At 40.8% G+C, this 141434-nt stretch overlaps 14 protein-coding genes across 36 annotated transcripts in view; 5 read left to right on the top strand and 9 right to left on the bottom strand.

Moving 5' to 3' along the window:
• Positions 1–22273, bottom strand: part of LOC135487388 (synaptotagmin-7-like) — an 80405-nt gene extending 58132 nt beyond the window's left edge. For 3 of the 13 annotated variants that reach the window (XM_064770968.1, XM_064770972.1, XM_064770977.1), the window contains exon 1: positions 5078–5538. In XM_064770968.1, the coding sequence (XP_064627038.1) occupies positions 5078–5144 (67 nt within the window). In that variant the 5' untranslated portion in view covers positions 5145–5538. Of the gene's footprint in view, positions 1–5077; positions 5540–12490; positions 12545–17648; positions 17678–19493; positions 19662–22113 lie in introns of those variants that run through there. The other 10 variants (XM_064770976.1, XM_064770978.1, XM_064770965.1 and 7 more) reach the window with 9 other exon arrangements.
• Positions 22274–23528: 1255 nt separating this feature from the next.
• Positions 23529–26588, bottom strand: LOC135488353 (transient receptor potential cation channel subfamily V member 3-like). Its single transcript, XM_064772930.1, has 2 exons — positions 26429–26588; positions 23529–25835 (listed from the first exon to the last, which is right to left on the bottom strand). The coding sequence occupies exon 2, from the start codon at positions 25718–25720 to the stop codon at positions 23726–23728; it is 1995 nt and encodes a 664-aa protein (XP_064629000.1). The 5' UTR covers positions 25721–25835; positions 26429–26588; the 3' UTR covers positions 23529–23725.
• A 1130-nt stretch (positions 26589–27718) lies between these two features.
• On the bottom strand, positions 27719–34021 carry LOC135487888 (pyridine nucleotide-disulfide oxidoreductase domain-containing protein 1-like). The gene is made up of 14 exons (XM_064772076.1): positions 33934–34021; positions 33176–33254; positions 32939–33009; positions 32592–32672; positions 32212–32331; positions 31759–31961; positions 31315–31487; positions 30973–31067; positions 30500–30608; positions 30070–30188; positions 29597–29719; positions 29257–29394; positions 28817–28889; positions 27719–28546 (listed from the first exon to the last, which is right to left on the bottom strand). Exons 3-14 carry the CDS (start codon positions 32996–32998, stop codon positions 28371–28373), a joined length of 1470 nt encoding a protein of 489 aa, XP_064628146.1. The 5' UTR covers positions 32999–33009; positions 33176–33254; positions 33934–34021; the 3' UTR covers positions 27719–28370.
• Positions 34022–34260: 239 nt separating this feature from the next.
• On the top strand, positions 34261–44133 carry LOC135487887 (protein MMS22-like). Of its 2 annotated transcripts, none has more exons than XM_064772075.1 (28): positions 34261–34342; positions 34535–34674; positions 34922–34980; positions 35195–35270; positions 35518–35644; positions 35921–36005; positions 36183–36307; positions 36618–36923; positions 37163–37222; positions 37382–37504; positions 37885–37943; positions 38106–38165; positions 38334–38544; positions 38801–38973; positions 39178–39308; positions 39458–39598; positions 39892–40012; positions 40218–40292; positions 40450–40611; positions 40803–40926; positions 41203–41373; positions 41673–41795; positions 42066–42164; positions 42459–42503; positions 42861–43051; positions 43216–43350; positions 43516–43707; positions 43981–44133. In XM_064772075.1, exons 1-28 carry the CDS (start codon positions 34313–34315, stop codon positions 44045–44047), a joined length of 3411 nt encoding a protein of 1136 aa, XP_064628145.1. In that variant the 5' UTR covers positions 34261–34312; the 3' UTR covers positions 44048–44133. The 2 variants fall into 2 exon arrangements, with proteins under 2 accessions (XP_064628145.1, XP_064628144.1); XM_064772074.1 differs by having other exon boundaries at positions 36612–36923.
• Positions 44134–44258: 125 nt separating this feature from the next.
• On the bottom strand, positions 44259–60580 carry LOC135487756 (kielin/chordin-like protein). The gene is made up of 37 exons (XM_064771825.1): positions 60516–60580; positions 59728–59816; positions 59005–59200; positions 58581–58805; positions 58050–58168; positions 57640–57851; positions 56406–57265; positions 56041–56178; positions 55620–55859; positions 55100–55342; positions 54653–54738; positions 54408–54501; positions 54113–54286; positions 53761–53952; positions 53419–53595; positions 52834–53097; positions 52543–52718; positions 52161–52343; positions 51767–51943; positions 51423–51590; positions 50965–51141; positions 50533–50709; positions 50071–50247; positions 49525–49689; positions 49166–49336; positions 48798–48971; positions 48346–48522; positions 47988–48161; positions 47515–47694; positions 47239–47385; positions 46855–47008; positions 46472–46592; positions 46061–46274; positions 45608–45772; positions 45161–45268; positions 44875–45055; positions 44259–44641 (listed from the first exon to the last, which is right to left on the bottom strand). Exons 1-37 carry the CDS (start codon positions 60568–60570, stop codon positions 44421–44423), a joined length of 6951 nt encoding a protein of 2316 aa, XP_064627895.1. The 5' UTR covers positions 60571–60580; the 3' UTR covers positions 44259–44420.
• A 1143-nt stretch (positions 60581–61723) lies between these two features.
• LOC135487755 (proton channel OtopLc-like) lies at positions 61724–65754 on the top strand. The gene is made up of 6 exons (XM_064771824.1): positions 61724–61737; positions 62152–62278; positions 62624–62993; positions 63826–63992; positions 64363–64519; positions 64847–65754. Exons 1-6 carry the CDS (start codon positions 61724–61726, stop codon positions 65752–65754), a joined length of 1743 nt encoding a protein of 580 aa, XP_064627894.1.
• A 2676-nt stretch (positions 65755–68430) lies between these two features.
• Positions 68431–71313, top strand: LOC135488348 (metallophosphoesterase MPPED2-like). Of its 2 annotated transcripts, none has more exons than XM_064772923.1 (6): positions 68431–68626; positions 69002–69331; positions 69468–69696; positions 69972–70087; positions 70286–70396; positions 70606–71313. In XM_064772923.1, exons 2-6 carry the CDS (start codon positions 69049–69051, stop codon positions 70791–70793), a joined length of 927 nt encoding a protein of 308 aa, XP_064628993.1. In that variant the 5' UTR covers positions 68431–68626; positions 69002–69048; the 3' UTR covers positions 70794–71313. The 2 variants fall into 2 exon arrangements, with proteins under 2 accessions (XP_064628993.1, XP_064628994.1); XM_064772924.1 differs by having other exon boundaries at positions 68431–68686.
• A 7108-nt stretch (positions 71314–78421) lies between these two features.
• On the bottom strand, positions 78422–88032 carry LOC135488642 (uncharacterized). The gene is made up of 5 exons (XM_064773288.1): positions 87184–88032; positions 84506–84640; positions 83308–83440; positions 81778–82014; positions 78422–80615 (listed from the first exon to the last, which is right to left on the bottom strand). Exons 1-5 carry the CDS (start codon positions 88005–88007, stop codon positions 80415–80417), a joined length of 1530 nt encoding a protein of 509 aa, XP_064629358.1. The 5' UTR covers positions 88008–88032; the 3' UTR covers positions 78422–80414.
• A 1013-nt stretch (positions 88033–89045) lies between these two features.
• LOC135488839 (uncharacterized) lies at positions 89046–98922 on the bottom strand. Of its 2 annotated transcripts, none has more exons than XM_064773749.1 (19): positions 98794–98922; positions 97945–98201; positions 96861–97579; positions 96638–96697; positions 96425–96472; positions 96086–96187; positions 95556–95613; positions 95040–95176; positions 94796–94897; positions 94420–94475; positions 94061–94154; positions 93723–93771; positions 92733–92766; positions 91916–91964; positions 90806–91789; positions 90384–90515; positions 90068–90274; positions 89695–89772; positions 89046–89545 (listed from the first exon to the last, which is right to left on the bottom strand). In XM_064773749.1, the coding sequence occupies exons 2-19, from the start codon at positions 98114–98116 to the stop codon at positions 89252–89254; spliced, it is 3375 nt and encodes a 1124-aa protein (XP_064629819.1). In that variant the 5' UTR covers positions 98117–98201; positions 98794–98922; the 3' UTR covers positions 89046–89251. The 2 variants fall into 2 exon arrangements, with proteins under 2 accessions (XP_064629819.1, XP_064629820.1); XM_064773750.1 differs by having other exon boundaries at positions 98852–98921.
• Positions 98904–103675, top strand: LOC135488842 (ribosomal biogenesis protein LAS1L-like). Its single transcript, XM_064773759.1, has 13 exons — positions 98904–99024; positions 99437–99529; positions 99797–99940; positions 100157–100229; positions 100514–100624; positions 100930–101052; positions 101353–101447; positions 101558–101643; positions 101893–102093; positions 102280–102400; positions 102508–102656; positions 102775–103000; positions 103185–103675. The coding sequence occupies exons 1-13, from the start codon at positions 98984–98986 to the stop codon at positions 103267–103269; spliced, it is 1548 nt and encodes a 515-aa protein (XP_064629829.1). The 5' UTR covers positions 98904–98983; the 3' UTR covers positions 103270–103675.
• A 34-nt stretch (positions 103676–103709) lies between these two features.
• LOC135488841 (zinc finger protein 37-like) lies at positions 103710–118056 on the bottom strand. Of its 8 annotated transcripts, none has more exons than XM_064773753.1 (5): positions 117946–118056; positions 116685–117314; positions 115803–116426; positions 104787–104925; positions 103710–104450 (listed from the first exon to the last, which is right to left on the bottom strand). In XM_064773753.1, the coding sequence occupies exons 2-5, from the start codon at positions 117306–117308 to the stop codon at positions 104182–104184; spliced, it is 1656 nt and encodes a 551-aa protein (XP_064629823.1). In that variant the 5' UTR covers positions 117309–117314; positions 117946–118056; the 3' UTR covers positions 103710–104181. The 8 variants fall into 8 exon arrangements, 7 of the variants coding, with proteins under 7 accessions (XP_064629823.1, XP_064629824.1, XP_064629826.1 ...); XR_010447053.1 differs by lacking the exons at positions 103710–104450; positions 104787–104925 and adding exons at positions 110939–110954; positions 111656–112381; XM_064773754.1 differs by lacking the exons at positions 103710–104450; positions 104787–104925 and adding an exon at positions 105407–106683.
• A 151-nt stretch (positions 118057–118207) lies between these two features.
• LOC135487598 (proteasome subunit alpha type-1-like) lies at positions 118208–121889 on the top strand. The gene is made up of 9 exons (XM_064771539.1): positions 118208–118252; positions 118584–118628; positions 118871–118972; positions 119324–119427; positions 119663–119751; positions 120039–120109; positions 120338–120467; positions 120671–120750; positions 121045–121889. The coding sequence occupies exons 1-9, from the start codon at positions 118250–118252 to the stop codon at positions 121261–121263; spliced, it is 843 nt and encodes a 280-aa protein (XP_064627609.1). The 5' UTR covers positions 118208–118249; the 3' UTR covers positions 121264–121889.
• Positions 121890–123050: 1161 nt separating this feature from the next.
• Positions 123051–126028, bottom strand: LOC135488187 (uncharacterized). Its single transcript, XM_064772678.1, has 5 exons — positions 125769–126028; positions 125501–125633; positions 124789–124918; positions 124214–124350; positions 123051–123822 (listed from the first exon to the last, which is right to left on the bottom strand). Exons 1-5 carry the CDS (start codon positions 125983–125985, stop codon positions 123501–123503), a joined length of 939 nt encoding a protein of 312 aa, XP_064628748.1. The 5' UTR covers positions 125986–126028; the 3' UTR covers positions 123051–123500.
• A 537-nt stretch (positions 126029–126565) lies between these two features.
• On the bottom strand, positions 126566–141097 carry LOC135487650 (tyrosine 3-monooxygenase-like). Its single transcript, XM_064771679.1, has 11 exons — positions 140917–141097; positions 137345–137596; positions 134446–134626; positions 134110–134201; positions 132909–132976; positions 130045–130095; positions 129808–129953; positions 129306–129441; positions 128951–129077; positions 128320–128549; positions 126566–128173 (listed from the first exon to the last, which is right to left on the bottom strand). Exons 1-11 carry the CDS (start codon positions 141022–141024, stop codon positions 128017–128019), a joined length of 1548 nt encoding a protein of 515 aa, XP_064627749.1. The 5' UTR covers positions 141025–141097; the 3' UTR covers positions 126566–128016.
• Between the last annotated feature and the right edge of the window lie 337 nt (positions 141098–141434).

Raw genomic sequence — 141434 nt, 5'->3', positions numbered from 1 at the left:
TGACAATGTCCCTACAACCACCCATTGGCCTTAATCCCCAATCATTGTTGCCATCAATTCTACCAGCAATTCTTATGGCTGTAGTCTTCACCAGGGTGGAAACCGTCATTGAATGACCTATAATATACCAAAACCCCCTCGCCTTATTGGATGTTCGGTACTTCTGTCTCATTAGGTGTTCTCAATTCATACAGGATCGAATGGGCCGGGGAATAATTGATCTGGAAGTAATTGATGGTGGTCATTGGATGATGGCCAAATCAGGAGGAAATCTCAGTGGTCGGGGATGTTGCCAACTGCAAGAGATATATTGCTTAAAACAAGAACCAGTGAGCTGGAACCCACTGTCTAAGCAAGTGGAGAAGAAGAAAAATTATCTTCAAGATAAAACTATATTGTTCAGGTATTGTCATGGTCCACTTCGAAATGAAACCTTTACTTCTGTGACTTCTCTCATCTGACCCAAGGTGCAAGTCATTGTCACCAGTAAAATATAGGGCTAAGAGAATAAAGGAGCTTACAGTAATCCTTCACCCTAAGAGGGTTTATATCATCATTTACTTGTTGTGATTTGCTGCAGTTCCATTAACAGAATATTGTGTTGAGACAATGTCAGCATCCTATGAGAAAGCTGGATGAAGTCACAACAGGCATTATGCTGGAAATGAGGAAAGATGGTGAAAGGGAAGAAACTTAATGGATCATGGCTTTGAGTATCTAAATGCAATTGGAAAGTTGTCATTTTGACCATTCACTTAGAGAAATTACTGTGTCCAGATAATGTCCGGCCAGCACTAATGGAGATTACGTAGTGGCAGATGCAGATGCACTGCAGATCTACATCCGATAGTGTTCACAAGCAGTTGGTAGAATGTCTGTGTCCATAGTTTGATTCATACTGGAACCATCATCTCTTCAGAAACTTCATAATGCCATCAAGGCATTATCCCAAAGACATGAATTCTCAAAGCAGGCCATAGGAAATTTGAACCAGCCAAAAAGACTAATATGAAACTAATACTTCACAGCAGCCCCATGGGTTGACTATATCTTGGTCTAGAATGACATTAGAATCAAGGTATCAATTCCGAGAACAAAACATCTATCACGCATATCATAAAAAGGACAAAAGCAGATGAAACTTTAACAGGCCAACTTCACATGCAACGCGATCATTCCAGGATTATTCTGCTTATGGATAAACAAATTAAAGATTAATTGAATGTTGCTGATGAGGAGCTTACGTCAAGAGACGAGATTGAAAATCTGAAGGATGCTTATCAATGACTTTAATTACTGTCAACGAGGGAATGTTTGAGTGCCTTATTTTTGCGTTTTTAACCTTTACAGAAAATCGGAAAAGATATTTGGCCACGAAAATTTAAATTTATGAGAGTATATTGGCCAACACCTTTGTCTTGACCAACGCACCGCTTCATGAAGTATTCATGATAAGATCAATGGCCAGACATATCCTCGGGCTTCAAAGGCCACTCCACTTATCTTGCTATTGACAGAATATAGCAACTGGGCCAACTGGGATTTGCGAAAGGTGTGGGATGAAATGAAACCAAAATCTTGGACTTTCAATGACATAAGATATTATGTTTCCGAGAGTGAGCACAAGAAAGGACAGCTTACTATCCAAAGAAATCCAAAGAAATACTGATATTCTCAGAAGGGTTTGTGAAAATACTCGTATGCATGTCTAACCAGCAGCTGAAATTCACTTAGACATATTCACAGACATTTCATAAGGTTGAAATCAGAGTACTACACATGATTGGCGAGATAACGAGTGCTGAATGCACCAAATAACCCCATGGAAGATTTCCAGCAACGGGCTGCAGCCACATGGCGCCACACGCCACATCATAACAAGTTAGTGACCAGCACAAATCTCACTTGTCGACAACTGTGATTACTTTGCTATCAACCTGATTAGAGGCAATTGCTGACAAATTGAATCATGTCGTAAAAGATTAGCTAGTTTACACGGTTTCCAAGACAACCAATCGAGTCGCGAAATGTTGAGGGTTATGGGTACAAAGGGGTTAATGAGCCAGTAAATACCATATGAGACGCTGGGATTGTAGTATCGAATCTGGGTAAAGGTCAACAAAGCTTAGTTACAACATCAAGGGATGAACATACTCAAGACCTTTAAGAACAATCTCTGAAAACAACAAAGTTTAGAACAGGACGAACTGAACAATCAACCCAAAAGATTCCTCTACCTCCTCTCAACACGATCCAGCAATGCCAGATGAAATCTCTCAAGGAGCAGACCATTTGACATTTATCAAAAAGAATCCTTGTACTTAGTGAAAGTGTCCACAACGAAATCGCACGAGTCATATCGCATAATCGCATAAAAGGACAAACATTTTTTGGAAAAAATCATATGTTGCGTGGGATGGTTTCAAAGGAGAAGTAAGAGACTGAGTAGGATGAAGGAATTTCTCAGCATTTCAGACCAATGAGTGGTGATAAACTGCTTTGGCCATCAGTAATGGCCGGGAAAGGTTATAACATACATGTATTGGGTGGTCCAGAAAAAATATATGTATACAGCTATATAATAATACCAAATCATTAACTGGAACTTATTTTTGAGCAATTTTTTTTAATTTGCACTATATTACGACATGAATATGAGATATTAATTCGCAACACACCTCATCTTAATCATAGTTCCTTGATGTACCTTCATCTCCATCGTCATCGAGACAGGTCACCGCATATGTGATCGGAATCAGGCTGATGAATATCCGATATTTGTACTTATAACTAAGCTGGCTTGAGAGTTTGTGGCCTCAAACCCATCCACCACTTCACCGCAATTATTTGACTGACTTCTCATATTTTCCTCTTCAGCCATACCCAGATTGTGTGCATTGCTTATGGGTCAAACAGTGCTGCTAATAGTAAAATTATGGGATCAAGCATCGAAGCTGAGAAAAATATTGAAGTTCTGTGATATAAGAAGGGAATGGATAATTTACCACAATCAGACAACGCACAATATCACTTCTTACATGAAGCAATTACGGGGATCAATCCATCACATATCAGATTTTCAATCGTGTGATTAGAACATTTAATCGCCATGATGAAACCGGCGAATATTGACTGTTATTACATTGACCATTTCCTCCAGTTATTGATTTCATCGCCAACAAATGATTGTTATGTCCAGACCTGTCACGCATCAATGTGCAGACAGTCGCAATAAAAGAAATCGCATTAAAACATTATCAGGTTGTGACGTCTAAGGCTGATCGGGTGAAAATCCGGCAGATATATCTTATTGAAAAGGAAATGAGATATGGAATTGTATTGAGCTGTAGAAGGTCTTGCAGACTAAGGGACATCAAAGTTGGAGAGAGTGAAATATGAGAAACAACAGGTCACCACTGTGGATCTTATTACCAATAAGATACTTGAAGTATGCAGTTCAAACGGTAAACCCAACAGATGGTGAACCAGTGGCCATCCCAAAATCTCAATTTAATGATTAACTAACTCTCCATAGTGTTTACCAAAGCGAAACTGAATCGATCTATCCACGGCTATGGTACACCTCGACCATGCTCCATCTTCATCAATCATTGTGGCTAAACTTCATTTACACCAGCGGCACGCCGTGAGTTTAATGCTTGAAATACCTGCCAGGGCATTGCGAATACAAATTCAGCTATTGATGAATTCAATCGCCAGGGACGGTAATCATTCTGATTACAAATGTGTTCTTTTCCGTTTGGTGTCAGCAATGTAGATGGATGTGGTCTCCGAGGTAATAGGTAATGGCTCATCCGTAGTAGTGTCATCACCGTTTTATACCCCTTTAAATATACAGTTTTGTACAATGGTGTGTGTTAATGTACTTCTAACAACATGTCAACATGTACCAACATGATAACATGCTTTCTAAAAACTGGGCCCAGGATGTTTGTAGCACACATAATTCCCTCATATCCATGGTTACAGCATACTGGAAGGCATACTTCTTTGCTACTATCAACTATTCTTTCCTACTATTGTAATGTTCAGGTACCCCAAAAGGATTCTTTAGTACCAAAACTGCTTACTTTATATGTTGCTGCAGAAGCTTACATTAGATTAAACAGTCTGTTTTCCTCGGGTATAGACTAGAAGATTATCAAAACACACATTTTCAAAATTTGTTAAAGACCACCACCACACTGCCAAAATGTGCAAAATGCTATCAAATCTGACTCATTCGAAATAAAATTGATAAGTTTACATCAAAACCCAGAGAAAAAAACTATAACAAATTGATATGGCAAACATTTGTAGATGCCAGCTGTACTCTGGTCTGAATTCTTGTCGGCGGGTACAGATCAGGTCCAAGTACATACACACCATAAAACCAAACAAAATTGAGACAATTTCGTCCCTGTACTAAGGATTTCTTAAGTACACTGACTGACAGGCTTAGAAGATGATTATAATTGGGATTTAACTGAGATTATCTGGCACATATTCTTATAAAATATAACCAAAACATTTCCACCTTGTTTTCTGACCTTGACTGCTCTATAACAAGAAGAGCAAGCTAATTGACTTCTTCTTTTATAGCAATCTGATGAGCCACAATCGTGAATTTCACTTTAGCTGATGAGTTTCATAAGGTCACAAGTGGTATATCTTGATATATGACTGACTACAAAACCAAACCCAGCAAGGAATCTGACACTGGTGACAAACATAGCAATGATAGATAAAATCTCACCGAGATTTCCAAAAGAACTGACTTCCGTTGTGGCCATCACCATAAAAAAGCACCGATTTGGGGAAAAGGCGAAGTTGGTTAAAAAGAGACACTTTTTTTCTTTTTGACATTGGTAGGGTTAAAGCTTGGGGGACTTTCTTAAGGGATCAGGCCTATAGCCTACTATACTCTCCTAATAACTATGCAACAGTATCAATGCCACCAGCAACTGGAAGCATTGTAAACAATGAGAGATTTTTCTAAGATATATCTCACTTTCACTTTTGCCTAAGTTAGCAATCACCACCACATTGACAACACTGAGCACTATTAGTATCTTACCCGAGCCATTGCTATCCGGGCAACTACTATTCTTCGCTACCTCGATGGGGGTGGCGATGGACGTCATCCTGAGTATTGGCCGATGTCCGCGATGGAAAAATCCCGTACAGAGGTTAGTAACTATCTAAATTCCATGCTGACTATATTTCCGGTGGGGACACATTAGTAAGAATCACACCATTAAGGCCAATGTGAAGATTTTTCTCCAACATAGAATCAATGGGAATGCCTCCGGTAGCGGCAAAACACGGAACTGCTGGAGTGAATATGACTCCAAGCTAACAGCTGCCAATTAAGAAAGACTCCGAAGAAACCATGTACTAGATGCCTTATGTTGCTGTACCCAGACACACCCATGAAAATGGAAATAACGAATCGAACGCTATATGACGCTCATCCATCGGTTGCCATATATTTTGCTCGAGCGCGCCAAAGCAAGGCCATGAGAACTAGTCAATAATGGTATTATGCTTCGAACGGACGTATGATGGATATCTCACATTGATTATCAGTTGTGTTACGTAGATATATCATAATCAACAAGCTTTATGATGCTTTAATGAGAAAAGGCCAGGAAATGTCACAGTCATCAGGTGAATGTTTTAAAGGCCAGTGCTGTGTGTCAAAATTAGAAATTTGTAAATAAATTTGAAAATTTTCAACTGCGTTAGTACATACCGAATATCAAGTTCAACAATGCTGTTGTGTAGACATATATAGGACTATTCTAAATACCAAGTTTCAGCAACTTTGCATGCATGATAACTGCACTACAGCATTGTGTATAAGTGCATTTCTATTTTCCTGACTCTTTAGTAAATACGAACGGTGTACCCCTTTAAGGGAAGCGTTTAGGAAGTAGGATGCAAAATCAATAGGCTTAACATCTACCATAAACCTGCAAATATATGTGAGACTTTCATTTTCGCATTTTTTACACTTACAGATGATTATGATAGTAAAAGGCCGTCAAAAAGATAATCTAATTGATATACTGTTACATGGTTGCCATAGGGATATATTAAAAGTAGGCAACAGTTGCAACTTAACCAAATCACGAAATAAAATGTCCAACAATATTGCCGGGTTTACAGTATTTTTGGATACAATATATGATAGGTGCATGGATAACATTTTTTAGCAGGTTCAGGGAAAAATATCCTGAAGACAAAAAGATATGAGACAATCTATCCTTTTCATTTCGTGTGACATTTCTACTTAATTTTTAATTAGCAGAAAAAACCTTACCGATATTTTTTCACCAGGTGATTTTTTTCTTGATAGCACCGTTAATAAAATAAATTTTTGTCATAAAATCTTTTTTCATCATTTATTTTTGGATACTGTATAAGTAGAAAGCGCTCAATGGTCATAAATGATATCTCATTTGCCTCTCTCATGTCTCTCAAACCTATGGGGAAAAGTTCATGAGAAAAACCAATCCTGAAGAAAGAAAACATTCAATGAGATACCCATTTCTACATTTCGTGACAAATCGTCAGATTCTGTCAGATTACACCAGATCCGTCAGATATGAAATTGAGGGCTTGTCAGAATTTATCCACCAGGTGATATATTTGCTATACTGGAAAAACACTTTTTTATTATTTGCTCATAATCAATATGAGGCACATTGATTTTTAGAGAATGAATGCGGTGAAACATGTAAGGTAATTTTTTTAAGATGACAGATCATTTGCTTGGATGGTTAACAACGTTTCATCACTCCTTTGTCTCAGTGTTTCTAAAAAAGGTACAAAAGTTGTTCAAGATTGTTACAAGATAATCAATACTTTTATTTTAAGAGGCGATGTATATTCATGTGGTATTATGGTTTGTTTGAGTCTCCAGGAAATTACGCCCTTGGGGATACTGCATGCAAATGCCATTAGTTTAGGAATGGATACTTGACTTGAGGTATTGGTTGTCTCACCTAACACCACAAGAGTGGAGATGAACTAACAGCTCCACCCGATACAACCAATATCGACAGTAAGGTGTCAATTTCCATTCCAAAACATCTCAAACTTAAAATTGAAATAGGACTTTTAATACTGTTATATCTAACTTCGTCCATATTTTGTACCAAGCCTAACAGTGGTTTCAACACCAACCACTGGCAAAGACAGACGGGCCCAATCACATTCACAGAAACCTTGGCGGATTTTTTAAAAACGCGACAACAAAACCTTGTTTGTGAGCTGCAGAAGAAAATCGATCCTGTACGTAGGTCTATTTTCAGACACGGCATGGATGCAGCGAAACATGAAATTCTATTATTCTTTAAATGGGAAGAATGGGGATGGGGATATTATCCTTTTTGCCAATTGTTCTCATTCCACCAGATGGAAAAACATCACTGTTCAGCATTCTGATTGCAATGTGTCCTGTCTGAGCATTTGGCGAAATATGAAATGTAATTACCTATAAACGATTCGAAGGCATAGATGTGGAAACGGTTTTTTGGGCATTGCTTTGATACTGGTACTGCATCACAATCAATTATACATAGTTCAGACATCAGCACAAGCTAGGTATCTGCAGTGGAGTATTAGAGGCATAGGCCAGATGAATACTTCCTTTAACACACTGCTGGTATCGGTTCATACACAGGAGGGCATGGTGGTGCAGTTGAAGAGCATGGCTGATGTGTGATTGAAACGTCATGGGTTCGAGGCTTGGCTAAAGACATTCTGTACTCTGCATGTCTTTCAACTAGCCCATCCATGAAATGGCCAAGTGTAGTCAAATATGTGCACTACTTGGTTTCTTCAGAAGAGTTTCTTGATAAGGCTGGGAAAGGAACGTAAAGCTCTTCAAGAAAATAAAATATAAAAATCAAGAGTGTAAAGTACCCACCAAAAGAACTTACCGTTCATTTTTTTTCCATTTCCGGAGAACCTTGCTCTCTAGGACATCCTTTGGACGGACAAATCATGGAGAGGTGACCTGATTACTGAGGTCAAATTGAACAGAAATGCCCAATCAGGGACCAACCCATGACCTCCTGATTAGAAACCTATTGCTCTAACCACAATGCCACACTGGTCTCCCAAAACCCATCCCAAGTAAAGGACTCAAACACAAACAAAATGATGGCATTGTTTATCTGCGAGTACCCTCACATTTTATTAGTAATTAGATCATTGTCTCATGACTGACATCAGCCACTAACAAAATTGAGAAATTGGATTTAAAATCGATGTTTGCTCATTCACAGATTTGCATCAGTTTAAAGATCGATCTAAACCCTGACTGCTCTCGCTCACAGAATTTGATAGAAGCTTTGAAATGGAAGTAAGGGAATCAATTAGTTAATGGGATGATAAATCGTTTCAATCAGATACACAGTGAGAATTTTCACCCTTGCCTCAACTGAGAAATCTGCTAAAACTGAAGAAATTCAAACAAGTCATCTACATGACCTTACGTTCAAGCTAAACTGAAATGGCTACCGTATATTTTCACTCTAACCAGATAGAAAAAGGAGCACTGTTTCTATAGGATATACATTGTGCTTACTTGCCAATTTGAGTTGGAATGGATGCCTCAAGCTTTAATGGAGAATCTCTGAAGATCAATCATAGGATATTTTTAAATATATAGATTGTTTTTACTTTACTTTTAATGAAATGTTTATTTTCCAAAAAGAATATTACTGAGCACAAAAACAGTTGAAGTAATTCGTAATAAAATTCGCATATGTTTTCTAACTCGGTGTTAGAAATTAGCCAATGTTTTAAAGTACGTTTGTTTAGCACTTGATATATTTTTCCAATTTTTTTTATTAGTTAGAACAATTCTAATTAGACAAAATAATTAGAAGTAGTTAGACATGTCTCCACTAGAGGGCTTTTCTCTTCCATCACAGAAGGTTAATCCGTTCCCGCTTCAACACTAATGATATTTTCCACCCCTCACCTCACATAGACATGAAAAATCCATGATTACCAGATTGTAAGACGCGTGTATATAATTGATTTTCGTGGCCGCAATTTTTTTCCTCTTTTTGCCAATAATTGGACAGCCGGCGAGGCAATCTCATGCGTCGAAGATGTATGGACCAGGTCCAAGACTCGGTGACCAAAAGAGGCTACATTTTAATTAAATTTAAAGGGGACGATATGATCACCACCCTTTTATAATTAATCAGTAAAAATAATTATTTTAGAGTAATTTTTTACTTCTCTGGTAGTTCCTTTTGCACCGACTGTGAAATTAGTAGTTTTAACCATCAAGTAATTCCTAACCATTTTGATGGTTATTTTTAATTTTTTTAGCTGGGACAACTAATAAATGGTAAGTTTCACTTCTATTTTTACTAATTTCATGGTTGGTGCAATTGGAACTACCAGATTAGTTGTTTTTACTGATAGATTTCAAGAATGCAAGGGCCCACCTTTGTATAGGAAATCACTAGTACATTATCATACATTCTTTCTTGCAAGTTGGATACTCTGCTCGAAAAGGTTTGGGTTTGCAAAAATTTCTCTTGACGAGATATGTGACAAAGGTCAAAGTTTGAAACCTCACATGGTTACCTTGCCAACCATATATGACACATTTTAGCCTTATGACGGAAAATCGAAAAACAGCTGAGTATTGGAGTTTTTATAGTCGGCACCTGATACGCAAAAGAATTGTCTGAGCCATGTAATGAGAGCCAAAATGCCAGGTACCAGAAAGAGGGGTAATATCAGCCTCCCTCTTTGAGGAGGTAAGCCTTGCAAGCTCAGGCTGGCTTCATCATACTTCAAAGACAGGTTCTCCAAGCAAATATATGAGGACATACTGAATACTGCGAAATATTTGCCAGCATTTAATTCTTTGGCGAAATCACCATCAAACGCAGACTTAATGATTATGCATGCATTAACCAATAAATTTCGACAGCAAATGCGATTAGTCTATCGCTAATTGAAAATAAGCAAATTTGTAGACATGTAGACAATTTCACGGTATTACCATATTTCATAACCAGTCATGTAGACAATTTCATGTGGCAAACACTAAGTAAGAAAACTCTAAACAGTATGGCACATGCAGACAAAAGGCCCAATCATCAAATGTATAAACCTGACTTCAACTGCTGCCATCACGCTATCAAAAGTAAAACTGGTCTTGATAGCCATTGAGAACTGTGCAATCTGCTCTCAAACCAAATCAAGAATACGTCCCCGGTGACCATGGCGACGGTAATACAATCGGACGTCATGGGAGAGATCAATCAAAATCCATATTCAATCAATCAGAACAATCATAAGTAACATCAATAGATACTGACTGAACGAGATTCTGATGTTGACCCAATAGAATGATCGGGATATGCGACTTACTTTCGGTTATTAAGTTCATTGAGAGCGGAAAGCACTAGACTTAGCTGAATAAGGATTTGTTTATTTTATTTGGGTTATACTGTAGACCACCTTGTTATTTTTGCCTCTCTAAAAGATGGAATGCATTCACGCAACAAAATTTGATGCTTGGCCTTAGTGGGTATCTGGTTAATACTCAAATTCCCTGCCTTTCATTATAATACCATCTGAGGCCATCAGCCACAAAGCTTCCAATCTATTGTCAAAAACAGACAGTAATATTAGGACTATTGATACAGAATCAGATCTACCGGCTGCAACATCATAAACCTCCTTCAACGAATGCACTAATTCTTGTCAACCTTTCTTCATTACTTGAATCAGTTAGTTCTGTTACAAGGAACTCTCATCGTCGCATTAATCCCGAGACCTTTTCCTCCTTTGTCTCCTAACTCCCCAAACAAGATCGGGTCCTGTTTCATAGCAAATTATCTTTTGAGGCTGTCTACAGGGAGCAATATTACCCCTCCTTTACCTCATTGATTTTCAGGTAAGGGAATTTCGCAGGAGGAGTACAATGCCCCTTCATCATTTCCCCAAGCCTCAGTCGATATCAATGCAATTGACGCATAGAGTCAATATTATGGAATTCCCAGATGCAAGTTTCTGAATGGAACCCTATTGTCCATACATTCCGCAAGCTGAACTGATTGACATGTGCCAGAGCTTTGAACACGACATGAGAAGGTACATTTTTGTGGGCAGTGACCCTGTAAGAGTTGGTCAAGTAATTAAAGAAAGTACAAAACAGTTCCGTATCCCAATATCTTGAGATAGACCCAACTTTTCTAATCATCTATACCCAGAATAATTAGTTTCATTAACAAAAATAAGACTTCAAGTTAAACAGATACCATCGCAGATACTGAACCGATCAAAATTATATCAGATTATTTTTAGCTTCATTCACAGTTGCGATGATCCAAGATGTGAACAGTAGAGACACCAAGTGGAGAGTGAAACAATTTAAACTTCTGATCGAGAGAAAGGTCTTCCGCCAATAGATCAACAACAGCTGAATAGCATTTCTGCTACACTTTTTACGACACAGGTGAAGAGGGGAGGGCAGGCAAGGCTCATAATTGTTTGATGCCATATTATGAGAAGAATTTTTCATCTCTCTCAGAAGGTCCTCTGACTGGTCGTGAAACACATTTGGATGATGCCAGAAGTTTGAAAAATTAAGCAGGGAAATGGCTGACCACCTCCTTAGAAGAAAACTTTTCATCCTCTTACGGCAAGGCAATTTTGAGATGATCTCAAACTTTCAGGGACTTGTCAGTCAAGGCTTTCTCATTTGGTTCTGCTCATAATCACTGGCTTAGCTAGTCATTTCATATACTTTTTCTTCATGGTATTTTTCTCATCTGATGAGAACTTATTAGTACAGGTCTTTCATCCCTCTGCTCATATTTCAACAAAGAATGGATGCGGATGCATCACATGACCTCATCTGGGCAAAAGATTACAGTTCTATCCAGAATTAATCCTCACATATTTCACAAGCGAGGAACATAGCGACCTTTTCATCATTTCACATTCTCGGTAAGAGAAAATGACATGAGGCTACTTCAAAAGCAACTGAGAGGTTTAGCACCCATCGGACTTCCACTCCGACTTCATCTCGAAGGCTGAACTACAGTCATCAACACCAGTGACATATTCGATTTAATTTAAATGAAGAACCTTTTGCCATTGAAATATTCCACCTGCATTTTGGCGATAACATTTTACTCCTAATCCTAATGAGACCTGTGCATACTGTAATTACATTGGGACAATATACAAGGGATAAACACTGCAACAGGTCTACACACTATAGAGGGGGGATACAATGTGATAATTCAGTTTTCACGGAATTGAGAGATGCAACTGAAATGTACTCTCAATTGAGGGATGTGACTGAAGTGTACAATTGAGGGATTTGACTGAAATGTAGCCTACTTACAATTGAGGGATGTGGCAGAATTGTACTTACAATTGAGGGATATGACTGAAATGTACTTACAATTGAGGGATGTGACTGAAATGTACTTACAATTGACCTTCATGGTGACTTGAGGTCCTGTCAAGTTAGATGACATGAATGCAGCTTGTTAGTAAGAGAGAGAAACATCATGTTAGACATTCATGCGGTCAGAAGAGAAAAAAGACAGAAGGTTATCGATGCATAAGAAGACACAGAACAGTGACGGATTGACTTTTAACCATCATTGAACAATAGGGCAGGACTAACTCTCTAGGCAGACTAAAATTTCTTTCACACTAACCATATACATATGAATGCCTTACTTGCTTCTTGCAAACACAATAAGTCAGGCATCAATCACTCAAGGAAGTTTTCAAAGCAACAATTACCCTTGATCAACATGATATCAAGTCAACAATTACCCTTAATAAACATGATATCAAGACAATGAAGTGCAATTACAACAAAAGGATATATGATAGCGAAATCAATTAGCACTGGTTAGCACAGTAGTTAATACCTCATAGTTCGGCTAGGAAAAATCTGTTGAGATGACATGAAGTTCTGCCATACTGCAGGTCAGCAAAAATGTTACTGTGGATGTCAGAACACATTTAATACCGGGGATGTGGATGTAAAATGTATGCATTATCATCTCAGGGCTTGATTATCCCACTTGTCCGCTTGCCCAGGACAACCAATTTATCAAGTTACTTCGGTAAAGAAGTTGCCCTTTGAACAAAGTAAAAATTATTGAATTTTATTTAAAACCTATTGCAGGGTACTTGTCCTATTGTAACACGGGCAACCAGTATAGACATCTTGGAGGACTTGCTCTTCTGGCAATGATGCAACCTCATCATTTTAATCAAATTAAAGGGCCAAAAAGAGTGTTTATTCGGAGGTCACTTTGCCATCTAGTCATTTCAATGGGCATCGAGGGGCCGTCCACTCAACTATCTACAAGATGGACGAGACTAAACCTAATGGAGGGGGGGTGGACTGGAGAATTTCGAAATTTGAAGGGGTTAAACGATGATTCATTTACACATAACATACTGTACTATTTTCCTATTTAGCGACCTCTTACAATATTCAGCGTATATGTTATCACTGAACTGGTGGGTCTAAATAAATGGTCTAATTACGGCAAGTAGGCCTAAATGACACAGAGTGATGTAGAATTGATCTGGGACGTGAATGTCAAGCACACTATTGACAGACAGTCAGCACTCAAAACAAAGCCGTCTAGATCTTTTCCTATTTTAGAACTATAAAGCAACAGCTCTTAAGGAAGGCCCAAGAAAATTCTTTGCCTAAACAGTTACGAAAAAAATTTTGAGCATGTTGAAGACATCACATTATCTATACCATAAACACAAGAAGAACTTGTTGAACAGGTACCGTTTCATATCTGTTGCATAAACTATAACGTTTGGGGGTGGGGGAGGGGGTCATTAAGTCAAGGCAATAATTACTCAATCCATTTTTTTTCAATGAAGATTGCTTCGAAAGTAACAAGACAACCACTTTTCTTGCATTTCTATAATTTTTCCCTTTATTTGCAGTCAATAAAGATAAATACATAATATACCTGAAGGGCAATGAATTAATAAATCGCTCTTTGGTAACAAAAGTATTAACGTGCTCTCATGTAATGTTCCTAAAAAAGTATAATTTCATGTTTATAATCATTCCTCATCACACAAGGTCCACCAATGAGGGTCCATTTGCATTCACTGGTTTGTTTAATACTGGTTATCTCGAAATAGCTGAGCAACACACTGGTAATTTGCAAATGTAACACCAACAGAAGGTATTGGATGCAAAAAAAGGCACCTAACCGAATGCAAAAGTGGTCAATGCAATAAATTCTGCATTAGCGAAATCGCGGAGGAAAAAAAAATACTTCGGTTTGAATCACTGACGGTGACCTTCTGTACCAGGCGAAACGCATGACTGGTCTGCGCCTAGCTAACAAACATTCTCAAAACTTTCTATTCATGGACTGCTGAAGCCCATAAAATCGTTAAGGATGGTTGAACAACTAAGGACAGTGCACAGTTGTCCCGAGTTGTCTCATGGACATGCACGGACAGACAATTCCCACTTGATCTGTCTGGTTAGTTCTGATAATAAGCACTTTCGACAGGGCAGGTTTCTTATGATATGATCTCAAATGGTATGTGGTTCACTGACTGTCATCTTATAAAATAGCACGTTGGGATGGTGCTGGTCACGAGAACTACTGTCTGGTGTCATGCACATCTGAGATTGAATAATTCGGAAGAAGAATAATAACCATTATCAATGATTACTACACGTGACTTGTTTATTCTTGTTATATCTCAGGACTCGAGATATAGCTTGCATTGATGTTTACCTGTCAGAAGATAAGGCGGTCGATCACATTGGCTTTCGTTGAACATCACTATCCACCGAATTCTAACAAATCAGAATATTTGATTTGGAAAGGCGGCAATTAAGCTGGGTGGAAAATTGTGGACACACTTATCAGCTGTATTGCAGGTCCGAGTTATCATGGTCTCAGTGGTCACTTGTCTTGTGTTTAGGGCGTGTCTTGTCTCAGTGGTCACTTGTCTTGTGTTTTGGGTGTGATGGTCATGTTCGTTTCAACCCCTATTCAGGACATTATGCCAATTGTAAGAAACATGACATAGGGCCTACTGATTTCAAAGGGCCTAGGCATTAAAGGGCCAGCAACTTGGAAGTGACACATCCTTTATTAAGAATTGTCTTTTCCAATTGATTCAATTACAAATGACATATCATTCAACAAACAACATTTGCAACTTTCAAATCCTAATCTCGTTTAGTTGAAATATCTAGGGCAAGTTTTACACACATACCTCAAAAGAAAAATGTCCATCTGGAACTAAAAAGACGTGACCTGCATTATCATAAACACCTACTAGTACTACTAGCTTTTCATGATAATTTGAATATAGCTTTGTGCACCGTGTTCAGGCGTCTTATGGTGTGTTCACACTGGATGCGAATTGAAACCGAATTCCGTAGAGCGCTCTCCGGAATACGAATTGATTAATCCAGTTTCAGAACGGTCGCGTCACACTGGCCCGAATACCCATTCAAATTGGTTTAAAACGCGCCACACTCAATGCATACTAACGACGCGCCATCTATTATTATTATCATTATTATCTATTAACCTCCCATATGGGAGAATAAAATTTACGAGTACAAAACATATAAGTATATACATGTTATATCACAGTATCACACAGTCATTATTAACAAGTTAAAATCGCGTAAGGTGCTTGACCATTTCCATCTCCCGGCCATGCCTATTGCCAAAGTTCGGGTCAAAGAGGAGTGTCCTCAGCGAGTCAACACCACCGTCACTATTAGCGGAGAATCCCGGCCTCGCCCTCGAAAACGAGGCCAAAACCGGGGAAACCCCCGCCGCGACGATGTTGCTGACCAGCGTACCTTTGACCAACGAACCGGCGGCAACATACCTTGCCAGGAAATGGAAATGCAAGTCACGTGCAAGGGAGTTGATTTTTCCCTATTCTATGGCATAACGAAAAACGATTTGAGTTAATGAGATCATTTAAATACATCAGTTAACTAGTCCGGAGCACTAGTTCCCGCGGTCAAAGGTCACTTTCCATGCGCCGGGCGCATGCGCAGTGCGATCGAAAACCTCAATTCATATCAAGCGCGTCACACTTGAAATCTCAATACGGTTTCGTTGATTCGGATTAGCTGATTCGCATTCAATTCGGTTTAAGAACCGTGTTGGTTAAAGCGGATTGAGATCGGTATGAACCGAATTGAGTGTGACGCCCCAATACGTATCAACGTTTTAATTCGAATTCAATTCGTGTTAAAACCCCAGTGTGACCACGGCATTAGAAACAAAAGTTACTTACAGAAGGTCCCTGTCCCATCATTGCGATAGATTGCCATGGCGATTGCAAACGCACATCCAGGGATAAAACAAAATCCAAAATTAGGAAATCGCACCTAGGATGTCATCCTTATAGTTCTAGGGCTCACGCAGAAAAAGCCATTGCAAAGTGCTGTGAAGTCTTTGGACAAGTGGCCCCTTAGACAGATAATATCATGAATACAAATGCTTTAAATAGGCCTAGAATTTACCCTTTCTCGGAAAGTAATGATTTATAGGGGAATTGGATTATTTCACATAATGTAATTAGGAAAATCCAGTGCGATTGATTAACAACACCCAAGCCTTGTACTCAATACGAATGTTTTATCAGGCCTACTTGAAAAAAACTGGCAGAACATATATGTTTTAGAAGGACTCCTCTTGGACTTATTTTACACCAAGGCCTCCAGCCAAAGTGCCAGTTAGACAAAAATGCCAAGAAAATTCCTCAACAATTTTTCAAAAATTCAATTTAGTACCAATTTAAGATAAACAATTTGAGGCACCCAACGTGCAGGTGATTGACATGCAAGTGATTGATGCACATCATGGAGCTATTCACCTTTTAAACAGATATCCTCCAAGCATTTTAATCCTTTTATAATCCACTCATGAAAAAAAGGTTTTTTTAATCTACAATATGTTCTATCATTATTTAGTTCATTTATTGTCTCTTTATTTATGTAAAAGATTTAAATCTTAAAATCCACTCAATAAGCACGCCATATATTTGAAATATTTCACCCCCCCCCCCCGCAGAACTTATAGTTCCTGGCATCTGATGAGTAGTAGGGTGTAGAAACCTGTGCGCATATCATGTCATTTTTCCATAATTACCCAACTGCCCTCAGAAGAAATTTGCCGTTCAAACCAATTTTGGAAATCGAAGTCTTCTCTACTTACGCTTGTCTTTCCCAAGGCTGGAATCAATATCACTTTATTTCACTTTGATGTTAAATCAATCTCCTGGTGATTAGACCCTTCTTTTATCAGACAGGTCCCGCGTCGAAATCGAAGTTTCCACTTGAGCGATCCAACCCATCATGCACTCTGATGTCGGGAGAAGACAGGGCCGGGTGAAACTTTGAAATATTTTGAAGTGGCTTATAGACAGCCATGAATTTGCAGCAAGGGAATTCACTATCCCCCCTGACCCTTCACCAGTGGGGAAAATGAGGACATACACTTGAGACGACTGGCAAATTTAGAGTAGATGGCTACTAACCAACAACGAAACACACATTCTTTATTATACTTTCACACAAAAAGTTTCATAGTTCGAATTCTTACCTTATTGTTCTTGTCTTCACATGAGACAACTGAAACAAGAAGAAGAACAAACTTGCAAATTGCATCACCAACAAGTATTCCTCTAAAGACAACATTCGACATAATCTTTTGTAGACGTCATGTTTGGAGGTGATAGCTGTTCGGTGTAGTGAGTAGTACGTCAAAGCTTACAGAATGTAATGAAAGCTCAATCGGCAATAAGTTCAAATGTCATCTTTCATTTTCCAGTTGGAAATGATGCGACCCTGTTTCCAACCGAACAAGATGACAACAAGATGGACAGGACAGTGCAATGTTTGCAGTAATTGTGGTCTATTGACGCCTTTCATGCCTAGCAGGACAATATCGGGGATGACATAGTGTCAGAGATTGTATCGCTTGTGACAGAACCATTCCTCCAAACGTCAGAAGCGCTACAGCTCTTTTGCGCCATTTGCGTCGTTCCTGATATTGGTCCAGCATAGCGCCATGAAAAACATCTCAACCTCATGATATTTGGGACATAAAACAATCTTTAAGCTTATAGCAACTAACTGCACAGGAAAGATAACTATTTCAGGAAACTAGAAATCACATCAAATACTGTATTGATCTTCGGATAGTAAAATATTGTATTGATCATTGGACAGAAAATGATATCCAGTATTTACATGATGTGTTTTTCTGGCAACTGTTTTACTTGAGTCACCTCACCCACACACATGCCTATTTTTTTGTACATTTTCATCATCATACAATCTTTCCTTTGGCGTTGAATCTGGTACTGAGAGTTTTTGTTTTACTTAAAGTAACAATATTTTTTGTGCATTTTCATCAACATAATAAACCTTTTCCTAGGAGCTGAATTTGGCACCGAGTTTGAACTCGAAATTTTAAAAGAACCAGTGCCGATGATATCAAGGGTCATGGTGCCAATTAATGTCAGATTAATTTTTCAGGTAATTTAACATATAAGTGATGACGCGCCTGCCAGGAATCTCACAACAGACCAATGACATATTCCCCAATAGTAAATGTTGTTGGCAAGCAGTATTAAATTGTTAATCTACAGGCCACAAATCAATAAATTGTTATTTCTAAATTATTCGAAAATCAAAAATTAGACCGGTCAATTTAGGAGAAAATTACATACAAACAAATGTTTTTTCGAATTAAGTAAGGATAACAGAAAAAGCAAAACAGTTAACTAAAAGATTGGCATCGTTGACCTAATCTTGTGTCTCTATCAGCTATTTATGGCACCAGACAATGTGATAAAAATTCCCCAGTTGTTATTTCTCACAACAAGGATATTTAAACTCAATCTGTACTTTCCCCCTGAAATTCAAACAAACATTATTGTGGCACATATTGCGAGTGTTATTGCATCTCAATCTGTATTTTGCATGGTGAGATAGGTTAAAGCACGCAGCAAACAAGTGAACTGCAAAAAAATGAAACTCTGTGAAAGTCCATGATTTTTAAAACTTACCTGACAATCTCCATGGCATACATAGTCTTTACCACATCATTTATAACCCTGATAATCAAGGATGACTTTAAGTCAAATGGACTTTTTTTTAAACATTACTATGATACCTTTTGTTTGGAAAGTTGGCCAACAGTAACTCAATAAGAGAGATTTAAATTTGGGCCGCATCAAATTGATAACTCAACAAAAACAATAAACCCTATACAACTATGAACTCTATAAAACTGAACTCTATAAAACTTTAAAATATAAACTCTACTCTATAAAACTGAACTCTATAAAACTTTAAACTATAAACTCTATAAAACTATAAACATTACTGCAACATGCATCTATAGTTCTCGATCCATACAAACTTTGCAAGAAGTACTTACAACGATGAGGAAGAAACAAAGAAAACTCCAAAAATCAAAATATCCCAAAACACACCGGTCCTCGCTTAAGAAATTACATGTTCCGGCGCATCCCCATGGTTCTGGCAGACGCCATCGCTCTTTGAAGACTAGCGGTAGCACGTTAGGACCGCTTAGCGATCACATGATCAATAGCTAAATATCAGGCAAGTGAAAGTACTCACTTATAGATCTGATTGGGTTGGCATATCCCGCAATGCAATGATAAGAGATCCCCAGGGAAATGCCAAGAGTGTTGTATTCCGATGATCCAGATCACTGATAGAAGATCTTATGTCAGAGAGCCAGAAAACTTACAATTCTAAATATGATATTTCATTGTCTTGAGCGATTTCAATGACTTGGTGTTTTTCACAAGGAAAATCATGATTTTACTAAGGTCAGCGCTCATAGAGTTCCCATAAATGAGGTGGGGCTGCAACGTATCTGAAAATGTACATAAACATTCTACGAACTGTTCATGTACATTTTCAGATGCATATCTGCAGAAACCTCCACATAGAAATACTTTAGTTATTGTAATAATCATAACATGAACACATGACAGTATCCAAAGTTGCTCTGGGATTTTTTCTGAAATTGTACACTCTTAGCCAACTAAACAGTGAAAGATCAGCACTGAAAGGGTTAATGCCAAGAGCGTCAACATCATGATAAGTGAGTTGACCATTCATCTTGTCATTCAAAATGGGTAAATAAATTAGATGCATGTTATTCTTATCAAAGATGAATGTCAAGTGTCCTAAAAGAAATGCAGTCATAAAGTTGACAACAAGGTCCAAAGTACAGTAGAACCTCTATATTATCATTATTAAGGACACCCTCCAGACTGACAATTTTTGTCTTTAAAAGAGAGGTGTCCTTATTAGAGAGGTCAGATTGATTAGAAACAACCTATTTGGGACCACAACTAGTGACTTTGATAGAGAAGGTGTCCAAAATAGAAAGGTGTCCAAAATAGAAAGGTGTCCGCTAAGGGAGGTTCTACGGTAGTTTTAAAAAAAATTATGATTACAGCATAGAGAGTGAAAAATAGTCCTGAGATTTTTGAATCGGTCTAGGTATTTAAAATTAGATGCTAGTACATTTGTATCAATTAACAAAGATGCAGGAGAATACCTCTATTGAGGACACCCTCTATTGAGGACATCCTCTATTGAGGACACCCTCTATTGAGGACATCCTTGCCTTGGGACTGATAAATGCTGTTCTTAATAGAGAGTTATCCTCAATACAAAGGTGAAACTGTATGAAACAAACAACTTGGGACCAAAACTACTGTCCCAAATAGACAGGGTGTCCTGGTATAAATAGAGGTGTCCACTTAAAGGGAGGTTTCACTGTTTACGCCTGGTTTAACTAGTAACCCATCTGAAAAAGACATGCCCATTGTGCTCTTATAATTTATGACACTACCTGCTCGAACATAGCTGCAAAAAGCAAAAAAATCACAAAAATGGTAAATGAAAAAGAAAGTCATGTGAAAAATTAATAACAATCTCCTTCACTTTTTCTATCCTAAATGTTACAAGGTTATCTCTACTTACACCCACACTTGACATCGGTGCGAATTCGACAGGTGACTGAAATAACTCATTCTAAAAACTGATAAGTGAGGCATCGATTGATCCAAACCTACTTTCAGTCCTGCATCTGTATCTCAACATTAGGCCTATATTGTTCTATAATAATTGGCCTAATTTTGTCTAGCCAATGTGACATAGTTAATGGCATTTTGTATCCAGCGTACAACAGCATGATTTTTGCACACTTGTTGAAGCAAGTTTATCGACTAAAACAACTATTAAGTTGCTAAAAACTCAGTAAACAAGACAGGGTGTGGTAGTACATGTACATGTAATAGATTTTAAATATAGGACCTAACATGTCTGAGGATGAAAAGGGCATCTTCCTGAAAAGGTTACTGGCAGTGGCACTCTGGAGCATGTGGCCTGCCCAATTAGGGCAATAGCCCCACTGTGTCAAAGTGCCTACTTGGATCCTACAAAAATTGGGCCTGTTGAATATAGGCCTACAGCAGAACCGCTCTATTAAGGACACCTTCAGGACTGACAAGTGCATTCCTTTAAATAGAGGAGGTAAAATTGAATGGATACAACCAATTTTGGACCAAAATTAGTGTCCTTGATAGAGAGGTTGTCCTTTCTAGAGAGATGTCCACTAAGGGAGGTTCCACTGTAGATGGGTGGGCCACATCATAAATCTCCGATTAGTTGTGAGAGAGAGAGTCCACAATCCATCAAATACCATTCTGGCTTACCACGGATTTAAATCTCCATTCCATATTCCGTACACCTTTATCTGAAGTTTAAGACCAAATGAGGCAGAAGGTCTTCCCCAGTTAGGCATGGATAACTAAATACAAATAGATAACAGGTGTGATATCATCACAATACAATGTAGCCTAGCCCAGAACCAAACCCACTGACTAAGCAACAACTATGTAGGGACTATATACATATCGCATATCACAGAGGATAAACTACACGACTAACTAGGTCATCAAAGATGACAGGCATGGACAGTGCATCTATTTGATAAATTCCCTCAGCAAACCTACCAGAAGCTGTCCGTCTCCTGTAACATCGTCAATGAAACGTACAAATCCGTCTATAACATGTGATATTTGGCGGGAATCAAACTTTAAATCGAAATGCAAAACTTGAGAAACTTTAGTTGGATGCTATGACCCACCACACACTAACACCGACAACCGCCCAGCCGCTGACGCCGTCTAAGACCATTAGACGGAACTGAAATATACCTAAAACTGAGACAGGAGACAAGACCGTCTCAAGCGAAAGACACGTGGTAAATGGATCATTGCACGTGAATTTGGGGCAGTGATCCTATTTAGAAAGTCGGGACGGCTCCTAATCGTGCTTTATATTCTATATCTACAACTGCCAAACGTTAGTGACAAGGAAGAATCGCCTAGACGAGTACAAGTGTGTCTCGCTGGTCTTGATTATTGCTGTAAAATTGGATAGGAGCCGTCCCTACCTCGGTTCAAGCTACGGTCCCTCAAGATACAGACTGGCACAACCACACCTCAAAAAGTCCATCTGATAGACAAATCCTCACCTCCATCTTGGCCCACGGTCTTTGACCTCTCAAGACGGGTTATTGTGACTGGTATACTAGCTATCCAAGCCACGGGTACACCCCGGACGCAGTGGACCCCCCTCGTCTCGTCACTCGACAATGCTCGAGGAAAGACAATCAGGATGATGAAATGGACTGCATAGGAGTTTAGCGACAGGGAGCCAGGATGTCTTATCTCATTATTTGTTGGATTTCGTCCTCTCTTCATACACCAATGGCACCAATTACTTTACTTCTTTCGCCAAGTAAGACTGATGACCGAACCTACACCCACCAGCGGTCACCATAGTTCCCAAATGAAATACAAAACCAATATTTGACCACGACGATAATTTTATTGAATTCAATAAGCGTGCAGACAATGTAAAGATACAACTTTTTATCTAAAGTAGCTCATGCAAATATTTCTGATAGGTATATTTTCGTGGCTTTGAGAAGGTAGCCGCCACTCCTTGTTCATTACAGGGGTAATGTTGGTGAACATTACAGGGGTAATGTTGGTGGGTCATCCTTTGTCTTTATAGTGTTCCATGACAGCATCGAATTCTCAGGTTGATGGATGCCACAAATTGTGTTGTGGCTTTATTCGGTTTTCCTTCAATCCCACAGTTTCATCTCTATCCGCCCAAGACGTGTATAATGATTATATGTACGATTACATGATTATCTGTACGATTACATGATTATCTGTACGATTACATCATCATACAATAAGTATATATGAGTAACTTCTTCTCAAGATAAATAAGATTATGTTGCTCCAAAGTCATTTTCTTCAGGTGACATAACTACCTCTTACACCGGCACAAAAGAATCATACTTGCATTTCGCTTAGCAGCATAGAGTCTCATTAATAGATTGTCCCTCCGGTCGTTCACAAAATTGAAAATTGAATTTTAATCAAAAAAATACAAACGCCCTGAATATGACTTTCAACAATGCCGTGATGTGTAGATTACACAATTCTATATATGCCAAGTTTCATCGAATTTGGGTGCATAATAACTGCACTACGGCATTGTTTATTTCTAACCGCCTGAGGATACAATGAATCCGAACGGCGGCCCTTAACATACCTCAGTCTCTCCAGTATTTTCTTGCTTGCGAACGATAGTTGGCCTACTTTCATCGTTGGTTCGCATGATTTTGCTCCTGAGCGAAGCGCAAATAGCTATGCATGGATTTACGAAGGACCCACCATCGCCCCTGATGATGGTCTCCTTTAACGTAAAGACAAATTGCGCCTCCCTTTTCCAAACCAGATTGTAGAACCATCCGAATCTGTCCTCCAAGGTCAGAACCATATCCAAGACCTGTACGGACTCGATCGTCGCGATGTGCTTGGTGACGGTGGCCTGGGTGTCCGTCAAAATAGCAATCAAGAAATTCAGAAGGAGCAGCGCAATGATGAAGACAAAGACAGCGTGAAGAATCGCAACGTCCGGCTCAAAGACCAAGAAGTTTTTCATATTCAACATGACCAAAAATGTTGAATAAAGTGATGTTCCGAAATCAGCGAAACCCTGATCTATACAAGACAGGTAGTAGAGTTTGTTGAATGCGATGCTGAGGGAGCCAAAGATGTAGAGAAACACGACGAGAAAGCTAATGAAGGCTAGTAACATCCACTGGAAGCCGATCAAGAAATGACCGATCTTTGGTACGAGTTGAAGGAAGAAGAGGTGTGACCACACCAAAGCCATGACGGCGAAGATGTACGCGGTGGTTGCGACGATTGTGATTCCTTCTGCGACGTCGTTCGATATGTATTTGAGTCCGAAGTTGATGACGAAGACATCCATGAGGCCGACAAAACAGGCCACGCCAACTGACACTCTCGTGTAGAAGGTGAAGGAACAGCGTGTCCAGAACCTCAGCGCGTTTCCCTGTTTCGGTGTCCTCCTGAATGTGAACAGCGCGAATATCTCCAGGACGTCCACCCCAAGGACAGCGAGCGCGTAAACTATGAAGTACCAGAGACTGAATCCCGAGTCCGACGTCCGAGAACCTTGCGAAAGGATTTTCATGACTACAGATGATTTGTTTGGGCAGGTCTCATCCAGGATATGTTCCTTCTTGTAGAAGATGTGCTTCTCGAAACCCGAGTCGAGAAAGCTGCCAAGGAAGATGGTCCGCAGGAGGAACCAGATGATGATCATCCAGAGATAGTTGCGGAACTTCTTGTTGACCCACATCTCAATCAAAGGGTACCTGAAGAGCCTGTCACAGCTGGCTTTCCGCATGTTAGGCTGCGTCAGGTAGACCAAGGACCTGAGAGGAGATTTGCGGCGTCGCCCTCCGTTCCAGGACTCATACTCGGTAACATCGTACCGGACAAGCGGGACAGGCGTCAGACCGTACGTGCTAAACTTGTAGACGCCTTCCGTTTCGAATATTTCAATCATGAGGGCGTAGACATCGTAATGCGCTGCCAGCTCGAGCGGGCGAAACCCATCTTTATTTTCCTGGGAGAGTAGATGTTTTATGATCGTTAGACTGTCGATTTGCCTCACTAGATCAGTGTACATTTCTGAAATCTCATCCTCGTGCTCGGGAAACGTATGAGCGACAGTCGCCATGACGTGAAAGATGTTGTTCCCACCAGTGTCGCGAGACATATGAAGGACGCCATTTTCGGTCATCAATTTCAACACCTTTCTACTCCTGTTGATGACAGCGATGCTTGTGGGCTTGTGGAACAGAATAAGACTCGATCTCTCCTTGAAGGACAAACCAAAATGCCCGTGGTCCAAATCATCGTAGACAAATGGCGCGTTCATGAGGACAGTCATTTCGCTCTCGTCACAACCATCCAACACCTCCCTTGCTGCCTTCGCGTCGTCCGTGCGGATAATGTCAAACCAGAACTCGAAGTCTCCGTATTCCATGCCAGCATACGTACCGTCTACTATCTCCCCCAAGGCATTCTTTTTATTAGCTAAATCACATGCCACCTTAGCCTTTCTCGCGATATTCCCGGTTGCGACCTTTATCGCTTTCAGGTTAATGGCTAAGTCACTGTCCTCGCCGCGTTCGTTGGGAACAATCTTGTTCAACGACATTTTGCGATATATTCCAGTCACAAAACTTAGTGTTCATCAGATTAAATCGATCCTGCGAGTTCGGCCGCGTTGGCTGCGACAATTACTGGATGGCCTTCCACTCACTCAGCAATGCCTGCAAAGAAAGGAAAAATACATTAAAACTCAGTGATCGTTATCGTCGGTAAAAAGATTGGTAGATTCCCGATTCGGTAGGCGTGATTGTGACATCCCCTAAACAGATATCAGCCCATACACAGTCCAACTATGCTGCAACAAAATAGTTTGTAAATCAGTTTGGAAACTTATTAGGCATGGTTTTGACATCGTCCTTTACAGAAATTAGCCACACAATCAAAGTCTGCGCCAACAGAAGATTTAATAAATCAGTTTGAAAACGGCACATTGACCACTCTCACAAGTTGACTTCATCCGTTTCATACAACTGTTGTTCCCATTGATTAATGGTAGGCACATTAAATTTCAGAGGCGAATTTGTGACCAGCTGCCTGGGATTGATAATTTTGCCTGCGAAAGACCGAATCCACTACAGTACTGCGTCCGCGCCTGGAAGAGCGGGGTCCGCGGGATGTCCATTGCAAAAGGGAAATTGACGAAGATTGTGCTAAAGAAGTTCGCACTCCAACTTGATACCAGAGACCATGCAAAAATGGTGATACACCGTGATTATTTAATTGAGCTTGGTGGGAATCAATGAGGTTCACTTACCGATAATATATCGAGCACCAATAATGACGCAGACCCAATCGTCCTTTTTTTCAGATACTCCGTCTTCCTCTAGATGCGTTGTTCAGCGACACATCCGACCGATCTTCTGTAACACAATAAACATATGACGCAAACCAGGGACATTCCCACATAGGATCAATCACCGGTCTTCGCGCTAATCTATAATGGCTTTATCATAGTGATGGTCTGACCGCTCTCCTCCTTTTCATTGAGTTATGAATTAATTACCAGGAGCAGCATTATGGTGCTTGATGTTTGTCAATTTATCTACAGGGATGTCATCATTATCGTTAACAGATGGAAGAGCTAATTCATGGTCGCTAGGTCCATTGGGACAGTCCATTCTCGTGTGTTCATTCCGATTGATGGGCATTCATGGCGAAGCCCGTAACCAACAAGCGTCCCCAGTGACCCAATAAGGCTAACTCGCGATGAACTAATTCCTGCTCTTGAGAGATATGCCATTTCATAAAGTTCCAACTGTGGATGTTTAAAACAGCCCTGGGGACTCATTGATGTTGACTTACACTCAAAGCGATGAAAATAATGCTCATGTTGTGTCATTTTAATGACGTCCATTAGCAGAAACTGTTGTGACACTCCCTATATAGTTTATATGGTGTAGGCAGCCTTCATTAAAAACTGTCCCTAATTGCTACTAAATGGATTAGATATACATCAAGAGACTGTTTATACTTTGGGCATGATATGACTTGCGCAATTAAAACGGGACGAACCTAACTGAACTTTTCTATCATGCCATGTTGTATGAGTGTCTCATGAAGTTGTTTCTAATGGCCAATTCACCATGATTTTCACAACCACAAGAAGCTGAGGTGATGTAGAAATAGTTGAGACATTGGGTGATATGAATAAAGACTAGCAAATGCTTTTATCTAAATCTCCATGTACATTTACACTAGGCCTTCCTGTACAAAACCGGAGTAAAAGCATTTGCTAGTCTTTATTCATATCACCCAAGCCAATTATTCAGCATCTTGACCCTTGAGTCTTGGCTCCGCTCCACCGACCCGGACTCTGTTACACCGTATGAGGGGAGGTAACGGAGTGCTTAACTCTGATGGTTCAGAATGATTACCCATTCTCATGCATCAAGCCTTTATTCTCAGTTGTACTACTGCACTATTCGGATAACAAATACTTCAGTTGATGATATAAGGCAAGAAAACTTGACTGAAAGAAGGTGACTCATTCATGGCAGCACGCAAAAAAGATAATAATGCAAGAGTTCATTATATTGTACTTTATTAAATGTTTTTCAAAATGTTCAAGGTTTTCAATTGTCTCCAAGTCCATCAGTCAAAGTAATCCTCAATGTCTATATAAGGTTTTCAATTGTCTCCAAGTCCATCAGTCAAAGTAATCCTCAATGTCTATATAAGGTTTTCAATTGTCTCCAAGTCCATCAGTCAAAGTAATCCTCAATGTCTATATAAGGTTTTCAATTGTCTCCAAGTCCATCAGTCAAAGTAATCCTCAATGTCTATTTAAGGTTTTCAATTGTCTCCAAGTCCATCAGTCAAAGTAATCCTCAATGTCTATTTAAGGTTTTCAATTGTCTCCAAGTCCATCAGTCAAAGTAATCCTCAATGTCTATATAAGGTTTTCAATTGTCTCCAAGTCCATCAGTCAAAGTAATCCTCAATGTCTATATAAGGTTTTCAATTGTCTCCAAGTCCATCAGTCAAAATAATCCTCAATGTCTATATAAGGTTTTCAATTGTCTCCAAGTCCATCAGTCAAAGTAATCCTCAATGTCTATTTAAGGTTTTCAATTGTCTCCAAGTCCATCAGTCAAAGTAATCCTCAATGTCTATTTAAGGTTTTCAATTGTCTCCAAGTCCATCAGTCAAAGTAATCCTCAATGTCTATATAAGGTTTTCAATTGTCTCCAAGTCCATCAGTCAAAGTAATCCCCAATGTCTATATTAGGGTCTAACAGTTCCTCACCGAAGGCACTCAAGTCCATCTGATTGAGAATGAGGTTTTCAAACGTTTCCTCTAAGTCCGTGTCTCCGATAAGAATAGCACCACACATCCTCCCATCCTTCATGATGACCTTAATGAACTCAACACCTGCAATTTGAATAAACAATGATGAGGCAGAAACTTGCTCCAGGCTTTTGTCCACGGAAAGGGGCAATGCAGGTAACATTGAAATACCCCTACAAGGCATTTGGGCTCCATTCAACAGTAAAGTACATGTACATGTAGGACCAGTGTGGGGATGCTTGACCATGTTTTAGTGTTGTATATCATCATACTTTGGACTTTACACTTATCTTTGTTTTCAAAACACTTGACGGTGACATAATTCTACAGACTTTGCCTGAACACCCAACTTACCTTTTGTCATTCTCAGTAATATTTCATATTCCTTTCCGTAGCCCTGGGCATTGAATTTACCAAGTAGCACCACCTGAAATGACAACAACAAAATGATATGACCCAAAAATATCATCACTACAGAACTCTCAAAAACCAGGGAGAGTGACACTGGTATCAAACTGGAGGCAAAGTATTCTTTAGGACTTGATGAGAGAGAGAAGCATGATGTTTTTCGCAGTTGAAGACAATGTCACATCTATCTATTCTTTGGTTGCTGCAATGCTACTACATTCAAGGCCTCCGTCAAGGACAATAGCACAATCTATCAATTCATAGACATTCTCTAGGAATAGCCTTCACAATAAGAGGACATTTCTTTTGTTCAATCAAAATAGTACAAGATCTGCAGTTGGAGGTTTACAAAGGGTCACACTGACTAAATTGTCTCAATGTCTTACCTTATAACCAAAGAACTTGGTAACATGAGAAAACAATTCAAAGCATATGTCGGGGGAGATTTCTTCCTCATTTAAGTTAGCGACCATACACTTGGCTACATAGTGTCCCATTTGGCGTGCTTGTGTCCATAATCGCATCTGAAATAAAATGGGAATGTATGATTCATCCAGGCCACTAGAACGGCATAGCTACCAAGCTCTCGTTTATGGGGGCGACTGCAGTGCTTTCACCCAGCAAAAAATTGGGTCATTGGGGACATTGTGATGTTCCCTTTGTGATGCTTTCTTGATTTCTATTTTTTTGGAACAACCTGTATAATCGTATTGTAATTGTTCTCACCTGCAGCCAATGAGGAGCAGGTTCCCAATTTGCCGTACACATGTCACCAGCAGCGTAAACGTCCTTTATATTCGTACACATGTTGTCATTGACCTTCATGCCACCATCGTCAGCTAGTTCAAACTGAAAACACAAATACATCGATGTCAAATTCTAAAGAAACGACACAATAGGGTCTCTTTTTGTTAGAAGAATTGGACCTACTATAACCAGTGATGTTGATTTCGTTTCGCTGTCAATGTCAGCTAATATCAGAGCAAGATTATAACACATGCAACTCCATTGTCCCATGCCATTGATAAAAGAATAACACCTGGCCTATTGGCCCATCCCCATTCAAACCATTGCAATGATTTTGGGCGGAGCCTCATTCCTTGTATTCGAGGTTTTAAAGTATACAACCGAGTGGAGTAAAACCAAGTAGAAAAAAAGTCACCACCAATTCTTATATCGGTTTGGGCTAGAATACACACCAAACCTCCTTTATGACAGATCCCGGTATTAGGCACGACTCCTGTAGCACTCACTACGATGTCACAACCATATATCTTTTCATTTGTAAGTTCTAAGTAGACAGGCCAGGACGCATCATCTGTTAAAAGAAGCAATGAGAAAGAGAACAGAATGTTAGAAGACTGGGTTGTCTTTGATTCAGCATGAGATACATATCTTTTTCAAGAGAGAATGGTTTCGATGAACTGTGAAATGGAAGAGACCCCTATTGGCAACATTGTGCAACTTTATCTGATTAATCTGGATGCTACTTATAGAGTCCCTTTAATCTTGTCTTGTGTGACATGTGCAAACTGACACATTACGCACTACAATGTGAACTTTAAAGGTATGTACACCAAGCCTTATGTGTTATTGCTGCACAGCCACAGGTTGGTTACCTTTGCTTACCCGTTCGCTGATCGATACCAGTTGCTGTTAACCCAGCCTTCAAGAATTCTTCCTTCAGCATAATCTTCTTGACCTCAACATTGTATTCAACATGAATGTTTTTCATGCCCTGGAAAATAAAAGAGTTGAACTACCTGTAGATCAGAAAAATCAGATCACACCTGGATTACTACTGCTTTATCTTAGTAATGAATGCACAGCACACCTTTCTTTTTCGTTAACTTTTATCTAAAAATTCAGGGACAAATGCAGTAGAGGCCCTGAGAAAAAGGTTGACCAGGCCCCGTCATTCATTGTCAATTTTAAAAACATATTTTTAAATTATCGCATTTCACGATTAATTTCAAACTTTCTCCTGCAATAGGCAGACTAATAAAGGGGATGGGGCGGTTTGGCATGACAGGGAGCCATCTTTGATCTGTGCCAAAATTAGTCTCATCAGAAGACCCCCTTCTTTCATTCTGAGAACTGACCCGTTTTTTCCCAGTCATTAGTAAGCCATTAGACCAATCAGGCCCAAGAGCACCTCCTAGTGTATCCCCGCTCAATCCAGCCGGTGATGTTACGGCTGAAATAATAGAAACAGAAATGGTTTACGACTTTGACAACAACTGCAATATTGTATCTTCACAATCTTAGTTCAGTAACTCTTTATCATCAATTATTCGGGCATTGGGAGGGCGAGAGCTGCTGGCTAAGCGAGATACATTTCCCACTTTAAAAGCCTAAGCCGTTTGTGAAAATGCTAAATTTGTCACTGATTTTTAACATTTCCAATTAGGTAGATATGCACTTTTTTCATCAACAAAACCTACCGACTTCCTTTTCAACCGTGGTATATTTGACTCTCTTGACTGGTTTCTTCTCTGGATCTTTCTCCATCGAGAGATGTGGCACGAAGAATTCAGCAGCTCCAGGGTCAACGAATGTGGAGCTGATCGACGGATCTTTGATGGCCCAGATGACTTCATAACCTTCAATCTCATAGCTGGAAATATGAAAAGGAGTTTTGAAATGAACTTGACTGTGTATTAGTTAAACTAGCGAGTAGTTGCTCAAGAGCAAAATGTCTGCTTTAATCATTTTTCTTTAATCAGAGTGTACCAATACTACACATACAAGCACTCAGCAGATTATGTTTAAATCTACATCTTCTGCAATTTCGTTTGAACTGCATGAACACGAGTGTACCGGTACATTGAGTGATCAACACTTAAAAGTACTGTAACTGTTAGGCCAGCCTCCCACTTAAAACTTACACAATTTCGGTAGCAATTCCTCCATTGCCAACAACCACAACTCTTCTTGCATCCACTAACTTCTTCTGGAACTCCTCAATACTCTCTGTATCTCTAATACCAAGGACGTATGGGTTATCTTTAGCGATGACCTTTGGTTTCGCACCACAGCAGAGGCATAGCTTCTTGTATGTGTAACTCACACCATCATTTGTAGTAACCTTCTGGAATCGAAATGGTTTACAGGATTGATTTAGCCATTTGAACGACTACTAGATCTAGAAGTCATTCAGATGGTAAATTGATTACTGGCTGGTAGGCCATAGAAAAAAGAGAAATTTCTGAACACAATTTTGTAGAGGACCAAAGTAATGATGCAATGCAAGACTAGTATCTCCATGAAAACAAATCTTTTTATGTCGCTATATACTTGGTCTGATCTCAATACCAGAAATCATATATCGATTAACTTACATTCTGTTCAGGGTCTAAATTCACCACAGCTGCGTGAACAACTTTCACATTTGGACAGTGAGCCTCTAAGTAGGTCAAGGGCTGTTCCTGAACATCGAATTCTTCCAAGGTTTTAGAAACCTGAAAACAGACACAACGAAGTTGATATGAATTATATGTGCTTGAGATTTGTTCCATACAGTGCTTTAACCCGAGTACTTCGGACTGGTACCCATTTATACACCTGGATGAGGGAAGAAGACCAGCCTAAAGCCTCACGCCGACTGTGGGGTTCAAACCAGAGACGTCTTGGTTGCTAGCTGAGAGTCCTAGCCACAACTTCACTGTGGCTCCTAAAGAGTTGCACAACAATCACAAGTTTTCAAGGTGAATCAACCCACCTGCCTGAAGTTCATGACTGCCTTAACCAATGGTGAGGCCGAAATGAGTAAGATACTCTCCTCTTGGCAAAAAAGAGACAACTGAAAAGAAAGGAAAACTACATCAGAGACTGGTAACGAACATTGACATCAGATCAGATTGCTATGGAACATTGACATACCGGTAATCAGAGGCAAACCAAAGTTACCTTTTGCAGGTTTTGTCTACTCCGGCTTTTGCAACAAAAGATTTAGTCTGTAAGGTGCTCAGTAGACATTGAATTGACTTAAAAATGTCTTTAATTACACAGATTATTGACAGTTGAAGCTAATTGTAAAGGAAGCAAGAGATGCATACTTATACTTACCGTTTCCACACAAGTGACTCCAGCAATGCCACCGCCAACCACAACATACTTGAAGTCCATTTTCAAATATCCTGTAAAAAGATCGTACAGCCTTTAATTGATATCAAAACATGCAAAACAATCCGCGGCAATGATTGAGAGGTCAATCTTGATCACCGTTTATAGAATCTGCAGAGCTTGTGACAGTGTGCCACATGTCTTTGCCAACTCGGTCACCAGTCAGTCACACAAGCATACCTTTTTGCGAGTTGTTGCTACTTCTAGCTGTACCGTCGCTACTTTTTGCTGCCTCACTGGATGTCCCAAGTCATGCACGCTGAAATGACGAGAAATCATATCAACGTTGTTGTGGTGATACTCGACACCATCCCTTCGCAATTCCCACCCGTGATTTTACTGGCTGCCCCCTCCTTCTCACAGGACCTGAGACACCAATCATTTATACATTTGGAATTATCTTTTTCGCGGACAATGAGAAGAAGCAACGAGGCAAGCAGTCCTATCTACTTCACGGCCTGAGACATAGTCACAACCTTAAGCTTACAGCCAACATCAAGAAGTCAGAAGAGGAAAGTAAAGTAAGTGTGGAATTTGCCTCACCACCCCTCCCCTGCCCCTCCCCCTCCCCCTAACCCGTCCTCTCCCTCCCGTCCTATCTACTTCACGGCCTGAGACATGGTCACAACCTTAACTTTATATCTAAGCTTATAGCCATCATCAAGAAGTCAGAAGAGGAAAGTAAAGTAAGTGTGGCATTTGCCTCACCACCCCTCCCCTCCCCTCCGAGATGGAAATGTTCTCTCCGAAATCGACCAAAGTTTGTGAGGGACCAAGTTTCGTCCGAGAATAGATAGACCAACTGTTTTACACACAAATGGCAACCAGGTACACGTCAATGGATTATTGTCGGACGTAAGTAAATTAACTCAGTAGCCTATTCCAACCCATTTCGGGCAGTGCCATGTAACCAATAAATAGGTAGTCAAATGACTTGCCCAATGTCACACTGTAGACGACTCATTTAACTTTGGGTTTGGAGCAAAACGATAGATTAGGGAGCGAAACGACTGGATACTGGCGCCACTGTAGAGCGGTAAATTTAGAACTATGTAAGATTTGCCGAAGATTTCCTAACAACAAAACGCTCCAAAAACCAACTGACAATTTGATTAAACTTAGTTTAAACGTGTTTACCTTGTCTGCATTTTTTATTGCAACATTCGAACATGCTAGAAAATTAAATTGCTTGATCAGTAGAGTTGTTGGTAGCATTTGAAATTTTTTGCCTCGCCGGCACAGGGTGACCCAAAAAGACATCCACATCCACATATCCAACAAAACCAATGGACCTATTTTCATGAGTCTACCCTTGTAATGTGGATGGGGTCTCTCACATGTGTTTTAGTATGTGCACGAGGGACAATTGTTTGTTTAATGGTTTCTATTTGTGGTCCCCTTTCCTAAATAAAGTTATTCTTTATTAATTATAGGGCCTAGGCCTACTGCTACTGTACCGGTAACAACTTGTTGACATAAATAAAAAAAACCTCCCATCAAAAATGCTGTCGTCTTTAGTTTAGATTTCTTTATTTTCAGCTTCATCATAGAAAGAAAATGTCATCAGATAAAATAGATGAAGAGTGGTCCATGTCTGGTTGTTGTGAACTGTTTGGCCACACCTTCGTTACAGCAGATATCTTTATCAACTATGGAGACAAACTCTTTTGCTTTGCAAGGTCAGGCGTGTCAGTTCGTTCTTCATTTATGATAAAACAAATACTAAAATTCTTTGACTGCAGCTACCTTTAAAATTAGGGTAGAGCAGAATTTCTGCAGAGATTATTCCTTTGATCTCTAAATTGGTGTTGCGTCTAAAAGTTGTCTTTTCTCGAGAGCAGACTGTCATAATTGTTGTTTTTTTTCTCTACTGCATGGCTATATCTTTTAATTGATAATACTCTTGATCTTTGTCCACTATTCCAGGCAGGAAATCAGCAAGGTGGAAAGATTGTGTAAATTAAGGATTGGAAACTTCACTGGTGGTAAGAAATGTTTAAGTAGGCCTTCTAGATTTTTATGTTTGTATCATTCCTCTTAAAGGATGAAACAAAGATAGTAACTTTCTAAGACTTCTTAACACAAACCACAAGTGAAGACAAATTATTGGGACGTAATAGCTCGTAGAAACCACAGCTTAATGGGTAGGCCTATACACAAAATAAGATTATAACTTGGTAACATTATTGAATATTTCAGGTGAAAGAGAAATAGACACCTGTGAGAAGCACATGAAGACATTCTTTGCCTTTCTGAGATGGTTTCTTAAAACGAGGTAAAGTTTTTTACTCTTAAAATCAGGAGGAAATTTCGTTTTGTTGTCATACTAAGTGGTCAATATGATTTCTAGATTAAACTTATATTGATTGCCCTGAATGCCATTTACCTTATCCATTGCCACGTTATACATTCCTACTATCTACAAAAACATGTAGTTTTTAAAATCTTGGGCCCTGAAGTGCTATTTGAAAGTGCTTTTTCATTATTTTTATGAGTAAAAGTGTCATCCTTTCCTATTCCAGCTCAACCAGTTTCTCGGACACCGGTGTTGAAAAACTTATGATCCAGCTGAGAAGTTTATTGCTCCATGTTGGACCTATGTCAGATCTAGCAAGGCACTTGATACCCTGTGGAAATTGTGAGAAAAATGTAAGTTTCAGTAACTTGGCTAGTAGTAAATACAGATACCTGATAAAGTGATGTGGTCTACTTCTGTACTGTGTAATGAAGGTTTGTGGCATGGTTACATCTGTTACATTTATACCTGGACTCCCGATTTTTCCCACACTATATTGGCTGGAGTCAGCTTTTGGTTGTGATTCCTTTTCCCTTAGGTCCAAGTCAGGGCTCTCGGGATCCACTGGACCGCTTTAGATTCTTGCCCGCCAATTATCTGATTCTTTAACTATTTTCTATTTGTTTTAGGCATGTTTCACCATGTATCACCTGCACCTCAATGTCTACACTGCCATGTTGGACATATTTAATGAATTAGAGAAGATTCTTTCAGGTAGGCTAATCACAGTTATTGCCTTCAAATCAACCTTGATTACATGGACAATGAAACTTGTGACGCTTGATTTTGGGATTGATTTCATGCATACCATACCAGACATAGACATGGATGTAAGGCAGAATGGAACACTTTTTGCAAACCTTCTAATCAGACCTCACATATTCCTTTCAGAGTCACACTTTGTATTGCTACAAAGCCCACGGCAGGAGGATGTGATTTATAACAGTATCTCAGTTCAAGTTACTCAGTTACTTCTCTGGAACATGGTCCAAGTAGCAATTGACAAATTCCATGGTGTAAGTATTTTGTCTCTCCTTGAGGTTGGAGGGGGGGGGGCAGGCACTCTCTTCAGTGAGAATCTAGGCATGATATTTCATCATATCTTAACGATGAAATCTCTCTCAGCTGGCCTACAACTACACTTAAAAAATGTGCACTGGTGACGTACAAAAAAATCATGATATCAAATTGGCTTGCTGACTGGAAAGGACATAAGTAGGTTTTTGTCTCAATCAGTATTGATCCTCACTCTCAGTCAGTTATTTATAAGGCCTGGCTTAAAATGGCTCTCATTTTCATACTTTTATCTTTTGATTCAAGTTACAGTTCACAGACTATCTAAAGAGTAGCTTCTTCCCCTGCGAGCATGCCAAGGACACTTGGCTATATCTACACCGTCTTGTTGATTCCAAATACAAGCAAGACGACAGGTGCGACTCATTCTGGGTGAGCCTGTTACAGGTGTACCAAGTGCTACAGCAGGGACAGGCTAACCCCACCAACCAAGATGAAATAGACTGTGACAAGTTCCTACTGCCTCCCATGTTTGAGTGCAAGAATCCAATAGGCTTCTCATGGTGGATGCTTACTCATTTGACCATGATGGAGCCTGTAGCAGAAGATGGTGCCAAGGTAAGGACAGTACAGTCACCTATGCTCAGTACCCGAGTGCCTAAGGAAGGGCAGCCTGGAGGTCTTTGACAATAGCCTCAAAAATAGCCACATGGTGTATGCAAATTTGCTGAAACTTGGTATTTATAGTAGGCCTAGTTGTACATCTGTGTAGACATCGGCAATGTTTATATTGTTATTCAGTGTGTTTTTGCGCAATGGACAGCATGGCCATTAATAATTCTGTTCCTTACTTTCAGAAAAAAGGTGGAGGCTGTTACTTTCTTGTGTCGGAGCTTCTGAAGAAGACATTGTCCAAGGTAATCAAATTCATTCTAAACGTTGAGCCCACCATCAATACCAGGTTCATGGAGCAAACCTCCCTAAACTTTGTTCGAATTTACTTGTACTTTTCATATCATTTGCTACCGAGTCGGTACTGAATTTCAATAATCACATGATTTCTATTCTGATTTCAGCCAGAAACACCAGAAGTTGCTCTGCGGTGCTACCTGAAGTGCCTGCTAAAGATTTCAGAAGCCTTGGGACCACACTTAAACATTGCTATAGATTTATGGGATTTGTACATGTACAAACACTTGGTAAGACATTTAGAGAATATCGCTGCATTTCTTTTTATGCAAGAACACACAAGCCCAGTACTGTACCTGTCCTATGCAAAGCATGACTGGGATTTTTTATATGTATATTTTCTCCTGGAAATGATGTATGATTTTGCTTGTGTTTTTCTCTATCTGATTGATATCTGTGTGTCTATTTTGTGAACTTGAAAGTCTTGAAAATTGAAGAAAGAATTAGCTATGGTAGTAACTTATTGGGTCCATGCAAAGTAAAAGTACAATTCTCTATCTCCGCCTGTCAGAATAGTGAGTTCTTTTAAAACACTTTTCACTGTAACTATCTACTTTCTCAAAGTGCTTTACACTCTCAAATATTATTATGTTGCCTGTCGTGTTTTCAGAATGACACCTGTTATGTGCCTACGTTAGGAATGAGGGGTCTGTCTTTTACCAACGACAGGTAGGGAAATGAATGACCAAAAATGTTCTTTAAAAAAATTTTCAAAGCACTTTTCTCAAGTACTTCGAAAACCTTGTTTGCATCTTAGTGACATAGTAATCAAATAAAGATTTCCTTAATAAATAATTGCTACTATTTACATCAGTATCATTATTTTTTCAGTCAAAGCCCACGCATTTGGTTAGATAAGATTAAAGGCCGTACTAAGAGTCCACTCATATTGTAAGTATGTTACAGTACACAGTATACAAAAATGATATGTAAGTTCTTCTACGGTGCCACCACGCTTAATTGACATCCAGTGATTTTGAATGAAACTTATTTCGATCTGTTGCCTAGTTTGATGATTTGGATATGACCCTCTCTAACATTATAGTATTTTCTCGACAGCAAAGATTCGGAAACAAGTTACGATTTGTTCATGAGAGTTCTTGTCAAGCATCTTGCAAACAGCCAAGACCTTTCTGGATGGAAACAATTGAAAGTTAGAGTCTTCTCCAAGTTCCATGTGCGCCGTTTGAATGAACTGACAGAACTGGGGTTGCTCAACTTCTCAAGTCTGTTCCTGACATTGGCTTTCATCAAAGATTTTGAAGATGTGGTGAGTTTGAATGGTCACTATGTGGAATTTCCTCCAGCTTGTCCAGCAACCTTGTCTACCATTGAGACAGTTATAGTCAGATCTTCTATGTTTCTGCCACCTATTTGTCTTTTTCCTTGATGGTATTCATTCTGAAAGAGTTGAATGCAAAAACATGCCTCTGACAAGGAATGATACTCCTGGTTGCCTGACCTCAGGATGATTTTTGGTCTATTTGGCTTCAGGTGATCAATAATGCTTCTTATTTTCATTTCAGTCCAGCAAGTTTTCTGACTTCTGTCGAATGTTGTCACTGGAGAAGTTGGACACAAAGCGGCAGACAGGCATTCTCCGCGCAGTGCTCACCATGATCCTGTCAGGGCAGGAGCTTGGATTCTTGTGTACACCACTCCTGGAGTACGTTGGTAAACTATTCCAGCATATCACAAAGTAAGTTGTAGCATTTTGGCTTTTTTTGCATTTCCAGTTGGACAGTTGAAGGATGAACTATGTCATCTCAGGGCATCAATTGAGGCATCATTTTTTGAAATATCTCAGTAATATGAGGGATGTAATCCATATGGTGTTCATTACCGTTTATCTACATGTATATTCAAAGACACTTCTTTTAGACACTTACATTGCATATTTCAGGGGTTTTACTGAGACTGTTCATGATCCATCCCAGCACCCTCAATACTGGTCGCTTCTCACAACGTACTTTGATGGAATACAGGAGGTGTTAGAATCATGTCAGCCCGGACATGTTGCCAAGTATCTCATCAGTGAGTAACCATATTCCTTCCAACCACCTTCCCATGACCAACGGGTGAAGACTGGCCTTTATCAAACCATATCAGATGATAATTTCATTAGATTTCTCTTGCTATCACATAAATTACTGTCATTTAGAAATGTTTTTGTTGACTTTTAGGTCCAGGATTTTCGGAAATCTTAAAGAAGTCGTCTGAAAGTGAGCTGCGGTATCTACTGGTCAGCCTGCAGACGTTAGTAGATCTCTTCACCAAAGACCCGGCTGACGCGCGTGTTCAAATGGACCCTTATACAGGTCAAGGTGAGTGGAAGAGACTAGAAGCTTTCCCCGCTGGTTCTTATAATGGGCTATATATCAACACCAGCCTATCTCTATGGCTATCTGCATGTACCTTGTCTCTGCGAACAGTTCCACCCAGGCTTGGTGTCACCCCTGACGGAGGTGCAACCGCCCGAAGACAGTGACTTAGGGTCCTGGAGGGCCTTTACTCTAATGTACCTTTCTTCTCACAAAATATTTCTCAGTCTGTTTTTAACCCACTGCTCGTAGACTCCCAGAAGTTATTTTATTCTAGTGCCCTTTTCTCATAGCAGAAATTTCCAGGATTCTCTGGCAAGAAGTTTATCCCTTCATCAAACAGCATGCCACGACTGGAACACCACCAGACCACCTGGCAGATATCGCTGCTAGTTTCGGCAACCTCTCACTCTCAGTGTAAGTAATTTGGTGCCGTGCTGGTTCATAGCAAATCTATAAGTTTAGTTTAGCCCATTTTCATTTACATGTACTGATCTTGATACTAGCAGATGGGTTTTGGTATTATCGTGGACAAAGTTAAATAATATATCAAATTTCCCAAACAATTTGCTAATCAAAAACTAACTCCTCAACTGAACATGTGACATTGTTTTGTTTTTAGAAACACAGCCGCAGGAAAGGTGCAAACTTCGACTCAATTCATGTACTTCGCTACAAATGAGAATGTGTGTCCAAGGTAAGATGTATTTCCTCTTCAAATTTCCTATTGAATTTAACACAAGATGTAAAAAGCAAGGAAAAACACTTTTAGTGAAAAAGAATTTCATACACTACCCTTCGGACAAGATTCCAGCACTAGTCTCGTTCCTATTTCTTTTCACATTATTTTCCAGCATCAGTTGTCGATACCTGTGTCATATGGTTGCGAGTGTGCCAGTGATGGACCAGTTGAAGAGAACAGTACCCAACCTGGAAGTATGCCTCGTCCAAGCTTGGCTAAGATGTTGCCTGCTTGTACCTTCTGATGGGGGCGAACAACTTAGGACATTAACACGGTAAGAAAAGTATGAGGGCTTCTTGAACGTAATATTTCAGCAGCCAAGTAGCTTGGGAAAATTGCTGGTCTACCTCGTAATAGGACCAAGACAGATACAAAATGGTTCAAATCTGAAGAGGCTATGAAGTGTACCAGTCGGTGAGAATACCTATGCAGAAATGTTCATGTTAATATTGCGGTTTTCTTTAGATTGATTCTCCAACATCATTCGATGAAGCATCTCCTCCCAGCTGCTGCAGACGTAGAACTCAATCCGATTGAATGTGTGCTCAACTTTTTCAAAGATATTGGCAGTGGATACCTAAAACTTGAGGTAAGAAGGTTGTCCTTGCACCTTTAGTTCGTTGAAAAATCCTCCAGCTGCAGTAGTCTGAGTCATTGGGAGTCTGCTCGAAACTGCAATGATACAAACTACTTTCCGTGACAGATGTGAAGAGAATACCAGTTTTCAGTCCTGCTTCGCACAGTTATTCAACCTGCTTAACCTGCTTTTCTAGGCAATTCAGCAGATGTTGTTAAGGATAGCTCCCGGCAATCCAATGCTACTGGTTTCATTGTCCTCACCAAGTTATCATGTCTTTATTTTCAGGGTTTGCTGGACAAGCTGAAATATCGTGAGCAGAAGACTGCATACTTCACTGGTGTGACGAATGTCATCCTTGGGTCCCTTCGTGGGGAAAAGAGAGCTGATGTCATGAAGAAGATCTTCAACATATGTGGACATATTGTGAAGTGGTGTCCTGGTTTGATCTACGTTAAGGTTGGTATTCTTGGTCTGCTCATTTGGTGCTTTGTTAATCCAAGTCGCAGTTTACCTGCAAGGGACCAGTCACTAGTTTGTGGTGAATATCTGCTGTGGTAGTGACCTGCAATCATCCGCTAGGCCTCAATTCGATGTCATGTTGACGTCACATTTCACGTCACGTCATGGCTCCATCACAGGTATCTGCAATCATAATTGCTCATTTGCGGGAGATCCGGCAATGGGTGTTGGTCGCAGTAATCTAAATCGCTCCTTTTCTGGGCGCAAAACATTTAGTATCTATTTTTCTGTTCCAGTCAAAGCAGGATTGTGTACTGCCTAAACTATTTGAATGCCTCATTTTGCCCCAAGTCCTATTTGACCTAAAGAAACCCATCAATCAAGTCATGTTGCCTGCACTTAGAGAATATCTACCCCTGGTAAGTACATATCCTTTACTCATTTGGTATCTCTGTGCTTTTCCTGTACCCTTTACAGTGACCTGTTTCTGGGTTAGTACTTGGAATTGTCGACAGGAAGATCACTGGCCTAGTTGTTAGGTCGCCGAGCTCCTAATCATAAGGTCTTGGGTTAGACTCCTGGGAGAGTCATTGCTGTTTCATCTCCCTGTCCTTGTCTGAGACACCTTATCCAATGAGCAAAGTGCCTTGTCCAAGATCTCTCAAACCTGTTGTCATTTTTCCTTCCAGTTCATCTCAGGCTTATCCAAACTTGACTACAGGAGAGACGCTTATCTTCAGAGACAGATGAAGAATATTGTTTGCCAGTATCTGCAGAGGTTTAATCTGGTAAGCATATTGTATAGAACATAGGGCTATACAAATGGGCTATACAAGTACAAGTGAACATAAGACTATACAAGTGAACATAAAGACTATACAAGTGAACATAATGCTGTACAAGTTGCTCTTGTTTCCTCTTGGGGGCAACTGCTCAACAGCTATTGTGATTAATAAGTGCCAAGTGTTCAACAGAGGTAGTCAAGTCGTGAGTCTGATCTCAATTTGTTTGAAGCCATTATTTTATGCCATAAGCCTCAGATGATAGTGTGGTAGTGAAATGAAGATAGCTCATCTTTTCAGAAATCTTCCTCCTCGTCTGTGGCTACAGCTGTCCATCCTATTGTGGTAGGTACAAATGTATAAATGTGAAACTTGCTGTTTAGTGCAGCAGGCCCTATCAGTGTTGTTGTACTTGAAGTTATTTATGTGAAAGAGTACATGTAGATGCAAAAATATACAATCTCATGTTATGCATCTATGGAAGATGCAGTTAAGTATTATTATCTAAAGGATCATTTTCATAAATGTACCATCTAAGTTTGCACTTTGATCTTTATTCACAAAGTAAAGAAAAAAAGGCCTGCAAGAATTTCATAAGGATAATATGTACATTACATGTACTTTTCAACACACAAGATGTCTGAGGCATAATCTGGTCAGTTTAGCTAACTCATTTGTTCGTCAATTCAACTTTCATGACAGAGTTCACTGAAGGCAAGCTTGACCCGCACCCCAACTGATGAAGCAGGCCAGCTTCAGATGGATGTTGTGGATATTGTCGTCTCCAACTTCATGCCGCTGAAGGGAGCGCAAGCACCGAGCAATGCTGGTCTTGGTCTCAACTTCTGCCAGGAAGTCGTTCAAAGGAACTTGTCACCAAAACAGACTGCTAAGTAAGTACGACTGTCCTTTTTGTTGCTGGTACACGCAAATAAGAATTCAACTGAATTATTGACAGGGCAAATACATTCGTACCTACATGACCAATTACAAAACGAGGTACCAGCAATTGTAAGAAAGTAACTGTTGAAGTAACTGTTGTCACTCATACTTTCAGGACTGGGACAGTACTTCTCCCATCTCTCATGGACTTCTCCCTGTTGTGTGATGACTATTTATTAGCACATCAGGCCAGGAAAATCCTGTCCTCTGTCTTAGAGGCTGCAAACAGAGGCTTGGATGAAAACTTGAGGTAGGCCTGAATACTTTTCTAAGATTCTGAGTTCTGAGAAATAAATCAGAAACAGACTGGCCCAGTAGTAAGAGAAATGTTCAAAGTTAACAGCAGTGCCTGTTGCCTTGGAGGCCGTAAGTTTCCTAAAGTACATTGTCAATGTTTGCTGATTTCAACTTGCAGACAATCCTATTCAGAGATTGCACTCAACTTCTTCAAGACGTACATCAAAGGCTTTCAAATCAGGATATTCCGTGTTATGGAGCAGTTATCGTCGTCAAGTTCCGACATCCTGATCCCTATCATCAAGGCTCTTACTGCCGAGGTCAAGGCCAGTGAACTAAAGAGGGGAGTGGGCGCGGACAGCCAATTAAGGTAAGATTAATGGCTGCGTTACAACTCATGATTTTCTGTGCATGTGGGCATTTTTTATTGCATGACCATGTTAAGTACAAGCAGTACATGCAACTCACTGCCAGTTTTCTCATACTACCACAGTACAGGTACACAAAAACGCCAAGTGTACAGTACATATAAGTGTACAGTACATACAAGTGTACAGTACAACAGTTGGATGTCATCACACCATCCTTACTTCACCCAATCTCGCCTGCATGCCTACATTAAGCTTCCCTATTTGCCTTGCAGGCAATCCTACATACACCTGCTGAGGAACCTTGGCGAACAGGGACTAGAAGAAGTGAAGCTTCTGTGAGATTTGTCTGTGACACTGACTGTGCTAAAAATCGAACTAGGGACATGGACCTGATAGTGCTTCAAGAGTATTTTCAATTGAATGGAATCAAAAGCTTGAGTACATTAAGTCGGTCATGGTAATGCATTTATTGAATTATACAATATTACGATGTGGTATAAAATATATCTAAAAATAAACTAATATTGCGTTGTTACATTATTTTGGTGGTGGGTATGGTTATCATAGGGAAAGTCTTGATATACATTGTCAATCTTCAGATTGTTACAGTGCTTCTTACAACAACTGTGTAACTTGTCTTAAATGTCCTGTGCAGCTATTGATAACAGCTGTACATAACTTGTGGATCTTCTTTTGAAAGGCAGTCTGCGTCTTAGGTAGTTGGTGAAACAATGTTATCTGGGCACTCGTCATCGTCAATACATTTGTCGTTATGTAATACTTTATTGGCTGGACATTTACATCCTGGTGTGCAAGGCTTAAAACACTTGTCCGTGATATGTCCGAGGGGTACATGTCGAGTCTCACAAGTTCTCGGGCATGCTGGTCCACATTCGTCAAAAATGAAGCCGGCATTTTCTGGACATTTCATTGCTGTAAAAAGGAAAAAGATAGATCAGTGGAATTATATCTAAACACAGTGTACTGTGTGCTGAAGTATCAGTTATCATCAGGTATCTGCCTATCAGTTGTGTTTTGCATTGGCATTGCTAGGTATTTCAGTTGTCTTGTACATTTCTTGCATCACTGTACTTATCATCACCTACATCATACATTAGCAATCGCACATCATACATTAGCGATCATGAATTGAAGCTTAGCCTTACCACATAGATCAGGTGACCTCCATATCAGATGGACTCCTTTCTTTGCACACTCCAGGGCATATGATGACAGGATGTCGCAGAGACACTCCATGTTCTCCATGCAGACACACATGTCATAAACACAGGAGGCGTAGTATGAATCGGGAGCAACAGCTCCATGGCATTTCACAAACTGTGGGTCCTGGGAATAAAAAGGGAAAATAAAATGATATGACGCATTATTTTGAATTTCATGGTTTCAAGGAGGGTCAGTTCTGATTAGATATAAGGCACACTCAAGTCTTACCTTTAGAATAGCACACTTGGTGTTGGCAAACTTCCTCACTCTGAAGCCAGCCTTCATACAAGGATCAAAGTCGGCAACTTCTTCACAAGTGTCACCTGGGGCTGTAATCTGAAAGACCGACAAACTCGTCACTATAAATGTCATTTCACATTTGATTCAAGTTATGTGTTGCAGTCTATGTGGATTTGTTCTACAGGAGTCTCTCTCTAGCTGGTGAACAGTCCGATCAGAATAGACAGCTGGTGATTTGATGGTACAGCATTGGGCTCTTGGTTGAGTGTTGGTTTCAACTCCCCACAATGTGACTGCCCGGTTCTTCGACAAACTGAGTTAAAACTTAAAAGGAGCGCAGTGTAATTGACTCTTGAAGCCCAAGATGACATCTGGGCAAGGTCTTACCATTGAAAAGACTTTAGAAATATGTATTCTTGTTTATATTACACATACCTTCCAACTGTTTCCTAAGATCGACGGAGACTGTGTGAACTGTCCAGATTTCATCTTCATATCGTCCTGTTTGTATCCATTGAAGTTTCCACACAAGCCACACACACGATTCTTATAAGTTCCAGGGACACTGACTTCCACGTAACCAGCTCCGTTCCAGTAGATCTGAAATTCAAAGGCATTTGAAGGATGACTGCTACTACATCTTTAAAGTCAAGAATTCTGCCGTTATATGCCCTGAGTTTAAGAGCGCAGTAGAGCTAGGTGTACCATATATGTCGAAGATCTCATGCCTATTGTGCGGCCGGGTGGTCTATTACCAAAAAAACACTTGGTGATATCATGGGAAGTCACTGAAATGAAGGATTCTGTCACTGAAATGAATACCTCAACAGAAAACAATTTCTCCGAGGGTTTAATATCTATAATCTATTAACTGTTGTAAAGACCTACCTGCAATCCAACAATTGAATTCAGCAAGACAGTATTCTGAAATCCTTCTAAGTAGACAACTGGGTCATCGATGTACGGTAACTCCACTGCGACTCCATTGACCCTGACCTTGCCTTTCTGCAGAAGCTCCACCACTTTCCCGCCGACTCTTACGATGAGGTACTCTACCCAAGCGACTCCTGTGGTTCCTCTGTCATGATGCTGGGCCTCGACACTGATGGAGAATTGAATGGTAATGCAGATGATAGGTTTACATAATTCTTAACCTTTTTGACAAATTCTCAATCCTGGACTAGCAAACCCTTAACATTCCGAGACAGTTGAGGACAGTCATTGAACTTGAGCACAAAACTACTTTCGCTGATGGTCATGAGAGTGCAGAGACATGGGGAGAACTTTGCCAATACTCACGTGAAGTCTCCATTCTGGCAGTCCTTGGTCATGACATACTTGCACAAGCCTTGGAAAGTGATGGTGTGTCCGTCATATGTCTGGTAATGGGGATCGCCATATGATGTACATGTTCCAGGCTCTGGAACCAAAAGTACCAGTATTGGAAATGCATACAAACTGCTCCTCCAGCTTTATCAGAAGTATCTGACAGACATGTTGCCATTGCAGTGATTTTGCCGTTGGGGGTGTACATGTGTTCACTATGAAAAATTCTAAATCTTGTTGTATGTGGCAGAGTTTTAGTTTTAAAACTTGTGTGGTCTATATACAGGGCTAATCTCTGGGTTCTGGACTTTTCCCAGTTGTTTCTCCGCTTCCAAAGAAAGGTTTCCTCAACTTACTTGCAACACACTCTGGACAACACTGCCCAGGTGCTACAGTGAGTGACTTGTCATGACCGCACTTGAGGATGGGACATTCTTTCGAGACACACTGTACCTTGCCATTTTTGCACTCGCAAGTTGTACAGGAGTCTACCTGCCAAGTGTCTCCTGCCTAAAAATAGAAAATGGAAAATAAATCCGCACAACTTCAACCAAAAAGCAGTGCTCAAATAGAGTGCCATATCTCACAGGCCATTGATGAATGAATGAATGAAACACCAATGTCTATAGTAGATACATCTTTCATTGATATTTGTGGCTGGCAAGGACAACTCTTGGAATATTTCAGGAATTGACTTATATGGTCGTGCTCAGTCAGGTTTGAACTTTTACAAAACTTACCCCATATTCTGTGCCTCTATGAAGGCAGGACAGGTTCTTGGAACTGACACAGATCTCACAGCATGAACCAGGGAACTTGATCAGGCGCTCATCTCCACTGCAGTCAGTAGGCGGGCATCTCCTTGGGGCACACTTCACTACGCCACGCTAGAGAAAAAATTTTGTACAATTTGAATGGTACAGGCCCCATTACAGGTGCTTTGGATCAGGTTAAAGATTAAGAGCAATGAATGAGGCTGATCAGACTGAGAGAGAAGCCCAGAAATCGCTCCTTACCTCACATTTACATAAAATGCATGGCTCGTCGGGTGAAATCCACTGTGCATTGTCTCTATATTTCTGATCTTTGACGTAGCAGTCGATGGGACACTCAGCACAGCATTCACCATCTCGATATACAGGATCAGAGCAGGTGACTGGCTGGCAGTCGATTGTCTCACACAACACAGAACCATTCTAAAAAAGAAACAAATTTTAAATGATTGATGTGAATTAAATGTAACAAACACTTTTGTCAAATATCTTGTCAAAGCTGCCTCCTGGACTTGTGATAATAGATGACCTCATCATCAGTCTAATGATAGCTTATCAGGCTTGGGAGGGAATATGATTGTTTCTGGCTCAATCTAGTCATCTAATATGGCCGAAAAGGCAACCATCTTGGAACGTGGTTTTCCAAAGAAGGATCGGATTTCATGATGGGTTCAACTTGTGTGCTGAAGTGAATATTATAGTTTGTTCAATATTACCTCACATTGACATTTCGTACACCAATCATCTTTAGGATTGAATTGGACGCCATTTCGGTAGAGTTGGTTGTCAAAGAGACAGTTGTCACATTGCTGGCAGCAGACGTCGGCATTTGGGATAGCATGGGTACATGTCATGTCACACTGGATATTCGCGCAGCGTATGTTGCCGTCCTGAAAAAGATGTTTATGAATTGCAGATATTATTGGAAGAATTGAAACTTTTCTGAACACTGCATGAGCTCAGACACAAAACTTTCATTCTTTAGTCCAAAGCATCTGTAAGTCAGGGCAAGGTTGTAATTATTTCAAATTGTTACATTTCAGTTGGATCTTGAAGGTTATGCCTGTTGCTTACCTGACAGGAACAAATTCTGCACGGGTTGCTATCTTTGGCTCGGAACTCAAGGCCATTCTGGACTTGGCGGTCATCGTACTGGCAATCACTGCACTCTGGACAACATTCGTTGTCTCGGTAGATTGGGTGGGAACATGTCCTTTCACATGCCATGGAGCGGCAGGTCACAGTTCCATCCTAAACACAAGGGAATGAATGTAACTTTGGTGATCGGTATCATTTTAGAGTTCGGCAATCTGCCTCACTGTTGTTCTGTCATCATTTCATTGGCATTTCTTGACATATTTTCAGTCACATTTTCAGCCCCATCCAATAGCCATAGCTCAGTGGTGTAAAGTCACAAAATCCAGACTCCTGCACCTGGTAGTAAGAGTTTAAATCCTTGATGAGGCATAACCTTTCTTTCCAGCACATTATTGGCTTTCTGAATAGTGAGAGCTAAAAATACTCACCTCGCAAGAACAGCTTCTACAGTTTTGATCATTAGGTGAGAATTTCTCTCCATTTTTCCTGGTCACACCATTGTAGTCACAACTGTCACACAGCGGACAGCAATAGTTGTCTAAATAAACCGGATGAAGACAGTCGACCTGGCACTGCTGACGGTCACACAACACAGTACCATTCTGAAAAGCAATTATAAATTTGTACATAAGAAACTTTATTTCAGAGTTCTACAAAAAAGGGAGGGCAAATTCCCCTTGCATCTGCCATGGATTATCTGTGACTTTATAAGTTGCATTAGGGCGGTATTTAAACTTTTGATTCTGGGGGATGCTTTGTTGGGATGCATTAGGGTCTAAGGGGTTAAAATACTAACATTGCAAGTGCACATGATGCATGGGTCATCGAGATGTGGGAAGAACTTCTCCCTGTTGCTGTAGGTGCCATTCATGTAGCTGCATCCATCACACTGAGGGCAGCAGGCTCCAGGAGCTGGGTGGTGACAGCGGGGGTTACATTCTTCTTTCTTGCAGATTATATCACCAAACTGCAAAGGAAAAATGTTATGTGTGATCTCACGGGTGATATGTTCAGATGATTGGTGAGGGTAGGGGACACAATTGTCCATCTTGCCAGGTCATCCTGCTCGGAGCGCCTTGTTCCTTGCAGATCAAAAACATAATGCCATAATGATGGAATGATGAGGCTGATGACAACAATAATCAAAACATTCACCTGGCATGAACATATCTGACAAGGGTCGTCTCCTCTGAACTCCTGACCATTGGTGAAATCTATATCATTGTAGTGGCATCCCTCACAAACTGGACAGCACTGGCCTGGCATAGGGTGTTTGCAGGGCGTCCGGCACTCTTGCAGTCCACATGTCACGTTTCCTTTCTGAAGATGAAGAGGTCGGAGGATTAACCTTTGGTAGCTGGACCTGGAAACTGGCTCATCTAATAAGAAACCATGTAACTAAAGTCCTCTGTCAAATCAACCGATTGATTCTTGCAAGGGTACGTGATTGTGTTGCCAGTCCTCTTCATCTGTTTCATAATCCAGTGTTCAAGGCAATAGATTGTCTTTTATCTGCTTTCTATTCAGACATCTTTGAAATCCCTTCACTTCGGTCTAATAAACTATTGTTCAATTCTATGACCTTCTAAATCGGAATACTCCAGACTTGATTAATTTCTTCTAAAGAAAATACTGGATTACATTCAGAAGCTTTTAGTTGTGATGTGGCAAAACAGTTGAGAGAAAAACTAATTGACTTACTTCACACTGGCAGATGTCACATGGTTCACCATCTTGGCGTCTGAAACGGTGACCATCACGGTATCTGCCACCTTCGAACTCGCACCCGTCACACACAGGACAACATTCCCCTATTACTCGCATTGGGTGGGTACAGGTTTGATCACAGGTCTCCTTTGCACAGGTTACATTGCCATTCTGAAAAAACATATTCAAACAAAGCCAATTATCATTCTGAGTAAGTTGATTTCAATTATTAATCTGGCACTCGAATTAACAGCAAGGATCTCAACATAAGTTTGGGTTGATAGTCTAATCAAAAATGCAATAGAGGTGTCATCCAACCTAACACTTAAACCCTGCTCTTTCCTGAAACCTTTTAGCTGATGCAGTGGGTGATGCATAACAAAAGGGTAAAGCCTTAGACACTAGACATGCAAACTCCTTGTTTACCAGAAATGGTGGTATCCTTACTAGACTTACCCCACAGGTACATAATGTACACAAATCATCAGCGATTGGTTTGAACGTCTGTCCGTTGAGGTAGTCCCTGTTGTCATAAGAACACCCATAGCATTCAGGACAGCATGACCCGCTCTTGATGACCGGATGAAGACAATTGGATGTGCATTTCTCTATGCCACAGTTGATGTCTCCGTGCTGTGAATCAAGAAGTGAAATATCAACCGGTTCTGAGTTGCACAGTAGACAACATTCATTACTGAAAATTATAACGTCTGCTCATGGCACCTCTTTGGTTGTTAATTTGAACCCAAGCAAACGGACCACTTCCTATCGCGTTCCCAGCCAGCAAAGGTTTACAGCTGGCGCTTTCTTCCCTATTACTTATTTCAGCCTATGTAATGATGTATCAGCTCTTTAGTTGTGCAAACTTTAACACGTATCATAGCTTACCTTACATGTACAAGTATAACATGGATCTTCGGGCCTTGGATGAAATATCTGATCACTGACATAGGTATTCTTCTCATACAGACATCCATCGCAGACTGGACAGCATTCACCTTCTTTTGGAAGGGGATGGGTGCAGGTTGGGGCACAGAGAGTGGTCTTGCATGCTACATTTCCATTCTGAAGATAAATGGAGTCATTTTCAAGCTTACAACCACAACAGTACACAACCTTTACAGCACAAACACTGAAATGGGACATCAACCTAGCTTAGGTCATGCAGAAACAGCGGAAAATGCTGACATGTATCACAAGTTTTATGGACAAAAATTGTTTAAATGACATAAAACCCACACTGAGTTCATCAACATCTTCAGAGCATTCCATTGTTAGCTCTCTTTGGTTGCATTAGCATGACAACTGGTGTCCCAAAGGTGTCCTTTGACTATCTGGATACGTACCTCGCATGTGCATGACCTACACTCATCAGGATGGAATGGTTGTCCATTCAGGTACTCGTTGGCTTCAAAGAGGCACCCATCACACTTGGGGCAGCAGAGTCCAGCGACTGGGATAGGGTGGGAACATTGGCTGGAGCACTTCTTCTCCTGGCACGTCACTGATCCATCCTAAATAGATTCGACAAGGTTTATTATTCCGAGAACAAAAAGTAGTTATAAGGACACATGTTCCAAATGACGGGGACACCATGGACAAGGTGTATGCTGTTGTTCTTTCCCACGAGTTTATCTTCTGCAGTGTGGCCACAGAATATGTGACCTATTGCTCTTACTCTTCGGCTTACCTTGCAGTTGCATTGTGTACAAGGGTCATCCTTCCTTGGGTAAAACACTTGACCGTTCTGGAAGATCTTGTTGCTATACTCGCATCCACTGCAGACAGGACAGCATGTACCCTGGACCCTGACCGGATGGGGACAGTGGTCTTGGCACACCTCTTTCTCGCAAGAGACATTACCATCCTGGAACATACAAAAGTGATCCTTTCAGTACAAGACAACTGTTGCATATTTTCAACTGGAAAGGTGTCCCTGCAGGCTATACATGTCATTCAGGGGGTAAAATCTAGAATATGCTGTGAATGCATGTCAGAACTGTTTTGCCTGGTCTAATTTGTGTCTCATACACACTGAAACAAATTCCCTGTTCTTTTCATGCAATTGCGATGAAATGCTTTACCTCACATGAGCATAGTTGGCATGGGTCATCCTGCTGCGGCCGGAACATCTGCCCGTTTAAGTACTCATTTGCCGCATACATACAGCCATCACAGACTGGACAACATGTGGAGGGCAGTATCCGGGGATGGCTGCAGCTAGCGCGGCATTCGCTGGCTACATTACTGCAGGTGACAGAGCCATCCTAATGAATGGAATTGAGAAACAAGGGTTATCAATTTGTAATCACCAATATGAAATAATCATTCAAGCCATCGTTAAGTATTAACCAATTTGATCATAGAGTTTGCACTCATTAGGAAAAGATACATTTACTCACCATAGAGCCTAGAGATTTCAAACTTGTTATGTACATGTAAACTGAAAATGTGCAACACGCATACCTTGCAGGTGCACTCAATACATGGGTCTCGAGAATCCGTCGTGGATTCTCCATTTGCCAGTAGTTTCCTTCCTTCAAACAGACACTGGTCACACATGGGACAGCACTGGCCTGGTGGACGGGCAGGGTGGGAGCACACAGGTGCTGGACAGGGAACTGCCTCACATTTCACAGCACCTAGATAAATGAAAAAAAAAGAAAAGGAAAAACCTCAAATTACCAATCCTATATAAGGGAAAAATTGCTGTTGACTGCAACTCAGATAAATTAGGATGACAAGGATCTCACTCACCATACTTGCAAACGCAGGTCCTGCAGTTGTCAGGGTTAGGAATTACAGCATCTTCTCGATATTTCTGTCTATTCACCACACAGCCTGCACAGACAGGGCAACAGTGACCTGGTGGGGTGACCTTCTCAAAGCAGTTCAGCCTCGGACATCCTGGGTCTTTGCACGTCAAGTTCCCCTTGTTACATTGACATGATCTGCATCCTATCTCATCTGTGTGGTTGTAAACAGCACCATCGGAGGATTTCACACCCTCGTAGTGACATTCTGAAAAAGGAAGTTTTGTTGGAAATATCTAAAAGGTTTCTTCAGAATGTCTTCGTCTGGTTGTTAGAAAGCTTGTTAACTTACAACATCATGTTGACATATCGTTTCATGTGCACATTGTTTTTAGCTGACGGCGTTGTTACACTGGCATATCTGGCATTTACTTTCACTAATCATCACTTACCTGACCAGTCTGGGCAGCACATGCCGTCGACCACCTTGCCGTGCGTGCAATACTGAGCACACCGCCTATCCCGGCATGACATCTTGGTGTTCTTACACTGGCATATCTGGCATTTACTTTCACTAATCATCACTTACCTGAACAGTCTGGGCAGCACATGGCGTCGACCACCTTGCCGTGGGTGCAATACTGAGCACATCGCCTATCCCGGCATGACATCTTGGTGTTCTTACACTGGCATATCCGGCATTTATCCTCGGCCAACTCCCACTGTGCTCCATCATCATATTCTCGTCCAGTGGCATCCTTGCAACCTGGGCAGTAAAAATTGTACGAGTTACAACATTTCAAGTGAAATTGAATGGAATGGTCCAATTTCAAACAAACTGGCGTTCTTTTCATAAGTTGAGGTGTCCTCCTTCCAAAAGGTGGACACTACATTCCACTGTCAATGAGTATGAGTACGAGTTTATACTTACTTGTACAGATTGTAGGACAACACTCGCCACGTTTTGCGACAGGTCTTGAACATGGTAGCCCAGGTGGTGGTACAGAGCATCTGACGTTCAGGCAGCGGACGACACCACGTTTACAGGTACAGTTCAAACAAGGGTTGAAGCTGGGGATGAAGTGCTGATTGTTCTTGAATATACGGCTGTCGTACTCGCAAACTGAAATAAGAGCATGATTGAAATTGGTATTGTTGTCGAGTCTGTCAATAAATTGGAAGTGAAATAAAGCGTAGACAGTCATTCCAGTGTTGTTCAGACATGAGATTTCTCTCAAGATTTCAAGTCTGGTCGGGAAATGTTTTTTCGAGAACCAACTTACTATTTGGGCAGGTAGCACAGCATTGTTCAGGCAGCTGTATCGGATCCATACAGAAAACAGGCGGACATTTGACCTCTTCACAGACAGATTGGCCTTGTCTGCACTCGCATGATGTGCATAGGTCAGGTTGGAACTTGGCACCGTCGAGGTAGACCTTGCCATTGTAGACACATTCTGAAATGATGGGGAGAAGTGTTATCAATAGAAGTGTATGCTAGAGTACTGGAGTCTGACAGATTTGTCAATTCAAATTGATAGGAAAAAGCTACCTCATGCATGACCTTCCTTTACTTACCCATGCAGATGGGGCAGCAATGACCAGCAGGAGTAACTGGGTCAGAACAAGCCACACCAGGACAAGGCTTAGCACCACACACCACATCTCCCTTCTGAAATAAAAAGGAACAAAACCCTTTAGTCTTCTAAAATTATTTCATTGATATTCATTTCAAACTTCAAATCAATCTCTTCAGTGTCTTGGAGTTGACGGTTTCACAATGGCGTACAGATGCCAAGCCTGTACGTGCATGTTTAACTTACCATGTTACAAGTGCACTCTTCACACTGACTCTTCATCCACTTGGTTCCAGGTAAGTGAGAGCTACCATTCGAATCAATACACTCCTCTGTAGTAAAGGGGAACAAAAACGATCTTTAGAGTATCAATGAAGATTTCTAGTATTTTGTGCATTTATCTCAACAATGATCTGTAGTGCAGACATTGGAATGTTTTACAGAAAATGTCTCAGAAGTTGTTTTAGGCCCAGATATCGACACAGAAACAAGTAACTATGATACTCTCACATTCTCTACATCAATATTTGATGCAATTCATCCCTAGCTGAAACTTGGGACCCAAATCATTCCACACATTACTTGCCACATCAATCAGGGGTACAGCTGGCTTTTTGGTCTGGGGGGGGGGCAAAATTACACTTTTATACCCCCGCAAGCTACCCCAATGAAATGAACTAAGGCCGAGCTTACTTGGCGGATCTCCACACCTGACCTCAAAGCCCTGATCGATCCATTTTGCCTTGCAATTGCCGCAGACATCCACTTGACACACCGCCTGGGGGTTGGAAGGACAGGTAGATGTCAGGCAGGGGTTCTCGGTACAGGTGGCGATTCTTGTCTCACACTGGCAAACTAGTGGATACAGAGACACATCGATACAGAACCGTTCGTTTTGGACGATTGACTTTCTGTTGGTGATCTTTGGCAATTTTCCTGCAAATATACGAACAAATTTATTGTAAAAACATCATGTTTTCCAAGTATTTAAGCGGTGAAGCAATGTGGAACAGAAAACAAGAGGCCTGTGGACCTGTCACTCAGCTGATGGGAGAAGTGAAGTGCATGTCAGAGCCAAAATATTACATCGTATCAAAGAGTTAAGGAGTAAGGAGGTAAGTGTTTTTTTATAACTAGATGCTTCCTGGTCTGGTGCTGAGTTGAAATAAGTTCTGCATTAGGAGGTACAAGTAATATCTGCAATTAAACATACCAACAAGCTTTTGCAGGCTGTCAACCCATGTATGCTCCACCCATATGTTCGACACAGGGTTGAGATCATCGCAGACCCGTCCCTGCGTGGAGATGAACTGCTCGCTCTGCATCAAGAGAACCTCCCAGATTCGTAGAGATTCCCTGGTAGCAAAGGGACCGCGGTAGCTGTAGTTACAGTAATGGACGTCATAACCATGGATGGAGAAGCCATACTGGTCGAAACCTGCATCTGTTAGGCCTGAAAACAAAAAAAGGGACATCTGTAAAACACACAAACTTTATCAACAATCATGGTATTTACATTAATGTTTCTTTTGTTCTTAAATTTTGATTCACAGTGTTACTTTCATCCTTGTGAATACACTTTTTTCATTGGAAAAGCTTTTTTCCATGACTGCCCCTAAAAGAGCTCAAGATACCTTCATCATTCAAGCATCGTCTGTCAATGCCATCCTGGTGTCTCCAATCAGGATTTATTCGTCCCAGGCGATTCAGTCCAAAGCGATTGTAACCTTCTTTGTTGTATCCCTGGATGTCATAGCCATCGCGATCGAATCCTAAAGAATAAGAAAGCTTGATGAGTTGGAGATGGACAAGGAGAATCGCATGGGCAAACATTAGTTCAAAGTGAAACAGGTCTCAAAGGTAAAGGGGCATCAAAGTGAACAATTGTTAATAGTATTTAATGTGTGAATCTAACTTTTCAATTTGTGTGGCGCCCAATTTGGCCAACTTCCTGAAATCTAATATACTGTCTTTAAATATATGAAAACTAAAACCTTACCCTTTTCATTGAATCCATAAAGATCAAACCCTCGAGCATCGAACCCAGCTTGGTCGTATCCTGAGTAGGAAAACTGAGATACATCCACTAGTCCAGGATACCAGGCTGAATTATCACGTGTCACGTTACATGGATGTCCTTTACTTGGTAGAGTGTATGTGACGCAGACATCACGTGACGAATCAAGGATGTCCTTGGGGGCAGTGTTGAAAGGTACAATTGGGATGGAGCTTTGTCGTGATGGGAAGTTCAAAAGATTGTTTGGCTGTTTGTTCTGCCATTGCCAGTACAGAAAGTCGGCATAAGCTCGGATCACGAGAAAAACTGGGTCATAAGCGGCATGGGAAGTGGCCATGTCTCCTCCAATATATGTATGAATATATGCCATATAAGTCTCCAAGTCTGCGCTCATGTCACTGAAATTGTCTGTACTTAGCGCCAAGGATAACTCCAAAATTGTGGGAAGAGTTTGCGTCCTGTTGAACTGTCTTTGGATGCATGGAGACCAGTAGTTACCAAACGGATGATCATTGACGCAGTTGGGGGAATTCTCCCCACCGAAGTAATTTGGTTGCCACAAGATCGCTTTATACAATTGCCCAACATCGGTTGTGACTTCGAAATACGGTATGGAAATACTGCAGTCGATTTCTTGCAACTTCTGCTCAACTTGTCTTAGGAAGATGCGATTCCATAGTAAGTAGTTTATGCCAGTTGTGTGCATGACATGTTCGTGGTAGATGTCCGTGAAGGCATCCCAGACCTTCGTCTCCTTGAGTTCCTGAACTGCTTGTTGGAATCGCAACATCTCGTTGGGAGTCAAGTCACGAACCTCCTTTCTGGTGGTTGTCCGGTCACATCTAGAAAATACACAATTTGACAAGATTGGGGAGGAAACTTGAGAGATGGTTAATTGATACAATGATAAGGGAATGTAGGAAACCTCCTCGAAGCCACTGCCTTGCCAGTTATATAAAGTGACTGTACAAATGTTACAGTTAAAGGGAATGGGTGGAGTGTATTACCAACAATATAAGACAAGACTTATGATATATTATTGGTACAAGGACAACCTCTCTATTAAGGACACTAGTTTTGGTCCCAAATTGGTTGTTTCCATTCAATTTGACCTCTCTAATCCAGACACCTCTGTATTAAGGACATCACTTGTCAGTCCCGAGGGTGTCCTTAATAGAGAGGTTCTATTGTACTTTGAGAGATATCCAGGACTTACCTACACTGCACCCTGCCCTCACTCTCACAGGCACATTCTTGACAACCTAGCCTGAACCTTTCACCGCTCCCATACTGGACTCCTCCGACAGAACACTGGGTCCCTCCGCACTGGGCTGTCTCACAGCTGAGACCCCTCTTGAATGAGATCACTTCATGGTAGCCATTGCCTTGGTTTCTGTGGAGAGCTTTGCATTCAGAAAGGGTCTTTATCTGTAAGAAAGATATTTTAATATTTTGTGTATCTAGTTAGTTGGGTCATGTCAACTAGTAACACAGGTGTGATGTGGTGATTATAAGGACATTAAGTTAACATGATAAGTCGACATATGAAACAATAAACAACATTACTTTTCATGTTTTTTTAGCTAATAAAACAACCTCACAAACCCCAGCCATCACCAAAATTACCTGACATTGAACTGTATTTGACGTTTCAGCCCCAAGTTGTCGGAAGCAGCATGCTCCAGTGATGCAAGACTTCCCACACCGCTCCAGGGAGGCAAAGTTGTTCTCATTGCCACCGCAACCTAAAACAAATAAATGTAATTGAAAATTAATTGAGTTATTGCTTCAACAGGAGAATGAGCAAATGCTGGTAGGTCAAAACAAGAGGCCCATGCGCCTGGTACTTGGCTGATAACACAATCAGGTCAGGATCCAATTAGTACTGATCCTAAGGAGAGAAAAGGTAAGATATGAAGAATTTAATGCATCTGAATGCCTCATGCCACCCCCTTCAGACTCTTGCAGCTTGAACTGATGACCTGGTGAAGTTCCTGGACTGACTCCAGGCTAAACATCAGTATCCGTCCCTCTAATCACCAAAAGGACCACACTGTCACATTAAGATGTAGTCCCTTTGGCTCTACTTTGTGCCTTTCTGTATAAACGATTTCTTTAGATATCTCATGGAGCTCATTAAAGAGTTGTGGGACTAACCTTTGAACGTGAAGGCCTTACACTGCTGTTCTGCATTGTCATAGTAGTACCTTGTCTGTTGGTTGTTACATGTAGGACTCCCTATTTGAAGGGGTTGGTAGCATGGACACAGCTTACGGGTTTCACATCTCGGTCCCTCAAATGGGGATTCACATTTACACACTGACCTGCCATTGGCCAGGACACATGTTGCCCCATTTTTGCAACCTCCAGGGCACTTGGATTCTGAAAGCAAAAGATACCATGATATGAAAGAGCCAGGCCATATCTTTGCTGTGAGGTAGTTCTTCTCTTAGTACTGTCTGAACTGAAGCCCCAGATCAAGGCTCCGGTTTTCTCCCAGTCATAGCCAAAAATCCAAGGTCCTTTCTCATTTGTTGTCATGAAGAATATAAAAGTTGTTCCTTGGACATTGGTAACTTACTGGGACGGGTTTCCTCACAGCCAGGTTGCTTGGAACAAGCTGTTCTTCCATCCTGACAGGTACAGATCTCACATCGGCCTCTCCTCCAAGCGTCCCTGTCCTGGTAGACTACTCCATCGACATGACAGGTCTTCGGTCGAGGGGAACAGGCACCACAAGATTCCAGGTACTGCACCCTGCTCTCCAGATCAGCATTCTGAAAGACATTACTTTTAGGGGGACTAGCTGGGACATTTAAGTTTTCTAAACTGTCATCAGATGTCCATGATTTAAAAGTCCTTACCACAGCGAATTCTGGAGGGAAGACAACGATGTTATGACATTGGGAGGAGAGTTTGGTAATCTTAAAGGGAGACTATGGCAGGAGCCAAGTAGGTCAGATTAGGTTACACAAAGTCGCCGATAGGGGTCTTTTCTATCTCACCTATGTTATTTCACTATTCATGCTGTATGAGGAATATAATAATCGCTGAATGAAACAGAGCCCCTAACTGTGCATCCTAGTCGCACATAAAGACCACTTTGACCCCCTATCTCCTGCCTATAGCCCCTTGAAAGGCACAACGAACATCATTGCAGAGTTATTTTGATATCGTCCTCTGAAGGCATCCTTGCAGAGAAAGAAATGAACCGGATAATCTTAGTAATTTCTGGCTGCCCAGGCTACAAGTATCATAAGGACCCTTCTACTCCTGGACTAAACTGACGTCGACGTGTATCTACCTGGCTTCGAAGTCTTTCTGTAACATCCGTCAGTCGCCTAACATGATCTTGTAGAACTCTCAAGGCCTCGACATCCTGGGCATCGGTTCCTGAAAATTTAATAGACAAGACCAATCGTGCATCCTGCGTATGATGAGGATGTTACTTCTAGCATGGAGGTATTCATACCTCCATGCTTGTACTCATGAATCATCATTATCATTAAGATAGCCAGAGACCTTTCCGATCGCTTTCTCAAAACTTCGTGCGACAGCGTTTTTTTTCTAAATGCTTCTTGTTAAGAGTTCGTATATATCGCAAGATAACTTAACTATTTTGTTAAACTTGACTTCGAAATGTCATCTTAAAGTACAGGGGTTAAAGTTAAGTTCACCCTAGAACATTAACGTCCTTGGGAAACGCAATTGGGTCGCAAGTCGACATGTTTGACTTGCTCCAAGCTTTGACGATAGAATGAAAAGAAACAGAAATACCAATTAAGGCACTTGAACGATTATCTCAATGATCAACATTTCAACAAGAACATAAATATTATTCATGTTGTTACCTTTCCTTGTATTAGGTTCGGGTATTTGATGGTTGTCTAACATTGCCTGATATATCTGCGACATGCGACATCTTCCAAAACTAAGGCTGAGGCATTGTAACCTACCCCAACACAACCCCTATCGCCTGCACAGACTATCGGGGATGGATAAGCATTGGAATTCATAAAGATATCATCTTTAAAGTGGTTTGAAGAATGCAATGAATCTAGGTTAATTAGACCATTATAAAAAATAACTTACCAATTTGCAGAGCAGCTACTACGCTTAAGAGAGAGTGGATGGTCAGAGAAAGCATCTCTCTACTAAGTGACTTTCTCCTTCAAACATCAACGAAACAATGAAATCATGAGGAATGGACTAACAGTGTGGACACAAAGTTACATTAGTGCGATGAGAAAGGCTAGCCTTGACTACACTGGTCTTTGTGTACGTTCTTTCTTAACTGCTACACAAATTACTTTAGCCATGTGGACATGATGACTAAGAAAAACACATTAAAACTGGGGCATACCCCATTAGAGATAGGGGAAATAGGATATCCTCACCTGGCCACACGGAACTCAAGTAAAGTTCAGTCAGTTTCTGTTACTTACCGGTACTCTATGTTAAATAGAACATTTCCAGGTGACAATGTCAACTTTAAGGGTTTGCAATAGGTACCACCCTTTTGGCGAGAACCTGAAATCCAAAATCAATTAGAATTCCTTCAAAATGAAGTAAATGCCAGTTTAAAACCTAAGAGGCTGTTCTCTCGAAAACAAAAACCGACTCCCACCCTTGAAATTGGCATTCGCTTTGTTTTGAAAAAGTTTTGATTACTTTAAGATTTCAAGTTCTAGCCACCGCGAGAACCGCTACGTGACCACCAATGGAACCTGACTGTCACTCCGAGCCGATGTCCTGCTGGATAAAAAAGAAACCAGTGGTACCATCATGATAACGAGACCACTCTATTTCCTAGCAATTGGTACACTCTTCCCCAGCTTTTTTTCGTTTATACATGTATCACCATCTTGAAGGAAGACTCTGTGCGTTACTCATTAAAGTTGTCCAAAAAGCCCGTCAACGACAAAAAGCAACGTCAGATTGCGGACAGTAGAAAAACTGTCTTACCTCCCTGAACATATATTCTTATTTATACTTAATATCCATCCACAATCAAAGGAAGTCACCTGGTGGTTCATTTTCTTCTAATCACATCTTATTATATCGATAGTATTAGAATATCATTGCTATCGCAAACGTTATGTAATACATGTACAATGCATATTTTCAGAATGTCACCATATTTACTGATAAGACCATGCAGTTTGTTATTGTGGAAAGTTGTGATATTAGTACACAAGAAATTATTCGACCACCAAAACACTATTTTAGCCGACCAACAACCAAATTGGTCCGTGGCTGTGAGTTGATCTGCCAAGGCACAAGCAAGCGTGTCAAGAGAGATGGTCGCTTCCAAGTGAGTATGAAAACTATTAAACCTGTTCCTTAAAAAAGCGAATGATAATTCTGGCCACCGTCGATATCCTTTTCTTTTTCACCTAGTGTGGATGCAGTGATATTGTGTAGACACACTTCATGTTTTTGTCGCTACGTGAATCATAATATCAACATACAATGCAACTATTCATTTTATATTCAGTATTCGTAAAATTATTCATTCACGGCATATGCCTATTTAGTAGATTTGGTCACCATCGGACCTGGGTTGTTCTCGAATTCACTGGAGAGCACACTATCAACAGTAATTCACTGGATAGCACACTATCAACAGTTTCACCATTGTCCGAAATGACTTCCTCAGGGCTGGGACTGATCCTCTTCGATATTGTAATATCTTCGTTTGTAGATAAACGATTTTGATGTTTTTAAGATCGTTGGTAGTGGACACGTTGTGTCGCCTGTACGCACTTGGACTGGTTGTTCTCGGCTTGTTGATCCCCATCACGAATTCTTTGGCTTCGAAAGATAAACAGATATGGACAACGACATTTCAAGAGGTAATGTCAACAGCAATATATTTCCTTACTGAAAGGTATCCAAAAGCAATAGATTGTTCCTTGTCGTGATATATTAAGCAACATCTCGGGACAATTTCGCTTCGTTTTGTGCGACCGAAAGGACTGTAGAGACCAGCGATGAGGGAAGCTAAAAGATTCAATTATAAAAAAAGATCAGAACCGGTAAAGTTACTAAAAAGTGTTACTTGATAGCGCTGTGGGTTTGAGGACTGCTGCCAGTCTTTGGTTTGGTAATTTTGAAATAGTCTTCGGCAACTTCAAAAATTTTTTGATTCAAGAACAGCACAATCAGTTCAGCACTTTCTGTATCCATCGCACTTTCAGCTATTTTACGTGGTCGAGAACTCAGTTTCGCTCGCATTCTTCGTCTTCGTGTACCTCTATCTCGTGAGAGGCGTCTCCCGGTTTGACTCTCCTTCAACCAGAGAATGGGATGAGCTCCATAAACAAAGCAAAGAGAATTCCCTCTCCCTTGAGACCATCGCAACTGTTGTATCGCTCGATACGAGAACCATCGAAGCCGTAACCGACAAAGAGCAACAGAATGGTGTCCAATACCAACAGAATGGCGATACGGTTTCAAGTCCGGCAAAGGTTTGTCAACTTGGCGGGAACAGCCAACTCCCGCCAGCAACGAACTTGAAGCATGGTGATGCCAGTTATCCGAACTTCTACGTCCGTGTTGGAGCCGTTTGTAAGTAGGACATCCATGTATTTCATATCCCCGATGTCCAGTAGGCCTGATCACATTTGGGACCGCATGCTCACTTGTATCATTTTTGTTGAGACATGCAGTTAAGACATCCTCGAATACCAGGGTCATCCACACACACTCATCTCAACTTACATATAATTGGAATGTTATGGATCTGAACCCATATTTCGAGGGTTTTTTTCTCTGGGTATAAGATGGTTTAGGTATATGCATACCAGTGAAAGCGCTGAAGCTTAGGATGTGCAATTAGGAGCATCAAGCATAGATTATCACATCTAATAACCTTCATACAGTTTTGATGATAGATCTGAACATTCGAAAGAATGTGTATGTTTCATTCAAAAGTCCTCTTGTTGCTAAGACTGTTGGCGATACAACAGAGGTTAAATCGCCCATATATTACCATTGCAAGACGCATATATGCTACATGTATATATCTGATATTCACCGAATGAATAAACGATTTATCACTAGCAACGAGAAAACAAAATACAAAGTACTCCAGCTGATATTAGGTTGAGCCCAAAATACAAGTATATTACCATCAAAAGTACATGTACTTGCTGGAGAAAGTTATAGAGAACTTATCACGAATTCTATTTTCCATCACGATTTCCTTGGTTCCAAGTACCAGAGTATCAGAAATGTAAATAAAATTTATATTGAAAGACTCTGGTTCCACAGATATTTTCCATAGAAATGCCCAAGCGTTGGATGGATGGGTCATCCACATTGTATTACGAAGCCAAATTATCTCATGCTAGGTAAAGGAGGAGGAGACAGATCCCGAACTGACACTTTTTCGTTCCAGTATTTGGTGTTGGTACTCTGATAGCAGACGGCATTCAGCTTGCGTCGTACGTCGAGACATGGGTGGTGTGCCCTGGTGTCCCCGTCAGCTACTCGAAACTTCTTCAGTGGACCACACAGATCTTGTTCGTGTGTCTCCAACTGTACTTCATCTTTAAATACTCAAAGGTATGTTCAAGAAAGAAAGTCCAAGTCGCTTGGCTCACCAGGCGTGAGCTTATTCAAGATAAACGTCCCCTGTACTGTCGCTCGCCATGAAGGAAAGACGATCGGGCAATATACAAGACGAAATGGACTGCATAAGAGGAGATTCCGCAGCAGTATACGCGATCAAGAGAAAAAGTCAGCAGATAATCTCGCCAATACAATCATGCGTCAAGAGAGGCACTGTAGGGTTAGGTGGCTTGCTCAAGGGTAAACTTGTTGATTAGTGCCCGAAAATACCATTACCTATAAACGGATCCAATCTTCTGCCGGCTGTACAGCTTCATGTCTAATATTTGGCGCAACCTTTTATATTTCACCATTCATGCTTCAGATTTCGATCAATCGTTGGAAGGTGTTATGCAGATTTGGCGTGATGCATCTCCTGGCCACCAACATCAACGAATGGATCCATGCAGTCGTTGAGGAGATCACCGAAGCGACGGAAGAAGAACATCACACCGGGTCATTAACCAATTACACCCGGTCAGGTACGCGTAACCAGTTATATACTTCACGGCCTCTCAGGCAGACGTTAGACACGTTTCAGAAAATAATTAAATACCCCAAAGTAATGACGAATATGCCGTCCTAACCCTTTGTTATTGCCGCATTTACAAGATAAAGATGACGGCCAAAGTTGACATTCGATATCCAAAATGGTGATTATGGCGGCCATCTTTAATTTCCTTTTAGTGTCTGTGAGAGGGAAACTCCCCTCAAAATCGATACTTGGTGTCTTTTGATGCGAGTTGTCCGTACTTTCAAGAAGATTCGCAATCAGTAGTAATCAGAGGAATTATTATTTTCTTCTTCAGCAACAGGTTTAATGAACGATACAACACATTGCGCCAGGAACACACCAACTGGGGCCATGTTCAGAACCTCACGCCAATACCTCTTCCCGATGTTGATCGAGTTCAGCCTCATAGGTGCCGTCTGTCTCTACAATATCTACGAGAACATCGGCATGCAGGAGAGAATCAGACGAACGACAGGCATGCGCAGACGCTCCCAGCTGTCGTCTGCTCCTGGCCACTTGCCGCCAAAAGTGTCGGCATGTCACAAATCATACAAGGGGCTGTTTTTTGGCGTCATCATGATGGCGGTTGCCACCATTTCCATCATCATGTTCAACGTCTACAAGGGCGACACAGAAGAAATAGCCGACGCCATATTCGGATTATCTGTAATGGGTGCGATAATCCCGAGTAGCTTGGCTGTGTCATTCGCCCTGTATCAGCTGCAGAAGCTCGAAATTCTGCCTTCTTATAAGAGAGGTCCTGATGAGACATTGTTGATGATCACCGCTGTCGGATTATACGCCCATGACGTCACTACTTTAACCGACATAATATTCGCCGAGACCACACTGTCTATGATATTTGTCTCTTGCAATTGCGCAATTTCGATCATCCAAAGCGGTATTCAGGTTATCTTCATTACTGACGGACTCAGGCGTCGAACAACTACCCCACACATCCTGCGCTACAAGCCAGGCAGAGAAGCTGTAGTCTTCCTTTTACTTCTGAACCTGGCTCTCTGGGCGATGAACACATTCATGGCGCGCTCAGTGAAGCCACAATCTTGGATCACGAGCCAAGCCGCCTGGATCATCATCCACAAGATCTTTACGCCGCTGGCTATCTTCTTTCGCTTCCATTCCACGACTTGTCTTTATGAAATATGGAACACCACATACAAATGGCACAAATCGGATGACTAGAAAAGTGTATGTTTTATTCTGTAAGAAATCATCAGCTTGAGAATAATTGCAGGTGTGATATCCAATGAGCCATGCTCAGAGCAACCACCATGTTGACGACACACTTATGTAAATTGTTTTGTAGAAATAAATAGTTTGCAGCACATCATATATCCAAAAACATCTCGATGTATTGCTTCATTTATTTCTTTATTGGGGAGCTTTCGCAAATCCCCCACTAAACGTCAACGTGAACGCCTATCCGAACGATGAGATAGGCGTTCCCATTAAAAAGCAAAAATGGCAACCGGAGGAACGAAGTTAGGGTGCCGATCACCGTTACAATTGATCGACTCCTCTTGATAATGCTGCAATGATTTGGTCGTTGGGCACAACCAATTCTTTTGGACCGAAGACGTTATCACAATCGATCATTTTGTTAACCGTCTATTAGAAGGTTGTTGTTCGGGGGGATTTGCGAAAGCTCTCTAATGTTTCCCCGAATATCACCTCATGCAATACGCAGTCTCACACCATTTGGCGTTGTCTTCGATGGAGGACAAAAGATACCTTGATTACAAGGAGACAACAGGAGTTCAATCACCTTCTTGGAGACAACACAGGCTCAATCTCATTCTTAGAGACAACAGGGGCTCAGTGACATCAACTAGGAGACAACGGGGACTCGATGACATTCTTTGAGACAACTGGATCTCAATCACATTATTCATCGAAACAAAAGCCTCTCTCAAGAGGGGCCCAATCACCTCTTAAAGACAAGATGGGTTGAATCTCATTCTCAGAGACAAAAGGAGCTCAATCACATTCTTTCTGGAAAACAGGAACCCTTTTTCAGCAAGGGCACGGTCACATTCTTTTAAGACAAAATGACCCCTATCTACCAAAAGGGTCTTGTTCACATCGTTTGAAGACAACTGGAGCCCAACCCTCCAACAGGGTTTCAATAACGTTACTCGAAGACAGCGTGATAGATGAAATAGTGTCATGCATCATAGGTTGTGGCACTGTCTCAGGGGTATCAGGACACTTCCCCCCTGGACATTTGCCCCCCGGACTTCTGCCCCCGGACTTCTGCCCCCCTAGGACATCTGCCCCCCGGATTTTTGCCCCCCGGACATTAGCCCCCCTAGGACTTCTGCCTCCCTAGGACATCTGCCCCCCGGATTTTTGCCCCCCGGACATTAGCCCCCCTATGACTTCTGCCCCCTAGGACATCTGCCCCCCCGGACATTTGCCCCCCGGACATTAGCCCCCATAGGATTTCTGAATACATCTTTTCTATTTATAGTAACGATAATTCTATATATAGTAACGTCGCGGAATGCTATTCCGATGCTTGTGAAGGGATAGGCTTGCGTAGCTAAGCCCGAATAAAAAAAAAAGTTAGTTGGCGTCCCCCTTCCTACCCGACAAAGTGCTCGAGAGCCAAAAAAAATGTATAGTGCATTTTACACTAGAATGTACACCTACCCGGATTTTATCATGATTCAGATTTTTTTTTATTTGCTCAGCAGCTATATTTTCAGCCTTAAAATGAATTAAAAAAAACAAAAACACCTCCCCCTACCCACCTCCTCCCAGAAGCAAGGACGCTAACCAGCTTTTTTTTAAAGTGGCCTAATGATACTCCTTTTCTGAGAAATGCCTCTGTCATACAATGTTTCTGTAAATCTATTTTTAGTACATGTACATGTATATCTGATGTTTTGAAACGTGTTTGTTGTTTGATTAAAATAGAAAACTTCACATGACACCTCCGTCTCCTTCCACCATCACAACCAATCAAGAAATGAAGTTATAGTACAGGTCAAAGAAGGTAATCATTATTTAAATTATTTTGTGCTGAAAATTACTGAAGGGTGGCCTACCTGCTACCTTCAGTAATTCTGCTACCTTCAGTAATTTTCATTTAAAAGAAATACAGCAATCCTTACCATTCTTACATTTGACCTATGGATTGCCCTGGAGTAATGCACATAAGTATGCTCTTAAATCTATTAATACAGACCAAAGCTGATCATCCTGCTACTCTTGGACTGACCGACTCATCCAAGTTCTCTTTGACTGTCCCCGGTGGTAAATGTCCGGGGGGCAGACGTCCTAGGGGGGCAGAAGTCCTAGGGGGGGGCTAATGTCCGGGGGGAAAATGTCCGGGGGGCAGATGTCCTAGGGGGGCAGAAGTCCTAGGGGGGCTAATGTCCGGGGGGCAAATGTCCGGGGGGCAGATGTCCTAGGGGGGCAGAAGTCCTAGGGGGGCTAATGTCCGGGAGGCAAAAATCCGGGGGGGAAAGATCCGGGGGGCAGATGTCCGGGGGGGCAAATGCCCTAGAATCGTCTCAGGCAACGTAGGCACATGGCCCAGCTCGGTCTCATCTCATGGCATGGACCAATGTCCTCCGCAGTCTTGATCCTGGCATAGCAGGAGGCTTATGATTTTCAACCAGACCAATAGGCCTTGTTACTTCATAATAAGGTGTTCTTATGTAGAGGGCTGCTGCAAAGCACTCATTTGAACTCGACCAGAAGGGGAACCAAGCTGCAACTCTAACTTCCCAATATCATTGGACATCGCATGATATTGGGAAGTTAGAGTTTCAGCTTGATGCTGACCCTATGTAGTGACACTGACAGCTACAGATGACAGAAATAATAATAACTTCCTTGATTACGCAATACCTGGAAGCCTATGACGTGTAGGGGTTCCCCAGTTTTCTCACGTGATAATCATGTGATCAACACAAAATGTCGGTGCCATACTTCCTGGTTCAGTTTTCTGTTTATGTATTAACTAATTAATAAGTAATAGGATATTACCATATAGGATTTGAGTTTATATCTTGCAAGGAGTTTCAAAGTTTTTACGACATAGGGTGTATGTATTCATGTATGAAGCTAGAAATTTGAAAGAACCTAGGATAGGATGAACTTGAAGGTGATCATGATGGCTCAAGTCTGCACTGCAGTGTTGGTAATGGTTGCCTTGACTATATCACTAAGGGTTTGAAGGGAGTCGGCAATGGCCAATGGCAATGCAGAATGCTGTTTGATGACGCACTTTTTTGAACCTCATAGCCCAAAGGCCTTCAATTATCATAGTTCTCCTGAATAAAACAACACTAGTTGTTCTATAGATTGGATCTGCCGGTTGTCAGCTTGTACTAGGAGCACTTGTGGCGTTACTATATAGGACTAGTACCTTATCATACCCGCTATGATATTTTGATGTTTCCAATTTTCCTATTCACAGGTTTCTTTCTGTCTTTTCCAAATCATCTGACAACAAAACAAGCATAAATGGCTACAAAAAAGATCAAGACGAACATCGAGGTCCACCCACTCACAAAGGATCCATACCAAGCCTGGCAGAAGCTTCAGGTGAAGCAAAAGGTTTTACCAGTGACACCCTTAGACCTTGCCACCCCCATTTATGAAGATAAAGTACGCTTTGTTTGCCTCTCAGATACTCACAGCAGACATGGAAAAATCAAGGTGCCACCTGGGGATGTCTTACTTCATGCTGGAGACTTCACACAACTGGGGGCGTTTAAGGAGGTTTATCAATTCAATGAATTCTTAGGTAGGTTTAGTAGCAGTTCTTGAGTTGACTAGGGTAGAGGTTATTGTAATAGTACCAATTGATACCCAACTGTAGTAGCATGCAAGAATCATGAGCAAACACAGAAGATAATACCACCATCATCCTTCTATTTTAGGTGCACTGCCTCACAAATATAAAATCGTAATAGCTGGGAATCATGAACTCACCTTTGACCCTGAAACAAAGAATGAAGTCGCTGCAAAGTCTGGCATGTTTGGTAAAAAAACTAATGACAGCGAAACATTTAACCATATCAAGGATCCGAGGGAACTGCTGACCAATTGTAATTATCTAGAGGATGGAGGAATCTCAATATGTGGAATCAAAATATATGGATCTCCTTGGTGAGTAACCTGATGTCCGTTCTATTCAGGACCTCTTTCTTATCAGGAAATATCTCAGCAGCTGTCAGTCCATATGATGTCATAATATTAGATAGGCTGGTTGTCTTTGCAGGATTTGATGTGTTCAGCTCAGCTCGCAAGTCCAGAGACCTTTCTCAACAAAAAAGTGTTTTTTATTTAAAATTGGAACGTACATGATCCTCGCCATCTTAAAATTTCACATCCGAGGGCAGTTGAAGTCCTAGGTACAAGTTTTTTGCTTTTTGCTTTTATAGGCAGCCAGCATTCTGCTCCTGGGCTTTCAATCTTCCTCGAGGCTTTCCCTGTCTAGATCAATGGAATCTCATCCCAGTAGACACGGACATTCTGATGACACATGGACCACCCATAGGTACTTGTTCATATTGATATCATTTTCTTTAATCAGTTGATCTCATTTTGGATATGACATATCCAATGATTGTCTCCATCAGTTGTTATGGAATAGTTGAAGTCGCATTAGATTCTTTGGTCCATTTTTACCAACACTGCTGTCAGCATCGGCATTCTGCTTTGTAACTTCCCAAAAGTAATGCATTTATCCTTGCAGGGCATGGAGATGAATGTCAAAACGGTATGAGGGCTGGGTGTGTTGAGTTGCTCCACACGGTGCAACGAAGAGTGCAGCCAAAGTACCATGTCTTTGGACATATCCATGAAGGTAATTTTATGTCCATTTCTTTTTGAGGCCAATAATCTTGGGCAAGACAATCAAATTTTTAGTGGATGGCATAGTCTTGTGGTTAAGTTGTCAGAATCATAAGCCAAACGCAATTGGTTTGATACACTTCATGAAAACAATGTTTTGACCATGGACAAGTCACTTAACTTACATAATTGAAATACTGACATTGATGTTCCTCATTTTAGCCTATGGTGTTACCACAGATGGCTTTACAACTTACATCAACGCCTCCAACTGCACCCTGCGCTACAGACCTGACAATCCCCCAGTGATTTTCGATATGCCTCTACCACCAGGATTTTCAAAAGACGATCTAAATGTAACGGCCACAGCTGAGGACTGTGAAACTGAAGCCGACGAAGCCACAGGTTGAGAAACTGATGTTGCTTTTGAGGACGCTGAGATAGATGAAATTCGAAACAGTCTTAATTAGTGAAAGCATAATTGAGGGTAGTGAATCTTCGTGAGGACAACAACAATAACTCTCAGAGAACATGGATTTTGCATTCGTGACTCAAGACTATGTTCCTATGTTATTATTATGTTTGTGAAAAGTGGAGAATGGGGAGTCGAATTACAGGACAATAAACAAGACTTGCACTTATTTACAGTAGACGTTGTGATGCATCCAGAGCTTGCTGATAAATGGTTGTCGGACAGTTCATTGAACAGCTTCTGTTGTTATTTGCACTTGAACGTGTGGAATGGGCATGTTGATTGCGACTCGTATTGTTGCAAATGTCATCTCTCTCGGGGAAATACAATATAATATGCATTGCTGGCTAGCTGGGATCTGATCAATTCTTTACTCCTCCCTGCTCAATGTGAATTGACGTCCCTCGTGCTGTTTAAGCAACTGAACAATATATATACTTTTAGTCACACCCAGTTAAGTTGACTTCAATGGTTTTTTTACTCTATTAAGTGGACATGAATTGCGCTAAGTTGCCAAAGGCTGGTCCACTTTATACGGTCGAGCCATAACGCTTTAAAATGCCTTGATCGATGGAGATACAGCGTCCTGGAAAGTGTCCACATAATCGTGACTGGTGTCCACTTTATTTCAATATACAACAGGCACTGTCCAGTGGCGGTCTCTGCAGGTTTGCCCTATATAGAGAACTCCCGGAGGTGACGTAGTTTCTCCTTTTTGGCTCACCGTAAGGGGAGTCTATACGATAGCGCTGTGTCCGTCGTCGTCGTCGTCGTCGTCGTCGTCGTCGTCGTCGTATCCTAACAGTGGCACGTTTCTTAACTGCTAGGGCTATGAACTTGAAACTTTGTACACAGAATGCCCTAGGTCAGCTGACCTCTGACACTGATTTTCGGTCCGATCTGATTCTCTGTTTGGCCACCAGGGGGCCAAATGTCGATATCTAAAAAGTGTGATATCTCGCTTATTAGTGACTTGTTTTCGATAAAACTTTTGTTGTAGGTACTCATAGCAAATATACATTTTATATTATACGGGTTTTTAATTTGACCTTGTTTTCAAGGTCACAGAGGTCATATGGCGTAAATTGGCCATTAGAGTGTAAACTATGGCACGTTTCTTAACCACTAAAGCTATGAACTTGAAACTTGGTACATAAAACCCCCTATATCACATAGCCTCTGGTGCTGAATTTTGGTTTGATCTGATTCTCCACTTTGCCACCAGGGGGCCAAAAGTGGATATCTAAAAAGTGTGATATCTCGCTTATAAGTGACTTGTTTTCGATAAAATTTTTATGGTAGGTACTCTTAGGAAGAATACATCACATATCTTACGGGTTTTCAATTTGACCTACTTTTCAAGGTCACAGAGGTCATATGGCGTAAATTGGCCGTTAGAGTGTAAACTATGGCACGTTTCTTAACCACTAAAGCTATGAACTTGAAACTTGGTACATATAACCCCCTATATCACATAGCCTCTGGTGCTGAATTTCAGTTTGATCTGATTCTCAACTTTGCCACCAGGGGGCCAAAAGTGGATATCTAAAAAGTGTGATATCTCGCTTATAAGTGACTTGTTTTCGATAAAATTTTTATGGTAGGTACTCTTAGGAAGAATACATCACATGTCTTACGGGTTTTCAATTTGACCTACTTTTCAAGGTCACAGAGGTCATATGGCGTAAATTGGCCGTTAGAGTGTAAACTATGGCACGTTTCTTAACCAGTAAAGCTATGAACTTGAAACTTGGTGCATATAACCCCCTACATCAGATAACCTTTGATGCCGAATTTTGGCCTGATCTGATTCTTTATTCGGCCACCAGGTGGCCATAATGGAAAAAGGAAGAAGTGCAATATCTTGCTTATTTGAGTGAATTGTTTTCGATAAAATTTTTATGGCAGGGACTTCTAGCAAGGATACACCACATGTCCTACGATTTTTGGATTTGACCTCCTTTTCTAGGTCACAGAGGTCAAATGGCGTAAATTGGCCATTAGAGTGTAACTATGGCACGTTTCTTAACTGCTGAAGCTATGAACTTGAAAGTTGGTACATGTAACCCCCTACATCAGATAATCTCTGACACTGAATTTTGGCCTGATCTGATTCTTGATTTGGCCACCAGGGAGTCAAAACTGAAAAAGTAGAACATGCAATATCTCGCTTATTAATGACTTTTTTTCGATGAATTTTTTATTGCAGGGACTCTTAGCAATCACACGATATTGATCTTGTTGATGTCATAGACAATTATTGGTTGGATCATAAACTTATATATACTGCCCTGTCTTATTACTTGACATCAATACACATCTAAAAAAAGTCTTCATGCCTGATTGTGTTCACCATATTCACCTCTAAACTAAGCATGATCCTGCCTACTAAAAGATGTATACGGTGAGCACAATGGCCCCTGGCCGTTTCATGTGATTTACCTTTCAAACTCCGTCCAAAGTCATGACTGTGATAACATGTGATTATACCGTTTAAGAATAAAATAAACAACAATGTTGTTTATTTATTTATGTATTTAATTTTCGTTGTATGTATCAGTTTTATGTGACTAATAATGGGACATGAATATGTCTTCTTGGGGTTTATTTTTTCCTGCTACCATGAGTCGTGTGCCTGGACCGAAGTAAAACAATACAGATGGCCTAGAATCGAAAGTAGGTCACATTCCATTTCGCGCACTTTTTGATGCTGATAAGAGGAGACATTCGACAGTGGGAGTGAGCAGTCGTGGAGTTTAGGAGTCTTTTAGGAGTCATTTTACAACTTGGAATAACAGTGGATAAAATCATCAAATCAGTACAGGTTTGTTACTGTGTTTGTCTTTTCATTAAGAAATTTCCCTTTAGATTCAGTGTTCATTTTTCCTTTGAGGTTCTCTGTTGTATCCCGTTGGCCTTCTCACTTAAAAGAACTCATGCCTTTTTCACTTTTGGTCTTACCAAGGTATTTCCTTCTGTCTGTGGTTCATATTCAGGGATTCAGACAAAGGGGTCGATCTGTTTATATTTTTGGTGCATTTAAGCTTTTCAGTATTTTTTCTTCTTTCTAATCTAACCCCCCCCCCCCCAATTTTTAACACCCCGTGTACACATTGCGATGATTTTGAAACAGTAAACTAATTTTCTTTAAAATCCACAAAATCACATACTTAGCCCCGGTCTAAATATCATTCCACAACGGGTTTTTCATCCAACGCTCGGCATCCACTCCATTTTGATGAGTATTAGCGCAAAGAGAGTCTATCCTAGGCCCCTCCCGTCTGAACGCATGAACTCTCAAGACCCTGGCGAATAGATATTATCAAAGACCTACGTGTAGGCCCTATGTGGGGTCACAAGACCCTGGTGAGCGTAGGGCGTAGTGGCCACTGATTCCGATAAAGAATGTACCGGTGACAGACAGATAGGCCTAGGCATAGTATATTTTTCTTTCGTCACGTTGACATTTAACCCCATATTCCGCTAAGTGAATGATCAAATTCTCCTGGAAGAGATAATTGAAAATGAACTGACGCGGTAAATCGGACCATTTGTCCACACTTGCTCCCCGGCCCCGTTGATATTGCATTTTCGGCATCTTTTCAGTTGTTGAAACGCAGACGCCCGGTTAAGCCCTACGACGACGTTTATCTATTGTTCGGGTACTCTCACAATAGATAAACGTCGTCGTAGGGCCTAAACGGGAGGTTGCCATACCTCACTATTATTGCCTCATGTCCCACCTTTGATATATATTTAATCTATTAGACACATTGCACAGCGCATGAAACTTACGTTGCCAACGAGCATATCAAACTTTCCGTTTTTACCGGGTAGTGCACCCACACCGTAATAAAAAGTTTTCTTATTAATCGAGATTTGGCCTCAAATTTGACGAATCCGTTCCTAGATTTCGTTGACGACCCGAATTGGAGACCCTAAATGCAGTCTGAGAAGTGCTGCAATGATGGACACATTACACATGAAGAGTCAATATTCAATAGTTGCTAAGAAGACTTAGCAACTATTGTGACTTGAAAGAGAAAAATATGCTACGGTTAACTTGGCAAAAAAAATCGTTCAGTGTGTTCACATAACGCAGGTCGGTGCAACGATTTTACGGGGACTTCAAATATTTTTTCAGCCTGATATCAAGAAAGAAAAAACGTTAAAATGGTTTTGAAAACCTCATATACATGTACATCAGATACCCTGGTTCCCACCAAGAAAAAAGTTGATACAGAATACCGAAGTTCCATGGTACTGTGTCCCAATGCCAATGCGGCCAACCCGAAAACACAAATCTCATTCTCCATAATGCCTCGCATGCGTCGTCTGCTATATCCTCCCCACGAAGAAGAGGGCAGGCCCAATGATAACCTGAAGTCAGTGAAGATGACAAATCTTGACTCAAGACGCAGAACCTCATTGATTACATTCTAAACGAGAAGTTGGTGGTTTTGTTAGGAAAAATGTCGCGTGCCACCTTTATCAGTCGACTAACATTGTATTACTTTTTCTTCAGAATCAGGAAACGCATAACAGTATAATGATGACTGAGGCCTGGACCATTTGCTTCCCATCTGCACACACATTTATCACTGCACTGGAATATTGTGCAAGAAACGAGTGTGACGTTGAGGAATGTGAAAGACAGTCAATGAATGCGATACGGTGCTTTCGCCTGCCAGAATGTTTGCAGATAATACTTCATCTTATTGACGAAGTAGGAGAGTTTTGTGTTCGAGTTTTAAGAATGATGATATTCAGGTAGGTGGAAAGATGGAATGAACTATGACACACCATACCAACAGAGAACCTGTGGGTTGCACTTTGCCATGACTACTTATTTTTTTATTGAAAGCATTGTGGAAAACATCGATTATAAGAGATGGCAATGAATAGGGTTTCAAGTTCTGATTAGTCAAATTCGCCCTCTGTGTCTAGCGTTCACAAATGATATGGGGTTAGAAGGGGTCTGCACAAGTCTGGAAGAGGTAGGGATTGGTGCTAAAAAAGCCCTTCGAAAGGGCTCCACCCGTTTAAGAGGGGAGGGGGGTTGATGTCAAAAAGGCTCTCCACTACGAAGGGTGAGGGTCGGGGGGATAATTTCCGCTCTGTACGGTTTATTTCTCGAGGAAAATCGAGTGTAAAAGTCTGTAAATGGGTGAAATACTGTGAAGAGCGGGTATTCGCAATGGTTGCGTGTTTATTGGTTTTAAAGACGAAGTCAGATAGCGATATCCCAGGTCTTTGCAGGCTTAACATGTACCAATACTTAAGAAGCATGGCCTGACACGGACGTTTGGATCCAGTGTGTACTTCGTTTGGGTTTTGTTATGGTATTTCAGATAACTCGAATTCTGTCCAGATCGAATTCAATGCTTGAATTCAGTATTACGAAGGCACAGAAGGATCTGATGAAATTCGAAATATGTGGTTTGCTACGGTAGTGTTTTGATGAAAATTACATCTTTGAACCAGAATAAACTCATTTGACAAACTCTGTCTTTTCTTATTATTTTCACTTACTTAGGTGAGTGTATGCATGAGATATACTTTACTTCCATTCTCGTGCCCCCCCCCCCCCCAATAAGCCCAACATTTGGCAGGTCTCTGCTTGGCCGATCAAACTAATATGAGGATCAAAGTAATCATGAAAATGCAGGAGAAGTTAGTAGATAGACCAGCAGCCCCGCATTTTGAAGATTTCCTTGCCCTGCAAATTGTTGGGTACTGCTGGATAACGCTGGATAATGTCCTGTGTGTAGCCTGATGAGCTGACGAGGCCCAGTCAATCACAAAGCCTGGGCCAAAACCTGCTGTCTTTCAAACGGCATTTTTGTGATGATCTTACATGTAGCTCACTACAGGATTACAATCCATCGACTTTCCCGATCGAGTACCTTCGTTTGGTACCTCTCATAAAGGATTCATCTGTAAACCAAGCAGGCCAAGGTTTAATCCCCATTTACAATAGCCCAGATGTGAGAGCATTGTCTGCAACAGGGCATAGTAACAACACGTTGTCCTCTTAAGAGGAATATCTAAGAAAATTCTGGGGCTCTTAACTTACCGGTCTTCATGAATGGAGCTGGAGACATAACAACATTTCATCTCCATGTATAGCGTAAGATCTGACGGGGAAACGTCACAACCTATCAGTTATTGTGAATAGCATGAGGGCAGACAGAGATAGAAACAACCTTTAGGTCTTTCGTATAGCGAGAGCACAGACGGAGACACAGTAACAACCTATTGGTCATTGTGTATAGCGAAAGCTCTGACGGGGACATAGTCACAACCTACCGGTCAACTTGTATAGCATACTAGCTATGTATATAATGTACGATAAAGCAGGGACATAGTAATTACGCGTATCAGTCATTGTGTATAGCAAAAGCTTGAACCGGGACACTTGCAATCTGTCACTCCTTATGTTAACTGGCTTAAATCAAGACAGGGATTTAACATCCGTTTTGGCCATTATGTCTAGCATATGCTGAGACGGGAACAAGTCACAACATGTCGTGATGGGACAAAGTAACAATCCTTATGATTGCACACCGTAAGCATAAATGCGAACATTTTAGCAACCTAGCGATCCTTCGTGCAAAGCAAGCTCATCCATGACGGGGGGCATAGTCACAACCTCTCGGTCCGTATGCTAATTTGCGTAAACTCAGACGGGAATTAAGTAATAAATGTTTTACCCCTTATGCATCGCGTAAGCCTAAACGGGTACAATGTCACAACACGTCGGTCATTGTTTATCGTAAGCTAAGACTGCTCAAGAGGAAGGATGTACAGCGTCCTAAGCGTAACCTCGGACGGAGACATAGTCACAACCTATCAGCCAATGTGTACATAGTGTAAGCTAAACGGGAACATTGCAACAATACGTCGATCACACTCAGTGTATAACGTGAGCTAAGACCGGGGACATCATTTTGGTCCTTATGTCTAGCCTAAGCTATAAGACGGTGACATAGTCACAACTGTTTGGTCCATGTATAACATAAGCAGAGAAACGACTTAGCAGCAACTTCATGGTTCTGATTTGAAGCGTAAGCTAAGGCGGGGACATAGTCACAACCTAGTGGTGCTTATATGAGTGTCTCTTCTTAGATTGGATAACCAATCACAACTGCCTCAGCTCATTTTTGGCAAGCATTCCATTCAATTACCGTGTATAAATGACTGTCGTAAGATAGAAATTAGACAGGCTATTGGTCATCATCTTCTGTCCTCTTTGAACATAGAAATGAGAATAAAAACTACATTGTCATGAAGGGTCCTCCTGACAGCACAGTGCTGGTTGCGACTGCTCCAACTGTGTTAGCATGAACATATCAAATTCCATATGCATTGTCTTCGGAGACAATCATTGCTCGACGTTTGGAGGTGCAGGTCATTTCATTTCAACTAAAATGAACCTAGATATCAAGACAAAGCCGACCATCCAGGAAACTGACCGACTAACTATTTGGATTTCTTGAAGATTACTCGGCATCAGGGCTAGAAAAAAACATAATCATAAGTTTGGAGTAACTGATTTGTGTCTGATACTCTGTTGATGAGTCCCTTTATTGTTGATGAACATTCATAAGCAGATGAGCTTGTTATATACAGTGTCCACTTAAAACGACTCTGTCATGCGGTTGTCATGAGGTTAAGCATTCTCCATGCGGAAATGTTATTTATTTCTCTCTGCCAGTACTGTTATTAGGTCACAGCCATCAGTACCGTATTTCAGGTTGATGCAAACCACGATCTTTGTTGTGAGCAACGTTAACGATTTGATACACCATTCTAACGATGTCTCAGAGTTTACCATAAAATATCTGCATTAAAATGCTGAAAACTAAATGACACAATCTTAGTCATTTCATTGACATGGCAGTCTATACAACCAGGGATGGAACTTATGAAACTTGTCATGTGCGGAGGATGGATGTCTTTATTCGGATCAAAGGCGACGCGTGCAACATGGCCCTGCGAGGTCAATGATATATGTTGTCAGGTTTAATGCTACATGGAAGTGACAAGATTTTTAAGAAGTTTCTTTTTTACGGAAAAAATGGACGATCTGCCTAAAAAACGTCCGCATCTTCATTTGTCGGATTCTCAAAAAGAATCACTGAGATGGTAAGTAGACACATATTATCAGAACTTGAGTTTACCTGATTAAGGTTAGGCCTGCTATGTGATAAAGTATGGGGCAGGAAGAATTGAGATATGTTTCACTAATGGTATTAAATCTTGACAAACCAACGCAAATTTCCTGGGAAAGGTGTAATGCCTAGTGCCGTGGCCATGATGAAGTTAGTGACACCCAGATGCATTGCATGCTGCCCAGCCAGCTACGAAACGTCAACGGGATTTTCCTCAAATATTACCTACATAATTATATTTCCGAAGCTTACACTTGAATTGGCCACTAAATCATGCAACTTACTACTATCTCATATACATGTAACATGAATAACAAAAGCTGGCCTAAGGCATGTATGGGACCACAGAGTAGCCATGTGTAACGTGTAAAAAATTAATCGCTAGGGCACTGGAAAAAGTGACGACAGGCTCTATTGTATTCTGACAGATTTATGCATATAGTTCTATAGAAGCAATCATGGCAATCAATAGCTCAGAAGAACCTAACAGAAATATTTGCTCCTCCGACATTCTATGTTCGTTCTTGGAGTGTTCAGCTAAATATTCACCACCGGTTCACAAAGCATCCTTTGATTTTAGGTAAAGATTCACCTCATTGTGAAACCGGAAAAAAAATGAAACATTTTATGTTCAGTTGCAGGTGAATCCAAATTACCCTCAAAGGACAATCAATCAACCTGGTGGAGACTGGAGATTTTGTTATCTTACACAAGTACATGGTAAAAAAAATGATGATTTAACATAATTTCTTTCATCTGTAATCCGTTGAATATCAAAACATGAAGGAACACTTTCGTAGAATAAACACTTTTTATTTTGACGCTAAAGGAAATAATAACATCCTTGACAAAACAGTTCAGACAGTGGCAAGAAGGGAGTGGTTATTGACCCAGTTCGAATACAGAGGGTGATTCACCAAGATTGTATCAACATGACTTGCTAACACTAACAGCATGAAAAGAGACGTAGACGGTGGGGGGGGGGGGGGGGGGTTGAAGATGCTGATTGATAGGTGCATACATGTATGGGTTAAGCACCAGGAATAGGTGCTATTTGGGGTTGAAATAGTCTATTTTAAAACAATGAGATCAAATTACACTCGAAGACAAGCGCAAAACCTGTGCTTCTTAACCATAAATTTACGAAGAAAAAAAAATCCTTGGAAGTTGGATACAAAAAAGGCATCGGCATCTTAAGCTACAACACTGGGTTATCAGAGGGACGCAGCTTGGCAAGACCGATGTTCAAAATTTTATTTACCGTCACCTATTGAATTGAATAAAAGCAAGAGATCAAGATAAAAAAACAACAAGGAGGTTCCTCGATTCTGTAGTAACAACTTCAAAACCTCTCTAGCCCATTTTACTTTTAATTTCCCCATTATCTAATTAATATTTGAATCACCAGCAAAAGATGATAAAGTCACCATAATATAGGCAAGGTGTTGTCGACCTTGCTTCTGCAGCATATCAAATGTTTTTGTGAAGTAAATCTTCGCTTCGCTTCGTTCCAGCAATGCCTCAAACTCTGGCTCTCTAATACGTTTGTTGAGTTCTCTATCCATTATCAAACAAGTCAAGCGAACCTGCAAGTAAGAAAAGCGTACACCTCAGCCACATCTTATACAGCGGTCAATGAAAAACCTGTCCCCTGACCGTTCAGGGATTGCAGCCAGATCTAAATAGAATTTAAAGCAATCTCTGCGCTTATGGAAACAAGGAAACACAAAGCATGGCTAATCCAACCGAACAAGCGCAGAATTTACAAACATGTAAGATGGCGTAATTTTATATTCAAGATGGCGTTATTAGTATTACTTATCGCTTGGCAGCCATCTTGGTAATCATATTGAGCTTGGAAGTCAATAGAGCAATCCTGGATATTGGATCGGACCCAAGTAAGTGATAGGGCACCTTATGTCATTATAAGATTACTTTTAAAACAACCTTTGTTTAGTTCCCACCCAGATACAGTATTGGTGGTGGAGCCCCCCAAAAATGGATATTTGGTCAAAAATCGCCTCCGATTCAACCCCCTGAATTTCCCAGCCTAAAAACCCCAGGATGTCAGTAATAGGTTTCATGTGATCCTTGGGTTGAGAACAGAAGAGACTGAAAGAATTAGATTGATATTTCTTTCTGCAAAAATATGGCCATGCAAAGATGGCTAAAAAATAGGCGTCCGCGCCCAAAAATGCGCCATGCCCCCTGTTTAGTTCCTCTGGGAGGGTAACCTTTTAAAAGGCATAGGCCGTTCGTTGAAAAGTTTGATACTGAAATTTTCAAAATTGCCAAAATATAAATACTAAATCAAATCTTCAGCATTACCACTGTGTAGACTGATCTACAAACACCATAGATAGCAAGTTTTCAGCAAATTTGTACCCATAATAACTGCGCTACAGCATTGTGTACAAGCCGATTTCAATCTAATCGGACCACAGTGTAATTGAACGGTCTACCCCTTTAAGGAATATGACACTAATATTTTGGATTTTTTATATTGGCCCTATAACCTACAAAATATGTGAAAATGAGCCAAATCTGAGACTATGACCCGGGATGCACTTGTTGATTTCACATGGAATGCCCCTTAATAGTGCCCAACGAAATGGACGTGATGGAGTCCGACATGTCTGACAGCATCATCGTCACAATTATATTCACGGATTTTCACTCGAGGTACAACTACAAGATTGAATAGACTCCCCAACGGTGAACCAAAAATAAGTTTACAGGAATACTTGCCTTGGTACCTTGAACAACAAATCCTAACATACAATTCTTGTTTGGCATGTACGTATATCCTAGCTCATTAACTAACTGGCAGGCATGTTGTCCTTTCAAATCACTGGGGAATATGGTTGAGTCAGCTGCAATACTGTCTTGAGCAATCAAGCTATGAGGTCTTTTCTCCCGTTGTGGAGGGTAATTTGCAGCTGGACGTTGCAGTTTTACTTTTTTAGGTTTGGCCTCTCCTTTACACTGCAAAATTTGTTTAAAAACATTACAAATATTTTAAATTGACCTTGTGACCTTGGAAATTATGGCAAGGTCAAGCCACCTAGCCCCAGCGGTTACAAAACATGCTCCGCTAAGGGACGATGATGACGGACACCATGGTAATGTTGTATAAGCTCCACACAAGTGAGTTAAAAAGCTAAGTAAGAATTGTTGTGAGTACAATTGTAGTAAGAACAAGAGGGTCTCACACTGCCAAAACCATTATGGGTGAGGTGATAGATAGCCATGTGGAACACGCCCAAAAGCATTCCCATATGATATGGGGAATATGAAAAAGCAAAAAAAGTGTGATTACTGCCATATTCAACTTCCAATTTGGCCAAAATATGGCATACACATGCATGTTGTGGGTACTTAGATTCATCCCCACAACAAATTAGAATCCTCTTACATCGAGCAACGACAAAATACTGGGGAGAATGGAATGTAACCTTATTAGGTACACCATGTACACCCACTATCAAATTTTTGTTGCCTTAGCCACAACCATTGGCGTCAAAATGTCAAAAAACATATACAACTTATTTATATACAAGGTGGCCGCCTGGAGACCAGGAAGTGAGGCACCAAAGTATTTCTATAACAATTACAGTCAAAACCGCCTAAGTTGGAGTCGGCCAACTCGGATTTTCGAATATCTCGGATAGCTACTGAAAGTCCCGAGCACGGCCTTACGTTCTTCCCAATAAAAATCATCCCTTAAGTCGGACTTCGTAAGTCGGATTTTCTACCTATCTCGGATGTAAAATCAGGTCCATTTAATTCATTTCCATCAAAATTCCACCTTCTAAGTCGGACGAGTTCTAGTTTTTATTTTGCATCCTGTAGACTTGGGCTGCAGACACCGTAAATGCACTATAAATGCGCAACAGACATGCGCAGAGGCTCCTTCCAGTACCCTCCATGCGTAAACTACACTGGGGACGAGTTTGAGGGATGTGGAAATCACGCTATACACAATACACTCTCCATGCACTGAGCAATCACAGACGTGTGTGCACTCACGTAGAGACGGCTTGATGCTGCCCGGAGATCATGGAGGGAGTCGTTCGTCTTTCACGTCCTGCTAATGAGTCACTTTACACACATGTCGGATTTTATCCGACTTCTATAGACTTCACTTGAGACGGATTTTCTACAAGTCGGATAAAATATATTGGTCCATTTGGATCCGACTTAGGCGGTTTTGACTGTATAAGTAAATTATGCAAAAAAACAGGAAAAGTTATTCTACAAGATCAAAAAAGTGCTCACCTCTGCAACAGTTACAGAAAATATTTGCTTGGGTGCAATTGCAGTAACCTCAGGGTACTTCTCATAAAGCAGGTCTGGATTTGCATCCACTTCTCTGCCTTGAAGTATAAGTGGGTTTCTTGAATTTACCAGCCTGGAAATAAATTGAGGAACCTGGATTTGAATAGATGGTTTGTCAACAACCATGACAACCAATTAATAAAACAATTGTAAAAAAGCCTCCAAAAGTCCAGCCATACATGTACATGCCATAGCCAAATATGTCTAAATTTGCAGTCAATGGCGATCAAGTATGGCATGCCAAAGCGGAATTTATTCAGGGCATTATTTTTAAATGCTGGAAGACGATTTTCTGTCAGAAATTTGAAAAATATATATCAAAACCCAATCAGACTGAATTCAAAATTCACTTCACAGAATGAAAATTCAACATTCTGCCAAAAAAAATTGTTCTGAAACTTTTTTTATCCAAGAATACAAAATGTGACAGGACACCGGCGTATCTAATCTTTCAAGAAATTTTTACGTAACATGTAATACATGTGAATCAGCCACTAGCAGACTGACCTCTCATAGGGCAAAAGCGGTGCACAACCATGAGGCCGTGCTGAACAAGAACGGACAGACAAAGATCGATTGACAAGTCGTGACGACATAAGTTCACCCAGGTGAGCTAAAAATTGTAGAGCTTGGTTAATTAAAACTCAACGGTTGAGGCAAGTGTGCTCAAAAATATCTATCATTCATTGTCATTACCTTCTCAATAATCAGTTTCTCTGAAAGTCTAGTTTACTGTTTAGGACAATGAACAAAGACGTTACTTAGAGCCAGTTTTTCTAAGAATCTGGCACTTAACCTTTAGGGGGTGATTCATGATAGTCTCAGATTTGGCCAAAAGCTTTTTAGGGGGTATATGATCAACTAAGAAAATCACAAAATATTTTTCCCGGAAAAACACTGGTTTTAAAAATAGTTTTTAAAGTTCCAGACTAGAAATCTCGCTAGGTTCTCGTGACCAAACAGGCGAGATAGGTCGAGACTCGGAAACCAAGAACACCACATTGTCCGGCTGATTATGACGTCATCACCCAGGTTGCAAATACGTAGTTTTTATCTGTGGTTGAACCTATTGACCAGCATGACCATTGTTCTACAAACATGACAAATGTTGTATCACTGCATGCCAATGCATCCTCACCTTATTTCCATATTGAATATCAATGCAAAGTTGATGAAAAGTTGCCTGAAGGAATCCTCATCAATTTGTTGATTATTAGAAGCAAGCTGGACTAACTTCAACACCCATGAGACAAAACGCAGCAGGCAGTCACATCTGAAAAGAGAAACAATGAGGACATAGATATATGGAAGATAAACATAAAGGGGCTGTTGTGTTAAGGAACATTCCTTTGATTTGTGATCTGTGGGAAAACGGTTAAACTTACAATCTTGAAACTTGTCGGGATGATACCTTGTTATGATACATTAATAATGGCAAAAAAAAGATTTGGTTTTGAACTAATTAGTTAAAACTATGGAACTTTTAACCCTCAGAAAATGCAGAAATATCCAGAATATTAAAAATGTTACCTGATGTGTTTATTGGCATGGCAAATAAGGTCATGGTAGAGAAGAAAGAAATGCAAAATATCTATCAGAAAGTACCTAAAAAGCAGTTTTAAAAACTACAAACAAACAGAAAAGATGACCACTTTTGGCCGAAATCAGTCTTGTGTGACATCATTATGAATGCAAGTCCATTCATTAGGCACTTATGTCACTAAGAAGCATGGACTATTCCATTTATCTGTGGGGGTAGTTGGCGGGTTTTCAGCATATTTACAGTTTTTAAAACTGCTTTTTAAGTACTTTCTGGTAAATATTTTGGATTTTTTTCTTCTCTATCTGGACCATAACGGTCTTGCAAATAAAAAATACCAGGTTACATTTTTTGAATTCCAATTATTTCTGTATTTTCAGAGGGTTAAAAGTTCTATTGTTTTAACTAATTAGTTCAAAATCAAATCTTTCTTATACCATAATTAATCTTTTATACCAAGGTATCATACCTGCAAGTTTCAGGACTGTAAGTATAACCGTTTTCCCATAGATCACAAATCACAGGAATGTTCCTTAACAGAACAGCCCCTTTATTCAATGAGCAACATACATCGATCAACAGCACAATCATCACCAATTTGCAGCCAAAGATTAAACTATCTTCATTGTAAATGTAAGGTCCAAAAAAAATTGTTAATCGTTTCTGCCTGACCCTATGAAAAAACACCCCAGACCCCCCCCCCCCAATTTTTTATCTTCAATTTTCGAGAAAAAATCACAAACAACGGTGCTTTCTATGATTATATTAAAATATTCAAATTGGCGCCTTGTTGAACATACGCACAAAACTCTGGGGTTTTTTTTCATCAATGGAGTAAAATTTGCAAAGACATGAAAGATTGTTTTCTAGTCGACAAACACGCTACATGTAGGCTAAATGATCCCAAACTGCCACAAATTACGCACGCATCCACACTTTTCCATTTCGTATTTGGTCTGACCATGTCGGCCATAAAGAAATAAATGGATAACCGCCTGCCATACCCAAGATTTTTGAGAAAAAAAAGGACAATCATGTGTCAAGTGCTAAACAGGTCTCAAGCGGAGTCAAGGGACCGTGACTTCGCAGTGCATCAGTAGGGCTTGCTCAGCAGTCTGCACCATCTCGGTTTTCCGAGAATCTCGATAAACCGAGAAATATTCCTTATCCGGAAATACATGTACATTGTAGATTTACAGACCTAGCGCATGCGTATTGCAACAGAAAATATGCAAAATAATTTGAAAATCCTCCAATGAAAAAATCCATTCAGCCAATAGCAATCATGCCTGGTGACGTCACCACATTGATGAATGGCGGCTGCAGTTTCAATGAAGAAAATCGGGAATTTTTCAAACTTTCAAGAAGTATTACTACCGTGAAAAAAAGATTACTCTGGAGTACATTTGTACTTCAACAGATTTGGAGTCTCCATACCATTCTCTTCTGTTTATAGAAAGAATGATCACTTTACATTGAAGAATGTAAGAGATAAAGTGACCTTTGTAAAGGGCCAAAAGCGATCAAACAATAGAAATACACATCGGACCTCTCGCTTTCACGAGAGTTCCGTGGTTCTCGGAAAGTCAAGATGGTGCAGACTGGTCGGCTCTAGGAAAATTTGTTCCCGGAAAATTCGTCCCGAGGAAAATTTGTCCCCGGATAATTCGTCCCTGGAAAATTCGTCCCCGAGGAAAATTCATCCCCGGAAAATTCGTCCCTGAGGTAACGATACCTTGTTTACAATGATACATTTTCAAGGCATGATTGGATCACACTCATGAGTATGGTATATACAAGATCATGAGAAGTTGGCAGTTGGGAGGTTGAGAACCACAACTCACACAACAAAAGCAAACAGTGAGTTGTTATTTCTCATTTGCACTCGATCCACTTGCAAGTATTTGAATGTAATCGTAAATATTTGATATTGTTTTTAAAAGTATAAATAAAGTTTCTATTTTACTGTGAATTAATCTTGGTATTCATTATTTTTGGTACCTCCAAGGTAAATAGACTCAGTTGTCTTTTCACCTTGGGGACGAATTTTCCTCAGGGACGAATTTTCCTTGGGGACGAATTATCCGGGGACGAATTTTCTGTGGACGGATTTTCCTTGGGGACGAATTTTCCGGGGACGAATTTTCCTGTAACCAGACTGGTCAGTTGCCGAGTTGGTAACACATGTATGCAGTATACTGAGAAGTCACAGTTCATGCGGTTTCTTGACCTTGTGACCTGTTTAAAAAAAAGAAATTTTAAAGTCGTAGCCTTACCTTGAAGAGTACCAGGACCCAAATTTGTGCATGGGTCTTAACATATCCTTTTTTGTCCTAATTTTCTTCTTGCTTTCGGCCAAACTGTCAAGAAATGCATTGAGAGCATCGTCCTTACTGCTGACACTACACGTGCTCCCACTATCGCAAGATGACGAACTGTTTGTCCGAGCTCGAGCAGCTGGGAGATTTGGCAACCCTGGATTTCCCAGACCAGGACCTAGACTAGTCGGCTTGGTCACTGCAGATGCTGTTGATATGGCCACATCATCATCATGGCAACCTGAACCAACCGACTGGGCATGTAGGTCCTTTGCACCTCCAGAAGAACTTGCAACAGGATGATCATCAAGACTGACGACATTTTCTCCTCCATCATCATCACTGGCACTGCCATCTGTATCAGAGCCACCATCAGACTCACTCTCATTGCGCCGTGGACTACGAAATGGCCCACGCGATCCACGGGGCACCACCCGAGTGAGTAATTTCAGGACTTCACTTGATGCATCATCAAAGTCTAATAACTCCTGCATGAGTTTTCGATACATTACAACCAGGTCAATACCAAGATCCGTACATAGGCCATCATCACTCGACACATCAGTACGTGGAATATTAGCCCCCGTATCAGGAGAATGAAGAAGGTGTTTATAACCTTCATCAGAGTCAACACCATGGTAAACAACCCCAAGTTTCTCAAAGGCGTCCTCAGCCCTCCAATTGGAGCTAGACGAGTGTTTCCGTCCGCACCGTCGTTTCGCGGGCATGGCTCGACACCTCTTTTTAGGTATGTGTGTATGAGCAGATCTGCATGCCGCCATTTTGTGCCTAATCTGTGTTTCCTGGGCCAGACTCGGGTTGAGGGGGAACCCCCCCAATTCTCGCTTCTCATTGGTTCGCAATGCGGAATTTCCCTTCATATCCGGGTTAGTCGAGTAGTTCGAGTTAACCCGACCCTGCTAGTTCTTGAATTTTTAATTTCTGACGAATTTCAGTGTGTCTGCAACCAAATCGAAAGATCATAATCACTCGGGGTAGTTCTGTGATTCCTTTTACCACGAGCAGGCCCCTTTAGGCCTACATGTCATTGTTGTTTCAATTAAGAATAAAGTATGCAAGTGTCATTTTGTTTGCTTTAGTGTTTATGGCGTTGTATTGTTAGATTAGAGCTGCAGAATAAACTAAGTAAATAAGCAGAAGAAATGTTTTGTACGAACTGGTCTTTGCATCTGTGTCTGAGCAAACTAGTACTGCTCTAAAAAAACTGCATTTTTTAGAATTGATTAATGAGATGTCCTAGCATACCTGAAAATTATGCGTAGGTGTCTTTAAATTTCACTTAGGGTGGCATGATTGGGACAATGTCACAACCTACAAAGGACACTAATGAATCTGATTCAGATTTGTCTTTGGGTGTGACGTGAAGATTTGCACAGAGTAGTAGTAGTGGTATATGCCACGGGGACATTGTCGCAACCGGTGATTATGGCCTAGCTGTCGGACAATTGTTCACCATGCTGCAAACCAGTTGATAGGGACAACGTCACAACCTGAGGTTAGCCCATGCTCAAGCTGGTGTGGAGTAGGTTGTGACATCGTCTTTTGGAGGGAAGCGAAGCCCTCAGTCCCTCTAATACAGTAGAAGAGCTGGTAAATCCATTTGCTTGGAGTGCTTGATTCCAATTATCAGCTTCAGATGCCCCATAAAAAGGAGTACAGTAGAACTGCTCTGTCAAGGACACTTTGGACTGACAAGGATGGATGGATGGAAGGAAGGACGGACACCATTCAAATAGCTATTGGACTAGCTCCTCTGACTTTTGTCAGCTGAGCTAAAAAGTATAACGATTGTATTGATCTTGCGAGACGTGATTTATTGCACAGTCATCATTTCATCTCATTTTTCTGATACAAAAACCTATTTTTCTGTATGACCACTGGATAAGTACGACTCACTGCACCCCATTGCTGATTTAATTGGCACTGCACTATTCCAAAGATATCCCAGTTCCAAATGAGTTCTCAGTCACGGATTCGAAGCGAAAAAATAACAGGTTTGAAAGATTCACCCAATGGCAAAGTGAGCACCTGTTATTTCTTGAAGTAAATTCACGTCTTGGAATGCCCGGTAAGCAAGTCCAGGCTGCTCGCCAAGAATGGTTGGCAGCTTATTCAACGAATCAATGTCAAGTTTACAAAGTTCATGTATCACATCCAACGAAATGCAGATAGCACACTCCAATGCATTGATGAGTGCATGGTCGCTCTGATAGCGAGATTTCAACTGTCCTACGATCATGTATTTCTCCTGAAGGCCGATGGTATTGCTGGTTTGTTTTCCTTTTTGATTTAGTAGATTCTGAAAGTCATAAAGTTTTATAATTATTTGGTGATATAAAACTCACTCACATAGTTGATGCGATATGAACCTTTAGCAAGATTTTCTCATTACAGCTATCTGGATGGAATATAAGCACATAGAATTTGGTGCATGAATGAGGTACTCACAAACATGTGGTGCGTGAGTTGCAGGATGATATCAGCAGCAATTTGGCTATCCTCCTCAGTCTGAATCGCTCCTGGTGCCTGTAATAAATAAAAGTCGGAGCTAGCGCTTAATAAAGTCCCCCTATAAACATATTCATGAAATGTGGCAACGCATCCATGAGAAACATTTTGGCATTTGTGGCCTACATCAATTATGCCTCACATCACATCATGGCCCCTGTGACAACCGACCCAAATTCTCATGAAGTTACATGTCATCGTTTGAAGGAGATTGTGCCAGGTCTGTGCGAGCTCACGTAATGACTAGCCTCATATCATTTCAGTAAAGCTTAAAGTGGGATTACGGGAACAAGCAGAGAACCTCTATACATACCAAAGCATCCAAAATCACCCCGTAGGCTATCAATAATAGCTTCTTCTGTGCTGCTGATGGATCAAATGTCTCTTCCTTGGCCTCCTCATCCACCTCCTCCTCACTCGACGACATATCCACCGTCTGTGCCAGCTTCTTAGCTTCTTGTATCAGTCGTAACTCCTCTGCATGGCGGCGGATTAGGACAGTCAGTTGTGCTTTTTCTTCCTACAGAACAACGGCCATGTAAGGTTTAAGAATAAAGAATGTGAATCCACAACTCATTTTCAATATGAAACCACAACAAGAAGAACATGTATATAATTGATAAACTCACCTCAGCCGCCCGTATTCGAGGATCCAATATTACTGGTCCAGCAGGGCCAGATTCTGATATAGAACCAGCAGACTTGACTGCCACAAAATCTTTAATCACTCTTTCTACCAGCAAGTTGCCGAGCTCAGTGCCCTGAAATACACGCAATAAAACGGTGAAATCAAACTTTGTCTCCTTTTTGATGTCGATTTCATTGAGATTTAACGAGTTCACTACCATCTCAGGCATCTGGCATACCAGCTGGCAGTGGCATCACAGTGTCAGATACGATGGAAACAGGAGAACAACACTGATGACCAATCAATAGTAAAAGGACAATTTCATTTGAAAATCTCAGTTTCAAACTACATGTACCAAGAAAAAGCTTCATACAGCATATGGATTATTAAAGAGAATTTGTGCTTGGTATTATAGATACATGCCTCAGCAAACTCTTCTTTATACAGCTTCTCAGTTATCTTCATAACGGCCAGTCTCGTGCTCCCGCCTTTTGTTGGTTCAGGCTGATCAATCTTCTTCTCCTCGCGCAGAATCTTATGAATCGTCTTCTGCATTGTGTCAAAAACACTCAGACTTGTCTGACCAGCAGAACTACATGTAGAAGCCCGACTTGTAGACTGAGATGCCCCCTTACTACTGTATAATGTCTTTAATAACTCTGTCATACCCTGGGCTCGAAGCTGCTGCTTCCGAGCTGATTGTTTATTCGCAGTCTGTAGAATATTTGCCAAGTCCATAAAGTCAGGCATTTTTGGGGCGGGGGGCGATTCTGTTATACCCTGGTCATCCGATTCCTGTTTAACTGGGATGTCTTCGACAGGCTGAGAATATGCTTTATTGTGATAGTCAATGACTTGCTTCCCGCTCGGATCTATGTAAGCCTCCGGTGAAGGATCACAGGCATAGCTACGCTCCCGTCGCTCTCTTCGCAGTCTTTTCTCTTCATGAGAACTAGATACCTTACGTCGCTCATCAGTAATACTACGATACTGTGACAATGCCTGATGATAGGAACTAGTCCCACTGGATGGGTGATCTTGATATGGATTGGATCCCCACCCTGGGTCAACAGAATAGGAGCTAGATGTCTTTGATTTGTCAAGACTGCCTTCTCTATGCTGATCCCTGGAGCTTCTTCTTCGTGCTGCATGGTGGATCCTCGATCCCAAACGTGCTTCATCGCTATCATAGCCATCCTCGCTACTCTCACTATGTCGCCTCCTCCTTTTCCCTCTAGGGGGCGTTTCACTGTCCTCACGTGACATCTCATGATTTCCCCTGTCTCCTTGTTGTGGTTGTCCATACTCGGCAGATTGAGCATCATTCAGATTTTTGGGGTATGGTGCACCACTACCAGTCTGGGCAAACTTCCCTTCGTATGCAGATGTTGTCGCAGTAGCCAAAACCTTAAGAGATAAATAAAAAATCATCATCATAGTGAGCAAAAAATGAAAATAAAATCATGAGCATACAAATTAATCAGACTATACCAAAGAAAAAGAACAGCAGACAGATAAGTAGACTTAGCTTACCGGAGCATTGCATGTAGCATTGTTCCAACCAGCATATTGACCTTGTCCACTGAAAGAAAATTGTGACTGATTAACTTTATGTTCTGTAACACAGATTGGAGCGTGTCGAGTTATCATGAACTCCACACTTTGTTAAAAACTTGAGGGACCCTACTCAAAATGATTGAATTGATAAATTCAGAAATAATCTCATTTTTTCACACCTGATATTAAAATCACAGGTCTTAGGACAAACTACACGAAATGAACATTGTCCTTGCAAGCCCTCTCAAATGTGGAGTCCTGCAACAGACAGCTGGCTCAATGTACTTGTACTCGCACCATATCCCTGACCGAGCCCTGTCCAAAATTCCTTTTAGGCCAAAGAAATATAGATGTCTAAGGAAATATTGGGAAGGAATTAAAAGCACGAGATTTGTTTATCATCACTCAGGACTGCGCAAGGGGGTAACATATTAGCGCCAATTAAAAACCAAAGTAAATTTTCAAACGTTTTCATTGATATTTATTATCTCCACAATAATGACCTTACTAAGAAGAACAAGAAGTCGACTGAAATTCTTATATTTCTGATGTTTATTGAAGACAATATTTTTTGACTGGCCTCCTTTAATATATGACTCGCGATAATCACGATGACTTTCTCAGCAAGATAGCTCATATATCATGTTAGGTTCACATGAGACTTGTTTTAACCCTCTGGCTGTGGCAGGCATTTCTTGGCCGGCTCCATCTTGATCTGACAGCAGATTCCAATAATGAAAAGTTGAGGTTACTTTTATACGAACGGTCGAAACTATTCAAAAGTGTCGCTTACCCGGTTTGTGTCATATTGGCACCCCCGCTCATAGCTATGGAAAATGACAAAGAAATCATTAAAAAGACATGAATCAATCCAATGTCAAGACTTTATTGTGTGAAATACGGAATAATGAAAAAAGAGAACGAATTGATAAGATCATATTCACTTTATTATTTTTAATATGCAAGCAAAGGAACTGAAGCTGATGGTGTACAAGCTGCACTTTTTCACAAAAACTTATATGTCGCTACTAATAGCAGGGGATATTGGCCGATATGAATAAAGTCTAGCAAATGCTTTTACTTCAATTTTGTACAGAAAGGTGTAGTGTAAATGTACATGGAGTTTTTGATAAAAGCATTTGCTGGTCTTTATTCATATCACCCATTGACTCAGAAATAACTTGCCTTTAATTTTAAAAAATTCTGGGTGGTGAATCCTATGTCCCCTTGGAACTGTCCTGATTACAGATATCAAAGAGCATGGAAAGGACCAAATTAAACTAATATTCAGAGCGTCTGCCCAGCAAAGGAGTCGACAGAGGGAGGTTCCACTTCACAAATGTACAATGCATTGTCACTCAAATTGAACTGGGCAGTACATGTAAGTTCTACATGCAAACTGGCACAACTTGTACATCATCATATTGGGAATATAGGCATGAAAATTGCCCCAACTCTCAAAGGCAATTCTCTTAATGATCGGGGTAAAAACTGCAAATGATCAAATCAATATTGCATTTGCTATATAAACTTACCTGACCAACAGGGTAAACGCAGACATACGTAAGTACCCAACACCGCCAAGTTGAGCACAAACATTTGTCCCATCTCCATCTGTTATCCAATATAACTGAATTCGACAAACTGTAATTTTGTAGTTCAGCTCATGATATTCTCAAAGGCCCAGCCCTTTTATGTTGGCTTACTTATATGCTGACCTTATAGTTACAATGTAGAGTTTCGATGTGACTTCAAAAACATTTGTGAAAACATAACCACTTACATTGGGCAGTTATAACCTGTAGATTAGAATTCTGCTGATTTTTCTGATTCTGAAAAAATAATGACAAAACCATAATTCTTCTTCTTTTAACATTTATTTCTGAGTGTGAGCTGGTTTCAAGTGCAACAGTAACCATTAGAATAAGAAAAAAATAAAATAAAATACTATGACACCCATTTGCACAAAACCATTATCATCGTTGCCCATTCGTTGGCAGTCAGAAGTCCAGTACAGACCATGACTAAAACTACAGTGTTCCCATTTCTTCATAACTAGAAACTGCAGTGTCACACCCACAAAACATAGGAAACCATAACCAAAAGAATGTGTTTACTCACCAATGATTTTGCTGGGAACGTCGAAGGACAATTGGTAGATGTATGTCCTCTGTAACCACAAGTATAGCATAAACATCTTGGTTGCCAATGAAACCTGAAATCAAAAAAAAATAGTCTAAAGGGCCTATTTTCAGGAGTGAATAGGTACAAAATCTCCACAGATGATGCTGTGATGAGTCAGACCTATTTGTCAGACGTCCTAATTCAGCCACAGCTGTCAACAGATCAAGTTGTTGCTTGGCTTTCAAAACAAGATTATATTAAGCTAGGAAGAATGGCTGAGGACAGCCAGGTCATCCTCCTGGTTGTTTTGCCGATATTCTCCCCAAGCGCCAAATGATGAAATATTTTAGACTTACAAGTACTCAGGGACAGCTTCCTCTTCAACACCAGCAGCACCTTTCAAGAGAGGCAACTGAAAACATATAAAAAGACATTCAAAAAAAATAGATATGAAGTTAAACTAGAATATACATACATAGACCATTTTAACCCTTTCAGCCGAGGGCGATATTTCCAGCAAATGTCTGCATACATGTATTGACTTAGCATATTCAATTTAATTCAGAGCCACCAGAGTAATGTTCTATGCCCTGAACAATTAATGGTCCATCAACTTCTGTTGGAATATTTCGTACATCAATGCATGATGTACTTTTTGTCAAGGTCTTTGATGCATAAGTTTGATCATCTCAGAGGTGAAGGATCACACAAGAAATACTAAACATGACTTACAAGATCCGGATGGCCTAACTGTACCAGGTAAAGTACAAGTTTGATCATCTCAGAGGTGACGTTTTCATCAGAATGGTAGGAAATGAGGTGCTTCAAAAACTCCTGGAACAAAACAAATACAAATATAAACACTGGTGTTTACACATAAACATGTAAGATCTACATGTACATCAATATCCAATCAGGCAAATCATGTGTTCTCTCAATATAAAAAAATTGCTCTCGAACTATACCAGTTACCTACCTCCCATTTAGTGAACTCAACAGATGTCCCAGACCGAACAAGTTTTCCCGAGTAGTCCTTTGCATCTAGACATCTTCGACACAACATACACAACATGTACCACCGGGAATGGTCATTATCAGAAATCCTTTCAAAAGCTGAAAAAAAGGTTAACAAGTTAATGAGGGAGAGTGTGATCTGACCTTCAGCATCAACCCAGCCTTGACCTAGGCCAGCTCACTTAGCTTACTAAAATTATGTTCTTGAATCCTCTTAGCCGTGTATTTGACTTTTTTGAGTACATGTACTTGATTTCTTTATCAATAAAAAGGGGAACTAGGCATACTTTTCTCCATTTCTTCAGTTTATACAGGTGTTGATATATGAATTTAACTAAATGGCATGCCTAATTTAGGATCAGTTTCTAAAAGACCCGGTTAACAGGGAGAATTTGTTGAAAAGACCCAGCCCTAAGAGGGCTAACTGGCCTGCAACCCTGGTGTGATGCATCTGAGCTACAGTTGCAAGGAAACTCACCAATAACACCTTTGGAAGAAATTGGAGTAGGTGACTGCAACTGCCCATCTGTGTAACCCTAAAATTAAAACAAGCATCATTCAGTTTGATACGCACAAGTCCACATTCCCAAAATTCATTCCTGATACCACAGTATAGAGAGTCTGTAACGTTTTTCAATCTGCAATCTACCCTTATGCACGATATATGTTCTACACTAAAATGAGGTCCAGTTTACCTTTATTTATGATAGGTTGTACGTCTAAAGTAGATTACAATAGGAACACTGGTATATTGTAATGGCTTAGGGCTGTTATATTAGAGTAAATGTACAACATGTATCAGTCCTTGTAACTAGGTCATGCCTGATGTAAATCATAGATAGATGGCACTAGTGTTGTACAGAGCTTGCCACTGGCCTTGGTAGCAAAAAGGGGCGAGGTACCAGTTGTGTGATTGTGGCAGTTTCTACGCATAGCGCAAGTTTGATTCGAATGTCTGATAAAAATGTAATACCTTTGTTAGCAAAATGAAAATTCCATAGTACTTACAGTCTTTTCCCAGTCACCCCAAAGGACAAGATTTGACAAGTGGTGAAGGGTCCTCAAATGCCCAAGGAAAGAGCTTGCATTTCCGTCATGAGTATGACACAGCTAGAAAAGATAACACAACTTTAAAATAGGGGCAATTCCTTTTTTTTTTATAATGGAGCAAATCAAGGTCAGGTGAAGAAGAAATTGAAAAGATTTACTTAGGTATCTTTTGGCAGTTTTTCAAACCAAACATCAAAAATTTATCTTTCTGCCTCATTGAGCCCTTCTCAAATTACAGAGGAGTCACTTCTGTTTCAACAGCACTGCAATCAACATTGGCTTTTCAAGAATGCTTACCTCACATTTCCAACTGTGTCCTAATTTGAATGCCCTTGGTTGCCAAACCTGGAAAAGAATATGTCTATCTCAACCGAATTGTCAGTGTCATAAACATCAATAAAATCCAATCAAGTGTTGCTCCCAGAAAACCAAAGCCTCTCTTATTCTGGCCCATCTCATAGGTATATTTCAGATTTTATCTAAAGGGGCTGGTCCACACCTCAATCTTACCTGTTTATTATGAGACTTGCTTTCCTTTCCATGCACATACTTCACATGATTATCAAATGCCTTAAAAAGAAATTGTTATTGTTTACATCAACATACATGTAAACATTGGCATTCAATTTTGAAACTGCCGTTTTGGTAAACTGATAACTCTCGTTTTACACTGTTCAAATAAAAATTTATCAGCAATTCTCTAAGCTATCGAAGAACATGTTGGCGCACTCACCATTGACTCAACAAACATCCTCCCACAGAACATGCACTGCAGCCATCCCAACACTGTCCCCTTGTTACTGAGCGTTGTTATGGGCTGTGCAGGAGTCAGTTCAGGCTTCATCCTCCTAATCAGGGACGTCGGTTTCTCATCATCTGAGTCACTTGAATCATTTGGTTTCTTCCTTCCAGCTCCTTTCTTTTGACTTTGACTTCGAGATCGTACTGAGAAAGTGTTACCAGTGTTACTTAGAGTAAAGGGTTCAGTTGCCGCATCTTCTTTGAATGGTTCGCCAAAATCCCAATCGTACATGTAATATGCGTCATCTAATATTGGAATTGGACGATAATAAGGCTGAGAGTCGTATTTTGTTTGTCGCATAATCCATGGAATGTAATAGTCAATCGGCGGGCCATCTGGATCATACTGGTTTTCGAAAGCAGAGTTAGTTTGTTTTTGAATCACAGATGGCGTTGCAGAATCTTGATCAGGGTACCAGTCAGCACTGGATGTGTCATAATCAGGATATTCTGATGCATTCCATTGTTGATAGTCTGCATTCTCCAATTCGTCTTTTTTATCGTCTGCTCCTGTGTTTTGGTTTTTCTCATCATTGTCTGAAACTTCACCACTTGAGTCGACATCTGACAATGCCATATCCATATCCACAGCGGTGGTGTTTGCATCAACTGTGTTTGTATCAACAAGGGCCGACAGCCAAATACCATCATCTACAAGTAGTAAAAGCAAAAGTTAAAATCAAAAATAAATAACCAAATTTTACACTTTCAGTCACTTTTTGTCATGCAGCATTACATGTGAGAGAGTTATACCTACAGAATTTGAAGTGTGGTTTAAAAAGTGTTCTTCCTTTTTTTCTCCAAAGCATTCTCATTTATTTGAATAAAGTTTTGGTGAAATTTACTTCAACCAGCCAAGGAACATTTTGGTTAATTAATGGGTTATAGGATGGAACAAGTCCTCCACAGATCCAAAAGTTTCCTTTATTAAAGTGGCTCATGAAGTAATATCATGGGCATTTTCTAATTGCACAATACGAAAAATGAAGTTTACAAAAGACCTCTCTCTATCTCACCTTCAATGTTTTCATCATCATCAGAGTCACGTATTTCCCCTTCACTCAAACTGTCATCGTACTCGTCAACTGGCTTAACTTTCTTCTTACTGGTTGGTGCCTCCTTCGAGGGGGGTTGTGGTTCACCAGGTATAGGAGGTAGAGGAATGTTCATGAACTTTGACACATCCATATTTGAATGAAAACCAGATGCACCACCCCACAGTGATGAATCCTTACATGTCGGAAGGGATGATGATAATCAACATTTGCAGCACCTAAAAAGAACGAGAATTTTCCATTTTCACTTTATGATTACTGAAGAGCAATCACAGTACACTGAGATTCCAGTTTTTTTCAAAGCAGCTGCAGGCCACCTTTTGCCATTGGTGTCAGTTTGGTGCAATGCATCAATTTTCACAATATTATAGCAAGACGATGCTCTATGCCTGGAAATTGATGGTATTTTGTGGTGATCCCATGCCTTGCCAGTTCTCAGAATGAACATTTGGAGATTGATTGCAATGGTAAATGCTTTTCACATCGGCTGGCGGCACCACTCCACCAGGCGGATCGCGGAGAAGCCAGGAGGAAGCCATTCGGCCCATTGGCTTGGGCCACTGCTGGCAAACAAAAGACCACGTGGTGGCACACCACATATTCTTTTGTTCGTTGTGCCTATATTTAGGTTTGTTTTGGTTAGCAGTGACTTCCTCTGCCTGGATTGAAAGTAATATGGTATGGAAAGCCATGGAGACATGCAGTCATATGCATGCAAGGCAGCATGCACAGCCATGCAGCAGGGTTGAAGAACCATCTCAAAAACCCTATTAAAAAGATACCAAGATGAAAAAACACACCAAAAGTTACCTCACAAGATGGAATAAGCAGTAAATTAAATTCTATGGCAAATTTTCTTGTGATTTACCAGAAATTCGGTGACTTGGGGGAGAAAAACAAAAATTATTTTTATTTTTTAGTACCACTTTCCTACGCAAGATGTCGCATTTTCGCCTCTTCTCACCTACCTCCCCTTCAAGAAATAACTAGAGAGCAAAACATGTGGACTCCTGATCGCCGCGTAGTTGGTTGGTTTAGAAAGTAAGATTCCAGCATCCCGTCATAAAAGCAATTGATTACATACGTAAAATGTACTTCGATCACTAATCAGTATAACTCTTAAGTAAATCGAGTAAATACTTTCTGAGATATTGGCAGTCAACTCCCAAAAATTCAGCTGCCAGAATTTTTCACGCCATCTGGTGGTAAAATAATAAACTATAATTAAGCAGTCTGCTGCAAGAAAAATTCCTTTCCTCTTGGGTACCTCTTTCCCTGCACGTTCTTTTCTTACCTTTGTGAGAATAAGTCGAGCAGTCCATGCACAAACAACCTTACAACCAACGACAGTCCATGGAGACTCTGAGTTGAGTGAGACTGCTGGTTGTGCCTTTGTCTTCGAAAGCTCTGTCCAGATGTTCTGGCTCTAGTTTTAGTGATCCTCTTTTTTCAGAGTTGAGTGGGAGTCTGTGTACAATGAACTATATAGTGATGATGTTCAGAAACAAACCCATGCTGTTGGAAGGATCCGTGTCTGGAAGAGCAGGTAATGCAGTCCTTGTTTGGACCAACGATTTCCAATAAATCAATGAATGGATGAGAAAGCCAAGACAGCTATAGGTTCTAAAATAGTGCCAAACATGTATTTATTTGATTAGTTTGAGTATATTGGACTCTGTGTATATAACTCTGTCATATATGGACATGGAGGCTCTAGATCTGCAGTTGAACTTTAAGATTCACAAATGAGACATAGTCACATCAGGATTTGAGGGACAGTTTATACCAGTATCTGACTTTTATCTCTTTTCAGAGTTCTCCACAAGTTGTCTGCCTCTATCGATTGTACTTGTAGTCTGATACAAAGTGTAATTGAGGACCATAGCTTGATCAAAGCTGGGCAGGTCATTGAAAAGGATGTCGCTATCCGCATGGGCTATTCCATAGCACTTGTCAGGTATACTAAAGAAAGCCTGTGTTTGTTTTCATGATTTCTTATCAAGAAGAAACTAGAAAGGACTACTGAAATTATACCACTTGGCCTCAGTTAACAACTATGATCCACACGATTAATTTCATTTCACTTTAGCCCAGGCAATGCCAACACATGACTTTAAAATCCTTTCAGGAGCTCTTTCTTCTGATGTTATCATTTCTTATTTGCCTGTTTCAGATTTGTTAACCTGATAACTGATAAACTTCAAAAAAAGTCATTTGCACAACCTGTTCACCGATTAGCAGGCACAGTAAGTGTTCCATTATATAATGCATTTTGCATTGGTTCTTCCCCTTACAAATTCATTCCACAGTGGTAGCATAAAGGCTTTTACCTGGAGTCCATTTGAAAAAATTCTACAGCACTTAAAAAGGTGTTATCCTTGAACATTCACACTTTATATCATCTGCTCAAATGTATTCTATTACACAAAAATATGCTTTGTATATCAATATTGTCATGGTGATGAAAGACATCTTAGATAGATGCTACTCACAGTACCTCAATTGATTTCATCAATCTGATCCATTTCAGCTTGGCTTACCAGAATGGATGGTGAACCTGCGACATGAAGCCACCCATGGCTCTCTCCCACAGCTCAGTGTCCTAAGATCTGGTGCCCAGTTGGCTCTGGCTTGGCTGAAGGTGGGTGTACTGTAACTGCTTCAAAGTTCTAGAGGATAGCACAGCCATTTGTGCCATGTCATTCTAGCATAATTCCCCCTCCTAATTCATGAAATAGATTTGCTAATCAAAATTTATGATTATTGCATTTACTGTATAAGAACGTTTTGAAAATGCATTGCCTTATACACAAAAATGTTAGCTTTTGTTAACCATATGTACTAAAAACGTTTTCCCCAGCTTCATTGATGTCACTTCTTGTCACTATGATACAGTAGTGCCTACTGGCATAAAAATCTACATAAACTGAACTTATCACTTTGCAGCGAGAATATTGGGAGGCCCAAAATGAATGGAATGATAAGGAGCCACAATCCTTGTCAGATTCCCCTGCTCCTACTGACAGCGTGGAGGACATGCTGGTCTCTTACATGCAGCAACAGTATCAGGTCAGAAGTATTTATGATTGGTTATATCAACCATATAAGCTGCTTGTTCATACTCACATTGATGTAAAAAAAGAAAGAATGGTGAAATTGCATATCTGCACTGTCAAAATTGATGGCTCACTACATGTACATTCTTCTCTTTCTCTGATACAATATTGAACAATCTTAAAAAAGGAGAGACTTTCAGCCACTTTAATGTTTTGCTTTCTTGGGAACATGAATATCAAATGCCGATATTAGTTGTACCAAGTATAGATAAGTCCATACTTGATTGTACCAGTATTCAACTACGTATTACAGGTTATGGACAATTCGGAGAGCAATTTGACGAGGAAGGAGAGAGCAACAATGGAAAGTACCCTGGATAATATTGGAACAGCCATGTCTTACAGCAGGTACATGTAAACATTAAATGAATCCAAAGGAAGCTCTTTTAAATGAACTATTGCTTTTAACTGAGAGATTTTCATTGCATGGACTGATCGAAACTGCTTTTACTTTCCAGTGATGATGTTGTAACATGCTTACTACAAGATGGATACATGATTCCTGCACAAAATCAACTTGAAGCTCTTGAAATTGACAATGATGGTGAGTATTTTTCCTGTAAATGATACAGATTTTGTTCTCCTACAGTACAGAGGCCATTGTGACTTTATTTAGTCGTAGAATTGAACATTTGATGTTACCTTTTATAGCAAGAGCTAGCATGTAGCTTGAAGCTATTATTGAAGAATTTTGCTCCCATGGTATTCTAATTGGCCTTTTTTGCACCAGCAACAGTATTGACTAGTTTGATAGGCATTTTGTTCATCTTGTTTCATTCCATTTTCATTTCAGACTTGGTGGATAGTCAGAGTTTAGATCTGCCAAAGCCTCTGACTAAACTTTGGCAGCCTTTATTGATGAAGATGAATTCCACACAACAAATTGAACCATTCTTACAGGAATTACTAAAAGAGGCTCTAGGTGCTGGACCCGTCCGAGCGAGGCTTCTCAATGGATGGGTTTATACCATTCTACAAGCTGCATCTCACCCTGGTAGGTTTAAAGACCAACTCCTTTTGTTAAAAAAACTTGAATTTGGAAATTCAAATTACTTTAATGACTCTCGAGGAGTTGATATGAAACGTCAGAGGAGTCTGTTGACAGTTGAGCAGTTACATGAATGCAACATGAACAGATGTTAAATCTGTCTTTCAATTGCCATTTTTCTTATTTTTTTAGGAGGCCGAGTTTCACAAGATGGCGAGCTCATATTCAGCGAGCCAGGTTATGTTGACTGGCAGGGATTATTTGATCATTGTATTGAACAGCCGGACGTCTACAACAGAAACCTTCTTCCTTGGTAAGTCAAAAGTATGATGCAGAGCCTTGAATCTGGGAAAGAACCTTGATAAATTTTTTGGCAAAACTCTGTAAAAAGCCTAAATAGCTCTTCTCATTTCATTTCAGTATCATGAAAAATCTTGATCCTCCACCTTCTGAAGAAAATCAGGCATCCATCTTGAAGTTGATTGATCTGGTTGTAGAGGAGAGGGAAGAGGGCATGGAAACCAATGAAGAGGGTGCTGCCACCTGCAGCACAGATTACCTTGAAAAATGTAAGACGTAAATATGTTTGTTCATCATGATTTTGCATAAAATTTACTGCATCAAAGTTCTCCATGGAAGTTCCATGTGTTCCTTTGCTAGTAATTCCTTCTTCTCACTTGTCCACAGGTAAACATTTATCATCAGAAGATCCCAGGAGTGGTTTCAACTCAACAGACAAGCTGCCCAGTTTCAAGACGTCTGGGTGGCAACTGTGCACAGAGCCGATTGACTGGTCCAAGTATCCTCTGGGGGAATGCCCTGGTGTCACATTGGCCTACACCAACTTAGAAATTATGAGGAATGAGAATGAGGATGACCAAACAAGTTATGATGAGGAGGATTCAGCTGTCAGGTGAGTCTGATGGACCTAGTCAATCACTGAAGAATGAATCAACTGGCATGTGATTAAAAATATGACTTATATTGAGGTCATCTGCAGCTAGCAAATGCAGCTAAGAGCAATCCTGCCGCTGAGAAACTTCTTTGACAATACATGTATATGATAGAAACTCTAAACACTTTGTCGATCTTTTCAGGGGTGAACATCCTAAACCTGTTGACTCTACTGTATGGAGTGAAAAGGAACTCAACCGTATTCTGGAGGAGGTTGATCTTCTGTGAATCTTATGCCAAAACGTAGTAAGGAAATACAAAATGTACACTGAACATCAGGATATTCAATATCTGATCTTTACATTTGGACATTTTCAAAATGTGGAAACGGAACTATTCTCAAAATGGTTCCTCTGTATTGTATTCTGTCTGTCACATGGAGTGTGTGGTAGCGGTAAACTGAAATACATGAGTATTCAATAAATTTTTTGTCCAGTTCGTCTCTTAATATGTGAACAGGAATCATCCCTTGTTGGATTAACCACCAACTGTACATGTATGTGAAGGAATGTCCTCGCGTCCTGGTTTTCTCCCAGTTGGAAGATATAACTGAGATCATCACTGACTGTGTGAAGTCTCTCAACTAGATACCAATGTCACAACCTGAGGCGAGATCATCAGACTTCTCCATGCAATCATTGTTCATGACAACAGCACAACCAGGTGTTGAGCAGTCATGGAAGGTAACAGTCCCAGCCTTGATCTTTAGTGAGCTTTAGTTTTTATGTTGTGGCTAGCTCCTGACCAACGATGTACCATTTCAGTACCAGGAAACAAAAAAACTGAAAATGAAAAATGTTTTTCCCATTAAAACCTGTTACTGGTTGATTGGTTCTAATATAAAAACGAGAGGACTCTTTGTAATATGAATTGGGGAAATAAACATGTATAAACTGTACACTGACTGGACTGCTATTATTGCATAGGTTACAATGTACATGTACATGTACTCATGCGATACAAAACCATGCAAAGTGTCGTAAAATAAGTTGCTGGTGATTATTTTAAGGTTATATAACGTCTCAAATTTGTTTCATCCCTTTCAAAAATGGCAGGAGTTTGTCATGGTACTGACTGCTAATGTTACTGTAGTTAAAATGCTAGCCAGCATAAACAAAATGAACACATCAATTTCACTAGCTAAGCCAACAGGTCGCTAATCAATTCAGCTTGTGGATGAAACCGGCGGGCCATGTCCTTATTTTCATGTGAGAGTCCTTCTACAACATGGTACTTCTGTTCATAAAAGGACAATGGAATGCCGGCAGTTTGCAATACTGGATGCTGATCAGTTAAAACCGTTGGATGTGGTTTGAAGAAGACTAATCGTCGTGAATTTCCTGTATCAGCGAATTTGCCAACGTTAATTAGCCTGCCGAAACCACCCCTCTCAAGTTCCTCTAGGAGGGCTGAAATGGAATAATCATACATTAAGACCATTGAACCTACTTTAACAGGTACCTCTGTAGAAGAAGGGCACCCAAGGGTCATTCGTAAAGAAGGAGTATGCACATCCATGCTCATAGAGATTCTTTAGAGCCAAACACAGCTGGATTCAATCTACATATGCATCCTTCCAGTGGAATGAGAATTTGTGGTTTAAGAGCATTGGCGGGTGTTATGTTGAGTGCAATCTGCCTGGAGACAGTGCAAGATAGTTAGATTGTGATAAACTTGTGCAAAATACGCAGACACAACCTAACCAGCCATATGAATACTTGTACCAATGACAATCTGTTACCTACCCTTGGTGTTCGTTGCATTCTCACTGATCTTCCTTTGAATTACCCTGGACGTGGCCATTGGTCCTTCACTTGTACAGACACCCCGACACACACGCTTGCGTAAATTCTGGATGTACAGCATGTCTCTCTTTGCCCAGTCCTGCAAAATAAAACGAATACAGTACTAATTTTTGTGACTAAAAAGGGTCACATCTTTCACTATTCCTGGTTAGATGTGGTCCTCCTGAGGGTCAAGCAGTGGGACTGTGTCAGTCTCCAATGGTCGGAAAGGTTGATGACTGGGGTTCAGAGGAGCAAATGGGATGAAGAGGAGATGCGTCTGCCTCCAAGCAAGAGCAGCGTCTTAGATTAGGACAGGGAATAGTTGGCAGCTTAGACCAAGACGTTCAAAAATAAGTATATCACAGCACAAACATGTCACCTGTCACATTACAACAGCTGGCAAGCCAGATCATAAACTCGGTCAACTTTGATACAGATTTTTGACCTGACCTTCGAATTGCTGTGACATCCCTCTCATCCATCTCTCTCTTTTTATGCCGTCACATCATTTTGTCACATAAATAAGACAGGGGACTTGGCATTCCCCTCAATCAGACAAACAAGTAAGAACTCGTATATATTTCAATCATTATTTTATTGATCAAGTCAATCTAGAAAATGAAGCTCACTACTGTTGTAATAGCAACGTCTACAAAATCTTTGGGAAATTGTCCCATTTATTTTCCTCAAAAGCAATAACATAAACTCTAGAAGCCTATTTATAACAAGCACAAGCATACATGTACATAAACTTTACAACTACAAATTTTAAACTGTATAATCCATGCACTTCATGGTATAAAAATAATTTCAAAAAGTCTATGAGGCTCTAAATAATAATCTAGATAAAACATTCTAAAAGATACAGCACTCAAAATTAGTCAGAAGACTGTTATTGCAGCTGTAGTACAAAAGCTTATAAATATTTACAAAATCTCATTGATATCGAGACACAATACAATATCTCTCCTTTGTATCGAATATAAATTGATTGTACTGAGAAAATATTTGTATCAAATGACTTCTAGACTGCACACTGACAATGAATGAAGCCTCCTAAAACAGAATTTCAAGCAACTATTTCAACTTGAAAATAGCCTATTTTGAACAACAATGAGTTTAAGAGTATCTTGAGATAATGCCCAATCAGCACTATGACAATTACAGAGATCACAAATTTGTGTATCAGGCGGTATGTTTACTCACAAGCTCATTATTGAAAGTAATGGAACAGGAAGTCCTTCAAATCAGCCAATTCTCATTTGGACAAACAAGTTCCATTGGAGCTTCAAAGAGACTAGTCACGTTAAGTCCATAAAGTCAATCAAAGATCATGTCCCTATGTAGAGGGGCATCTGATGTTGTTTCTGCCCAAGTTGCTTTATTCCCTGTAGTTGCAGAAAAATGTCACACTGACGTGAAACTACCATGAAAGATTTTAATGAAAACCGAAGCTCTGGGGGTAATGTCAATGAAAGAACGTTTCCCTGTGAAAGGACATTTGATGTCGTCTCATACTACTGAGCTGGTTGAAACATTTGCCACAATGAGGACACTCGTATGGCATTTCTCCGGTGTGAATTCTCATGTGGACACGTAAATTCCACTTGTGTTTGAAACATTTCCCGCAGAAGGAACAAGGATGAGGCTTCATGTAGTCGGGGAGCTCGGACTTGACTGGTCGTGAGAAGAGGTGGGGCCTGGCATGGGTCAGGGACAGCATTCTCCGGAATGGGTTTGCGAGGCCTCTAAAGGGGACCATTGTAGGGCTTCCACTGTACGGGGCACTGGCTGATCGTTCGACCTTCACCTTACCACACTTGCTTTTCAATTTGTACTTGAAATCGTGGAGGTTCTGCAAGATAAAGGAGGGTGGATTCAGAGTCAGAATGATTGAGGGTAAATTTTAAGAAAGTGGCAAAATGAAAGCGACGATAACCGTCCAAGCAGATGTGAAGGTGAGTAGTGAGTTGATAAATAAATAATACAGTGTTATCTGTTAAGAAAATAAACACATTATGACAAAGAAATCACATTACTAGTACCAAATTGGACAATAGGAGTGCTTCTTTAAAGACCTTGGTCTTGGTAGAAGCACTTAAACAGATTCACAAATTCCTGCCTGATTGTAGGAAAAATGAAGTGCAAATTTAAAAGTTCACAGTACTGTGAAAGGAAATGAAGTGACCCCAATCTTCCCCAGAAACTGTTTTTTTATTTCAACACTGACATCAGAACACTGCCATCGTCGTTATTTCTCGTTATCATTTGCGACATGTCCAGCGCGGGACAATGCTCAAGAGAACACAGACTTAAGGACATCAGACATTGGATGTCCCCTTGGATGTGTTTTGAGGGGGTCACTTAACTGTGTACAGTACAAGGGCAGCCCTAGGACATGACATACAATGGCAGGTTTTATATGAAAAATTTGATAAAAGCACAAATCAAATACATGTATGTTATTTTCAATTTATTCATAATATTCAATGTGCACATAACATGATTTAACTTTTTAAGAGCATTCCATTCACTTTAGATAGTTGTACATGTACTTTCAAAGACAAGTTTCTGCTGAAATCACAAGAGCTTTCCATTCATACTAAGGTACATCACTATGCCTGCATCAAATTCAAAATTACAGATACTGCAACACATCTGGTCATTTTCTCTTTGAAGTATTATTACTGGAAAAATGCACAATCAGATGACGTTTCAGATTATTGGATTGCGAGAATCTGGCTCCACAAACTGAACACATATATGGTTTCTCTCCTGTGTGGATTCGAATGTGTTTATTATGGTTCCCGGGATCGCCGGTCACTCTAGGACAGAACGGACACTTATACCCAAAGCCATCGTTGGATTTGATGCGCTTTAATTTAGCCAATCGGTTGAATTCTGTGACCTCCATGGCTCGACCTTGAGAAATTTTTCCTCGACCTTCATGACCTTCAGTTATGTGGCTCAACTGCAAGACATAAAATGGGCAAGGTGTAGGAGTAAACGGTCCACCTCAAACACAATAATTTTAGATCTGCTGGAGATAAAAAAACTCTTAGTATCTAGATTGGCCACTCCTGAATGGCACATTTCCAGATTTCTATGTACACTGGCCTGGAATACAGAAGTATCAACAGAAAACAAAATTTCATAAATGCCTTCTTCCCCAAAAATGGAGAATATAATAGTTTTTCATTTTCAAAGTAACTGACTATCACTAGGGTATTGGATTGTTGTGACAGAGATATGACATAAATCTTTTCACAATTTAGATGTCATTTTGACACACACCCTAGAGAAACTCAGCACTGCCTATATAATACTGATGGTGATACCCTATTATACATCACATTATATTTCCCCCTAAATGCACAATCATATGTCTCCTCAGATTATTTGACTGAGCAAATCCTTTGCCACAGTATTTACACGCAAATGGCTTCTCTCCTGTATGGGTCCTTAAATGAACTGTGTGATTACTTGCTGTTGTTGAACGCCGGGCACAGAAAGGACACCGGAAATCTCTGCCAGGATTTAGGCTTTGCTTGGCACTGGATAAAAGGCCACACGTTCCCAAAGGGTTTGGAATGCCATCAACTCCGGAGTGACTTTCGTGACCAGATACCTCTCCAAGGCGTTGTTGGTTCGATTTTCTAAAGTTTTGATCATCAGAACTTTGACGACAATGATGTATTTGTTGGTAGACAGTCACGTCTACTGTATCTTCTGAAGTCTGTGGAGAGTATATCATTTGAGTTGGGTCCCCGTGAATACTATCTTCCAGTCTTTGTTGCGGTGGCTGGAAGATAGAACACAGGACTGTGAGAAATCTGGATGACTGTTCCGAGGGAGAGCTGAGGATTGAGAGAAGATGATCAATCTGCCTGATCAGCAGGGTCAAGAGAAGAACATGTGAGGATGGTGCGACTTCTGGTGTCTTCGAAGATTGCTGGGCTGGTTGAACGCCCGCAGGCAAACCTGACACTTATAAGGAGACTCCCCTGTGTGTGTCCGAATATGAGAGGCATAGTTCGTACGGTGCCAGTACTTGAATAGTTTAGGACAATATGTGCACTTGAGGTTCTTGTTAGTGGAGCTTGGACCATATGTCAACTTTTCTCGTAATGTCCCCGGTATACAGGTACTTTGTTTATTGTAATGTGATCGGACACCAAACTGCAAGAGAAAAAATGTCCAGAGTATTAACTCAAGAGTTGGAAAAACTAGGATAGGATACATCAGAAACGAAAAATTTATTCCACGGATGCTACAGTAAACATAACTTAACAGCAGACCCAGAGAAACCAAATTGATATTTTAAATTGTGCCATTTGGAAATGTTGTTATGTTTTAAATGTTATAAGGAGAATAAAGACTATTTCAAATCGACAAAATATCACTGTACAAAAAATGTATCTCGCTGGATACAACCAGGAGAGATCAGAAAAGATCAGTCAATCATAGAATTACACAGTATCATTCTCCCATAGCAGGGTTTTGGATAGTTTGTTTTAAAATACACTCGGCACTCACAGTATGATGCAAAGCTCTGCTGTGGAAGGGAACTTCAATCCCCAGGTTAACCAAGTCCCAACTTTCCCATATCAGAAACCTGTCAAAGCTTGGTTCTTTCCTGCCCACACCTCTTTCTAAACAACCTTCCCACATCATCGCCAATAAATATGAGCAGAAACAGTTTTTGAGACTCAAAGAATCAGTCTTGTTTTGTAGTCTACACTTCGAACTAAAAGAACATGTCGGAGGAAGATTTCTGCCTTTGGCTTTTGACGTGATCCAACTGCCCTCGAGTTTGACCAGAAAGTGCACAAACATGACTTTGTAAGCCACTCAGTAAATCAAACTCGGCATTGCAGAGACGACAGAAAAGTTGTGAGTGGACTCCATGATGAGCCCGCTGATGGCGATAGAGATTACTTGGCTGATTGAAAGCCTTGGGACACTTGTCACATTTATAGGGTTTGTCACCAGTGTGGATGATTACATGAGAGCGATAATGCCCGCTATTCCAGTACTTGAAAACCTTCGGGCAGTATGGACACTTAAGAGTTCTTTTTGCACTGTGGGTTCCACTGTTTGACGGCCACTGAACAGTCCGTTTGGGACTACGAATAGTACCACTACCAGGAGTGTTACTAGTAGGACTAGGATTATCCGAGTGATTTTGTATTCCTTGTATATATGACGCACACGCCTCCACGTTCCTGTGGCGAGTGTTGATGCCAGATTTGATAGTACCCCAGGAAGCTACAGGCCGCGTTCTACCAATGCCGCTGACCAACCTGGACAGCTGCAAGTAAAGAGAATATTTAGAGTTATTCTCTCATGAAATTTGAAAATGGAGAGGAGTCCTCTCAAATTCTCGTAGATTTTGTTTAAGAAATTTCACGACATCGAGTGACAGATACATGTACTTGCATGACATATATGAATTTGAGGATTTGTAAGGAGGAAGGTTGTCTTATTAGATGCCGAAGACCTCAGAATCCGATACATGTAGATTTTACATGCAGTTGTAGGGCTGGTGTGTTTGGCTCTTCAAGTAAAGCCTCAGGAGAGCAGTAATCCCTTCTGGTCCAGTCACAATGATACACACCAACACAGAATATGAGAATAACATAAAATATCTTGAAATATTAGAGTTTCATTCAATGTTTTTGAGATGAACCTCTCCATTTATTGACTTCCATCAAAACAATGAGTAAACAGAAGAGATACGGGTAAACATGATGGATACACGGTGACTATTTTGATACAGTGACTATGCAATCAATGGTCATAATCGTAATAAAATACAATCCATTTGCAATATAACAGTCCACCCTAAAGAGTCAATCAGGCCTAGAGAAACTTATCAGTTCTATCAGGGTTGTGCCATGTCCGCATATGGCGGTTCTTATTGGAAGCGTATGCAAATGTCATTCCACATTTCAAACACTCGTACGGCTTTTCCCCGGTGTGTATACGAATATGTTTAGTGAGATTCGTCGGATGGCACATCTTTGGGCAGTATGAACATTTGACTGGACGCTGAGACGCGTAATTCACACCGCCAGGCGACATTCTTTTGCTCCATATCTTCCGCCGAGATCTAGGTGACCAGTGCTGGAAGATAAAGGCAAAGGTTGTGTCACTTTTCAAAGCCGTCATTCTCGTCTTGAAAGAAATAATTCAGGGCCAGGTCTTTTTCTTGAGACATTTCAGCCAAGGATTTGAACTCTATTCAATTATGATTAAAATATAATACAGAGCCAGAGGAGCCTTTACAAGATCGCTTCAATGATACAACAATGCCACATGCAGGCAAACCATAAGTTCCTGGACAAACAGAAAGAGCAGAACAGATTTATCAATCATCCAAACCAGATGTCAAGACTTGAACAATCCCAAATCAAAACTGACTATAAATAAAACTATTTTATTCCATAGTTAACAGGCTGACCAACTAGAAAAGTTGTAGCATCGGACATGACAGATGGACTGGCAGAGTGAAATTTCCACCAGATTTAATACATTTTTCATTGGTGTTAGCAGAAGGAGTTCAATCTGAGATTGAAATGTGATTACCAGTTATTGTAATGGTAATGTAACTCAGATCTAAGGACTGGGAACCAAATATTTGGAAAAATTTGGCCTAGCTTTCCTAATGATGATGACCTGCAACTGAATAATGAACCACCATCATTAGTGCATGTAGTGAGTCAGGGATGGCGATAAGCCTCAAAGGAAGTCATCAACATCATCATCATCATTATCAGTCATCATCAATCATTCTACATAGTAATGATGATGATGCCATTTCAAACCTATTCAACACAGCGAGCTAATGGTATCTTGACTAGAGTATCCAGTGAATGGAATGTTCTCCAACATGTTCACGATCTCCTTTGATCCCTCTGCAAGGATACAATGTCTGTTGATCAAAACCAATATTGGACTCCTTTGAAGATAAGAAATTTGTGAAATGCTGACTCTATAGTAGATCTCAATCAAATCCAAAGTGTTCTGTTCTCAGGCTCACGATGAGATAAAGTAAAATTCAAATCCATCACTTCAATCAGAAAAGCCTATGATGCATTCAAAACACAGCAATCCTATTTAAAAGTGAATTCAAAGGTTCAGAGCAGTCCCTCATTCGTGTCCTTATCAATATTTATATTCACGGAAAAGTCAGACGTTTCCTTCGTCAGTGTAGTATTTCTCCTCGCATCAGAGAAGCCAGCCTGATGAACTAATCCCTCTGTAACGTTATGTACGTTCCGCAGATGTCGCTTGTAATTTGACGGATGGGCGAAATTATTCAGACAGATACTGCAATTATATGGTTTCTCCCCTGTATGTGTCCTGAGGTGAGCATACGAGTTACTCTGGTAAATTACTTTAGGGCAGTATGGGCATTTCATACGTTTCCGGTAAGGTGACGCTTTCATTTCAAGTTTGGGGGGTGTTGTAAAATCGTAATTTTCTCCAGGGGTGAAATTCACATATGGTGGCAACATCTCTGACTTTTCTGTCTTCATTCCTGACCACGGCTGGAAGATAAGGGTTGGATACTTTTATATCATGACAAGCTGTCTGGAAAGTGTCGTCTCAAGAAGAGGTGGTTTGACGTAGGACATCACAGCTTGGAGGATGCATGCTATATCACTCCACATATGCCATGAAAATTTGATAAAAGAATCCACACTGAAACTGCTAAAATGTAAAACGAGCCAGATAAGCCTCCATCCATGCCAGGGAGATGAAAACCTTTTTAAAACAGACAATAATTCAAATGTTGTAGCAGACCATGCTCAGGTCTAATAGCCTTCATCATCATAAGTAGGCAATCATCATCATCATCAAAAGCAGATGGAGCATTTGAGGCGACCATCAATTGCCATCATCATCATTAGGCCTGCCTAGCATAGCAGGGTGATGCATGAATAGTCATCTGATTCCGATAAGTTCCCATAGGCAATAGCAGTTTCAATTGCATCACCAAACATACCAAATGGATGTCAGCCATGCCAAACGATGTCAGCATGGCTAATGGAGGTCCAACATATTTGAGGATTCAGTCATGGTTTGATGTCCGATTTTAGTGATTGCGATGCGCTTAGACTAAAAAAAGTGCCGGTCTGGTAGTGGTACCTCAACTAATAGTACCAGATTACCAATCTGAAAAGAACCATGTGTGCTTTCAAAATGTATATCAACTTCGCCACTATTCAATACCGCCATCAAATGTGTAGCTTCTATATTTGCCGCAAGTGTGCTCAAGCTCAAATATGGCCGTAGTCGTTAATAGGTCTATCTCCCAGCCATCCAGAGATACAGGTTTTTGATACTCCTACATCCTATACAATAGTCAATATGAAATATCGAGAGGCAGAGTATATTTAAAACCACAGATTACGTCGGATGTCTCCCAGCATAGCATCAATAAAGAAGAGGTGTGTTCTTTACAACCCAAACTCCTGATGGTTATGGTAGTCATGACTCTTTACCAGAATTACATTGAGGCAAAACATCTGCTAGTTTTCCAAGATAGAGAATTTCTCAATGACAGGAATAAAGACTTCCTCCAACAATGAACGAGAGACAAGCAGGACCCAAGTGGGCCACATTAAGTTTCACCAGGTGGACAATAGGTGTCTGCTATCTCATTGTTGACTGTACTAATGCATGAAATGTAGACCAGTTATAATCACGTTACTATTATAAAGGAATAAAATCAGAATGAGTTCCAAAGGACCCCTGTTCAAACTACCCTAGTCTCAACCCACAAGTCTTAACGCCACTGCACCAGCCACTGAATAGTCATAAGGACCAGTGAACATACCATCCCCAGACGGTCTCAGACTCGGAGACGGGATATGTTTCCATGGCAACAAGGCTTCAAAGCATCCTCAGACACTAAGACTGGAGGGTCGGTAAAGAGTGATAGATGGGGTGTGCAATGTGGGTCACTGACTGATAATGGCAGCAAATCATTAGATTGTGTTGTCAAGACAATAATGCAATATGTACATGAATGGATACAGCATGATTGATCATAGTGTGTTGTTTAGCTGTAATATAGTGCATAGTGTATTGTTACAGAAAACCTTGCATCAGACTGGACGGTCAGAACCAGAATTACTAGTATGTTTAAAATACAACACAAAATCCGAAATACACATCACTAACAAACTTGGAATCGGGGCTTGAGACTTGGAAGATGAGTTCCCTTTAAAAAGATGCTATATTTTCATAGCACTGCCACTATGACTAAATCCGGCAGCTGATGGATCTGAACAGACACATGTCCTCTGGCCAGTATGGAAATGTCCAAATCAACGAGTCAAAGGGCAGACATTTATTCTTGAAAAAGCATATCATCAAACAGAGCAATATGTACCAGTCCTGTAGCCTAGGGGTTGCCTAAAAATTAAAAACTAACGAGCCCGTCTCAAGCAACGTATGATTATTATATAGCATCATGCAGAAAGTGGTGGAACTGTATTGGAGGAGTGGGAGACTGCTTATCCAAAGTTGAAAGTGCAATATGCAACATCTAAAATGTCACTGTACTGTACATCTTCTATAAGAGAGCTGCTTCAATCTTCTTAACTCTACTGGTTTCTTGCTGTTTTAAAGTGGAATACATTACCTGTCCAAGCTGAAAAGAAACTCTAAGTACTACAAGCCATCCAAAATCAACCCAAATTGATCTCCTAGTTTTTAAAACATGGTATCAAGGCTGCCCTCTATCGAAATTATTTCAAAATTTGCCAAAATGGTGGGAATGTTATGACTTGAGAAGGACTATCTGATCACATTTTTTCAGTGCAAAAATCAGATTTAGAGTTCCAACTTCATTTATTATTCCAAATTCAGGTTCTACTGTACTTCTACTTTCAGTGTCAGACTAATCGAGAATTTGAGTTAACTTGTGGATGATTTGAAGACCAGTTCAGAACATTGGCAAACATTCAGGATCACAATCTACATTACCTCTTGAAAATTAGCAAACTGTGGTAGAATATTACAAGAGCTATGTACATTTTGTTAAAGTCCAATGATATTGCCAAGTTATATCTAAGGTGGCCTTGCAGTTGGTGTTGATGTTGAGAGAGCTCACAAGCTCGCAGGAAAGAGAGAAATAGACAAATTTTCATCTTCAATGTACTGCAATAAGTCTTCAGGGTATCACATGTAAGGAATGCGTGACAAATGATGTAACACAGAGACATGAAGAAAGACAGCAGATGTAAGATCTTTAGGTTAAGCCAATTTTTTGAACTGACCTATGGTGAAACATTGGACCAAGATGCATGAATCGAATGAGTGGACAAATTAGTGTCTGAGCTTTCTTCAGCACAACAGCAACAAGAGGGGATTCTCTTTCAACTCATTCCAATTTGTCGTAAGCTATTAGGCATACATGTACCATGCGATGATGATTGCTACAGTATACTCAAATGGCTTTATAGAGCATTTTCAATCAGTTGCTTGTCCTGCCCTCGCTGGATAACAGAACATTTGAAATGAATAGGCATCATCGTGGTCAGCAGCCTGATAACCCTGAGATGGAAGGAGTTGCAGTCTACACTGCCAAGATTGGTAGTGATGTCAAATGTTGGTCTGATATTTGTGGTAGTTTCGGAGCAGACCGTGACAGACTTATGCACTGCGACTAAGTGTTGGGGTATGTTTCTACTGAAACTGATTTTGCCTAAATTGCACAGTGCATGGTTTTGTTTGTGTGTGCAATGGAGCGTAAAATATTAAAGCTGTGACATGTGCATTATCGCAACCAATTTACCCTAGCCTACATGTGGCCATTCTTCAAAAACATGCATAATTCAAAGTCTTCATTTGGACCCATGTCTTGTTAAATCTTGAATATTACAGAATACATGAATCAAGGACCACGTTTCACCGCTACTGTTCTAATCTAATTGCATAATGAAGTAATTGTCAACCTACCATAGATGTATCAGACCCTTGTCCTTCACTGACCTCCATACCCGACTGGCTGGCACTCCCAGACGTACTGGGGATTGGCCCAGACACAGGACTTGGTTCCCTCACACTTAACTGATCAGAGTAGTCTTTTTTTATATCAGGCAGTAAATGTTCAACAGGTTGAGTCTCTGATGTTTGGAAGTTATTTGAATTATCAGAATTTGATGGGTGGGAAAATGATGGCGAATTTGACACTCTAGTCCTTGGTTCAGAGTATGATTTGGCGGGTAAGAGTCTCTGAGATGGCGACGGAGTCATGTATGTGCTTCTGCTTGCAGAAGTCATGGATGTTGATACAGCGGAGGGTGAAAGCACGCTAGATGAGGGAGCACTGAAAGAGTTACTGGGGGTGCGGCTCATACTGTAATCCACAGTACCTGACTGTCTGTAATTCGTCAATGATGATGCGGACATCCGCCGCCCATCTGACGATGAGCAGTTCGATTGTCTTTGAGATGATAATAATGAGTCGTGATCCATGGCAGTGGAGAGTCCTAGTGTATTGGCGGCTTCACAGGATAAGTCAAATATAGGTGGGGAATCCGGGATTTCTATCACAGATGCATTTTCTCTTGAACCACGTCTCTGAAAACAAGAAATTGAAATTGAAAGGATATAAAATTTTCCAACATTTTTGAGAAGTAAGAATTTCGTTAGAAATACTTTCAGCCTCCATCATAGAATAGACAGACAACCACCAATTTTATATCTTTAGGAGAATTATGTGCTTTGAGGACCAACACATGATACATGTACAGTTTTCACAGGGAAGTTTGCTGGAGGAACTGTGATGTGTGATCCGAGGGTTAAACAATCTTAAAGCCAGTAATCTGCTTTACAAACCTTTAATTTTTCCAATAACTTCTTAGTTTGTGAATGTGACATCCGCTCAGCGTCATGAGACGATTTCTCCTCCAAATATTGTTCTTTTAATTCAGCATTTTCCTTCATAAGTTGCTGCTGAATCTTTTTCAACAAACCGTCTTTGACCCTAATCTGTTCGTCCTTGAGGCTGACGTCTGCTTTCAGTCTTTCCATATCAGCCTGGCAACTCACATTCTGAGTCTGTTTCTCCAACAACTCTGTACGAGTCTGATCTAACATGTCCATGTTTGTGGAGAGGTCAATCTGGACACGTTTGAACATTGTTTCCATCTGCGAGAGTTCGATCTGACATTGAGACAGCTGTAACTCTTTCTCCTGCAATCGTTCTTCAACCTTCGCGACCTCCTCAAGACCATGCATGGGACTCATCTCCTCATACTGTTCCTTCTTCGTCTCCAGGTGACGCTCAGCAATCTCGATCTGGTTTTCCTTTAACATCAACTCAGCTTGATATTTAGAGAGCAGGCCAAACAAATCTGCCCATACCTTCCCAAGTTGGGCACCCTTCATATGAATGTCAGCCTGCATAACTTGGAGCCCAACCTCTTTTTCTTCAGACTCTGGCATTCTGTCGATCCTCATCTAAGGCTGGAAGAGAAAGCAAGAAAGATGATTAAATATCATAGCAGTAAACATGATAATGATGATATCTCCCATACTTAGTCACTAGTGGCTCAACTCCAAGTCCAAGTGCTTTCGATTTCAAAAACATGGCAAAAGTAACATCCGAAAGCAGTCCGAGTACCCACAGTGTGACTCGACAACAAACATTAATGTCCGCCCGCATTGACGCATGCCCGGTCAGCCGGTGTGCAGCGGCTTTCTTTTTAAGCCTATCAATATTGACAATAATAGGCCCAGGCCATATAAACATGATACAACATACGATACGTCATACACGAATATAAACTGAAACGATATGATCCTGGCACTGCTTGTCTAATCGGCTTCTAATCATGCATATTGAAAGATCAAGCCAGCATGAGGCACGATTGTGTGTACTGTTCCTGTAGTTTACCATGTGTATTGTGTACCTCTTCCATCCATCATTCCATGTACACAACATATGACATGTCATGCATGTAGGCCTATGGTATGCATGTATTGTATTTTTGTATGACAAAATCAAAACAAACAGGACGAGACCATTGAATATCCAGCAAAAAGCAGGGAAAATGCTACATGCAACAGGAATAATAGGTATTTAAAGCAGCCTTACACTTTATGGAATACGTAAGAACACTCTTAAGAGTATTTCAACGTCGGGCATTTTAGTTTGTTGGCGGTTTTAGAAGGCAAAATATCACAAATCCCTTTCAGCTTTGTTCTCAAAAACTATCAATCTGCGCAGCTTTTTGCGCATGACCGAGGGGTTGGTATAAAACAAAAATCCGGACAACCGAGCAGTGCAGTCTGTGTACTGGCAGTCCGGCTATTTCGTACATCTGTATTCCACACTTTAGTGAAACTCCTCCTCTCCCCTTTCGGAGATAGAATTGTTAAGCCGGCAACATTCAGCAAAAATGGTAAATATTCCTCACTAAAATCATTAAAAACTACAAGATAAAGACTTCCTTTTTTGAAAAAGTCATCCATTACAGAATGATCTATAGAAAAGAAACTGAAACTAATACACATCTCACGTAGTAATCTCCTGGAGCGAATAGAGAGAACCAGTCTGAGTCAAGACAAAGTCTTGAGTTTGCATCGTCATTCTTCTTGTTAAGTTGTTTCACTTGCAGTCCATGCCGTTTGACTGATTTTGTGTCAGAAAACAATCTGTTAATTCTTTACCGACTGATTGTAAGTTTTAAAAGCCAGGTGACTACATTTAGAATATCTTTCTTTCTCTTTCAGTATCGTAACCAATATGACACTGATGTTACAGTTTGGAGTCCACAGGTAGGCCCTAATTATTCTATTTTATGATTTATTTTAGGTCTATTTCAAACCAAAGTATTTGATTTGATTGGTTCATAAATGAAGTGTGCCTTAGGCTGTGTTGACAATCAGTAATTTATAGTACCGGTAATGTATTCTTATCCAGTTGTAGGTTGTTGCTTTGGGGTTTAGTGTGAAAAATGTTAAGTATTGTTTGGCCGTTTGGGTACAATTAATTTGACTTTTCGTTTTTCTTCATCAAGGGGCGAATTCACCAGATTGAATATGCTATGGAAGCAGTGAAGCAGGGATCAGCAACAGTTGGTCTCAAATCAACGACACATGCTGTATTAGTGGCATTAAAGGTAACTTTAGCAGTGGTCCAATTAAGAGCAAACGAATGCCCTTAATTGGCTTTGCGAGTACAATGTTTGGAAAAATGCAAACAAAGAATCAGATCTGACAACTTCTCAGATACGAAAATCTTTATTCTCTAACTATGCAATTTTAAGGAATTGATTTTCCAAGCAATAAATACTATAAAGTATAATTACTTTGGTAGTAAATTATGGATTTGTAGATATTGAATATTCCGATAGAGATTGGATTAAAAGAATTATTAAATATATTTGAGGGAAGCAATGTCTATGGTTTTGGGCTTGTCCTTGATGGATCTTGCCTGTTATGCATGTAACTGTGAACTAACTTGTTTTCAGAGAGCACCATCAGAGTTGTCAGCACATCAGAAAAAGATCCTGCCCATTGATGACCATGTTGCTATATCTATTGCTGGATTGACTGCTGATGCACGGGGATTAAGGTATAATAATGAGTGCTAACTTTCCTTTGTATCTAAGCTAATGCTTATGACAAGCATTTAATCAAGTGGCAGGAAACAATCGACAAAGTATTTCAAGAATATAGAAATATCATTTCCAGATGGGATGCAGTCAGTACCAAAAGTAAGACAGAATGCATTTCTTGAAACAATTTTAACACCTGAAGAAATTATATTTTGTCACTCTTATTCATATGTGTATTTCTTTATATTTCAGTAAATTTATGCGTTCCGAATGTTTGAATTCACGGTATGCCTACGATCAGCCATTGCCACTGTCAAGATTAGTCACAATGATTGGAAACAGTATCCTTTGAAAGGAATATCAATTTTGTTCGACTTTTATGATTAAAATGCTGCAATGAAGTCTGAGACTTACTGTTTAAGTTGGGTAATAATTGAATTGTAAAAGGTTACCACGTGTGGCTGCAGAAATCACAATTGAATCTATCATGCACTTAAAAGGGTTTGCTACAACGGTGGTAAGTGATTAAGGGTGAGACCACCCAACCTCTTGTCTTGAGTGTCCAAAATGATAATTAGCATTTAAATCTGTCTATTCTGACCATTCATATTCCTTCACTCTGCATCAGAATCTCAAATTCCAACCCAAAGTTATGGCAGACGACCATTTGGAGTAGGACTTCTAGTAGCAGGATACGATGTAAGGAAATGTTGTAAATCCTGGTGCAAGAGAGCCTTGTAGGATGTGGACTGGTGTCTGCACTGCTGTTTGGCGTAGGAATTTGCTAATGTCACTCTTATTGGTGTAAAATCACATTTCTTTCAAAAACATGTGTTGAGAGCAATCTGTTTCCTATTGCACAGTATATCGTGGTGCCAAACTCGCAGCTTTCTCAACATTTGTATACATGAACCCCTTATTTTTCAGGCAAAAGGTCCCCACATCTACCAGACATGTCCATCAGCTAACTTTTTTGACTGCAAGGCGATGGCAATAGGAGCACGATCGCAGTCTGCCAGAACTTATTTAGAGAAACACCTGACTGAATTCCCAGACTGTAAGTTCAATAGATTAGCCCTGAGAAGTTTTAACTCGTCTCATAAATTGTTTGCACCATTGTTGTATCACATCATCAAAGTGATACCTGTCTGTAATCTGATTATAGTAGCATCTTCCATGGTGCTGACAGTCCTAATCTTGTGCCATATACGACACATGCTTAAAACCTGCCCATTCACATATTTTCACAACTTATGATAGGTGACCTGGAGGAAATGATCAAGCATGGTCTGCGAGCTCTCCGAGATACTCTGCCAAATGAAGTTGATCTCACAACCAAGGTGGGTATCTTGTTTAATCTCAATGCGAGTTGAAGGGGTATGCCGTTCGTGTGTAATTTTTCTAATTCAATTACAAATTTGAAGTTTTTGATGCACAGCGTAGGCCTTTAACACACTTCTGTGATGAAGAGAGAGAGAATGAAATATCTCAAGGAGACCATTGAAGAGTAACAGTATATTTTGGATAGTTCTAAGCAGTTCCATACTGGTCTGAGGAGTGTGATCTGCAGTCTAAACATTGAACAGCTTAGAATTTTATGCTTTCAAATATTCACTCGTGTTTCCTTCTTTCAGAACTGTTCTCTCGGATTTGTCGGAAAAGATGTCAACTTCACCATTTATGACAATGAGGAAGTGGCCAAGTATTTAGCGATGATCGAGGGTGAGGAAAAGTCTCCTGGGGCTGGTGCGGACGATGAGCCAGCGGCAATGGAGCAGGATGGAGACGCACCACCAGATGGTGACACTCCGGCACCTGATGACGCTCCAGAGGTCGCCACAATGGAGACTTAGGATGTTCCCAGTAGTGTGTCACAAACTTGACAGTGTGTCTCGAGTCTGACAGAACTTTGTTCACAACTTTTAAGGCTGTGAATATGAACAAATCATATGGGAATCTGGCAGTGGCTACATATATGTTCATTGGCCATAAGGATGTTCAGATAGTAAGACGGTGGCATTTCAAATTATTAGCCAAGAATGCGAGATCAAACACAGAGTAAAATTTGTTGAACACAATAAGATTTATGACTTCTCTGCCAAACAGAAAGGTACCATACTACAGTCATCATTCATAAAAAGAAAATGTATTTTATGAAAAGAAGCCCAATGGTTTACAACAATGAAAATCATCGGTGTCCTAAAGTTTACTAGCAACCTCTGTGCAGGTCATATGACTGAGAAGTGTTCCCAAATGAACAGAGCTGCCAGAACTTACACTTCTAATCTGGACACAATGTACGTATTGTAGTGTAAACTCAGTCAGCTTTTGAAATTTCAGTGTCTTTAAAATTCCATGATTCTGAGTTCTTTGTAAAAAAATGTGCTACATGCTGTTTTGAATTGTGTTAAAATCTGTCTTGGAGGTGGAATGTGTGTCAGATTTATTGCACTAGAATAATACAAAATGTTTTGTAAAATCTGTATCTTCGAATTCTTTCCTGATAGCTGGCCATCAAACCCCAAGATCTACAGATATGTCACAATGCATTATACACATTGTTCTGATCAAGAAATGGATTGGAATTGAAATAAAATGTTCTTCTGTGTAGTGCTTAGTTACTGTGCAACTGTACTGCCTCAAAGAACCTTCCATTCATATCCCAGCTTCATCCAAAACCAAGGTGGTTGAAAACAAGTAGTGTGCATTCTGTGCTACTATGCCATACTGGCCAATCCTCAACCCATGACCTTTCTGATCATAAGTGGGACACTCGTCTTCCTCTGTGCCACCAGGCTTCCAAATCTGAACTGGGTGTGGTCATGGACCTGAGAGTGGTCTGCCCATAAACTGGTTGCTGCACTGCTTCCCAGATCGTGCTTACTACGTTTCATTCTCTTCATGAATTGATGACAACTTTGAATGAATGAACTGGCATGGTTGTGACCCATTCAAGCTCAGAAACGTTAGCAAGTTGTCAGAAAGTTCCAGATATCTAAGCAGCGAACAGGCCGCCGATGACCGGTGTTGTTCTGATGTGGTGGAATCACTGCAGGACGATTCTCAGCTTAGTTGAAGTCAAGATGGTAACTGGTCGTTACAGTCGTTAGTGTTCGTTCATAACTCGCATGTCTTCATGATGAATGAACAATCGTTGAGGTCAACTATACATGTAGCTACACTCTGTACATGCCGATTTATCAGCAGTGGCAACAATCCTAAAGTCTCTGTCTTCGGATGAGGGCCTAGCAACGAACAACGCCGACTAGACGCAGTGGGATCGGTTTAGCTTCTTCCCCCACTCCGGACAAAGTGGACAGGCTTCGTCCTGTCGCCCGATACATTAAGGAATAACGAGCAGGTTGACGGAATGGGACTGCATAGGAGAAGTTTGATATAGGACAACGAAATCGGGCTGCCTTGGAGACCTAGCTGTTGTTGTGTCTAGAAAGTTGGGGCGGCCAAATTAGGCGTTGTCTTCCAAAAACGATTTACGACGCCGGGGCGGGGTTGCGCCGCTCTAAAAGACAGTCATTATCGATGACCCTAGCAGCTCTTCCATGCCGCACACTGCAGAAAAAATCATAGGTTCTTCTCTGTATAGAAAACACAAGACCATAAGACATGATAAGACTTAGTATTTCCGAATATTATTTTATTTCTGAGCATGGCCAGTGCAATATTGCACTGCAACTTTTGGAGATCACAAGTAATCAACAAATGTAATTCACTTGTAGAGATCTGTCATCGAATTCGATCCGATCTGGTCTACTAGTGGAAGAGTCCTGTGGCTTAATCCCCATATGGTCAACAACCATGTCACATCCCGAAGACACGAATTGAACTTGTCGTTGTGCCATTTGTCTCACTGGAAGGTTTGAGTAATTTTCAGAATATATCATCGATTTGGCCAACAACACATCACCATGGCAATGTAGTCTTCAGACCCGAACCAGTCATAAGGGATTTTATAAGACTTCCAGGTACATTTTTCCCACGCATGTGGTGATTGTGACGGTTCAGGAAGCTGCAGAAGACACCTTTCCCAATCACTGGTAGACCTGTCGTGGTCTCTACACAATGACGACAGTTACCAACTGGCACCTCCACCGCCGCCTCCCCCTGCGGAACTGAACCCACCACCGCCTCCACCACCTCCCCAGCTACTACCACCCCCATGATGGTGATGCCCGTGGTGATGGTGGTGGTTACTCGCCGCACTCCCCGCCATCCATCCGTAGAAGAACCCATTTCCACTGCCGCCACTCTCCATGTATCCGGCGCGTCGCCGTCTGCTAATGATACATGCGCAGAATGAAATGAGTAAGATTGCTGGGACAACGCATGCAACTGCAATTACCCAAGGACTTGTACCACCATAACTGCAGTCGCCACCATTGTTTAGAGTTCGCCTGAAATGTGAGATTGTGAGAATGTGAGAATGTGGATCGAACGTAAATTCTGTCGTCGGTCATTCTGACACCGAAGAACTAATCCGTAATATTCTGTATGTCGCGGATCAAAACAATGACACCGAGTCCCACGCCGGCGACCCCTGCTTACCTCTCTCCGGTCTTGGTTGATCTCAATTCCCCGCGACAGGCTGTATCCTGGTGGCAGCGAAGGACAGCTCACGCAGTGGACTATGTTACAAAACATTGACCGTAAGAGCCCAAAAGCCGTCAAATCATGCAGCCAGGTGCTATAATGACGGCAAAGCTTCTGTATATAAACAAGGCAAAACCTAATTGACAGTCAGGACGACTCCTAGACAATTTTACAGTAATTTGAGTGTGAACTTACTTGTAATCATTCAATATTTCCACTATGGCATCAGCGTATCTGAATCTCTTCAGCGAACTCTTGGCACTATTGGACGCCTTGTCCACGCAGTAACTGGGGAGGTACTGGTTCGTGGTCCGACCAGTCGCGGTGAAGATCTGAATGAGATTATCATGGATTAAATAAGCCTGCATACACTCACGAACATTATGTTATATCAAGAATGGTATAGAAATGAACGCAAGAAAAAGCAAACCATTTCTGAGCAAAAAGAAAGGAATATGTATGGAAAAAGATGACGTGAAGGCGGAAAAGGACCATGGGATTTTCGAAATTGCTCTTTCAATTTGAGGATATGATTTGTACTGTCATTTCAGATCATGCCGAAGAACTGTTAGGCTTGTGAAGATGCTCACAACCTTTGGGGGCTTCATTGGCGGGTCGAATGGGCAGCAAGGAGACCAGAGGCGCACTCTATTGCATTAACAAGACGGGATGTTTTCCCAACAGGGTAGAAACATTGATGGCGTTGCCAGAGGGCGTAGATTTCCAAGTTTATTGTTTCTATATTCGCACTGCGGCGGGACTCTGCTTACCTTTCTATCGTTCGTAGACAAGACGATAACGGCATCATTCTTACAGTAACCGAAGCTCCATCTGTTTGTATTGAGCTCAACCGCAAAATGCTCAATGGTGAGCTGCACTTCGGTATCAGTCCGAGGTACACTGGAATACGAGGGGAAGATGAATTGTTAAACGGACTACTCCATGACAAGAGCATCATTTCGTAGGTGTCCAAGCTACGCCCACTTCTATTGATAACTAATTCTGAATCAGCTTCATTTTGTTACACTGAAGGCACTGTTCGTTTCAATGTTTCAATGACCAAACATATCAGTCTGAAATACTGGTCGTGTGGTTGCCTAACAACAATAGCATGATACCACAAAAGATATCAATATTTTTTCGCCTTGATTTTATTGAATGAAATCTATAAGCAGAAACTTGGTAGGTCAGATTGACTTACACGAAGTCACCGATAGGGGTCTCTGCAACCTGACAGTAAAACGAAACTATGCACGCCTGTACCAGGAATAAAATGACCCAGTCACCTAACTGTGCATATTTTTCGCCTGAAGATGACCCGCTTAATCAGTATATGATCCACATCACCATTTTTAGTCCTGCTGGTGGATGTGACAAATCGGACTGGATCATGATGACTGTACCGGCAGCATCCGTCCGCCCCAAAAGGTTTTGTCTTGGTGTTCAGATCCCCGGCTTCAATCATTTTCGTGAAGTACGTACCCTGGTGGTAGTTTTAGCCACGGTACAATGGCCACTGCCATAGAAAACCCCCTGCCCTTTCCACCAGAGCAAGTGTCGCACTCGCATGGAGTGCTACGCTGGACGGAACGAATCGCATCATCTATCCTGTTGGCTGGAAAGAGGATTCAGACAAAATATCAATTCCAGCATTCCAGACGAGCATGGATGACGTCATATTTGTGAAAACCAATCAGATACCAGTGATCTCTACTTGCTCAATTTAGTAAAGTCCAGCCTGTTCACTCACCATCATTTGTTGATAACACGTTGTTTGGATCACATACGAAGGAGGATAGTCCGCGACGACCACATTTATTCACATCATACCGTGGGTTGGGGAAGTCTTTGACGTCCCAGTACTGCGACGGAGGCCAAAAGGTGGAGCTGCTCCTTGGGTACACAGTCGTTGATGTGCATACTGATGCTAAGACAAGTAACGCAATGCTGCACCCGCTCAAGTGCATGTTGTCTTGATGAATGGTCTTTCCGATCGCGATCACGAATTTAGTACTGGTATCATACTTAAAAATAGGCCTTAATGAGTCAAGAGCACATGATATCAAATGTTACGAGAATTGAGATAGCGCTTGATTGTGCGGATTACTTTTTGTATATACAGTGGAACCTCCCTTAGCGGACACCTCTCCATAAAGGACAACCTCCTACACTAGAGTTTTGGACTCCAATTGATTGTTTCCATTTAATTCAACCTCTTTAATATGGAAACCTCTCTATTAATTAAGGACAGCACTTGTCAGCTCCAAGGGTGTCTATAATAGAGAGGTTTAGTGCTCTATATAGTCAAGTGGTCTTCGTCTCTCTCTATCGTCAAAAGCTGTAAATCAGTCTGTCGCTCAGACCAATGTGTTCACTATGAACAGGCGAGCACGCATGATTCCTTTGTCATGGGGTTTATAGGGGGGGGGGGGGCAGCTACCAGAACATTTTGATATATGAGATTCCAGTTCGGGATTTCTCCAAGTCAATTGCATCTATAGATGGTCTGATTTCTTCTTTTTGAAGTAACCTAACACTACTCAGTGCTTAATCATTAATATTTATTTCATATACAACTATACAAGAAGCTTATGAAGGTGCATTGCTTGTAAAATGGATGACATATGGTGAAATCAGATGAACAAAACGATGAAACGATAAAGTCGACTGAAAGTGCGAACATTCATAGAGGATTTCGCATATAAAGGCTAAAATATACTTTAGTTTTGAATTGAAAAATCAAGAGAAATTTCGTAGTCCGCTCGGGTAACAATCATGAAAGTTTCCCCAGTCTTTTTCAGCATCGTAGTTTCGTAAATTTGGCGGTTTAGTAGGTATAGATCATATGCGAAGATATTTCAATTCTTCGTCCTCGAAGGGGAGGTGATGATTCATACATCGGTAATCAGTGCGTGGGAATGATATATGAGCAAGATAGAGTCTCTCCCGTAAAAGAATAACTCACCACAAGAATATTAAGTTGATCTCGAATCCAACGCATCCCATCTCTCTTTGAATTTAAGTACATCTAATTAAAAGGAGTGTTACAAGCAGGCGTTACAGCCTGGCCTGTTAACTTGTGTTGGTGTATTTTAGTGTTGTAACATAGATTCTATAAAACAAACAAATCTGAACTAACACTCTGATGATAACATTGGGCTGATGGACGCCAACACGAAACTGACTATAGAGCCAAATCCGAGTGTTGCAGTACTAACATACAGCACGTCACATCATACAACACTTGCATTTACAGAATTCACCAATCACAAATTCCTTACAGTTGATACAGCTACATTCTAAGACCTCTCAGGTGTCATCGGCATATACTAGTACATCGTATTACAGCAAAAACTCATTACTTCAAAGTACAGCTACATTCTATAGACCTCCCATGTGTCATCGGCATATACTAGTACATTGTCTTACAGTAAAAACTCATTACTTCAAAGTACAACTAATTTCTAAGACATCTCAGGTGTCATCGGCATATACTAGTACATTGTATTACAGAAAAAGCAATGAGTTTTTGATTACAGTCAATGTCTCGAAAGTGTCCCGATTTTTGCCAATACCATAAGGGTAGTTAGACGTCTAGCCCTGTCCGGCGAGGTACAGGCTTCAATAAACAATACTAAGTACACTACATGTAGGTTATTGCCAATATATATTATCATGAATCATAGTCCTTGTCCCAAGACTGAGACGTCCAGAGGAGCGTCCTTCTTTCTACTCCCAGCTACCTGCCAGCCCATTTCATGATCAGTTGTACGACCTGGAGTCCACTATAATATTTATCCAATCATCCCAATGATACACTGGTACTCACAGAAATCTGAGAAAGGCACTCGCTTCCGTGATTTCCTCGGTTGTCCGAGAAAAGTCTGAAGGATGATAGAATTCATTGATGGCTCACACACAAAATTCCGTAATCCTTGTTGTCTTCGTTTTGGACCGAGAAGTAGAATTTCATCGAAGTCTTCGCCGACCAGTGTGGTCTAAAGTCGTCCGATGGCATCCTGTACAGCTTGTAACTGTCTCCCGATGGTTCCCATAAAACACTTCATCGTCTCTGGTTCATTGAGGACCTCTATTGATTGAGTGAACGGGTTGTAGGTGATGTCGACTGGACGTTTGATATTTCGGGAATAGGTCCTGCAAGAAGACGATGCAAAGACGAGGCTAAGTCGGAGGCTTTCTGTACCGGTGTGTTTACATATGCAGAAATAATGGGTATACTCCGTCACATCGTTAAACAACATCATTCGAGAGAAGCTGGATTTTTACTTGAAGGAACTGACCTTAGTTTTTCCTTCATGTCCTCAAAGGATTCAGAGACAAAATAAATAGGCTGGTAATCAGCATCCTGGTAGGTCTGCAAGGCCGTCTTCTCTGGCTCAAACGGTCGGTGTTCTGGGACATCAGAGAGGGCGTGCATCAGTTCGCCGAAGGAGGACAGCAGGCCCGCGCCTATCGCCTTGATGTTGTCGTTCTGACGACACAGGCCGAATTCCACTGTGAACCAGTAGAGCTAAAAGAAGAATACGAGATGTTTGTTGCAACGACCTGCTATATTTATCATTGCACTAACGAAATATTCTACGGTAAGGAACAACGGATTGTTTTTAAGTCACATGCATCCTTTTAAAATCAGATAAAATTGTTTAGGAACCCTTAGTACCCAATACAGTCTTCATCTCCATTGTCTTGCGAATTTTGACGTTTTACAAGTCTTCGATTAGTTTTCATAAAGATTTATACGCTTTTCATTCAATATGACATCCTTTAGGTCTATGTGTGGAACCCACATCAAGGTACTGTTGACTTGAAGATCCGCCGCGTTCAATCTCGCATTGTCCGGTAAAATGAAGTGCCAGTCGCATGGCTTTTGGTGGTACCTCGGCGTAAAGGCGATCTCTAACCATTTCTTACCGTAGCGAATTTCTCGATGTCATCATCGGAGACGCCGAGGGACGCCAAACCAATCTGCTGAGAAAACTCTGCGAAGCTTGGGTCGGCGAGAAGGGGCACGTGACCAAGAAGCTCATGGATACAGTCCCTGGAAAGAAAATGAATGCAAATGAGTAAAATATTTTTTTATTAGGGCTTATTCACACCCATACGCCGTATTGGTTGAGAGAGTTCGTGCGCATTCCTCTTGCGACATCTGATGACGACTCCTTCCAATCGCATTTACAGTATACCTTAAAGAATATTGAACATTCGGTCGGTTGTTCTGTCTTTGGGTCAATGTAACAGAACTCCTGAGCAGCTTATGAAAACTTACGGTTCAGGCGAATGCAACGGTTTAGAATGATGTCGCACGTATTGCGTGCACTGGAACACTCGGAATGCAAGACTGGCCAAGAAGTCCCTGGCTGACAAGAGTCCGGACACGGGACGCAGTTGAAACCCGGTTCGTTCTGAAAAGGATGTTCAGTATACAGTTATGACATGTACAGCAATATACATCAGCAATATTTATTATAAACCAATATACAGAGCCGACAACAAGCTAACGAGCTAAGCTAAGCTATGGAGCCTTTCGCGGATTCGACGGATTGAACAGACTATCATGGATTCTTGTCTTTTTACCGATCGGTGAGCTCCCTGCATGCGAAGTTGAAATACGTACATATATATGGCTCAGGTCCGGTAAATTTTAAAGAAATTGAATCATGGTACTATCATTGGATACTCGATTCACAGCCTTTATGGGCATGTCATTATCGGATTCAACGGAATCAATCGATTAAACCGACTATATAACGGACTCATCTCTCATTTACTTTTTAAAAAGTTAGAAACATCATCTAGTTGTGGGACATTGTCTGGTGAATATCCTGCCTCCTTCTCCAAAATTTTGAACACATCTATATGCTGCTGACACGCATGCGTGGGGAAGAGTTCCTTCAACTGTCGGTAAGAGACACCCCTGAAATGAAATAGGACAATTTGTGACAGATGATAAGACGCCTATACATGTTCATCCCCATTATATAGTTGGTCTGTTTGGCCGTACTTACCAAGTTCTGATTTCATCCTCGTTATATTCTATTCGTGGGATGGAATCGCCTCTGGAATGACAGATAATCGAGAATATTAGTCGAGTTATTAAAAAAAATTAAAACGCATTCTTGAATGACCACTTCTGGTACTCTAGGAAAAGTGTATTATTCTGTCTGTTATAGACTGCAACATGCATATTATTATATATTCACGCAGGGATGTCGTAATTGTGTTTCGGTCATAACCATTCATCTGTCGCTATATCAAGGCGATTTTCGAAAAAAAACCCATTCAATTTATACAGACTCCGAAAGTCATGCGGTATACGAAAGACCAAGTAAGGACTGGAGGTGCCTATCGACCTCGGCAGTTATTCCCCGCTCATGAATGTCCCATGATTACCAAGTAACAGGGCAATTATCCCGAGGGAGTATTGTCGAGCGGAGATGGGGTGCGGTATATATCGGGCGCTCATGCCGAGCTCCTATGGAATGTCTTCTAATTAGTCACCTTTTATCTCGGTAGGGGGCTTTATTGGAAAAAATCATTTCTTCAGAAATGATGTGATCTGAGGGAGTGCCCCATACGGTCTGCTCAAATGGTAGTATTGGCTGTTCCACAAATCATTGATCCGGGTACTCGGAAAGGGCACTGCAGCACAGCTATCGTTGGATCAATATTGAGCCAATCACAACAGCGCAAAGTGTCATGGGGCGGGGGGGGATTTTTTTTCCTGAACCTTTGCGGCACTATACACCTTTCCAGAAATGGGGCGCTGAGTGTCCGAAATAGTGATGTCATAAGGGGAAACTAGGCCTCATGGTGGAGGGACAAATGAGATAGTCATGGTTGACCAACACACTTGAATGCCTTTAATGACGGACAAGGGGGAAAAAGTTCCAATGCAAGCCACCAATTTCGGGAAGCATGGAGTGTACACTTGTACAGGGACTTTCAGCCAATCAGATTTCGAAAAATACATGACGTCAGAAGTCTTAGAAACTTTAGAGCAGTTGGTAGAGCGCTCGTCACAAATGGCAGAATACGATGTTCGATCCAAAGGTCGCGAGTTCGATTCCGGTTGTGGTAATCATTTTTCTTTTTCTTTTTCTTTTTTTTCTTTATATTTTATTTTTATAATGTGTTTCTTTTCACTTGTTCGCGGGCGGGGGGACTCCTGGTAATTTCGATTTTGTTCGTGACAAATATAAATCGTTCTCCAAAAAGCCTATAGTAGACTTGGATATTGATGGGTTACACCCACATGCGGCTGATCTCATACCAAAATGTAGCGTTCTGATTTATTTAACACGTCAGACGCTAAATGGTGTAAATGGACTTTTAGTTAGTGTCATTACCGGTGTTCTGCTGAGTGTTCTTTTAACCTAAGGCCTCATGGAGCTGACGTCATACGGCCCGACCAGACAAAGCTACCGCACACGGACGACAACATCGGTAAAACGCAAAGCGCATCACCATGGTTACCTCGTACATCCGGAATGAAAACGGTATTCTTAGACTAACACCCAGTAATACGGAAGAAGAAGAAGACGAAGAAGACTACATCACCACCACGAACGCAGGTTGTGTGGTCTTCGAACCGAGCTGAACAGTTACTTCCAATCAATTTTGCTAAGAATTTGAAACAGGGAAGACATAGAGACAGCTAGCCTATTTTTGATACCATCTGTATTTAACTAAGTAGATTTCTCTGTAATGATTTTCACGTATTGACGCCAAGTTAGCGACCGGTGCTATACAACGCGTCACGCATCCAAAGGGTACCGTTTCATCGACTGTAGAAGTTTAATTTCCTTTCTGGGAAGAACAGGCCAGGCTCCTGCATTTCTCTTTTGAAGATGATCACGCCGCGAACATAATATGCCTCTCAATAACATGATTGATTTCTAGTCTCAACCTCGTGTTAAGGACCTCGTGTGTGTGTCATGTAGAAAAGAACGCTGTGGGGACGAGAGGGACGTTAACATACCTAATCGGGACATTCTTAATAGCTGCAGCTATGAGTGGCTCGGGGTGGTTTTACAGAATCACTACGCGACATGGATCCGCCATACTCAGCATTCTTCGAGTATGAGTGCCCATTAGCTATCTCAGGGCTCTCTCAAGACAGAATAGACTACCCAAATTCGCGGATGCCATCCCAAATGCCGAACGATACTCCAGCACACTGTGTAAAGTCCCAAATCTGAAGAATACCGCGTACACTACGTTCTACTGGATCCGGTTCAGTCCTATACTCAGTATTTTTTTCATTTGCATCTATGCAGCGTGTATTAGTATGCTATCAACTCAAGAACAACAATGTTGGTCGACTGGGCAACCCGGTTAAATCTATACATATTAAGCTTGCTTTGGCCCAACATCAAAATCAAAGTATGGCAGTATCGCGAGATTTCTTGATTGGAAAGACACTAATTTGTCTGCAAAATGACTCTAAACATTGGTTAATAATGAACACACAAAGTCAAGGGTCGCGCTTGCCTTTACCCTTTCTTCTTTTCCATTTAGAAGTAGGTCCTCCATAGCAGAGTATCGGTATCTCGAATGAGCCGTGAATGACACAACGTGCGGTTCCGTTCTGGGGTAATTATTTCTCTTTATGTCAGAGCTGGAGATATCGACATGTTAAAGCCTGTATAATGAGGTGGAGGTGAATAGTAGCTTGTTGTGCGATTGGCTAGGGTTCTCAAGCACTTAGGACATTGGTAACTATGAAAACATGTTATCGTGACTTTAAAATTGGTACATGTCGAAACATAGGTACATAAGACCTAGGGTGATTAGAATGATGGCGGCTGATGACATATTCGGACCTGACATGTTGTCAACGAGAAGTCATTAAGGGATAGGACACACTTACTGTTTGTAACTGAAGGCAATGTCAGCTATTTCTTTTCGTCTCGCTCTGTACCCCTTGTCAGTGAAACCCTGAAGAAGAAAGACATTAAAATATTCCTGAGGAATAAGCTTATTTCAAGGACTTGCCCGCTAGTTATCGGGATACATTACGTTCTCAACGTAAGCAATTGGTTCTTCTTCACATTGCAATTGCGCTGCCGGCATTTTTTAACAACTGGCACTGCTTTCTGATCAGAACTAGTCACCACCACTACGTTTCGATGATGAACCATTCAGTCATGAAATCACCAAAGGCTATTAACCTAAAATAAACAGAGCCTGTTTGGTGTTGGGGCAACATTGCGGTGTGCTCTGTAAATATGATTATTATAGTTGAGTGTTTTCGGTTTATATTCTCCTTCATGGCCAAGGGCTATTAAAAAGTTGCAAGTCTGTATAATTATGCTTCGCTATCCAGTTTTAGCATGATGAGGTATGGCGTTTTGGTTACTGAGTACACACAAGATAGACGCGTTTTCAAAATGACATAGATTTTGTGTTCGCCGGCTCCGTGTTACAGAGTGCACATTCACACAGTACTGGCTGCGAATCATCCCTTTCATTTTAAATAAAATCTGCACCCGTGCACTCGGACACCTACAGAGTCACTTTTGATAATCTTCTCGACGGCGCTAACCACCTCTTCAACAAATACTTGACATGAATTATCTTATTCTTAGGGGTCCGGTCAATTACGATCTGATGGAAAGCAAACAGAACATGGTAATTGCTTCCATATGAAATCCATGCTTAAATGCAGGTTTGGCATGTTTGATTTAACAGATTTATTCCTTGGTGTAAAGAGGAGAGAAATTTCCTTAAATAGAAATGTATAAACCATCTTATACTAAAGGTACTTGAGAAGGTAATCTCGTGAAACGCACCGAACAAGAATCTGATTCATAATGGATCAAATCGGCAACGCCAAGAGAAGCCCGTCAGTTTTTTAAGGAACGTTGCCAATGCTTCCATTGAAGGTATGCTGTATCTATCATACCTTCAACATACTCTAAAGTCACCCAATCGTCCTTTTCTTTAAGTGCATAGGTATAATGCATTTAAACAAAAGGACACTGGATTACTTTATGTTGAGCAGTCAAACGAAAATCACAAGCCTATACTAGTACACGTATATAGCCAAAGCTGTTTAAAGGCAAACTTACAGGGTGGTCACAGTCAAGTTCTGGTTCAAACTTAGTGATAAGATGTGTACACCCATCCAACTCCGAAATATGTTTAGGGAACCACACTGGTTCTGCAAATAAAAGAATAGAACGAAGTCAAATTTCGATTTTGTTAACAGATGTATTCAAGAGATAACTAATAACATCGCCGATATACTGGTTAGTAGTAACTATATCCTTGTATTTACCAGTGCTCTGAATAAGAATTTCCTGCACCACTGAAAAAATTCATCGGTTTCAATCTTTCAAGATGTTAAATAGAGAAACAACACGGGGAATTGCACCAAGAACATCGAATTCAAATGACTTGCTTACCCCTTGGCGGTTCTAGTCCCTGGTACAGGCTGACATCCATCAAGTTGGAATTTTTCTTCAGATCTTTGATCAGACAAATGAAATCGTCCCTGGTCGTCTCCACGCTCACCAAGACCTCAAACGATGCCGTCTTTCGCTTTGCCTTCCTCGACTCGATGTGGAGGATTGTGCAATTGTTTGTCTAGAATGAGAAGAAAAGACACTTGTATCGTAGATGTATAACTGAATGGTTGATGCCAAAAAGTGTCGTAGAATGGATGATGCCAACGGATAAAGTCGTAGATACATGAAGGGTTGACATCAAGGACATATAGTGTCGGATATGTAAAACAGAAGAGCATATGCCAAATGAGCTATAGTCGGAGATGTATATGCATGTAACAGAATGGCTGATGCCAAAGGATCTATAGTCGTAGATGTATATAATGGATGATGCCAAAGGATCTATAGCCGTAGATGTATGACAGAATGGATGATGCCAAAGGGCGTATAGTGTCGTAGATTTATGGCATATTTCATTGGATGCCATTTTTAAATTTCGCATTTGTTTTCAGAATTGCTGAACCACTGACAAAATCAGGAAGGAAAGATTTCAAAAAGCGATATATGAGCATGACAATTTTAATGTCGGTCATGCATAGCGATGTACTACAGTGAATTGATAACTGAAACCGCACTATATTGATGACCCTCACAAATATTTAACCAGCAATACGTCTGTGATTTTTCAATGCATCAAGTTGATCAACGAAAGCGTGAATCTGGTCCCCGAGTGAAAATGACTGTTTTCATAATGAATACTATGCTCAATATCCATTTATGAGTTAGTGGCTATAAATGCCATGAATGGGGAATTACAACGCGGCTATAAGTGCTATTTGGTGTGGAGTATTGGTGGCTAGAGCGTTGGTTGACGAGTTAATACATATTGCATTTTGAGGTCATTAGCTTTGCAGCTAGATATGGATGTCCGAGTAAGTCGAAACAGGGAGAGGTCTGATGAGAATTTTAAAAATATGTATTTCAAAAAATCGTTTTGCCCTTTGAGTACAGGTAATTTATTGGCCACATCGCCACATCGCCACTGGCATCGTCATCGTCATCGTCATCTTCATCATCATCATCGTCATCAGGGTCTGAAATAACTTCCACCATTACTGTTACTGACATGACTGCATGAAGCTACATCGTAACGGAAGTAAAACTGATGGTTGGGTTGGGGCGTTGGTGGTGGTCGGGGACGGAGGGGAAAGCTTTGGTAAGCTAAATTTGTCCAATACAAAGAATCAGTAAAGAGCCCAAGTGCACATTTACGTTTTCTATTTACTCATCATGGAGTTACTTAAAAGATATCGATGAAGGTACATGTAGAGTAGAAATATAAGTTAATTAAAGACTACTTTCTGGCGATTTGACGTGTGTTTCCGGTCTGTCGGCGCCATTAGACGTGCCGTCAATGCGTTATCAATATTCAAGGAGGTTTCAATCGACGGCAGCCAGGTAATTAACTGAAGTGAGGTTTGGGGAGAGCAACTAATTGCAACCATGGTTTTCTTGAGAGAATACTAGTAGATAAGCGCAGTAAGTCGTGTTGCTTCCATCAAATGCAACTGAAAAATACGCGGGGTGAATAAGGTTTCAGGACCCGGGCTCAATTGGCATCCTCAAAAGCGTGCTATCACTATATGGACTCAAGAACACGTGTTTAGTCATTCCCACCATTGCTTATATCTGAGTTCCATATTTAAAGGGAGAAACTGGGAAATTAGATCATTCGTCATAACGTGTAATCAACAAACTTCCGAAAAATAATGGAATGTTAGCTCACGATGATGACGCAATCACCTCCCATAGGGATGACGACCGCACCCGTTGCATAATGCAACTGTCACTGGCACCAGTCTAGCCAAGTCAAACATTACAACTTCCGTTTTTATTTCAGTTATGAAATACATTTTTACTAATGGCCAAACCGTATCGTTCTCATCAACCCAATATCCAATATTGCCTTTGGTATTGTTGAACCGGATGTCCGTATTTGACGTCATATCCGTTTTACCAGTTTTACGGCTTGACGCTGTTAGTAGCACTCGTATAACATGTAAAAATACTTGCAACCGCCCAAAGTGAATATTCACCTTATATGAACTGATGAGGGTTCTATAGATGAACCTGCTTGGCCTGCATTACATATTGAGTAAGTGTGATAATAACGTGGGTCGAGATAGGAAATCAAGTAATTTATTCTCAGCATTTTCTGCAGTGAATATGAAAGCTCTGGTCGTAGCCGGTGTTGATACATTTGGAGATGACATCATTTCATTCTCGTGGGCGGTTGGTCATTAGAATTAAACATTCGCAAAGAAAATATGTGTAGGGGGTCCCTTCCGCTCCCATAAAAGTTTGGTTGTGGAGCCGACCGCGCGTTCTTGTGTTATGAAAGTTTGTAAAGTTCATGTAATCACGTAATGTTATTACGGTGTAGACTATATCGGTTTACCTTTGAGAAGTATGTGCTTATCTCGAGAGGGAATTTGAATCAAGTGAAAAAGCGAGAATTTATGGATGGTACCTGTTCCTTCCGAAGGAGATTCCCAAATCCTTGTTTTATGTACTATTATCTATTTTTGGGACGACGCACTTGAAGCATCTGGTAATGGTGTGTCTCGTCCTTTAATCAGCACAAGTGGCTTGTTCTTGACGAAGCAGCCGTAGGCTTGCAGCGATAGCTGTGATGTTATAGTAGCAATGACGTGCAAGCTCACCAAGAAGTTATGGCAGATCCTTTCAAGTAGAAAGCAGCTTATAATCTGCTAATATGCAGGAATCTCTTCGAAACTTCGGTACCGGATATGACGATATTTCAATATTACGAAGTGTCGTTTACCCTAGGACTTACCTCAAACGTCGTGAAGACGTTCCCCAATGTTGTCATGCCGTACTTGAGAGCGAACATGATGTTACACCTTTGGGCGCTCTCATCTGGCGCCCCAGAGAAGACTTCGCCATTGGTGGCTGTGAAGATGTCTTCTTCGGATATGGAAGGCGATGTAGCCGAACTGAGCCTCTCCTGTTTCTCGAACTCGAGGTTAGTGACCGTCTCGAACTTGGCGTCGTCGATCAGGCTACGTCTCTTCCACATCTCAGGGTGCTGTAAAGAAAAAAACGCTCATATTTTAAATGGAGAACAAGATCTGAAGAGTGGACATAGGGCGTACGTGATGAATATTTGGGACATCTGTAAGAGTCCGTAGACTAGCTCCATATTTTGTCGTTCTCAAGAGAGCATGCCGCAATATTGGCATAACAGAGAAAGAATAAGTTGAGAGGTGAATCTGTTGTATGCTATTAGACATAATGCCAGGAGCATGTGCTGACGATTCATTAAAACTAAATCAAATTTATTAAAAGTGATAAACACGGGTCATAAATACAAATCGCTTGCAAGGTCAAAGGTCAAGAGCTCATCTTTTTCAACAAGGCCACAGATCAAGGTCACGTGGATATAAACATGGCGTCCTGGCAGGAACCATCAGACATTGACTAAGTTCTCTTGACACTGCTTTAACGTGAATAATCTAGCAAGATTTATAGATTTTGTTAAGGGTTTATTACCGTGTCGTTAATAAGTGGGAGTGTTGCTAGTTTGATACTCAAAAGAAGAATGTTGCATTTCCATGGAAAGAAAGTGATTTTTCTTGTATCCCGAGCCCTCAATACAAACCGGAAGCATCACTATTACCAATGTGCTATAATTAGTGACTACGGCGAGTCGTGGACAGTTAGCTTGGTTGGAGAAAGCAACACTTCCAGCTGAAGCAAAATAGAAGAAGCTTTCTGATTGGTCAATTCTTCAATTTTGAAGAATCAACCTATCAAATGTTACCATACACAGTTTTTTTCAGGCTGGGAACTAATGAAGACCGGGCCGGTCTGGCGAGCGCAATGCGTCGCCGCACAGTGAACTATATAATTACGATGAAATGGTAATTAACAGACTGCTGTAATTATCATTAGACGTTTTATAGCGTTTGCTTAATACATATATGACTACATGAGTCAGGAGTGGGATTTTGATAAATAAGTATATTTCGCTATTGGTGGGGAATCGAATGGCTCTTTTCCTCGATCGTATACGTTCAGTCCTCATTCAGTTAAACGATAGCTGTATTAGAAAAACACGCAAAAGGTGCACCTGTCGACAAAATAATTTTCCCTGTACCTTTGCATGTGGACAATGCCAACTCGGTAACTGTGACAATCCCCACAACCAGTAAACGCAGGATGAAGAGGACGAAGAGAATATTGACGACGACGAAGTGATAAACTAAATTATGTTGTGCACGATTCTATAGATCTTCTTGAGGACTCATCAGTTGGGTGTTCAAAATGGTCTAATTGATTTATTTGACATTTGAAAAGATACCAGGGTCATGACTTCAATACAAATACTAAGGTAGTTGCAAATGGGAATTGACATTACCACTTGGAGTATTGTGAAAATTGTTATCGTGCAAAGTCCTTTGACCAAGATGGCCCAAGATGGCCGCCATATTGGATTTTACAATGAAGCAATCAGTTAATTGCATTTTCAAAGGGCCCACTTGCTTCCTGGCCCCCAAAAACCTATGGACACCAAAATTGAGGCTCCAGCATGGATATTAAGGGAATTACATGTATAGCCATTTATATGTCTCGGCGGCCATCTTGGACGATATCTTGAAAAAAACACGTTACCGGTGATCAGAATCTCCTAGATTGATATGTTGTTCTTGGTCACAAATACTACCAAAAACCGTTAAAAAACCTTTTGTAGGAATTTTTTTTGGGTCAAGCCTTGTATTGAACCTACTAATAGTAGACTAAGCAGAGAGGAAAGAGGTAACAACGAATAGATTATAGGTTCTGTGGTCATTTAATAAGGTTACTCACGGTTTTTCCTGATCGAAATGAAATAGTTAGGACTAGTCTGACCTGCGTCTAGTCGTTCCAGAAAACCAAATAGGGGGCCCCTGGCTTTGTTACCAAGCCAAATCCTAAAAATTGGCATTCCTCGCCCCAAACCTGACCAATCACTGACCCACTTCCAGGTCAGCTTATCCCGACCCTGGGCATTTAAGGTACATCATTCAAAAGTACTCTGGATAACAGCTAGGCCTAAAGTTCGACCCACCTGTGATACTTTAAGAGAAGTGAACCACAAAACTCCTTTTTATAAAACCTAAACACGAGAGATTGGTAACATGAGTCAAAACTACTCTGGATACAGCTAGGCCTAAAGTTCGACCCACCTGTGATACTTTAAGAGAAGTGAATCACAAAACCCCTTTTTATAAAACCTAAGCACCAGAGATCAGTAACATGAGTCTAACGTGTGTTTTTATGAAGTAGGAAAGGGTCACAACCGGTGTAGAAGTTTAAAATGTCCCAGGATAGAATGCCCGGGAAACAAAGGATTCTATTATGCGCTTCAATCTCTGAGCTATTGACGGTCAGAGTCTCTATAGAACCATATTGCAGAATACAATAGGGCCGGACACTTTTTCAAGGGGGGCATTTGTTACTGTTACACCGGCCCCATGCTTTCGTGAGCAAAAACCAAAATGTTTTTTTCCCTCGCCAAATAAATGGTCAGTGTGCCCGTGGCCGCATTCACAGTGAATATAATGTAGCCGCCTGCCATGTGTAGGTTATCGCTTTCACATCATAACTATCCCCCATTCAGCCAACCCCTCACTGCTGAAACGCCAGAGATAGTGCTGACACTTAATTTCCTCTGCGCCAGCAAATGTTTGGGTGTCACTCACTATTAATCGTCGCCGCGTTGCTATAGAACAACATTTGACTATAAATTAGTTTTACTGTATTAGATATAGGGAGATAAACAGTAAACATTGAGTCAACAGTTGCACCGTACCCGCAATAAGTCAAACACCTTGATACACAGGAAGATCTGGTGAGTTTCTGCTAGACATTTAATTAAGTCTAATATCAAAAGTCTATCAGACATGTCAGACATTCAATCGAAGAAAAGTCTAGATATCCGATTTTCCCTGTGAAAGGGCAGTCTTATATAAAGGCATCGAGATCTTGGGGCCTTGTGTGTCATGATGCAACACCATCAGCAAAGTTCATAATTTGTGCTGGTTGCTCTAAAATCAGCAATCAGCAGATCAGAAAAACCCAAAAACCTTGAGAAGAACCCGACAGAACCCGTCGTCTTTGGAGCGGCTAAAGCGGCGACGGCCGGGGCGGAGCGAAAGGGTCAGGTCACATCTGAAAAACCAGCTGGATTTCTTTTGGTGTTACATTGGGCTACATTTGGATGGCGACTTTAATGAAAATAGAAACTTGATTTTACCCGACGATCTTCTTTGACACTTCAAGTTCAGGGCTACATGTAGTTGTTCAAACAAACTTACCCTGTTCAACTCACTGGCCTGAATCTCATAGTAATGAATAACTACTCACCTCAAGACTGTAACTTTTCCTGAAGGCCATGCGCCTTTTAGTGGCTTCAGGATCAGACGCCATCACTTTCTCCTCCTTCACAACTTTCGTATCCGATGGATTAAACATGACTTAACAAGAATTTGAAATTCTATGACGCTTGTCGTCTGCTAGCAATGTGGCAATTACCTCTGCGCGGCAAGGCGGCTGGCTAATGATTGATAAAACGCGCACTGATCAATTCGTATCAGTATTGATCGGAGGAGGGTCGGGTAAATTATGAAAACGCCCCACGTGGGACGAAGGACCGATGACCGAGTTTTGAAGCTGCAGGTCCGCCGGCGCTTTAGTTAATTGAGTAGTTGGAAAAGGGATAATCGTCTGAGAGGCTCATGCGTCAGCATTCAAACACGACAGCGACGGTATTATTTTCATTAACACATGTACAGTAGAACCTCCCTTAGCGGACATCTCTCTGTTAAGGACACCCTCTCTGTTAAGGACACCCTCTCTATTAAGGACACCCTCTATATTAAAGG

The sequence above is a fragment of the Lineus longissimus genome, chromosome 5, assembly GCF_910592395.1.
Source record: "Lineus longissimus chromosome 5, tnLinLong1.2, whole genome shotgun sequence".
Classification (NCBI taxonomy): domain Eukaryota; kingdom Metazoa; phylum Nemertea; class Pilidiophora; order Heteronemertea; family Lineidae; genus Lineus; species Lineus longissimus.
Note: the sequence above shows the minus strand (reverse complement) of the source record. Positions and strands in the feature narration are given on the sequence as shown.

Coding starts and splice junctions, on each gene's coding strand:
- LOC135488841 (XM_064773751.1), bottom strand. CDS start 117,308: ATGAGGATCGACAGAATGCCAGAGTCTGAAGAAAAAGAGGTTGGGCTC. Junction 116,427..116,684: donor AGTTATTGGAAAAATTAAAG/GTTTGTAAAGCA, acceptor TCTTGTTTTCAG/AGACGTGGTTCAAGAGAAAA. Junction 110,140..115,802: donor AAGGGTCTGATACATCTATG/GTAGGTTGACAA, acceptor CTTTACTTGCAG/CTGTCCAGGTTGGTCAGCGG.
- LOC135487598 (XM_064771539.1), top strand. Junction 118,973..119,323: donor CTGTATTAGTGGCATTAAAG/GTAACTTTAGCA, acceptor ACTTGTTTTCAG/AGAGCACCATCAGAGTTGTC. Junction 119,752..120,038: donor AGTCACAATGATTGGAAACA/GTATCCTTTGAA, acceptor ACTCTGCATCAG/AATCTCAAATTCCAACCCAA.
- LOC135488353 (XM_064772930.1), bottom strand. CDS start 25,720: ATGTCGTTGAACAAGATTGTTCCCAACGAACGCGGCGAGGACAGTGAC.
- LOC135488839 (XM_064773749.1), bottom strand. CDS start 98,116: ATGGATGTGTCAAAGTTCATGAACATTCCTCTACCTCCTATACCTGGT. Junction 96,698..96,860: donor GGATGTTTGTTGAGTCAATG/GTGAGTGCGCCA, acceptor TTTCTTTTTAAG/GCATTTGATAATCATGTGAA. Junction 94,898..95,039: donor TTGAGTTCACTAAATGGGAG/GTAGGTAACTGG, acceptor GTTTTGTTCCAG/GAGTTTTTGAAGCACCTCAT.
- LOC135488842 (XM_064773759.1), top strand. CDS start 98,984: ATGTGGACTCCTGATCGCCGCGTAGTTGGTTGGTTTAGAAA. Junction 99,530..99,796: donor ATCCGTGTCTGGAAGAGCAG/GTAATGCAGTCC, acceptor ATCTCTTTTCAG/AGTTCTCCACAAGTTGTCTG. Junction 100,230..100,513: donor TTCACCGATTAGCAGGCACA/GTAAGTGTTCCA, acceptor GATCCATTTCAG/CTTGGCTTACCAGAATGGAT.
- LOC135487887 (XM_064772074.1), top strand. CDS start 34,313: ATGTGGATGGGGTCTCTCACATGTGTTTTA. Junction 37,944..38,105: donor CTGTCTTTTACCAACGACAG/GTAGGGAAATGA, acceptor TTATTTTTTCAG/TCAAAGCCCACGCATTTGGT. Junction 38,974..39,177: donor CTATTCCAGCATATCACAAA/GTAAGTTGTAGC, acceptor TGCATATTTCAG/GGGTTTTACTGAGACTGTTC.
- LOC135488642 (XM_064773288.1), bottom strand. CDS start 88,007: ATGGCGGCATGCAGATCTGCTCATACACACATACCTAAAAAGAGGTGT. Junction 83,441..84,505: donor ATATTCAATATGGAAATAAG/GTGAGGATGCAT, acceptor ATTTATTTCCAG/GCTGGTAAATTCAAGAAACC. Junction 82,015..83,307: donor TTTCTGTAACTGTTGCAGAG/GTGAGCACTTTT, acceptor CAAATTTTGCAG/TGTAAAGGAGAGGCCAAACC.
- LOC135488348 (XM_064772923.1), top strand. CDS start 69,049: ATGGCTACAAAAAAGATCAAGACGAACATCGAGGTCCACCCACTCACA. Junction 69,332..69,467: donor TCAATTCAATGAATTCTTAG/GTAGGTTTAGTA, acceptor CTTCTATTTTAG/GTGCACTGCCTCACAAATAT. Junction 70,088..70,285: donor GACACATGGACCACCCATAG/GTACTTGTTCAT, acceptor TTATCCTTGCAG/GGCATGGAGATGAATGTCAA.
- LOC135488187 (XM_064772678.1), bottom strand. CDS start 125,985: ATGCACTTGAGCGGGTGCAGCATTGCGTTACTTGTCTTAGCATCAGTA. Junction 125,634..125,768: donor CGTGTTATCAACAAATGATG/GTGAGTGAACAG, acceptor TCCTCTTTCCAG/CCAACAGGATAGATGATGCG. Junction 124,919..125,500: donor TGGCTAAAACTACCACCAGG/GTACGTACTTCA, acceptor CTCGTATTCCAG/TGTACCTCGGACTGATACCG.
- LOC135487756 (XM_064771825.1), bottom strand. CDS start 60,570: ATGCTTTCTCTGACCATCCACTCTCTCTTAAGCGTAGTAGCTGCTCTG. Junction 57,266..57,639: donor GAGGGCAGGGTGCAGTGTAG/GTAAGTCCTGGA, acceptor TGTATTTTCTAG/ATGTGACCGGACAACCACCA. Junction 53,596..53,760: donor TTGTCCTACAATCTGTACAA/GTAAGTATAAAC, acceptor TTTACTGCCCAG/GTTGCAAGGATGCCACTGGA.
- LOC135487755 (XM_064771824.1), top strand. Junction 63,993..64,362: donor TCATCTTTAAATACTCAAAG/GTATGTTCAAGA, acceptor TTCATGCTTCAG/ATTTCGATCAATCGTTGGAA. Junction 64,520..64,846: donor AACCAATTACACCCGGTCAG/GTACGCGTAACC, acceptor TTTCTTCTTCAG/CAACAGGTTTAATGAACGAT.
- LOC135487888 (XM_064772076.1), bottom strand. CDS start 32,998: ATGGACTTCAAGTATGTTGTGGTTGGCGGTGGCATTGCTGGAGTCACT. Junction 32,673..32,938: donor GAGTCACTTGTGTGGAAACG/GTAAGTATAAGT, acceptor CTTTCTTTTCAG/TTGTCTCTTTTTTGCCAAGA. Junction 28,547..28,816: donor ATTACTGAGAATGACAAAAG/GTAAGTTGGGTG, acceptor TTCAAATTGCAG/GTGTTGAGTTCATTAAGGTC.
- LOC135487650 (XM_064771679.1), bottom strand. CDS start 141,024: ATGTTTAATCCATCGGATACGAAAGTTGTGAAGGAGGAGAAAGTGATG. Junction 132,977..134,109: donor AACTTGACTGTGACCACCCT/GTAAGTTTGCCT, acceptor TTTCTTCTTCAG/GGTTTCACTGACAAGGGGTA. Junction 129,078..129,305: donor CCGTTGCATTCGCCTGAACC/GTAAGTTTTCAT, acceptor TTTTCTTTCCAG/GGACTGTATCCATGAGCTTC.